This window comes from Ochotona princeps, chromosome 31, assembly GCF_030435755.1.
Source record: "Ochotona princeps isolate mOchPri1 chromosome 31, mOchPri1.hap1, whole genome shotgun sequence".
NCBI classification, from domain to species: Eukaryota; Metazoa; Chordata; class Mammalia; order Lagomorpha; family Ochotonidae; genus Ochotona; species Ochotona princeps.
Genome location: NC_080862.1, coordinates 1,072,074 through 1,211,557, shown reverse-complemented (window position 1 = coordinate 1,211,557; position 139,484 = coordinate 1,072,074). Strand labels below are relative to the sequence as shown.

At 46.6% G+C, this 139,484-nt stretch overlaps 1 protein-coding gene across 2 annotated transcripts; it reads left to right on the top strand.

Annotated features, from left to right (window-relative positions):
- Positions 1-25,373: 25,373 nt before the first annotated feature.
- TRPM3 (transient receptor potential cation channel subfamily M member 3) lies at positions 25,374-108,939 on the top strand. 2 transcript variants are annotated; one of them, XM_004591758.3, is made up of 16 exons: positions 25,374-25,468; positions 26,660-26,794; positions 29,436-29,486; positions 36,955-37,095; positions 38,593-38,622; positions 39,255-39,544; positions 40,432-40,660; positions 42,164-42,331; positions 45,385-45,525; positions 51,487-51,615; positions 54,457-54,708; positions 60,378-60,552; positions 96,313-96,463; positions 96,831-97,030; positions 100,064-100,196; positions 107,219-108,939. In XM_004591758.3, the coding sequence occupies exons 2-16, from the start codon at positions 26,681-26,683 to the stop codon at positions 108,669-108,671; spliced, it is 3,657 nt and encodes a 1,218-aa protein (XP_004591815.2). In that variant the 5' UTR covers positions 25,374-25,468; positions 26,660-26,680; the 3' UTR covers positions 108,672-108,939. The 2 variants fall into 2 exon arrangements, with proteins under 2 accessions (XP_004591815.2, XP_058513271.1); XM_058657288.1 differs by lacking the exons at positions 25,374-25,468; positions 26,660-26,794; positions 29,436-29,486; ... (1 more) ...; positions 38,593-38,622; positions 39,255-39,544 and having other exon boundaries at positions 40,539-40,660; positions 42,202-42,331.
- The last annotated feature ends 30,545 nt before the right edge of the window (positions 108,940-139,484 follow it).

The window sequence follows — 139,484 nt, the reverse complement described above, 5'->3', positions numbered from 1 at the left end:
TCTATCTGGATTTTTGCTATATATTACCATGTAAAGAAAAACACTGCTTGAGGAGCTCCGCCAGCCATTTACAGATGACAGCGCAGGTTGAGAGCGAGTACATACTCTCCCTTCACAGCTCCAAACACAATCAGTGATTTGCTGGAGTTTCTCATTTGTGCTCAGTGTGTGCATCCATTGGTTTCTCCTAGGGCACTCCAGAAGGGAAGAAATGCCGTATCTAAGACACATCATATCTTTTTATTGGACAGAGTTCCTTGCTTAGGATTCTCAAGTTGGTCAAAACATGTTGCTTCTTTTCTCCAAGAACCCATTGAACAGCTGCCTTCTCTTTGTGAAAACTGCTAGTAGCCTGCCCCAGTCATGGGAGGCACCTGCAATTCCCCCATTAAGCACAATCACGTTTATTCTTAGACCTTTCTCGAACACACAACAGAAATCACATGATTGGAAGAAGGAAGCTTCTCTATTTTTAACTTACTTACAAATGCTTCCCATCTCTTAGGTACCTACTGCTTAATTCACCACTTAGCTCCAACTTCAGCCAACTGAACGATGCCCACAATGAGATCCTCCACAAACTGCCATGCATTTATAGTCACCTATTCACTTACTACATAAAACTAGCATTGTACGAGTTCAGGAAATGCCACTCCCAAGTGTACTGTGGTAGTATACCGGTTAAGACCGATTTTGAAAAACAAAACAGAAAAAAGGAATCCTGCATTTCCTCCAAATATACTTGCTGTTTGTCTCCTGAAAACTAAGCTACCAAGAACTGAAAAGTGAGAAAGGAGAGGCAACTCGCCACCCCCAGACAGACCTCATCACGCCACGTTCTTTTTGGGGTCCGTGCGTCTCCCCAAAACACATTCATCCTCAGGGTTTCTGACCTCGTGCTGTTCTCTCCGCCATCTTACTCAACAGCAGGCTGGAGTCGGAGAAGCCCCGTGTCCGGCCAGCAGAGCCAGAAACGCGGACAGGCGAGGGTCTGGGGATGAAGCACTAACAGCACAGAGATGGTGAAGTCACTCCCTCGCCTCTCTTTATTAACTCTTTCCCACAAGCCCTTTAACAGAACAATAGGATTCCAGTGAGTCTGATTAGACTAGGTGCTTTTAGCCGCAGGCCCAATTCCTGAGAGTCAGCTTAACTAACCTAATCAACTCCTTAGCCCACAACAGCCCTGTCCTTTTATTGATCTGCCTGTTACCTAAGTGAGCCTTAGCTGTGTTCTATTTTGTAGGAAGACTTTAAACCTAAGCCCCTTCACCGGCTAACAGAGAGAAGGATAAGGGGGAAGCCCAGCTGAGACACGGGAGTCCAAACAAGGTCTATCAACAGCAGTCCCAAAGGTTTCTGTGAGCTTGTGGTGATTCTGTGCCTGTTTCCCAGTGCCAGAGGAGACACCCCTGACACACACACAGGCAGACGTCCTTCACAAACCACATCTCAGAGTAGCCAGCAGTAGAGGCAGTCGTCTCAGCTAACCTCTGAGATGCCTGCATCGCATCTTGGGGTGCCCACATTCATTCAGTTCCTGCACCAGCTCACCATTTGTGCAGACCTCAGAAACCAGGATGCGCCTCCAGGGGACTGGCTTGGGTTTCGGCTGCCAGATTTGGCCTGCTCCAGACCCAGGTCATTGAGGGGATCTGAGGGGTGCATCAGTGGGTAGGAATTATCCATCCCCTGTTTCTGTCTTTCAAATTAATATTTTGAAAGTAGAAATAATGAGTTAGAGCAAGCAGGAAGCTCGTTCTTCCTGCCATTTAGTCCTTGCAGGGTTAGGATGCCTCGTCACTGTTCTAAGCCTAAGATTTTAATGAAGGCCTAAGAGGTGTTTAAGCAGCATGCCCCAGCACTCTTAGGGCTCAGCCTCACGAGACTTCTCTGCCTCCTCGTTTAGTTTTTTCCAAACTCTATGCATTAGTGTAAAAATGCATCACATTATTTCTGAGGGTTCTTTTTTTTTTTTTTAATACCCAGGCCCCACAAGCAACTCAAACTTCCTCATGATGGCCACCTAAATTGTAACTTACATCTAGTATGGTTCATTCATCTTTTTAAAAACAAAATATGCATACAATGCATTATTACGTAGCACATCCACTGGAATCCCACATGAGAGAATTCCAGACACTGGACCCTGTTCAGCTTGTGTGTGATCCAGGCAACCGTCACAAAACCCTGACAGCTTGTATATCCAGACCCGAGCTCAGCACCCACCACAAGGCTACCCACCCTCTCACAGGAGAAACAAATCCTGGATGAGTTCTGGAAGGCCGAGTTCTAGACTCCCTGAATCCAGATGAACTCCTCATTCTGGGAATCTTACTACTGCTGCCGGACACGGTCAGAAACCTGAGCCCCCCCACCCCCCCAGGGAACCCACTCTGCTTTACTTCCAAAACCAACTCCAATGAAGAATTAGCTCATAACACAAAGCCATGGAACTTGAAAATCTTAGAATTTACCCATGGCCCCCAAATACAGCAACACAAAGGGGACATCACAACTCAGGGATACCTTGGCCTTGTTACCTGGTGCTTCTGGCATGACTGGGGCTCCACCTCAGACCCCGAAAACCACACCAAACATGTTGAAAGGAAACATTACTTACACCTGTGCAATTTAGAAGAGCTTGGGCAGGGGAATTTGGGGGTAGAATCTGGCAGTGTCTCAAACCACAACATGTTCTGAGAATGCCAGCCAATATGATGAGCCAGCATTCACAGAAAAACACAAGACATAAAGTGCAACTTCATTGCCTACAGCCAGGTCAGTCTGAGTCGATTTGTTACAGCTTGATTCATTAATTGGTTACAGTTTAATTACTTAATTGACCACAGGACCTCCTGCAAACAACCAAAGTTCAGTTACCATGATTAAACTACTGGTTTGCTCCATCAGGCCTAGCCGCAGCACGCAGTATACATTCGTACTGTTGCTTAACACGAGTGACTACACAAGCTTCTCTTATGGTCACGAGAGGCAACCTTTTACAACTGGGAAAGGACTTTTTAGGCCAAATGGCAGAAAGCCATAACATCATGTCAAGATTTGAAGAAATAGTTCTCTCCAACTCTTTGGGGAGGAAATCTTTGAGATACATACTGAATGACACCTAAATGCTATTGGGATTTTACCTGAATCCATCTTAATATGATTTAAATTGAAATCTTTTCAATGAAACAGTACGAGAGTGTTTTGGTAACTTTCAGCTCGACTGGGATGCCAGTATAAGCACCCGTGAGCCCCACCTGGAAGGGCAGCTCACATGGGTGTTCACTGTCTCTCTTACCGAATCCTTCCATTAAATGTCAGCCCAGTACCAAGATGTCCAACCCATGTCCACTGGGTGCTTCCTAATCGTCACTCTGGGGCTAGGAACCCGATCGTGTGTTCTCTGTGGTGTCCTGTGGACAACCCAGCCCGGGCAGCCTTCAGTTTTTCTGGTGGAAGGCAGAAATCAAGTCCAAAGGCTACTCACAGGCTGCCTGGTCCAGGAAAGAGTCCTGGGGGCTGTCATTCACCCAGGTCAGGCAGGAGAGCCACACGAGTGCAGACCACCGGTGCATCTCCTAAAGGCACAGGGTGTGGGTCTCCAAATGCACGAGGCAATGCCCAGATGGATGGTCCATTTAGGAATGAGTAAGAAAGCAGAGGGGCCCAGACTACAGAGCAGGAACGATGCCTCCAGTCCCCTTCTGTGACTTCTGCCTTGAGCCACATGCAAACCGTGGCAGACTGATTGAGCTGTGCTTCCGGTAATAAGAAAGCTGATCCTGAACCACACTGTAGGCCAAGACGGCATAAAATCATGAGCGTTTCCTACAGAGTGCCAAAGAAAACACTGCCACATTAAAGTGTTTGCCCACAGGAGCGGGGTGGCGAAAAGCCTCCTGGATGAGTGGGCCGCCACTGATCCAAGGGTAAGGATGATGCGAGCTTTGAAAGTTTCTGGCTTTGAAATCAGTCTGCCATTAAATATGAGGAATGGTCAAAAATTTCTTGGAGGATATTTTAGAAAAACTGCATGGATTTCCAATTTTTACATCAAATTTAGCTTTTGTTTAATTCCATTTTTCTGAAGACTTTTCAAATTGCCCTTGAATAACACTGGGCAAATTATTTTTCTCCAGGTGCTTTGATTTTTACTCTCAAAACATTGGTGTAATACTTATATTATGGAATTAGTTGTAAGGATGAAATGAGTAGACATATGCAGAGATTAAACTCAAAATGTGTTTTTGTTATAACCAATGATATCTATGTAGCACTTTATGAACAAAATTACTTTGACGTAATGTTAATATTAAAATTGACTTTGCAGCGCTCAGCGTTGTGGTGTGCTGGGTAAGGCCACTGAGTGTAACACCAGTGTCTCCTTTGGATGTGGCTTGTGTGCCGGGCACTCTACCTCCAGCCCTGAGCTCTGCTAATAACCTATGAAAAGCGAAAGATGGCCTGCCCCCACGTGGGAGACCCAGACGGCTCCAGACTTGCCTGACCCGGCACTGACCATTAAGGCCATCTGGGGAGTGAACGAATGTATGGAGATGTGTCTGTCCTCTTCTTAGAACTCTAAATTTCAAAATACATATTTTAAAAAAATAAAATTAGCCTTGCTGATGTTAGTACTAATGTTTCCACTATGCACAGAGACATCAAGACAAAGACCTTGAGTGGCAGCCTTGGCCTCAAGCCATGGGCATCTTTCTCCAACCCCTGGGCTCTTTCCACCGTATGTCAACTGCCTCCCTATGCTTAAGGTCCAGTGGCACCAAGTTAAAGGTCACTTTAAAAAAGGCACCCCTTCCTCTGTCATTCGTGGGATCATCTGAGCAAATATCTAGTGGACTTTTAAGGTTTCTGGAAGAAAAAGATCGTCATTTGCCATGCCTGGAAGGCCCTCTGCCAGTGAACACCGGGTATCATGTTTCTACAAGTAAACTGTAAACACAATGCATACACCAAAGACGAGCCTCGCCCTGCAGAAATGAAAAGGGAGAAGCAGCCACTGAGGAGCAGAGGCAAGGAGAGAGAAAAGAAGCCGACTAGGGAACCAAGAACCAACACACAGAACATTGGTTTCTTTTCTCACTTTGCCTTCCCCATAACGCTAAGAGATAGCTCCTATTCCTACTCTCAGAGCCCCAAAGGAAAGGCTTGGAGAAGGTGACTTGCTCAAGGCTGCTCATCTGCTCTGTGGTGTGCTCAGAAAGCGCAGGCTTTCTAAGATCACTGCCAATTGTTTGATCTCTTGTTAATTTGAAAATCAGAGAAATACATCAAGCTCCCTCTGCTGACTCACTCCCCTGTACCAAAGCCAGCGTTGGTGACACATTGTAGATCTCTCACACGGTGGCAAGTGACCTCATTATCTGAGTCATCATCACAGCCCTCTAAGATCTGCATTGGCGAGAAGGTGGAGTCAGAGGCTGGGACCCAGAGCCAGGCACTCCAATACGGAACAGAACATGGGTGTCTTACCCAGATTGTTTTGTTGTTTGTTTCCAAGATTTTTATTTATTTGGAAAAGCTGCTGGACTCGGGGTACACGGTGACGGGGAACATTGTAACTAGGGTTACAAAGAAGACAACACACACTGGGCCATTTGTGCAAAGAGAATGCCGCTTTATTGAAGTCTAGCCTGCCTCTCTGGTTCCTCCCAGCATTTTTCCAATGTTCCAGCAGCTCCTAAGACCCCCAGGGACATCTTGATCAACAGGAAGTAGGGAAGCAGGAACTTGCAGTTAAGTCAGGAACTAAATGTATCAGGACAAGATTGTGCATCCTGTTACCCCTTGAAAAACAAGCTAAGCTGTGGAGTTAACCCTTGGGAGACCGGGCCCTGCACTATTGTGGTTGGATGGATGGAGATAGAGATCATTCATCCACTGGTTCACTCATCAGATGACCTCAGTGGCCATGGCTGAGTCAGCCGAAAGCCAGGAGCTTCTTCTGTGTCTCCCATGTGCGTACAAGGACCCAAGGCCTTGGGCCATCTTTCACTACTTTCCCTGGTGTATCAGCAACAGTTAACTCAGCAGCAGAGAGCTGAAACTCAAACCATATAGGATCCTGGTTTTCCAGGCGACCGCTTTGCTTATTATAGCACACACCAGCTCCTTAACCATTATTGCAACCACCACACCAAATGAGTTCTCCCACTTTCCTAGTTTGAAGGGAAACCAAAAGCAAAGGCATTGACTCTCTAGAAAAGAGTGGAATTACATTTCTCTCTGGCTACTTCCCACCAACCAGGTTCCAACTTGGATGAAAGTCGGGTGCCCTGCCCAAAGGAGAGCAGGAATCCCAGCTCTCAGCCCTCCAGGTAGGGGCAGGCTGACCTGAGCCAAGAAGTGGCGTGTGATCAGCCTGGCTGCCTGCCTGCTTCTAAGGGCACCTGGATCAGTTTTACCTGGTGAAGGACAAAACCAAACAATCAAAGGCTTCAGTGTGAGTGCAGTCATCAAGCTTCCCCAGGGAGTGGGCTAGAGAGCTGCTTTTTTTCCAGAGTTGAAGGCAAGGACACGCCTGGCTCCCACGGAACACAGAGAGACATTTGTGAATAGCCCAGCACGCTCTCAAAGAGCAACATTAAAGAAACTATCCAGTTCCAATAGGAGGGGCCTTCAAAAACTGCATAGAAAATGTGTATTATGGAAAAAATGCATGTATTTCAACATTTCTGCACCAAAATGTACTTATTCAGAGGTCAGGGAGAGAAGGAAGGTCCTGCAAAGGCCCATTAAGTGACAGGAAAGCAGAAGGAAAGCGTGGCATGTTGAAAGCCATCTCTGGGATGGGGGAGTGGCCCAGCACTGACACAGCAGTACCGTGAGGGTTACACCGATGTGGCCAGATGAACCCACTGGTGACCTGGAGACACGTCCTTGCCGGTGGGGGAGAAAACCCCGAGTAGGTTGTCATTCAAGAAAGAATGCCACATGAGAGAGTAGACAGCAACAGAACATACTTTTTGAGATGAAGAAAAAGAAAAATGGGAAGATACTATAGACCAGGAGATAGCATCCATAACCAAGAAGGGCCTTCATCCTGACTGCTCATCCTCTCCAACACTGTAGGACCCAGGACTCAATCCGCAAAGCAGAGCAGTGACTCCCAGAATGCAGTAGGAGTGCATGGGAGTGACAGTTAGCCAGAGTAAGCTCTAGAGATCTGCCGTATACCAATGTCTAGCTAACACTACGGCATCCTACGCTTCAACATCTGGTAAGAGGGCAGAAGTTAAAGTGTCCTTACTGCCAATTTTTTTTAAATGGATGAAAGTGTCAATAGTTATCTTTATTCTGGTCTAAACCCAAGAGGAACTACATCAAAATATCCATGGCTGGAGACCACTTAGGAATTAAGCAGCCTGTAATAGTATACTTGTAGCTATTAGGAAATTATATATAGATATATTACTTTTCTAAAAAATTTATTTTTATTGGAAAGGCAGATTTACAGACAGAAGGGAAAACAGAAAGCTTATCCATTCACAGGTTCACTTCCCAAGTAGCTGCAACGACCAGAGCTGAGCTGATCCGAAGCCAGGAGCCACAACCTCTTCAGGGCCTCTCACACAGGTGCAGGGTCCCAAGGCTCTGGGCCATCCTCAGCTGCTTTCCCAGGCCACAAGCAGGGAGCTGGATGGGAAGTGGAGCATCTGGCACATGAATGGGTGCCCATTTGGGATTCCAGCATATGCAAGGCAAGAATTTAGCAACTGGGCCATCATGCCCACAAATTTATTCCACAAATTCATAGAACATGAGATCTAAAGTTTGTTTTAATACAGAAATTTGAAACCCATGCATATAAGCAGTTTTCCACCATTTGATAAAAATGTGTTATGATGAACCTGCATGAATTTCAGAAAACCTCTTATATCAAAATAAATGGCCAATTCCATTTTCCACAAGGTCTGATGTATTTTTGAATCTCACTAGGTTGCTAGGGGCCTGCTAGTGCGGACATCCTACCTGAGCGCCAGTTCTAGACCTCACTGCTGCACTTCTGATCCGGTTCCCTACTTGGGCAAGCAATGGAGGACGGTGCAAGTCCTTGAGCCACTGTACCCAAGTGGGAAACCGGGAAGAAGCTCCTGGCTTCTATTTGGCTCTATTTTTATTTTAAAAATAAAAATAAATCTTGCAAAAATTAAGCAGGTACTATGAGGGATGGATGCTTGGCCTAGTAGTTAAGATGCCCACATCCTACGTGGCATTGAGGGACTGCTGCTCGTCTCTGGCTCTTGCCTCCAGCTTCCCATTAGCGTACATATTATATATGCTATGATTATAACTGCTTAAAACAGCACAAAAAAAACACAATATATAAAATACTTGAATTTTCTTTGTACTACTCAGTATCATGTGTTTTTCAGGCTAGATTATTATTTCACACTGAGTTTCTCTTCCCCGTGCCCCCTCGCTCTTGGGAGCATAAGGGCTGCTTTATGCCGGGAGCAGAGTACCAACAGTGCAGAACCCCTTGAGCCATAGATTTAGGAAAAGCACCTAAATATAAGGAAGCTCGGGTCAGTGACACTCATACTATTCTCCCATTTCCACCATAGTTCCCAAAACTTCCAGCAAAGGATCTACTTGGCCAAGTGTAACAATACTCCACAGCTATGAGAGAGCAGTTTACTTCAATGTGGTTTATTTGGGTACAAAAAGCTGACCTCCAAGCATGGCTTTTCTCAGAAAATGCATTTTGCATGATCTTTAGGAACCTCTCTCAGACCTGACTTGGGGATCATCTCGGCTGGGATCTCTGTGCTACCAGCTCGGTAGCAGAAGAAGGTAGCTCCTGGAGCAAAAATGAATTTCATTCTTGGGGGAAAAGACAATGGATCATTCTAGCCCAGTGACCAAAGTTTGGAAACTACAATCTAGCACAGATATCCCTGGGTGTGAGCTAAGAACTGGACAGAGTATTCATCAGAGTGACACTATTCTGGAAACCTCTTTTGTATAGTTGTGTGTATTGAATCAATGTATACAATGTGTGCATTGGTGTGTATAGGGGGGGTTGTACCACTCTGATTTAGATTAAACTCAAAAACATGTTAGCTGGGTGTGTGTGTTAAGCATGCAGATAAACTATTTTATTTCTGATAGTCAAATAGACTTAAGTTTTTACATTTTGTGATCTTAGAAGCTGCAGGCGTAGTCCAGTGAAAGTGTGCAGTTAGAGTGACGGCAGGATGTCTGCTGTTCCCTGCCAGCCTTGATGAACGTGATGATGGGAGGGCGGCCAGTCCCCTCCCTGAGTTTCAGCCCAGTTCCAGGAATGTCAGCTGTCCAAGTCCACATCCCAAAGTATAGAACCAGCTACTATTAATGGGTGTGTTCATGAAAACTGTTAGAATATGCTTTTCCTTTAAGTTATTTATGAGTTTTTCCCCCAGACCCAAGTGGGTGTGTTGATTGCTCAGTTCCATAAAGTCATGCTTGAAAAGCAACTGAAACCTCGAGTTGATTGGGCCAGTCAAGCAGCCAGTCTACTTGAACTCATTGAAATGAAACTTGTCATTCCAGCAAGGCTGTTGACCGCCTGTCACACCTGGGAAATAAGGAAGGAACTGAACTAGCCTGACAGACTGGAAAAAGAAACCCACTCATGTGGAAAATGTGCCCAAGCCTCTCCCTCCACGGGACTTCAGGGCTGCTGGTGGCTGTGGAGGGCCGTCTTCCTGGCTCTTCGTGGCATGCTTATTGCATTTTCATGGGTCTTTTTTGAAATGATGACAGACTAGATAAAAGAATGTCTTAAGGATGACATTTACCACACACATTTCTACTTTAAAGAAATTCTTTCAGTTGATTGGTTTGTTTTAGGAACCCATGGAGTTACAAAATCCATGTGTGTACTGAACTTGGCCTTAGCTGCTCTTGCAAATTGGCATCGTTATAAAGAGCCATGAATGGTATCATTCTCTCAGATAGATGGTTGGCAACAACTATTCTTGGTTCTTCAGCCAAGGTTGGAGATACATAAAGGGGAAATGGGAGAGAATGATGAGGTCAGCCTGGTTTTCAACACTGCTTTTCCATCAGACAGGTTCTTCATCTCTTAGTGAGGATTCCTGGGAGCGAAGCAGAGAGGGCTAGTTGCAGGGGCTGCTTCTCAGAGCCCCTCTGCCTGCAGGTGGGAAGTCGGAGCTCTGAGCGCGTGCCTGTGTCTGTGTGCTCAGTCCCACCGTGGAGCAATCCACCTCCTGGGGCTTTCATTCACAGCACTGGAACACCATCACAGCACATCTGGCTCAAGGACAACCCAGGCCTCCTTTTATCTCAACTCACTTTGATGTGCTAAAATACTTGCAAGCTACAAGACAAATGGTGATAAAAGCCCCAAACTTTTGGGAATTCACCCTAAGGATTGAATGTGAAATGCATAACAGAATTCATACACAAAGATGTTCATCACATCATTGTTTATATTAAACATTTAGAAACTATCTAAATATCCAACAGTGGGAACATTGAGTAAGTTAACTGTGCCATGTCTGCTAGAGAAAATATTCTACAAAGTTTAAACATTATTGAATAGGCCCAGTATTGGAAAGCACTTGATTATAATGTTAGTGAAAAGGAATATGAAAAAACAAAACAGTATTTCACAAATCCCTCCACCCACACACACACATGCTTCCTACAAGAAAATATATATATATAATATATATATGGAAATTGAGAAACAGCATGAAGGAAATAAACCAAAATTTCATTAGTAATTGTCTTTGAATAGGACCTAGGATTTCTTTTATTTTACTTCTTTTTAAGCTTCTTATAAAGGCTTTAAAGCAAATACAAAGAAAGTTGAAAAAGTTCATGGGAAATCAGATGAAAAGTTTATTTTTGTGCAAAAATAGCTTTCAGTCTATGCATAACATTTCATAGTACACGATTTCCATGAACTTTTTTTTTTTTTAAGATTTATTCATTTTATTACAGCCAGATATACACAGAGGAGAGACAGAGAGGAAGATCTTCCGTCCGATGATTCACTCCCCAAGTGAGCCGCAACGGGCCGATGCGCGCCGATCCGAAGCCGGAAACCTGGAACCTCTTCCGGGTCTCCCACGTGGGTGCAGTGTACCAATGCATTGGGCCGTCCTTGACTGCTTTCCCAGGCCACAAGCAGGGAGCTGGATGGGAAGTGGAGCTGCCGGGATTAGAACCGGCGCCCATATGGGATCCCGGGGCTTTCAAGGCGAGGACTTTAGCCGCTAGGCCACGCCGCCGGGCCCGATTTCCATGAACTTTTATACGTTTACTTCTTTGAGAGCTTAGAGAAGCAAAGAGTTCGCATGTCCTGACTGCTCAAGTACAGCTAGGATGCCACTGGAGCCAGGAGCCAGGAAGGCAACCGAGTGCCCCTCGCAGGTGGCAGGGGCTGAGGGCCAACCTCAGCAACAGCTACTCTACTCCCTACTTGAAGAGATCAGCTCTTCTGGATGCCACATACGGGCGAGATTCTTTGATTCATGTCACTTGTAAGGACCCTAGGACCCCTTCAGCTTGCCGCAACTGTTTCGTTATCAGCTTATCATCAAGTTCGACAGTATTCTGCTGTGTATACAGGCTGCTGTTTCTCTATCCATTCAAGGACATTTAAGACGATTTCTGAACTTGGCTATCGAATTTCTCCTGCTGTTCCCACAGACAAGGCCCAGACAGCCACCCTGGAAGATGGCAGCTTCACGTCCCCAGCTGGCTCACGCACAAGGAACGAGGCAGTGTGGATAGCTCTCCGTCATAGTGACTTCATTCCCTTTGCATGCGTAGGCCAGCCCTTCGGAGAGCCAGGCCATATGGCTGTCCTCTCATGTTTTGCGAAGTCTCCCTACAATAGCTGTGTCCGTTCCCACCAGCAGCGTCTAAGAGCTCTATTTTCTCATTATCCAGACTGGCCATTATCATCCTTTTTCCTTTTGATAACAGTGACAGGAAAAATTCCCAGGTTTTATTAAGAAATTATGTAAGTATAAAATACAAAAAAATTCTGTAACTGTGCTTGGAGAAGTTAGAGATGGAGCAGTTTTAGTGCTCTTCTGCCTGTGGGTAGACATGAGGCTAAGTGTGCTTTTCTTAATTCTGAAGAGATTGCATACATTTGCTTTACTACCTCTCTAGAAATGCAGACATGTTAGATTATTTGTCAGATGCAGATATCATCTTGTACAGATTTAACACAGCATGAAATGACTGTGGAAACTTCATATCTATTTTTGACAACTTGACCTGAAGTGTCCTTGCAGCTTACAGACGTGGTTCAGTGTAATATCATGGTTGTTTTAATTTTCAAAAGCTCTATTCACTCTCCGTGTGTTGTCACAGATTTAGTGCTCACGTGCCATAAATGCAAATCAGAAATTAAGCCAATGAATAGCTACCTTGGAAGTTGAGTAATCTTCATTTTCCCTATGCATTTCTCTGTACCCTCATCATCTTCAACTGTAACATCTGCTGCGTTTTAGAAATGGAGAATCTATGACTAATTCAGTCACGCATGATTGAACACTTTGTTGCTATTTAACTAGTCAGTATTCTTATTTGTATCTCAAAAACAAGCCGAAATATTTCCCAATGTAAAATTACTTCACGTAGATCATTTCCACACTATTTCATTTTTCTTTAATATACACCTGCTTTGAGTCTTTCTCTGAACTGTGATTTAATCTCCATGGAACCAATTTCAAAAATTTGAGCAAAACATACTTTGGAGTTAACTGATCCAGACAACTGGTAGCTCAAAAACGTCACATTCACGCTAAGTCTCCGTAACCAAGCCTGAGACTCAGGCGGCATGGCCTTTCCCAAAACTCTGTGTTTAACTCCTCAACAGTGAGGGTCATCTCCAATCGGATCTTGCGTTAAAGCGGAGTCTTAATGCTTGTGACAATCTCTTGAGCTACTGTTTCCATTTTGGTTACGTTACCATTCAATGTTCATGTTTTAGAAAAATAGATTCCCCATCTACTGCCTTACTCCCCAGATGCCAGCATAGCTGCAGCTGGGCCAAACCAGGAGTCAGAAATTCCATCTGGGCCTTGCACTTGGCAGCAAGGACTCAAATATTCCAGCTGTGGTTGGCTGCTTCCCAGGTGCTCAGTAGAAGTTGCCTGAGAACCAGACGCAGGTCTTGAACCTGGAATGCTAACACGGTTGCAGAAATCCAGAGAGATCTCATCACTTGTTGCATCCCTGTACGCACCCCAGTGTTACCATTCTTAGGTGGAGTATCTTACTTTTTAATGTTTTCCTCAAACCAACCTCCTAAACATGACTATTTGAAAATAACTCAACCACTCAAGAAAACTAGAATTAGGTCAAGAAAAGGCAGAAAATGTAAAATCAAATAACTGTTAAAGAAAGTATTATGTTTAAAAAAATACACATGGCATCATCTTCCTCATAAATGTTCTAGAAACTATGCATTTCTAAAGCATTTCCATCTTCCTGCTCCTCTGCCTTTAATTGCTCCGTCTCCCTTTATCAAACTCAGTTCCAAATCCACTGTTAGAAATGCCCGATCATCTTAAATTCCTGGGTAAATTTAATGTAGCCATTTGCTGCCTCAGCAGAATTTCCATCTGAAATGTGATGTCAGTGAAGTTTAGACTTCAACAGAACAAATGTATCAGATGTTAAGGAACTCTGTTTCCAGTTTCTTCCTTCTTGTAGATAGCGGGTTGCTCAGATGGCAGCCCGAGCCTGTGCAGCTTGCTGCTAGGGACACAACAGATGTTAACAGTCCCTTAGAATACAACCAGCCTGCCTTGAAGACTCCACCTTAGTTCTAGGACAAACACCTCTGCCTGAGTTCAGGGTCTGGAATAGAAGCTTCTTGTCTCCCAAGTGGAGTTTTACGGATATCGGCAGCTGATTAGGACAGTGTGCAGCAGATACCTAGGCAAGCCCTCTGGCTCTGCAGAACACCTCTGCCAATCTTGTGGAGAGACCCCTCTAATCCCTCCAGAGCAGACAACCAGCACACTGCCCGCAGAGAACCACACACGTGAGTGTGTGTGGTTCTCTGCAGGCATTTGAATTTTTTTTTTCTTCTTTAGATTTTTTATTTATTTTTATTGGCAAGGCAGATATACAGAGAGGAGGAGAGAGAGAAAGATCTTCCATCCTCCCAAGTGGCCACAACAGCCACAGCTGAGTCGATCCGAAGCCAGGAGCCAGGAGCTTCCTCCGGGTCTCCCGCACTGAGTCTTTTGTTGAACTTCACCTTAAACACCACCTAGGCCCTGTGCTTCTGTTTCTTTGACTCTCAAAGCTGAACTCTCTGTGACCAGCATTCTATAAAGTCACAAAGCAAAGGGCTTGGTGACCCTTCTATTGTTGAGAGGATTCACTTCTTTCTTGGAGCACACAAGAGCTAATCCTTAGGGCACAGCAGTGAGGCTCCTTGGCACATCCTGTGTCCCCATTAAGATCCCTCTAGAAACGTAAGCTAGAGCTTTGAGGGTCAGTGGTGAGTACACACAAGTAATATTGCCCTGGACTTTCTTCTAATGTCAGCAGATTTTAAGGTTATGAGTGGAATTTTTCAGTGTCACAGAAATCAAGTTATTCCCAGAGGCTAGTTCATGCAGCAATATCCATTTCTGGCAATAAAAAAAATTTTGACTCACCACTTCTCTGGGAATGAGTCTCCCAGATCCATCGTCTCATCTTTTTGTCAACATTCAAGTCTCCCACAGGTATTATTTCAACCCTACTAGTTTCTCATACTCCTCCCATTATTTTCCCCAGAGAATACCTTCATCCCTGACTTACTGAAAGGATGTCTAGGCCTTGGGTGTACGTTATTTTATTCTAAGTGAGTTTCAAGGTTATTAGGAGAACTAAAGAATCAGAGACAGTGGACATTGAAACGCCCGAGTCACTGCTGAACCGCGAGTGTCCTGACAGTTGTGCTGCATGGATGACACACACTCACGCTTAGCATTTGTTAAATGCATGCTAACTGGCTATTTCTTTCTTTTCCATGCTGTGATTCCCAAGGCACAGGGATTTCTCGTCCCGCTTGCCCGCTGCTCCCCACTGCTTTGCTGCATACTACTACCCTGGATAGTCCTTCAGTGAGCCGCAAGTCATCATTCTGCTATTGATGTGTAACATGACATTGTACCTACAGACAATGGTAGAAAGTCAGATACACTTAAGTTTCACTGGGACTGGCTATTTCTTACACATAATTTTTCAACTCACAGTTTATATTGTGGCTTACATGTTTCACACATTTTCAAAGTCTTAAATTTTACCATGCAGACCATAGAAGAAGAGGTTTCCCTTGGCCTCTGGTTTTTCCTCACTGGAATCTCAACCAGTCCAGCCGTCAGACACGGCAGTGGTGTGTCTCCAGCAGCTTCTCCCTTGTAATGGATCCTTGAGTTGTGTGCTTGCTCTGTGCTGAAGAGATCTTACAATAGCTGCTTTTCAATATAGTCTCCATTTAGTTGCTCTTGGGGGAAAAGAATGTATTGCTAATCATCATTTTGTCTCAAATTACAGATTACAGTCTTCCGGATGGGGTCTGAGGGACACCAGGACATTGATCTAGCCATCCTGACTGCTTTGCTCAAAGGTAAAACCATGAGTTTTCATGGACAGAGAATTTTAAAATGTTTTAAATGGATTAACACACCAATCTTCTGTTTCCTAACAGAGATCTGACCCCTCTAATTACACATCACGTAAGGGCCACTCCTATAAGATGTTACTGCTACCAAATGTTTCTATTGATATTAGAGTTTGACTCAATTTTGTAGAATTTAAATATGCGATAATTCAAATCTTGACCATCCATTTCTTTACTGACTGTGATCAGACAACCAGGTTTAATCTCAGCTCCCCAGGCTGATAAAAGGAGCCACGGTGACCCCTCAGTCATCCCAGGTGGACAGAAGAAGCTCATGAGCGGGGCTGCACCAGGAGCTGCTCTCAAAGGGCAAGCTCTCGGAACACACTTTTAAAAAAAGACTTATTTACTAACACTTACTCGATCCCTACCCTTTCCCTTTGATAATAGGTTTTCACAGTTCCTAGAACATGGAGAGGTCCCCAAATCTAAAACCCATCACAATCCTAACATGTTAAGTTTGAAGGGAATCAAGATTCGAAGAATAAAAACCATTGTGAAAGCAAACAGAACACCTCTAGCATACAGGTAAGAGTCCAGGACCCATCAGAGCAGATTAATCTGAGAAATGGTTGAGCAGATGCTAAACTGCCTTAACATGAAATTAATTTTCTGGCAAATCTATTTTCATGCAAATCCAAACAGATTTCAGAGTAATAAAAGGGACTAAGGTAGATAGTATCTTCAGGCATGCCTGCTTATCTCCAAGGAAAGAGCAATAAAGAAACTTAAATCTCTTAATCCCTTTTACTTGCCAGTAGTGCTTAACAACTCAGAGCATTTTATCTTCACAACAACTCTGCAAAATGAATACCCAAACCCGCACCGTCTTGGGCAGGAAACTAAGAGGTGTTCATACGGTTGCAAGAAGGCCCATGGTAAACCAGAGATGCCCGTGCAACGTAGGAGCTCTGAATGCCCTGGTCACACACCCCGCCTTCCACCGGAGACATTCTGGGAGAGGAAGGATTATGTCTTTTTGGCTTAGTTTCTCTGCAACCAGCAAAACACCTGACAATGACTAGGCATTTCACAAAGCAACATTTCTTGATAGAAGTGGTTGGGTCCTGGCCCAACTGACAAAAGTCACAACCACTAACAAAAATCCAACCAGTACAAGCACATCACCCCTGTTCAATGTCATTCAAGTCCAGAAATGCAGATACCCCACGTGCCTCTGGGTTTCGGTCACCCCTGCATTCAGGTGCCTGCGCCCACAGGCATTGTTTCTTTTCCTCGTCACAGCAGTCAAAGTCTCAAACACAGCTTTCCATCATTTCAAAACAAAAATGTACTGATGCAAAGCATTTAAATATTGTAGACTGTTTTTAAGATGTGGATACAGAGGAGTCAAGGAAAGTGGGTTACTTTTCTGCAATACCACAGTTGGAACTGAACAGCAGGCAGCGCTGATGCTGGCATCCTTTGGCCACTTCCCACGGGGATATTTCCATGATCATCCCAGTGTCACCCTACTTCTCAAGCTCCCTCCCCCAGCACCACGCCTTCTCCCATCTGGTTACACAGGAGCTAAGGAGCCTTGCCCTCTATGAATTGCTTTCAACTCTCCAAATCGGCACAGGAAGAAAGCACACTGTATTGACTGCAAACAGAGCTCCCGTCGGACGGGGTTGGTGAAGAACTCAACTGCTCTCATCAGGACTGTGGAATCACACTTTTTCTTTCTTAACTTGCTAGAGAGCCACGAATCACCATCATTCATTACATCAGTCATCTGCCTAGGCTTAACTACAAGATCATGTAGATTGATTGGTAGCAGCATAATTCTAAAGGGAGCAGCTTAGATGAACAGTGAAATTACAGGAATGACAATAGTAAAGCTATCAACAACAGCGAATTCAGACCCCATGTTTGAACATCAGCTCAGCGGAGCAGTGGCGTACTGGGGCAGTCACTCTCAGTACCGTACGCTTCACGGTAGAGGCAGCTGTGACATTTGAGCAGCTGTGTGTCATGTTTTGGGTCACACAGCTAGAATGGATGGAGGCTGGACATGAAGGCAGGGAGTGTGAGTCAGGACACCTGCTCTTCATCCTGAGCTCCCATGGTCAGCATGAGACAGTAACAATGGTGCCGTTTTTATAGGGTGATAGCTGACATAAGTACTTGAAAATGCACAGACAAAAAAATACACCAGATAAATATGGTCAACTGAACACGGGAATATCCCATCGCACCAGTTTCCTTTCTAAAAGGAAAAACTAAAACTTAAACTAAAACTAAAAACCCCAGATAACATTAAGAAATTAGGACCATGAAATAAATTTTCAGTCAACGAGATGTGCTCAAAACTGTGCATGCATTTCTCAGACCTTGGAGAAGCAGGTGGAAGAATGGAAAACAGCAGACCAGGAAAAAGGAAAGGCATATTCCACTGTGATCAGACTGACTCTGTGCACAAAAGGTCCAGAAATCTGGGCATCCAAAAATTCAAAACAGAGCAAAGGAAAGGAAAATAGGGATGGATGTAAATATCAATGATTGAAGTCTTGCTCTAAGAAGCAACCACAACACCCTACCATCTCTCTCTGCTTTAACTAAAGAATCATTCTCTCCAGAGAGCAACAAGACGCCAGGTGATAAGCGCTGGGCTACGTACTGAGCAATACAGCGACACTAAGTACTTTAATGCTAAGACCGCAGCTCTCTTACCCAGCGTGCGTCCCGGTATGCCAGCTCCGGGTCTCTCTTCCAGACAGGAGATGGGAAGAAACTTTTCCGTGAAATTTGATCCTCCTAAGAAAAAAGATGTCAATATGTTAACATGGAAGAGTTCCCACATTGGAAATAAACTCAGACCCAGTTCGTGCTATGATACTCTCACAGTGCTTACTGATGCCAGGGACTGGCAGCCCCCACCCATCAAGCGATGCTGCAACCGAAGACATGAGCCAGCTGTGCTGTCCTGCCCCAGCTCAATGGTGACACTCACCACCTGCAAATAGGGTCAGATCCCTGCCACCCCCACAAATACACCGCAGGCGCAGGTACTACGCAAACCCCTGTTCGTTATAGCTGAGCTTCTGATCAACTAGTCATAAATTGAGGCTATAACACTGCCTTCTCTTTGGGTTCTGTGAATGTTCTTGAACAGCTCACGGCACTCGGAAGCACATGTACTGGTGTAATGTGCGGATATGACAAAGGAAGCAGACAGAACACTCAGATCTTCCCTGCCTTTCCTGGGGTGCCACCTTCCAAGAACCGCCACATGTTCAGCTCTCCAGAAGTCCTGCACAACATGAGCCATGTCTTTTGGGGTTTTTATGGGAGTCTCATGTAGGCAAAATGGGTTAAATCATCCATCAGTGGTGACTGGTTCAACTCTCATTTCTTCTCCCTCACAGAAGTTGAGGGGTGGGGCTGAAAGTCCAAACCCTCTCTTTCTGCCTTGATCTTTCTGGGGACCACACCCCTCTCCTGAGGCTGCCAAGGACTGCCAACCATCAGTCAACTGTCAGCTTATAAAAAGACACTTAGCTCTCTGACCGAGGATGTTAGGAGTACACACGGCTCGAAATGGAAGTAAGACCACAGGCACCTAAGCCCGGCTGGCTCATATTACAATAAAATCCTCAACCTACGCTCTCACAACTAAAGTGCTGCTCCAGTCCCAGGCATGAGCAGGAGCCAAGGATCGCCAAACACATGGGACACATCTTCACCAGAGATGACAGATGGCACTGCTCACAACAGACCAGACTTACTCAGGGAGAGGGAAACTCACTAACAGTCTCCTGGAAACAAGAAACACTACTGTGAGGTCCTGTTACACCGTGCAGGCTGGGGAGGGCGTGGCAGGCACCCTCCTGTCTGGGTGGTTTTTGCTCTAATACTCAGTGTCCACAGCCCGGGCTCCCCGGGAGCGGTCTGCAGCAATCTTCTCATTGTGTTTCTTCATATCATCCACACACAGCCTCTGTGTCTATATTCAGAATCTTACATTGCAACCAACTTACTGCATCTTCTCTCCTAGCCTCTGGCTTGAGGGAGAGTTCGAAAAGGAAAAAAAAAGCTCAGTAGAAAGCGATTTGGTTGACTCCCCATGCTGTCACAGAAGCCCCTTCCAGCAGTTCTGACATGTGGATAAGCCCTGGGTGGCCGAGGGGACGTGTTCCTTACCTAATGAAATCCGTAAGCTTGCGCGCATAGCTTTGATGAGCCAAGACATTTCAATTCTTTAACATCTGAGGCTCATCTACCTCTCTAGGCATCGTCAGCAAATTTTTCATGTTTTAATTTGTTTTAATGAGGTGGGAAAAGTCCATAGTAGAGACTTAGGGGCACAGTAACACGCCCCGCCCCACCCTCCCTCATTCCCCACCAACACGTTCCTTATTTTTTAATTTCTGCAATGATTCTTTTATTTGTGAAGTGAACTGAAAGTATGCCCTGGAATAAAATTTAATTTCTTAATAGTGGGAAAGCAAGCCAACGTAAAACCTTGTTGCAGTAACTTCAATGTTAAGAGGCAATAGAGCAACAGATGTTATATTGAGCAAATGTCATTCCAACACAAAGTCCACTGAGGGGAAGTAGCCTAAGGTAGCCTAGAATTCCGGCATTATTGTTCCCTGCATTCTTCTTGGAAAAACGAATATAAAACTGTTCAACCTATAACCAGAAATGCTTGGGTGTGCTCTAGCAAAAGAGTAATTGAGATCATCCATGCTAGAAACTCACAGAACAAAACCAAAGAATAAATGCCTGGAGTCACAAAAAAGAATTTAAATATTGTCATAAAGTGCAAAAACAGAAAAGAGGAAAGAATGATGAATATAGAATTGTCTTTTCGCTTCCTTATGCCTTTCCTAACATCATCAGGAATAGAAGTATAATTTAAGATTGGCAATTTAAACAATAATGATAGCAATAAATATTTTAATAACAAATTAGAACACCAAAGCCGCCATCTTGTGTTCTCTAAGATTCCGTCTAGAGGACAGGGATAGGTGCGGACAGAGGCTCATGTTGTCATCAGAGCAGAACCAAACGGGGCCTTCGCCCCGGCCCGGCTAACTGCACCAGAGCGAGCATTTAATGAGGTGTGACGAGCCGCGCTGCCCTGCACATATCCAGTCCATAAAGCAAAACACACACTCGTTTTTGTACTGCTGTCACTTGATGGCCTTACAGCTGTTTCCCTTTCCTATGGCCATTGTAATGAATTACCAGCAACTTAGTGGCTTAAAACGATGAAACTGCTTTATTTGCTGAATTCCCAGGACAGAAGTCTAATGTGGAGGAGGCACAGGGTTGGGCTGCACCCAGGGGCTTCAGGGAGAATCGGGTCCTTACTCCTCAAGTGTGCGGAGGCCGCCGGCCTCCCTGGGCTACCTGCCTCCCCGGGCTGCCTGCCTCCCTCCCTCACTCACCGCCTTGCCTTCATCGTTGCACCTGGCACTGTTACTTTGACATCTTGGCTCCCTCTGATCACACTGCATTGGGCCCACCGATGGACAAGCCACCTCCAAATGCTGACACCACGTTGGCAAAGTCTCTTAAACCATATAAGGCAACACGTTCACTGGTTCCAGGAACAGGACGTGGGCGTGTCTGGGTTATCATCACTCAGGCCACCACATACTCAGCATGTTCAGCTGTCCCTCACCCTCCCCTGGTCAAACTTGACCTGTCACCTTGATCCAACTTAAACATGCTGGAGTTCACATTCAACAGCTTCTGTAGCACCTACCACCTTGTCCTCTGAAGTAGTAATGATCATGTTTGTCCTATCTCTCCCTCTTCCCACTACACCTCCAAGATTGAGGGTATTCATCCAGATATCATAAATGACTTCTTTCATTGCCAGATCGAAATCACACTGTTAGGTTTATCCATTCATTCAACCAATGTTTATCGAACAACTTGCTGTGGTCGGAATGTTTGTTCTCCTTCCTGGAATCCATGTGTTCAGCTCTTATCCCTCAAGGTGATGGCGTTAGGAGGTAATTAGCTCATGAGTGCAGAGCCCACGTGAACGAGTTAGTGCCCTATGAGAGACACACCCTTCGCCTTATCCACACGAAGGCACATCAAGGCGGCATCTATTAACCAGAAAACAGGCTCTCAGCACACAGTGACCTTCATCTTGAATCTCCAGGCTCTAGAACATGTCATGGTATTTTGTGGTAGTCTCCCAGATAATACAAGACACACCTTTTATGGGCTCAGAACTATTATACACTGAAAGACTACAACCACAGATATGGATTAAATCCTTAACCACCCGAGATTTCTGCTTCCACTATTGAGTGGAGATGCAGATACAGCTGAAGTATTAAACGGGGCAGGCCGGTCTCGCCATGTTGGCATCTCTGACCTACTGGCAACTCCCTCTTCCTGTAACTGAGGACCACATGCGATCTCAGTTGGCCTCCTTCTTCTGGTTTTCGGGAGCCCCTCCTGATGGTTCATGTTCATTTCTTCCACCCTGCTCTTGTTCGGTCACCCATTCCCTGTGCTTTGTTGGCTGTTGCGTTCATGCTTGTGTTTCCAAACATGGCTGTTTCATTGCTCAGACGTCAACAAGCCACAGCCTCTGACCATTGCCACCTCTAACTCCATCCACTCAAGAATGAAATGTTCTGCCCTACTAAGATACAATGTCTACACCACAAGTGCCTAACCTGTTCATAGTAGCATCACCCAGGCAGATTTAAAAAACCATAACATCCGAGACCAATGAAACTTGAATTTCTGGGGATGTGTCCCAAACACGATTATATCTAACTCTGAAACAACTCCAGGCTCACTTGCAAAGAGGCCGCTTGACCCTTTGAGTCAAGGCGTCTCCCCATATACAGGACTTGGGAGACCAAAAACCCTAATTTCCCCTGAGCAAACTGGGATGGTCTGGAGTAAAGTCGCCCTCCGTGGTGCCTACATGCCAGCTCACCACCTGCTGCTGTGCAGGCTGCGCCACTTCGTAACTCTGCTGGCGGCCAAGGAAAAGCGACAGAAGACGGCCCAAATGTCTGGGCTTATGCCACCCATCTGGGACACTCAGACGAAACTCCTGGCTTCACCCAAGTCCAGCACTGGCTGTTGCAGCCCTCTAGGGAATGAACCAGCAGAAGGGACACGTGTCTCCCTTTTTGCTCCTCCCAGCCACCATAACTAACTCTCAAGTTTAAAAATTCTTTAATTAAAAAAAAAAAAAAAGGACGGTTGGTCCCTGTGCCTGAGATTCACAGATCCAAAGTGTCAGCCAGCACCGTTCTTGATGGATTTTCAATTAGCTTCCTGCTGTCACTTGACACCTGTCTAATTACATTCAGGCGGGAAGCTCACCTCGCCTCAGTCACTGTTCCCTGCAAGGTGTTCTTGTTGAGGTTCGTGCTGTCACTTCACCTTGAGTGACATCCACATCGCTGACACACAAATGGCAGAGGGAGGGGTCAAGCCGTCACACTGAGAACCACGCCAGCTAAGGAAACCACTCCCAGTGACCGTCCCTGCTGTCCTCCTCGGTGATGCCCCGGCACTGAGACACACTCCTGGTTGCTTCTCCTGCCAGTTGCCCTGTTATGCGCTCACAAGCCCTGTCGTTACAGGAGAAGTCAGAGAATATTCCCAAGGGAGAAGTCTCTGTGTCCATGGAGTTCCTGTGACCATCTCCTGCTCTGACCTCTTCACCACAAGCACCTGATCTAGCCGAAACCTACCCAGGTGTGGACAGCAGCAGGCTGCTCTTCCAATGATGGAGGGAAGAGAAGCCACAGCTCTCTGGGTTCTCTGCAAGGCAGGCGTCCAGGTTGTCAGGAGCAGCACTGGGAGCTCCATGGAAATGCAGAGTCTAAGGCCTGAGCCCAGAGCTGCTGGACCAGAGCAGCTGGAGGTGAAAGCAAAGGATGAGGATTTGTTGAAGCTGTCCTGTTTGACGCAGTGGGCTGAGCCGGCGGCGGGGAAGGGGCGCAGCCTGTTCAAGTGCGGGTCACGTTCCAGCGTGTCCACACTCCCAGGCACCTTCCTGCCAGTGCTCCCAGAAGGCTGCACATGGTCGCCTGAGCACCTGGCTTTCTGCCAACCACTAAGGCGTTGCCAGAAAAGTTTCTGGCTTCTGGTTCCAGCCTGGGCTGGCCCTGGGAGCATTTGGGGAGTGAACTAGGGAAGAGAAGGGTGTCACTCTGCCTTTCAAAATTCATAAAGATGGTTCAAGCTCTCCACGTTGAGCTTATGTGGGTTCCAATCTGAGAAATGGTCACCTTGGAAACACACTTCCCTAAGGCTGAACATCAACACCCCTGAGGCCCAGAGGGAGGAGGTGAGAAGGCAAATAGAGCTCAGACCGGGCATGTGCAGGAAAGCCCGCAGTGCTGCCCACCTCGTCCTCGGTGCGACTCCATCCCGGCCAGGCCACTGCATGGCGACACCTGAACACTCTGATGGCTTGGAGTCTCCCTGGGGACTTCCAACGTGCCATGGTCCCTCACCGGCCGTGACCTGCTCTGCAGCCAAGCCCAGCGGAACCAGCAGTGGGCAGCAGACACTTGCTCCTTCACCCTGTTGGAGCAGCTGGCATGGCTCTGTTCTCAGCGGCCTCTCTGGACCCCAGCATCTTCTGTCCAAGGGACACAGAGCGGAGTCTCAGAATTACCTCTGACAGCATGTGAAAGTGCCTGATCTTTGCCCAGCACGTGGGAGATGCCCAACCAGTCTGAGCCAGGGAAGGGCATTTGTTCCTACATATGCCCCTTGGTGGGACACTCAGGAAGGCAGGGACAGTGGTCTTGATGGCCTTTTCTGGATGTGCCAATGATGTTGGTGAATTATAACCAACCTGGCCCTTGGAGCCGGTGTTGTGGCATAGTGGGCCAAACCTCAGCTGTAGCTCTGGCTTCCCAAATAAGCACAGATTTGAGTCCTGGCTGCTCCACTTCCTATCCTTCTCTACCTACGGACTGGGGCACTCTGGGTGGACCCTACAACTCTGAAAGAGACCAGGGAGAAGCTCCTGGCTCCTGGTTTCAAAGTGGCCCAGCTCTGGTCATTACAGTCACTGGGGGAGCACAGCAGCAGATGGAAGACCACTTTGTCTCCTTCTCTTTGTAACCGTCTTCCAAATAAAAGTAAGACACTCTTTAAGAAACGTATCCGCACGTTGTACTCCCTCCCGTAACCTCACGAAATGTTACTTGGATTAACAGGACGATTTCAGTAACCCCGCTTTCACAGATGAACAGTGGCTTTAAGGCACTCCAGCTTACAGTCACAAACCAGCAGACCCAGCCCCATGACTGTGGACCCACGCTCCCCGCCCGCTGCCCGCCGCGTCCGCTGCAGGCCCTGCTACACGCACAGCCACCTGCCAGTGCGTCCATGAGCAGGAAGCCTCCAGGCCTGCCCAGGCTTGCGGACAGAAAGGCTGCCTGCCCGGGCTCTCCAGCCAGCAGCTGCCAGCCAGCGTGCCATGGAGCACTTGAAATGTGGCATGTGTGCCAGAGGAAGCAAAGGGGTTTTTGGTTTGTTTGTTTGGATACATTTAAATAACCACATGTAAACAGCACCGCTCTGGAGGGATGGTCTGTGGGAAAACAGCAAAGCAGGTAATGGCCCACGGAGAGCCGAGCCAGCTCTGCAGGAAGAGGGATACGACAGAGCTGAGCCCAGTAATGACCGGCTGCTGTTTTCTCTCCCGCCCTCTTCTCCACTTCTCTGCACACAGGAGCCAATGCCTCGGCCCCAGACCAGCTGAGTTTAGCTTTAGCCTGGAACCGCGTGGACATCGCCCGCAGCCAGATCTTCATTTATGGGCAACAGTGGCCGGTAGAGTATACGTCTTCCCCTCTAAAAAGCCCATTTCCTTGGGCAAGGGTATTTGTTGAAGGAACACCAGAGAGTGGCTCTGGATTCTACTCCCTTTTCTGGACGGTGGAAAAAAATTCTTCCTGTCTTACCACAGTCCCTGGCTTGCACGCCTCTCTAATTTGGGGAAATGCCGCCACCTGGTGGACGTCACAGCTAAGCACAAGGCCAAACATGACCATCTTTATGAATGGTCTGTGATTGAAACCGTCAACCTACATCTTTTAATACGTCTGGGGAAAAAATACATTAGATAAAGTTGAGTTCAAATGAAGTGATACGTGTAGTTCTGTTCTTATGGCATTGCTGAGGAGCGAGAAGAGGCTGTTGCTGCCAGGCGGTGGCACTGCATACTGGTTATGGCGGGGTCACGCCACGGGATGCTGAACTACCAGGCCTCCGTCCGCAGGTGCCATCTGGTCCTGGTGGCAAAGCACAGGACCTCCCTGGTCTCAGAGAACATGGGGAACCAGAGATTTACATAACTGTACTTGGTTTGTTTCCCCTGCATTAATGCTACCAAAAATAGATGGGAAATTGGCCCTTGGGTGGGACGCACGGAACCCACAGGCGGCAGCCCCGCGCCTGATATTTGATTTCTGAGTCTGAGATCAGGGCATGGATTTTTAACCCTTGCTTCTCCACGAGGGCTTGTGCCAACAAAGAGTCCCCTTCTGAGTGCCAAGTATCTGTCAGGTGCAGGGAGGTATCAGTGAGTCTGGGAGGAAGCTTTGAGACAAGGTGCCAGTAAAAACCTGTGCAGGTGGATTTCTGGGGCATTCTATTTTTAGGTAAGAGCCATCACCTTGCCTCCATATGGCCCATTTCTACACAAAGATCCAACAGCTGTTTGGGTGCCTGGGTCTGTTGGCTTGAGCCCACCCTGCCCCATCAGGCGGAGCTCTCCTTCAGAGAAGAGGCACAGGGCAGTGCAGGCCCCACTCGGGCGCTTCCCTGGCTCCGGGAGGAGAGCATGCAGTTTGAGAAATACGAGGGAAGAAAAGTGTTAGGAACACTTGCACCTTTCCACGAAGAGACTCGGGAGAAACGGCAGTTAGGACTAGACGGCTTGACTTCCGTGACGAGACAAGCACGCCGGCGGTCGCAGCTGTCTGCGTCTGGGGCAGCCTAACTCAGCAAGCTGATTTGCAGGTCGGGTCTCTGGAACAAGCCATGTTGGACGCCCTCGTCCTGGACAGAGTGGATTTTGTGAAGTTGCTCATTGAGAATGGAGTAAGCATGCATCGTTTCCTCACCATCTCCAGACTAGAGGAGTTGTACAATACGGTAGGGCCAAGCTAAGGCACTTCTGACTTTGTTTGCCTGTTTTACCTTCTGCCCCTCACATGCCTTGTGATTCTCTTCCTCCCCACACCCTCCCCTCCCACGTGCATGGACCACTCTTCACAGCTGCTCCCTCTGATAACAGGTGCCAAGTCACCACGGGTCCACTTGTTGTAACTGCTCAGTTGTAGGCATCTAAGGGATAGAGCCCAGGACTGCCCTGGGCCACTGATGCCAAAGCGGGGTTGGAGCAATTGGCAGAGTGACTTAACGCCAAGCATACAAGTGACTGGCACCCTAACGTATCCAGCACCCTAACAGCCAGGACATTCTTATTTTGAAATACTGGGATAAGATGTAAAATCTCATTTGCAATAGTGGACTGGAATGTACACTATCTCATGCACTTCCTGCAGTGCCCTCCTCAAACAACAGAGATTAATACCTCCGTTCTTACTTCTGGCTCCAAGGTCAGGAATGTGGAGGGTGGCACCTTGTGAGGGCACCCTTGGCTTCCAAGAGGCTGCTTTCTTGTTGCATCCTTCGCGGAGGATGTGGCCCCGCGTGGTGGGAGGGCACGGAAAAGGGGGGGGAGCCAAATGCTGTGTGATGCCACTTCCCTCTCGGCCCTGGGCATTTGGGGTGCACTGCCTCCCCAGGGACCCTGCTGTGCTGTGATCACACTGTGGCCTGTTGAAATGTGCACAAACCTTCCAGGCCACAGAGCTGTGGGCTGCTTAAGGCAAGGGTACCAGCGCCCAAGCCACAGGTGCACAATGGCTCTGCTCTGCCACCCAGAAGCCAAGTCAGACGGGGCATGCTGACTGGTACCCAGCACCGTTACTTGCCCCGCTGCATTCCTTCTGGAGGAGAGAACAGCTGGGCAGGGCAGCTGCAGGCTCCTGTTTCCTGGGCTGAGAATCTCAGCAAAATAACGGGGTGTCCCGCTTACAATAGCCCCATTTAAAATGAACGCCTTGCACCTCCAGCCAAGTGAATGGACTGCAGACTGAACGGAGAGGGTTGGGGACGGCGAACGGCCCCAGCAGTAACAGAGGCTGATGACTGGCAGGTGCTAAGCATCATGTCAACCACTTGGCCAAGACTGTATCCCATAATCCTCACGGCAGTCCCATCTGATCACTCTGTTTCCTGGACCCCAAGTTACAGGGGCTAAGTCAAGGTCCTGGCGAAGCAAGGCGGCTCTCCCTTGTTCGCGTGGAGCCGCCCAGCGGCTGGGCCCTCTCCTGTGTCTCTGGAGAGCTGCTCAGCAACCAGACACCCTGACTCCAGGGAGAACCATGGCTCCCAAGCCGCAGGCAGCGCTAGTGAGCATGCCCACGTGGGTGGGCGGAAGTGGAGGCAAGGCACTGGGCTGCTCTCAAGATGGAACTCCCGACCACCACACAACCACACATCCTCTCATGTAGACCACCTGGCTCGGCAAACAGACTCACAGGATGTCCAGTCCAACTTGAATTTCAGATAATCAACAATGATGAAGTATAAGGATACTTGAAAAAGTTTAGAGGAAAATGGCATCAAATAATATGTTTTTCAGTTTAAAAATTAAAATACAGGCAGACTTTTTTTCCTAGTACACATTTGCCATGTACTTTTTTGAAGACCCTCCAAAATTTAGTCTCAAAATATTTTTAAACCAAAATAAACATATCTTTTAATTCCATTTTCCATGAGATACCCGAAGTACCAGTGCATACCCCAAATATTGTATGGCCTGGGGGACACGGGAGAAGAGCTCAGGCACCTGGAACACTCTGCCCCATGGGAGAACCGGACTGGATTCCTGCCTCGCACCTCTGTCCTGATCCAGTCCCGGCTGTCGCGGGCATCTGGGAAGGGAACTGGCAGATGAAGAATCTCCACTTTGGGTCTCTCTCTCTAGCTCACTCTGTTCATGCATGCATGTCCCCTTCTGCCCTTCCAATCAAGGAAGAAACACTGAAAGCTGTTCCACTGTTATCTGAAATTCAACTGTCCCTGGACAGCCTAGGTTGAGCATTCTTTCTCCTAAATGACCACAGCATGGTAACTCATTTCCTACTGCACACAAACACCAATATTCTCCCCACGTGTTTTTTCCCTGTGATTTTTCCTTTAAGCCCAGTCTCAGCCAGCAACCAACCGAAGGACAAAGCTACCCCACTTTTTCTATATGACCCACCGACTAAGGATGGATTTTGCCAAGCTTTCTTCAAACACAGCCGAGCTGTTCCTCGATGCACAACCTCTGTTTCCTCTATGGCCGCTCTGACACTAGAACAGCACACTCGAGCGGTGTGATCAAGGCCGCAGACCCCAACCCCAAACATGTTCCCTCTGCCCCTTCTTAATCTCACATTCGTCCCAGTACATGAGCTGTGATGGCAGTGTGCCCTGGTGTATTTCCAGGGTGGAAAAACCGGCCTCTTGGTCCCCACCTACACAAAAGCAGCTCCTGCACGGGCAGTGGGGCCTCACCGCCCACCACATGGGCCACCTGACCCCTCATTTAGAAAAACACAGATAAAGCCGACGTCCCCCGGGGTGCTGCCCCCCGCCACAGCCCTTCCTCCCAGATCCTTTGTGCCTTGCCAGAGCCCCTGACTAGCAAAACTATTTGATTCTTCTTTATTGTTTTCAGAGACATGGGCCCTCGAATACATTGTACCACTTGGTCAGGGACGTGAAGAAGGTAAGACCCCTCTGCCTGCGGGTCGGAGGCCCGTCTTGACCGCTTGGCGTGGTGGAAGCGCCTCTGCTGCATGAGCCGCCCAGTGAGCGCCGCTGCCCCCCCAGACCCGCCGTTCCCAACAGCCTGGCCTGTCTGTCCTCTAACACCATGTCTTTGCTTAGACGCAGCTGTGGTTTTAGATGCTTGTGTTGGATTTCATGCTTTGGCAGAGTGGATCTCTAGACTCTCCCTGTGCCACGTGGATGTGTGCCCTGTTGGGGAGGAGGGCCGGTTGCCATGCTAGTGGGCCACGAGAGGTATCTTCCTCCCAGCCTTCCGCAGTGGACAGGAAGCACCGCTCGGGAATCTCAAGAGAATGGGGACGGAAACGCACAAGCGTTCCATTCTCTCTAGAATATTCTTTCATGCTCATCATCTCATTCCACAGGAGGGGAAAATCCTGTTGCTATGCATTAAGGATAATTCTTTGGATTTACAAATGAGAACTGCATTCAGTGGTTCATTCAGAGCTAGTTTGGATGCTTTGATTAGTAAAATATTGTTATTTAGGATGGCCAAGTGCATAGCACGAATATAAGCTTTCCCATCAAGCCAGGTCACATGCAGCACTCTAATAAGCCTATCATATGTTATTTCCATTACAGAGAAGGACAGTGAGGCCCAGTAGGTTGTGTTTAAATTTAGCAAAAGTTTTGTTCTTTCACCTCCGTCTCCTTCAGCGGTCAGTGAGGTCTGAACCCTACAATGTATCCCACAAAGTGCTTTGAACCCCAAAAACTAAAGCTGGTGGGCGAACTTGCTGACCTACCACACGTATGCCTGTACCACGTGCTGTGTGGCACGTTATCCATGTACGCAGACAAAGCCACCAAATGAAGCTGTAAGCTTCTTCATCGCGCAGGAAGTCATTGGCTGGCATAGCCCCAAAGGTGCCCTGTGGCCTTTTAAATTCCCTCCAAAAGGCAGGAAAAAAGAACATCACTGCTGGCCTATTAGATCTTGGCTAGTTACGAGTAAGGATGTTAAGAAGAAGGGTTGTTGTGTGGCCCTTGGGTACTTTTCTCCCATCATGACAGCACATGACATGGGTCCCTGGTGCCAGCCAGAGCAGCCCAGGTCGCTGTGAGGCAGGGCAATCTGTGTCAGTTCAACAGTTCCTCTTACCAAGGATGCGTCTCCCCTTCATCCACCACATTCCAGCTCCCTAGATCTGCCTTCCACAAACCCTTTTCTCCTTCCTCTAGCCTTATTTTAAATTTAACTAGGCCCAGAAGATTCAAAGTGCACACGTGTTTCCTATGCCAAGATGTGTGTTGCTCACTTTCAAATGTTTTGAATTCCCGAGATAATGGAAATGGTATCCCTCCCCTCCCCTGAAGTCCATCTCTAGCTAGATGGTGGAACTTTCCAGAGAGCACCAAGCCTTGGTTCTTCAACCCTACCCATCACTCACTCATCCACTGCCGCTGCCTAGTCTCCCAGCAGTAACACCATGCCCGATCTTCAGAGGGGTGTTTACAGCTCACTTCCACTGGGCACGACTGATCTAAACCCCTTCCTGCGGGACTCTGCTCTCTAATAACATTTTCTGAAATCCCCGTGCAGCCTCTTGTGCTTGTTCACATCACTGGAGGGTGCGTGAAGGATTTTAAGGGAGAGATTATTTTCAGCTTCTCAAAGAAAAATCTCAAAAATAATACAAACTAACAAAAAAAGACTTGGACAGTAATGATTTGAGAGGTAGGGGTATCGAGAAGATAGCTTTATGAGCATTTGTTGACTTGCTAATTAAATGCCTCGGGGAAATGATTCTAAAAATCATCTAGAATATTATTAAACTGACTTCCCTAAGGGTAAGGAGAAACAGAAAACCAATGTGCAGTTTCTTCCTTAAGGAAAAGGCTCCCTGTATTCCTGTGATAAAGACAAGTGCCATATTACCACAGAGCAGTACTTATCAACTCGGGCAGTCCAAGAACCGGAGGCGCCCCATTGTATGTTCCACGGAGGAGGGGCCCGCGGGGGAGCCTATTTTCCTATATTGTGTCTTCTACAGAGATGAATCAGAGAGAGGTTAACAATGGTGCGTGACTTTCTCACACGGTTCCTCACAGTTTCCAAGAAAACTGAGCCAATACAAAGATCACAGGTTACAGGACTAGGTTCAAAAACCACAGGAAACAATCTTCAGAAAATGTCAGCGGCTTTCAGCACGAAACAAATATGCCTCTGTCCACAACTGCAGGGATCACATAGCTAGCTAGCTAGAGGAGAGGGCCACATTTAACCTGTGTCCAAAATGAGCACATTAGAAACCTCAGTGCAAAATGCTGTGCGTGAGTTAGCCACACTTATTCAAATCACTCTCACAACCCCAGGAGACGCGTTTAGGGACTGACTTCCATCAGCCAGCCAGCACTTCCTCTTGTCCAGCAACTCTTGAAAACCAACAAAACTGAATGTGGAACATGTCTCCCAAGCTAGCTTCAACATCTCAGATTGTTTCTATCAAGGGAGCAATTTAGAGTCAAGAGCTACTATTCACCATCCATGAGAAATCCAATCCCTCTAGACCGAGCGAGTCCCTGAGCGGGCCTCCCGCGCGAATCCACCGGCTGCCGTGTTCTCGCGCATCAAGTCAGACTGGCCCAAGGCTGCTTGCTGTCCCGTGACGCGGAACCACCATCCCAGCAGCTGCTGCTTGGGCCTCTGTGTTTTCAGCTAGTGTTTTCTGTCTTACGTGTGCTAAAACTTCAGCTTACTAACCCCTCCCCGACAAAGAAGGGTGGTTTTGAGGATTATGTAGAGTACTGGTGAGAAGAATGAAGACCCAAAGCTTGACGGAGAGCAAACCAACCCCCCCAAAAAGACATTGTAGGTAGGAAAATGACATATTTATAACCACATCTGCTAAATTCACACAAACTTCCAAGAGATACCGCCAACCCTGGCTCATGCCTTTTCCAGCCTGGCTTTCACGAGCTGCCGTCGAGGCCTGGCAACAACTCAGACCACCACCAGCCCGCTGTCCTGTTAGCATCAAAGCTCTCAGTCTTTTCTTTTCTCCCCTGGCAAACCTGAGAGCCTGCAGTTATTTCAGACTTGGAATATGTTAGACAGACACAATCTCATTTTTGAAAGCTCGTCACAAGTTTCAAAGGAAAAAAGAATTCCCAAATAGTTGAAATCAGAACTTGGTGCCATGAGCTGACATACAGACAGAGTTCATGGAACAGCAAATAGAAACGGTGAATTCCACGTCTGCCTTAGGAGCCCTGAAGAATAGCATGGATTAAACCTTACCTTTACAGTCTCGGCTCACAGCAAAAGTCGAACAGGCAGCATTTCCAAGCGAGTTCACGCTCTCCCAGCAGCTTTGACTCATGTGGCCCAGCACGTGCTATTAAGGCATTAGATAGGAAACACGTGTTGCACCTTTGCCAGTTACCAGAGCAGTTAGCAAGAGGGTGGGAGGAGCCCAAAGGGAACACCAGGTAGAAGGAATCCCACTGCAGGGTCGCAAAGGAAGACTCCTCCAGATGGTTCTTGGACTGCACCAGTTGGTATCCATGGCACCATGCACTCTCCTGGCCCTGTCCAGGCAACATGGATGCCAGGAGCACGACCCAGTCCTGTTTGCCTCGACTTCCCCACGCCTCCAAGCCTTCAGCCCCAGTCAGCAAAACTCCAGGCCATAACTGGAAACTTCAACAACCCTGGCAACTTTGGGCTAGGCTATCGGCCTGGTGGCCTGGTGGTCCAGTGGCCCGGTGACCCGGCAGATTTGCTCACACAGTTGGACTTTCAGAAACAGGACCCTGCAGCTAACCATGTCCGTGCTGCCTGTTTGCTGAGCGCAAACTGACGTACAGAGGAAGTGAGCTGCTGAGGGGCACATGGGAGTTCCGTTAGAACCACAGCGCAGCTGTTTCTACTCTAGGGTCCTGTCTCTGGCTATTGACTGCCTAAGTACCGGCAGCTCTCTGGCCAGGAGTGTCTGCTCTAGTGGAAGGAGTACCTTTGCTGCATCTGTGGCACCTGCGTGAGAGCGTCGGCCAATGCCCTGCTCCTCACTCACCAAGGCTGCCCCGCCCTCCAGGGTCCGCTCAACCCACAGTTCCCAACAAGCCCAAATCATACCCAGCTTTATCAAACTGATCTCGTCTCCCCCAAAGGTTTCCATGTTCCCCCAATTAACTCTCTCCATTCCGCTCCTAAAAAGCCTGTGGAAAGAAACAGGTGCCACGAGCCTTGCCACGCGAAGCTGACACAGGTGTAGCTTGCTAAAGTAAACTCCTTAGGCGTTCCTTCCAAACAAATCTGAACCAGAGAGACCCCCAAGTCCTCTCTGCTTCAGACCTGACCATGCTCAGATGATTCTGAAATAGTGAACCTTTATATGAGAAGATGCCAAGACCTTTATATGAAGGTCCTTTAGACCTTTATAACGCCTCTTTATAACGAAGCCATTGGGTAAAAATGTCATCATTGCCACGGAAAGTGTTACATACCTGGAATGTTACTACCATTCGGACAAAGCCCTGCTCTTACACCTCCAAAGTGTGAACACTTCCATTGAATACTAGTAATTGGGAAAACACCGGTGTCTTGTTTTTAGAAATAAGACTCATGTTCACACTCACAGCCAAATACACAGATATCAAGCTGTTAGCCATGTTTTAGCTTTTATCAGTTAATCGAGAGGGTTCCCAACCACTGTTCTCTTTCAAATACCTGTAATAGCTGATTCCATGTCTCCCATGCAGGAGGTAGGAACCCATGACTCGAGCCAGCCCTGGTGTCTCCCAAGGTGAGCAGTGGCAGGAGTCAGGGCCAGGTCAGAGTCAGGTACTGAATCGAGCATCCCGGGCATCTTAACCACTGAACACTCACCCCCTACCAATATTTTAAGTCAGATTATTCTTACAAGATTAAAAAGCATGAATTCATACACCTGCTCTGATGGTCTCTGAGATTTTTACCAAAGCCAGCTACTTGAACATTATAGACCCAGAAGCGGAGAAGTTCAGCCCCACTTTGCTGAGAGGATGCTCTGAAGATGTCCCTCAGGAAGGACGGATGGGAACCCAGAGCTGTGGCTTGGAGGCCAGAGCCCTCCAGCCCGCCCGACTCCCAGTGCACAGACAGGGAGGCCTCGGAGCCCCTGCTTAGGGGAGCCACACGCACCTGAGATGAGGTTGACCTAGGCATGTCCAGCCGCCTAGAAGTCACTGCTCGTCCAGTAACACCCTGGCCAACCCCTCCAGTCAAGGGAAAAACCTGCCAGAGAATAATAGAGTAGCTGCCTGGGTGACATTTGTAACCTCAGTTTAATGTTTATGAAAAGGGCAATACATTAAAAACTGCTATCTGAAAAAGCAAACTTTTTCTAGAACACACTTTGCATAAAGAAAACAGCTAATGGGTCTTTCTGAATAGCCTGAGGACCCTTAACTCGCTGAGTCAGATACAGCTGTCAACTAAAGAGGTTGTGGCTGTGCAAATCTGAGCAAGATAGAAGGAAAGTAGGGAGCGTTTGCTGCGTAAGGACAACTCAGACAGTGAGAGGGATCTCCGCGTAAGTTGGCATGCGCCAGAGTCAAGGCGGGAGGAGATGGACGTTTTGAAACACCCCTCACATGATCCCAGGTGGCCTGGGCAGCTCCAGTTAGACTCCCCAAGCCAAGGGACAGGCAGACGCCGGCAGGTGGGGTGAAGTGTGAAGAGCAGCCATGAGATCTCATGGGCGTGCCCTTGCCGCCCCTTCATTCCCACTCCATTGAGAGGAGTTAGCAAATTGTAGAGGACGCAGTATCTCCAGCTCAGGGGACACTGCTGCAGTAAAGTGGGGCTATTCGAGTCAGTGGTGATGAGCCCATCGTGGCTACTTAGTTCTGTGACTGGGAATGTAATACTAAAACTCCCAAGCCCAAACTTTATTCTGACACATCAATGCTTTCCTGTTTAACTGGCTTACTGTTACTTTCAACAACAACAGTAAAAGAATTCTTAGGGCTTCCCTACATCAGGCTTTCTCAAAGGCCTTGGGAATTAAAAGATAGTAAAATCTAAAAGACTAAAACTGCAGTTTAGTTGGTAGGCTACAGTAGAGATCACAGGTGCCTAACCCTGACTCAAAACCTTCAAGTGGACGTAGCTCACTATAAGTCAAGTAAGAACGGCGGGAAATCTGCTGCCCAACCAAAGGACCTAGCTGCCCGACAGTGATGACCTCTTAGCATGTTGAGAGTCCCAGCTCCCCTGCATACTCTGTCACTGCTACCTGAATCGCCTTCCGTAGTCAGGTTAGACAAACGCTGGTGTGTGTCAGAATCACCCAGAGAACGTAACCAAGGCGACAGACTGAAGGAGGTGGTTCTGAAAACCACCATGGTAGGTTATAGGCCTTGTCTGAGACGTGTGGAGATCTCCCATGGCGTGGGCTCTCCAGGAAGGACAAAGTCCCCCCGACGCTCCTTAGGCCACAATGCTTCCCGCACGATGTGGTCCCCCAGTCACCCATGGCATAAAAACACTCTCCTGCGTGACGGAACTAAACCAGAGAGCCCCACTCAACCCTTGGCAAGTCACTGGGAACTCCTCATTGTCTACAGATAGAACTAATTCCTCCTCCAACTGTGTGAGCTCCCGGTAAGGAGTGGAGCAGAGACAGTTTCCACATGTCGCCTGCATATATGGTGCACTCCCAAAGGATGCACCGCAGCCAGGCTGGAGAGAAGCCTGATTGTCTTCTAAGGAGACGTGGAAAATCTTCATCCTGGGAAACTCCGCCTCCTCCCTGCTCACCCCGCTTTTCCTTGAGCACAGGGGAAGTGCATGCCAACCTTTACCCTGGCATCCAAACCCTTCCGCAGATGCCAGGCCCCTTTCTTGGAAAAGGCGCTGATCCTGAAACACATGACGACTGAAGGTTTCCTGTTCAGTGGAGACCCGAGCCCACAGTCTCAGCCAGCCCAGGTGCAGGCCATAACCTTCACCTTCCGGACGGAGTCTTCCTGAGGGAGTGGCGAGACAGCTCAGTGAGGGCCAGGGCTGGGGGTGGGAGGGCCGGGTCAGAGGCAGCTGGAGCTGGGGAGTGGGGGCTCGTGGCTCCTGGCACCAGGGAGGAACAGCATCTGCCGGCCTAGCTTTGTGCTTCTCTTTGCTACACTGGTGTTTTTTTCTCCTCAGCTGAAGACTTGAATAAATATTTTGATTTTCTGTTATTGTCGATGATTACTTCATCTTCTTATTTAATTTATGTCTTCTTTCCAAGCGAGAATATCCAGGTTTCGGTTGGATCTATTTTAAGGTGAATTAATTAACCAGCATAATAATACATTCATATGTTTCTTTTTTCATTAATTTTTTTACTCTAAAATAGTTACCAAACACATGAAATAGAATCCCAAGTAAACCACGTTGTCTCTGGATGTGTGTGTTTGTCTATTTCCCTCTTTCCGGTTAGGGGAACCTGCCTCCCGACTACAGAATCAGCCTGATTGATATTGGCCTGGTCATCGAGTATCTGATGGGTGGTGCTTATCGCTGCAACTACACACGCAAGCGCTTCCGGACCCTCTACCACAACCTCTTCGGTCCCAAAAGGGTGAGGCTTCTACCAAATTCCAGAGTCCTTCTGGGAGGACTAAGCTATGGCTTCTCACTCTCTGTAGAGTGATCAGCTACCTCGTAAACCAAATGTGTTTAAAATTTGTTCTTAATTTTAAAAAGCATAGCACTGGGGTGAGCACTATGACAGTGATTGAAGGCAATGCCTGCATTGCATACTTGTTGGAGAACCCGATCCAACTCCCTGCCAATATGCCTGGAAGAGCAGGGAGGATGGCTCAAGCCCTGGGGACCCTACACTCATGTTGGAGACCCAATAGAATATTCTGACTGGAGTCCCTGGCTGGCCCACTGCAGCCAAATGGGGAGTGAACCAGCAGATGGAAGACTTCCTCTGTCTCTAGCTGACTTTCAAATGAATAAAATCTACAAAATAAACAACAACAACAGCAAACACCATATCAGGTGAAGAAAAAACACTTGCTAATTTGCTACAACTTCTTTACTCCCCAGAAGCACAGCATTGGGACACCCGCCCCCACATGTAATGCTGAATCCCCACCTTGAGTGGAAACGGGGTCTGTGATGTGCTGAGCTCTCTGCCTCAGCCTGTGCCTCCCTCACACGTTCAGCGTGACCAGTGATGCTTCTCCAGGGGCTGATACTTTCACACCCTTAAGCAACTCTCACCGCTGTGGGCACTTGCCCTCTGGCCCACTCGCCCTTGCTCTGTTTGCCAGGAAATGGCCATGACAATAGTGTCCCAAGCCCTAAGAGAACAGAGATTTGAGGAATCTCTAATTTGATCTTTTTGAATGTTGGATTGCTCATCCATCTTAGTCCACTCAAGTTTCTCTGATAAAATACTGTTGACTGGGTGGCTTAAATACAACACAGTTGGCTTAACGTTCTAAAGCCTGGGAAGCTTAAGACCAAGTCACCAGCAGATGCGGCCCTGGTGAGGGGGTATTTCCTGCTTCCTAGTCAGTGCCGTGTAGCTGTGTCTCACGTCCAGGAACAGTATGCAGGCTCCAGTGGGCCTCTCCTGCACGGACGCTGTTCCCATTTGTGAAAGCCTTTCCTCTTGACCTCATTAGCTCCCCCAAGGTGCGTCTCCTAACACCCTCTCTTTGGGCATGAGGCCTCCAACGCACACGTTTGGGGAGGGCACACTGAGAGCCACAGCATTTGTTCAAGTATTGGATGGCATGGACATGTCAGCTGAGAAGACTGTTGTAAGAAAATGAGGGAGAGCTTGGTCACCGAACACATTATAAACCCACAGGTTTTATCTTCAATCTCTTTGTATCTCACCACTTTCCTTTCTGTGATTCACCAAAACCACTAAATCCTTACATGTCTTAGAATTTATAGAAATAAATTCTCCTTGCAGTATTTTTGTTTAATGAAATAAAACAAATAATGTATAACGCAATAGCGTTATCTTACTTGCTGAACATGTGCTATAGGGTTCTGTTCTTACCTGTCTAGCAGCAAAAGGTCTAACTTTGATTGCAATGTATTTCTTTAACAGCCCAAAGCCTTGAAACTGCTGGGAATGGAGGTAAATATTTGCTCAATTTTTTTTGGTGTCAATTATTTTCTTCTTTATGCATTTTGAAAACACATCTGTAAGTTTACTTCAGTGATAGAACTTAGGGTATGACTGCAAAAAAAGGCGGGGGGGAACAAGCCTTGCCTATGTCCGTGAATGCTGTTCACAGTAGCTTTACAAATTCCACCATGAGGTTATGCTAAATGGGAAACCTAGGAAGCAAAAAATTCCAGTAAGGAAAAAAAAAAGTTTGTGAATGTTTACAAAAGCCCAGAACTGCTTCAGAAGTGTACCTATCTCATGAGGGATGGAGGATCCACTTCCAATGATTTGCTCATGTAGCTATTGTATTTTCAGGTGCAAGTCTAGAGTGCCCTTGTCCTTTTAACAAGAAGGGCAATGCAATATAAATAACCCTTTGAATAGAAGGGGAAATGGACTAAAGTGAAAAGAAAAAGGAAATCCATTGTTAAGTGTAAAATTTGCGTGTTCCTCTAGGATTGTACTTAAGCGTGTGTTAGGCGTGGGAGATTTGTGAGCTCTTTTCAGTGTATCCAGAGTTGAGCCAATAGAAGACACACAGTAATTTCTTAAAAGTAACAGCTCTAACTCTGCCTACATGTGTTTCCCTAAACCCACAGGATGACATCCCCTTGAGGCGAGGGAGAAAGACCACCAAGAAGCGCGAGGAAGAGGTGGACATTGACTTGGATGACCCTGAGATAAACCACTTCCCGTTCCCTTTCCACGAGCTCATGGTGTGGGCCGTGCTCATGAAGCGGCAGAAGATGGCGCTGTTCTTCTGGCAGCACGGTGAAGAGGCCATGGCCAAGGCCCTGGTGGCCTGTAAGCTGTGCAAGGCCATGGCGCACGAGGCCTCTGAGAATGACATGGTGGATGACATCTCCCAGGAGCTGAACCACAACTCCAGGTTGGCCAGCCCAGCAGAGTAGTCGGGGAGAAACGGAAGGAGGGACCCCAAAGACTGGAGAGACTGAGCTGCCCAAAACTCAAGGAATGTAGTATCATCCCAGTAGCGCACATGGAAGGTGAAGAAAATCTCTCAACCTTCATTGTGCAGTGCTGCGTACACAGAGGCACCTGCGGACACGTAAACATACACTCGCGTCCTATCAGCTGCCCTAGGTCGGATGAGGGCCTCTCTCACTGTGGAAATGAGACTCAGAGATTTTAAGTAACTTATGTGAGGTTGTACATTTGTAGCTTTAAGACTTTTTATTTTTTACTAGAAGGTCAGTTAGGAGAGAGATTTTCCATCCACTGGCTCACTCCCCAAATGGCCACAATGGCCAAAGCTGGGTTGGTCTAAAGCCAGGAACCAGGAGCCTCCTCTGGGTCTCCCACATGGGTGCAGGATCCCAAGGCCTTGGGCCGTCCTCCACTGTTTTCCCAGGCCATGGCAGGGAGCTGAATCAGAATCAGAGTTCCCGGAACTTGAACTGGCTGGCATCCATATAGGATGCCAGTGCCACAGATGGAGGATTAGCTTGCTGTGCCATGGTGCCAGCGTTTGAAGTCAGGTCAGTCCCATTTAAGAAGACAGCCTGTGCCCCCTGCTCGACTGGTCCCCTCCCTCCTTTTTCGCCTTGATTTCAGTGAGTGCAGGGACTCTAACTGGTTCGCCTCACAGCTCCAGCTCTGCACACAGTAGATGCTCCATGAATATGGGCTGGATGACTCATGAACAGACTAGGCCCCATAGGAAACAACTGCTCCGCCCATCTGCCAGCTGATGCAGTTGGCAGCGTGCGCCTTCCAGCTCCGGCTTGAAGGACTCTACTGTACATTTACTTCTAGGGACTTTGGCCAGCTGGCGGTGGAGCTCCTGGATCAGTCCTACAAGCAGGACGAGCAGCTGGCCATGAAGCTGCTGACGTACGAGCTGAAGAACTGGAGCAACGCCACGTGCCTGCAGCTCGCCGTGGCTGCCAAGCACCGTGACTTCATTGCCCACACATGTAGCCAGATGTTGCTCACCGACATGTGGATGGGCCGCCTCCGCATGCGTAAAAACTCAGGCCTCAAGGTCAGTGTGCCCAAGAGGCCCCGTTGGCTACGAGGGCCAGAGGGTTGACTGGAGTTTTCCAAGCCAAATCCACAGTGGGACGGGGGTACTCTGAATTCAAGAGCATGCTGCCAAACCCCAAACGTCATCAGATTCTCCTAGCTGGTGGTTTTCATAACTCGAGGGAGAGAGAGGGAGAGAGAGGGAATCTCCCCATTAAGTCCTGCTGAATAGCAGAATGCCTGGACTTGCAGCCATTTTCCAGTGTGTAATGGTATAGCTACTCCTTGGGTTGTACATCACAGCTCAATTTCTTCATTGTATGTGTCTACAGAACATCATCCTTTTGACCCGCACATCCCCACTTTCTCCCTCTCTCTGATGGTCACTATTTTACTGGACCAACACCCTTCTGTCATTCCTTCTTTCGGTGGGCTCTTGGCTCAGAGCTGCAGAGGAGTTCGAGTTCTCAGAAGTGGACGATGGGAGTTCCATCACGGGCTGGCTGGTGATCTCCAAGCCTGCACACAAGAGCCAAAACTGGCTTTGGGAATCTGAGGACAAGGTGTTGTGTCTCCTGCAGGCTGCCAGCCAGACACCTGAACCTTCCCAGGCCTGCCAGGATTCAGGTCCTCCGTGACCCTTTGACTGCCTCTGAGACTTTGGGGTATTTCAGTGTGAATTGTCCCTGCCTCATTGCTTAACAACTTGGCTGAGCCTTAAGGGTTTCTCACAGACCCTCCTGTGATCTAAGTTTCCTCAATAAAAACGTCTTCATAAGCCTATGTCCCAGCACCATTGTAGGGCTGAGAGAATAAATGGCAGAAGACTTGCAGAGCACAGCTTGGATGGCAGTGGTACCATTGAGAAATGGGTGTATTCTCTAACATGGCAGACATCCGAGAAGAGGCTAGCACTTTCAGGTCCACATGCTCTCAGTGAATAGCCCAGCCCACTGAGGTGTATGGATTCAGCTGTATGTGCATATATGTGAACTTGTATTCCTAGCCAATGCCAGGGGAATGCTCTGAAATAAATAAGGATTTTTCCCACAGAAACTTTCTCAAGGTGTTTTAGGACAACATTTTTTCCTTTACAAATAGGAAAGACAATCAGCTCCACCTGGCGAGTTAGCAAACCGATGCAGTGTTGCATTGACTTCACAGTCAAGTTCTGTCTAATGGCTAAATGGAAACCTAGTTCTCTCCCGCTTTTGCCTTAGATGAAGTCACTTTTCCCCCTCAGTTTCCCCCTTGCCAAGTGGTTGTTAATTGAATAGGATGTATTTGAGCAAAATGGTTTGTTTTACCAAGAATTAGACGGGGCACCACTACAAAAACATGCTGTGGATGGATGAAAGCGCAGTGTGCTTGGGCACTCAGACACCCAGATCCCTGTGCACGCACGCACGCACACACGCACACACACACACACACACACACACACACACCTGATTTCTAAGCAACCACCCTAATCTTAATCCTTTGAATGTGATTATTATTATTATCATTATTATTACTTTAGGTAATTCTGGGAATTCTACTTCCTCCTTCAATTCTCAGCTTGGAGTTCAAGAACAAAGACGACATGCCCTACATGACCCAGGCTCAGGAAATCCACCTGCAAGAGAGGGAGCCGGAGGAACCGGAGAAGCCCGCGAAGGATAAGGACGAAGAGGACATGGAATTGACAGTAAGGAAATGGCGCGCAGGGAGAACCCTGAAACCACCTGTCCTGTGGGTGTGGCTGCAGCAGGTACCCCGATATCGGGCAGCTGTTCCCCAGCTTCCCAACAGGTTGCCTAATGAAAGGGCTTTCATTATGTGTGAAGACCAGGAAATTGTGTCTCTCTATGCACAAATAACTCAGTTTTATCCAGCCAGTGGTTTAGCACAAACCAGTGAAATCCCAAAGCAAGGCACCCTACACTTTCAAAACACAAAAATTTTATCATCCAACAGGCCACACAGCAGTGTTAGCACACCGGCACAGAGAGGGAGTCCAGGGTTGAGGTGCAGCCAGCCTCACTGAGCTGGAAGTCCTTTGCCCATCAGAGACTGAGCCTGTGTCTGTCTTCAGGGTCAGGAACACAAAGACAGCACTAATTCAATTTGGGGTTTTGTATGGAAGGCTTTTATTAGCTCTCCCTCGTGTAATTATAGGACATGAATGCTTTGTTCTTCAGAGAGAATGGGGCAGCTGGGCCTGGGACGGCTTCCCACAGGCCCTCCCTAAGCAGTGTCGCTGCTGCCAGCATGCGTCCAGGGACTAAAAATATCACAGTCTTAAAGGGATAAACAAGCTTCATGGCTTAGAAACCATCGAGCCACAGTCCTCAAGGACTTTCTTGATAGGTTTCATGGCCCCCTACCATCCTGCTCAATGACCAGTGGCTTTAATGACCAGAAGCTATAAAGAGAAAGAATAAATATTTATTTTGCCTGGGTGACCACAGGCTTTTGCAGTACTGTCCTGGTGGGGCCATCATGTGAATTCTTTTTCCTCTAGGTAGGAAATCTTTCCCACCAAAAGGAGCATCCTAAACTGGTATTTATAATGCACAGTCCCTGGCTCAATGAATGAAATACCAAGTTTTTTATTGCCTTAGGATACTTACCACATTTTCTGGAACAGTCTACTTAGTTCTGTGATAGGATCAAAGGTTGCCTTCCCTAAGATTTGCCCCCTGAACCCGTATTTTGTTAGCAGAAACATGGGTAGTAAACATACCACATCTTTCTCAAGCATTTCAGCCAAAGCACGCATATTCTGGAGCCAGGATTCTGACCCCTAGCAAGCAGCTGTAGAATCCCATAACCTTCCACATGAGAATCAGCCTATCGCCTGCACAGGGGACAGCAAAGTTTCAAAAGTGAACAAGGAAAACTACTCAGACCAACAGGTGGCACACTGCCATCCTGAGAAATAGCCTCTAGTATTGTTCTAACAGCACTAAATGACCTATAGACACTTCCCCATGAAACCCTCATCAAAGTTTCATGAGCTAGGCACTGTCACTACCCCGGTTTTATATACCAGAAAGCTGGGAATCAGGTTAATGTCCAGCTTTACCCAGAAAATTGGCTGCAAAACTGGGGGTACAACCCAGAGCTATCGACCCCTCTGGCCATGTATTCAGACACTAGATAGTGGGGAACAGAATGTCCTACCCTTTTCTACCCCCTTCAGGTAGGAACTCAACTGATCGGGTCTCCACGCAACAGACAGAAACCAAGACAGTGACGCCCAGGCCTCCTGGTCAAGTGTGGTGTGAGGCTGAGCCCCGTTCTCTAGTCTCAGGGAAGGAAGGGAGCTTTCCTGCCTTTATTTCCATCTCGTGCCACCAGATAGCATTGTATTGTCAAGAAGATAAACAGAGACCCAAAGCAGGGTAATTCGGTTAAAACGTTAGAAAAAGTCATGTGACGGAGTGTCTGAAGCCGACACTATAGAGCTCGTGGCTCCGTTGTGTGCCATTTCTGTCAACGTAAATGCTCGCCTGGGCCTTCGGATGAAATCTTACCTAAAGACAGTGTAAGTGTGTAGCCCCATCAATCCTACTGGTAAATCATTTATGAGTGTTACATATTCCTGCAAAGTGGTTACTGAAGCAGTGATCCAAACGGTCAAAACTAGTATTTCTACATTTTAGGTTAAGGTGGATTGAAGCTTGAATTCCCTAGTGGTTGTCCTAGTCTCTTGATGTCCCAGTCTCAAGTTCAAGACAAACATAAATGCTATCTATACTTGGATTTCTGAATTTTAAACTCCTATTTCCAATACTCTTGTCCCAAATCCTTCTCAGTTACACTTGAGCAGGTTTATCCTACTCTAATCTCAAAGGTGAGTTAATGTGTACATTTTTCAAGTAGTTACTGAGTTCCAGATGTTATCTGACTTGTAGACCAACCCTACGTAGCAAGGGCTCTTACTAACCCCCAGTTTACAGCTTAAGAAACTAAATCTCAGAGAAGTTTAAAACAAACAAAACAGAAAACCAGACTTTTCCCAAGTGTCTCAGAGTGTCAGTCTGTAAAATGGGACTCAGTTCTCCATCCACGTGCCCCAAAGCCTGGAACTCTTAGCCATCAGTCTTCGCCATCCTGGAGTCATCCTGTTACTCACTACCTAGACAGAGGTAGACTTTCTCAAAGTCTGTCTTTTTCTCAGATCACCAACTGTTAGTGTGGTTGCCAGTGCTGTTGTCATAGCCGGGAAGGCAGTAACCCCAGGGAATTGCCAGCATCCAGACGGGAGGATACAACAAGGACAGGCCTACGTAGCATCCTTCCTAGTCCCACCTGGCTGACAGAGGAAGGCAGGGAACCCAGGAGTTGTCAGAAAACTGATACCAGCAGGAATTTAGGTCTACCAGGTGCACGTAACGGAGCGAAGACTGAGCAGCTGGCCCTGACCCAACAAAGCTAAGAATCTGCAGACGCAGAGCCAGAGCGAGAGAGAGTGGGAGAGGGGGTTTTTAAAGACTTCTCTCTTGCTGGGACCTCATCACCTACATCTTCCAGACGTCTCATGGTCAATGAGAATTGTTAAGAAATATTCCAGCACCTTCCCTCTCAGAGAGAGGATATACCCACAGCATGTGAATTTAGTGCAGATATGCACCTGGGAAGGATACAGCCTGCACGTCACTGGAGGCCTGTGTGTCTGAAGTTCCATGAGCATCCTCATCTGTGAAATGGGTGTATTGAACCACATGCTGCCCAGAGCCCTTCTCTTCCGTGCAGGCCATGCTGGGACGCAGCAACGGGGAGTCCTCCAGGAAAAAGGATGAAGAGGATGTCCAGAGCAGGCACCGCCTCATTCCCCTGGGCAGAAAAATCTACGAATTCTACAACGCACCCATCGTGAAGTTCTGGTTCTACACTGTAAGCTTCCCTTTTCCCTGTCTGGTTGATGGCCCCCAGGCACCTGTATCCCCTTCCCACGCATCTGTGTGGTTAGCTCTGAGTCACAGCTTCCACACATGGAAATCATGACTCCATGGCCTTGTTTCTTCAATAGTTTTGCAAGATCTGTGGAGCTTGATAAGCAACTTTCACAGGCTGCGTTTCTCCTCTTCACAGCCAATAAAGGACATGATCAAAGTGAGAACTAACCGAAAAAAGAGGTGAGATGAGGATGGGTGTTCCCTAGCAGGAAAATAGATGTCCCTTTTCAGAGCACCTCCCTGTTTAGACGGATGAGCAGTAGGTCAGCGTTGGCTCTGGGAGCCGTGAGGAGGGTGTGGAGGTGACATCCCTAGAAGGGGCAGTGTGTATGTGCAAGTACTGCCCATCTAGAAACAGCTACACAGCCTTGCCGTCTCCAACTCAATGAAACAATGTACAAGCCAGTCAGTGACAGGTGCTCACGGCAACTGACATACAGGCGTGTCTTGTAGAGTGTGTGCATCCTAGGAACATTGTCTGCATACAAAATGTCGAGCTGTATCTGAAATGGTCTTCTCACGTGGCAGAAAGACCTCAACTGCCGGGTTTCCACTTCTACTCCTCTGTACTTTATGTTCAAGGTGACTTTTTGGTCATGCCTCCTCCTGTCCTCTCCAGCCACGGAGTGGGTGTGCCAGGAGGATTGTGTGTCTGTATTTTTTTCTTTTCCACCACCAGCTATGCAGCGGTCATTTGAGTCAGCCACAGGCTCATCAGGCTCTGAGGTCAAGATCACTCAAGTGACCAGATGAGGTGCATTTTGTGTGCTACTCTAGGCCAACACTTAACACTGGCTGCAAAGCTTCTCAGCTTCTGCACTATGGACTGAACACGTCTTGGCACATGGCTGTCATTTGTAAGTGCCATTCAACCTCTGACCACCAGTTGCCCCTACGCTGCAAGTACAGCCACCAGGATGTGCCCAGATACTGCCAAGTGTCCCCATGTGGAATAAGAACCCCCCAGTTGAGAACTACCTCCACAAGTATTAACCACATGATACAAAATATAACTGTATACATGTATTGAAATGCCACACTCAGCTGTACAATTACTATTTTCCGAGTTTGAAATAGATTTTAATAACAGACAGCAACCATAAGTGTGGTCTTGCAAGAATAGGGGATGTTTTAAAATGATTAGTTTTTTTTTTTTCAGTGAAATGCAATTAACATATATCAATGTTATAAGACAAAAAAATAGTTCTCCTCCCCAAAATATCAGAGGATGCAGAAATCGCCTCTCTTTCCATATTTTATACAGATCTCTATCAGTTCCACTTCACAGAAAACCTCTTGGCAGCAACCGGCACAGACCTGGGAGGCAGACAGCCTGGGAGAGGCCCCATCTGCGCCTCGGAACTGTGAACCCTCCAGCCATTCTCCCACCATGTCCCCACTATCCTCAAACAGGGATGATAATAGTACCTGCTTTACAGGGCTCAGTGAAGATGGGACGTGTTAAAGTGTGCCAAGCATGCAGACCCGTGACTGGACATGTAACCTGCTGTAGACAGAACTGCTTTCCCAGGCCATCCACGCTGCACAGATCATCAGTATCGTAGTCATCCATCCATCAATCCATTCAGCAATCATTTATTGAGCATCTGTAACATTGGAGGCGATCTCCTCCCTAATGTGAACAAGTTTATCAGGATAACAAGTGTGATGCCATTTGACTCCCAGATCTGCCCTTCCCTTAGGCCATGATGCTTTAATTTTCTCAACCTAGAACAGGTCTTAGCAGACTACATCCCACTGCCTGTTACTGTAGCCTACAAACTAAGAATGGTTCTTACATTTTTTTTAAAGGATTGAGATTTTAAAATATTTAAGTATATTTTATGACACATAAAAGTTACATAAAATTCAAATTTCAGTGTCCATAAATAAAGTTTTGTTGGCTCACAGCCAAGCTCATTTGTCCCCCCATGGTTCGGCTGCTTGCTTTACTGCAATTACAGCAGAGCTGACCCACAGCGACAGGGACCATCTGGCTTACGAAGACCTTAAGATTAAGTGGAACCCGTGGCAGAATAAGTTTGCAATCCCCCAATGCAATGAAACCAGAGGTCAGAGTTTCAGGGTCCATCACTTGTATGATACAGCACTCGCCTTTCTTATTCCTCAGGTCCTCTGAGTGCAGTATCAATGTTTCCCCGAAACGGGTCCTGAATTTCCCGTTTGTTCATCTGAGGCAATGCGTAGCTCAAGATACCCTTGGAGCATGACTCCCATCTGTGGTCACTCATTCTCAGCCTTGACCAAACATTGCAACCAGCTAGGGCGCTTGAAGAAGCACACTGACCACGCACGGCACTCTCTCCGAGAGATTTGCTGTTCCTTGGTCTGCCCCCCATGGTACCAGGCACTATCAGAGCTCCCAGGTGACTATAATGAGCAGTCAGGGTTGAGAACCATCACCCCAGACACAGGGTTCAATTTCAAGCCCAATATTTGTGATACTTCCAGGATGATAAGGAGGTGTGCCAGTAGTGAAAATTCCTGGCCCCATCACAGAGGCATGCCGTCCAGTCACCAGAAAGTGGCCAAACTCCAAGTTGAGTCTAACGGGTAGGGAAACTCGGCACCCACTGCCCTGCCTCTGTGGTTTGCAGAGGGTTAAATGAGCCTCAGGGATCAGGACGTGAATGGAGGTGAGGTGTGATTCACAATGAACATCAGCTCTAGGATGAAGGCCCCGTCTGGGTCTCATTCTTTGTATTTCTGACACTTACGTCCAACCCCCTTCTCTCCTGAGATTCCAAAAGACAGGCCAAGTCTCCCACTTCCCAGGACCTCAGATCCTCATCTGAGCAAGTTTTCCAGGGAACAGGTTGGATTTTCCTCTGTTCCAACTGGCTTCCAGGCCCTGCCTGTATCCAGAGCTGCTTTCAAGCAGCCAGCTGGAGAAGATTCAAACTCAAGGTGTGCAGAGCCCCAGGCCAGAGGACACAGTGTGCACCCTGGGTCTCCGCGTCAGTGACAGACCCTTCTGTTCTCTGCAAGACCGTCTGTTCCCTCCACTCTCCAGGGGACACAGAGGCCTGTGGAAAGTCAGCAGTAGCACCAGGGATCCACCAGGGATCCACCAGGGATCCACAGCAAACTACTGCAGGCTTTGGTCCTCGTATCTGATAGTTTAGGAAACATGCCCCTTGGCTAATGGAAAAAAACAACATGTAATCAAACAACAATGTAGACTCTTCTAGGATGCCCACTGGTTTAACTAAGAGTCAAGGTTGTATTTCTGTTGAAAGGTTTTGACATTCTACATACAGCCTGTTAAAGCTTTTGGAATACATTCACAATTTACACACACATGAAATCTTCCCAAGTTCATGAAAACGGTTATGAAAAACACCAGGCATGGATTTCAGATTCTTTTGCATTGAGATAAATCCTTAATTCTGTTTCTCCATGAAATATTTGAAGTAACGCTGTGTGCCCACACATACAAACAGTGTATGTCATGCCCGGATAATGTGCTCTAAGGCTGCATGAATGCTAATGTGGGTCGCTTCAAGGGCAACAGCCAGTTCTCCGTGGGGCTGTTGAAACACTTACTGCCCTAGTTCTAGAAATCTATATTTTGGCAATTGTAGTTTGACTATGGGAAAAGTTCATTGTAGAGTAACTGATTTTCAAGGACAGGAGCTAACATGGATCAAAGAGGGGGAAGCCAAAACAATAACCAGGATAAAGAGCAGGAGTATGAACAGTCCTTGGGGCCTCCGCGGGAAACAAGGAGCGGTAGGAATAGCAGGAACATTTTGAAAAAAAAGAAAAGAGGTGAATGGGTATTAGCCAGTGTTCTAACACGTTGGGCTTCCCCAGTTAGGCTGCCACTTGTCACATCCACGGCCATTACATAGCGCCCGTCAGTTCACGTCCCAGCTACCTGCTTCTGATCCAGTTCCCCGCCAATGAATTTGTGAGGTAGCTGAGGCTGATCCAAGAGTTTGGGCCCACGCCACTCACATGCGAGACCTGGAGGGAGTCCTAGCACAGCCCTGGCTAGAGCAGTCATCTGCAGAATGAATTGGTGGATGGAATATATCCACTCTCCCTGGCCCACACCACTCCTTCCCTCATCCTGTCACCCTGCCTCTCAGATATAAATAATTAAAGTAAAAAGAAGTCACATTTTGAATTGATTTTATTTTATTTGAAGGGCAGAGTTACAGAGAAGGAATACAGAGAGAGAGAGAGAGAGATCTTGCATGCAGTGGTCACTCTAAATGGCCACAACCAGCAGGGATGGACCAGGCTGCTCAGGAGCCTCAGGTGAGTGGCAGGGGCTCAAGCATTTGAGTCATCTGCTGCAGCTTTCCCAGGTGCGTTCACAGGGGGCTGCATCAGAAGTGGAGCAGCCAGGACTTCAGCTGGCACCCATGTAAGATTCTGGCTTTTCAAGTGGTAGCCTAACCAGCTGCATGACAGCACCAACCCCTGAACTGACTTCTAAACCGTGTCCTGCATGAGCTTGATTTGCTCATGACCTTGAAGGCAGAGAAGAAGTTAGACATGGATTAAAGTGACAGTAGCCAGGGGGTGTGCAAAGGAAACCGTCCAGGTGGAGAGGGAGCCAGCCACGGCTGTCCTACCCAGCATCAGCGTCTACCTGAGGTCTGCATATCGTGATCTCAGTGGGTGTCAACATGACCCAGGATCTCACTTAACTCATGGATTTTTACCCTTTAGAGATGATGGAACTATGGGATGGTTGTATGCAAATGTGTATGCAAATAGGATCTCAGAATAACATTGACTCATGTTAACAATCACTGAATCACTCACAAAAAAATTAAGGTGAAGGGAGAGGGTGGAAGAGAAACAATACAGCAGGGAGAGTCAGAGAGATGAAGTGACAGAGGGAGCGAAGGGTGAATGGATGGACGCCCCTTACCAGAGCCAGCGGCCAGGCCCCCTGCCTCCCAAGGTCACACAGCGTCTGCAGAAGCCTCCAGAACCTTCCACCCTTGTGGAAGAGCTCTGCCTGCTCTGCCTCTTTAAAGTGTAGACTGTGCGAATACGCTTCCTCTGAGCGCTGTTCTGGCTCCTGAGTCCCCAGGACTGGCGACTTCCGATTCCAGTTCCCCACCGGATTCCCTACAGCCTGCTCAATGCCATCTCCCAGCCACAGGCACCAGACTGAGTCCAGACAGGAGCCAGTCAGCAGGCACACTCCAAGATACCACAGATGAAATCCCACTGCAGGCCACGCTGGGCCACGCACATCCAGTCCTTTTTATCAGTCTGTCTCCTCTTTGTTCTGCCCCAAAGCAGAGGGGAATAGTCTAATCTGGGTAGGTGGTTCTGGGGCAACAGGAACGCACTGCCCAGGTGCCAAGCCACGCACGCACTGCCCAGGTGCCAAGCCACGCACGCACTGCCCAGGGCACTGCCAAGCCACGCACTTTAAGCTGGGAAAGAAGCAAGAGGACTTGGACTCAGAAGAGGGCAGAAACATGGCTTTCAGATGAACACTGGGCTGTTTCTGTGCAGGATTGGACAATTTTCAGGTAGCAAGCGTGTCTTCCTTGCCTTCCCACACACATCCAATCTGTAAAAAATCCACTGTGCTACATCAACTCAAGTGAGAGCATCCCCTGACACGAGGTTCCTCTTTGCGCCAGGAAGACACAAGAAAACTGGGAATTGTGAAATTAAATCCCGCATCACGACATCTGGACACAAAGCACCAGCACACAGGGGACACAGGAGGGGCCAAAGGAGAGGCTGCGTCTGAGCTATTCTCAATACTGCAGTCTTTATAATGTCTTCTAATAGGCTCCAGTTTCCACGCATGTCTGCGCCTGCCCTTGTGGCCGCCGCCCTCCCCAGGCCAGGGCTGCTGGGTTTCAGCAGCCAGAGCATGGGCTGTGTTTCCTTGCAGCTGGCCTACATTGGGTACCTGATGCTGTTCAACTACATCGTGCTGGTGAGGATGGAGCGCTGGCCTTCCACGCAGGAATGGATCGTCATCTCCTACATTTTCACCCTGGGAATAGAGAAGATGAGAGAGGTAAGAGTTCTGTGAAAGGAAACTTGGAGGAGAGACATTGCGCGGTCACATTTGGGGATGAAGGGCAGGGTGGGGCGTGGGACGCTGGGGACCCCGATTGAGCCGGAAAGCCTTCTCTCCAGTGCTGCTCAAGGGGCTGCTGTACCCCCTCTCTGGCAGGCGCGGGCAGGCTTCACAAGGTGGCATTTGACGGAGCCGCCAATGGGCGAGTGCTGAAGACGGTCTGTGTTCTGGTCATGTCACCTGCTGCCCCGGGAAGCCGCCCAGCGCCTTCAGCATGGCGTGCATGTCGTGTTAGTCTGCCCCACCGATGTCACCCTTTAGATGTTGCACCTTCAGTGCCTGTTTCAACTCTGGGTCTCTCAACAGCCAGCCAACACCTGTAGTTCCTGTTCGTCCCATTTTATTTTCCTCCGACATTTATCAAGCACCAGCCCCCGGGGTCACAGACGAGGCAAACCCATGTTCTTCCCGTGGCTGACACAGGGCCCACTTTACTCCTGCCCATTCGCTAAGACCTACACAGAGCCATCTACTGTCCAGTCCCACAGGACACATGCGACAACAGAATACTACTCGGTGCTATAAGTAAATGAGCTACCATGGGAAGGCATGGAAAGCCTCGGTGTTGCCTCGGAAGCCAGTGTGAAACGGCTGTGTGTTCTAAGATTCCACAGTACATGCCAGAAAAACCCAGCTATGGGGACGGTGAGATCGGTGGTTGCAGGGGTCGGGAGAGGGGATGATAAGGACAGCACACAGAGGGCTTTTAGGCAGCAAAAATGTTGTGTAAGATGATGTGAGCGGGTGCAGGTCGCCACACACTTGTGCAAACCTATGGGACAGACAGCGCTGAGAGTGAACCCTCAGATGCAGCGTGGGCCCAGGGTGGCAAAATGTTGGTGCGGGTTCAGCGATGGTGACCGTGCCACCTGGTCGGAAAGACCCATCATGGGACCAGCCATGCAGGGAGTGCTGGCGATGTCCGCACTGTCCTCTAAACTGCTCTAAAACAATTGTCTCAAATTTGTTTTTGTTTTTGTTTTTGTTTTTTTTTAAAGGCAGGGTTGGGGGGAGGAAGCCTTAAGAGCCACTGCATTGGCTGCGATCCAGCCCACGTCCACCAGAGGGCTCTGCAAGCCCGCACAACCTTCGCCTTTCCTGCAGAAAGCCAGGGGCAGCAGCAACTCCGCAGTCCCCCGGAAACTGCAGGCAGCGGGAGAGGCTTTGGGGGCGGAGGGACAAAAATGCTCCCTGGCACGTCGGCTGCACCCTGCCAAGCCCAGGAATAATCCCAGTGCTCTCCTGACAGGGTGGGAAGATCCAGTGGGCACCAGGGGTGGAGGTTGGGGTGTGCGATGGGGGAGCGATCCTGCACATACCCCATCAGATTACCCTGGACTTCGCTGTGCTTGCCTTCTTGGGGTGTAGCTCTAGAACATTCTCCACCAGAAGCAGAGGGGCAGTGTCTGCTAGGTGCAGTTGAGTTGGAGTTTGAGATCCCTTCTGACTGAGGATACTGTTTGTTTGGGAGCTTGGGGGTCGATTCTAAGCCTCTCCTCGGCCTGGAGGATGAGGAGTGAGCACTCTAGGCCCGTCGTGGCAGGGGCCAGACTTCAACAAGCAACAGGATGCCTTCTCTTCTTCCCACAGGCTGTCTCCCCTCAGTCTTTCCCATTCCTCCTGCCTGCCACTTCTTGACCAGTGCTGTGGGTTTCCTGTTCACAAACTGAAGCCCAGTAATAAGTCTGGTTTGGTCTTTGTTGCCTCTGGGAACCGAGGCCCGCTCCTGTGAGCGAGCCAGTGGCCCCGTGGCAGTGCTGGGCCAGCTGGAGGCCTGTGATAGAACACCCAGGCACGTGTTCAGCCTCCACGAAGAGCAGAGAAGGGAAAGAATGGAGTCTCTCCAGGGAACGGGTTGGAAGAAACCAGGGTGCAGGCTGTCCTCCGCGGACTGCTCTGCTCGAGGCTGCCAAGGCGGCCACCTGCCAGGGTGCTCAAGGCCTGGCCAGCCCGTGCTGGGAGGCGGCCCTTAGCAGCGGGCAGGCTGGGGCTTCCCAGGCCGGGGCTAGCAAGTGTTGTGCCGGTTTCTGAAATCCCCAGATAATCATCAAGCCTGAAGTCGGTGCTAAGGCAAAAAGGTGATTTATTCAAACAAACCTAGGTCTCCCAGCCACCTCCCCCAGCCCAGCATGGCTGGGCGGGGGAGGGGCAGCCGCTGCAGGATCCGCACGCCAGCCAGAGCGAGAGCCGGAGAGGAAGACCGAGAGCCCAAGCCCCCCAGTTTTTATACATTTCAGGCTATTAATTATACAGTCATGATCTAGCAGGCTTCTATTGGTGGGTTTGAAACAAGCAACTTTCAAAAAGTACAAAACGATGAGCTATAGGGCGGTGGATCTTATCAAACACCAGGGACCTCCTTGCTGAGGAGTGGTCTGCCTACGTGACCTGCCACATGTCCTGCCGGGTGTCACCTAGGCTATCAGGGCTGGAGTTCACACAGCCCCCAGTCAAGCCATTAAGGCGGAATCACAAAAGGCAGAAAACTTCCAGGTTCTTCACAAGGGGTCAGCGGAAGAGGCTCCTGACACTGGGGGCAGGGCTGCGGTGGACACCTTAGCCCCAGGAGGGCAGCCCCACTGCCTCCAGCCCTGCTCTGAACTGCTCATCCAGCAAGTGGGGGGGCCCCTACGGTCAGTACATGGACCCTCTGGAACTCACGGCCACCACAGGGAGCCCCCCTCTCCCCACGTGATCCCCTAACTGCAGGCGCTTCCCAGCTGGGCTGAAGGTCTCTACAGAAAGGAGACCTCCCCACATCTCTCTCCTGCCTTGCAGATTCTGATGTCAGAGCCAGGGAAGCTGTTACAGAAAGTGAAGGTGTGGCTGCAGGAGTACTGGAATGTCACAGATCTCATCGCCATCCTTCTCTTTTCCATCGGGATGGTCCTCCGCCTCCAAGACCAGCCCTTCCGGAGTGACGGCAGGGTCATATACTGTGTGAACATCATCTACTGGTACATCCGCTTACTGGACATCTTCGGCGTGAACAAGTATTTGGGCCCCTATGTTATGATGATTGGAAAGATGGTAAGTGGGGTCCAGTGCTTCCATTTTACAAGTTCTTACAGGAAGAGGGGGGCATAACAAAAGAGACTGCTGTTAAAATCCACTGGAAAAGGTCCGGGGATGGTTTAAATGCCCTTAGAGTGTTTGGGAATTTGGCTACATCTGTTTACAAAAACTGGAAATTTTAATCACCAGTTACCCATTCACTTACTGACAAAGATAAAGATCAGTTACGTCTTGCCAAGCACTGACGAGACGTTGAACGCAAAGTGCACACAGATGCTGTCTCTGTGAGGCCGAAACTGGGAGGAGGAGAATCGCCAGGCAGTGCGAGAATGCTGCGAGCTGCGTGTGCGCAGCCGTGCAGGGAGGGGGCGCCTCCCAGAGGGACATTTCAGGAGGGTCTTACCAGAGACATGGGTGTTCAGGACACAATTTTAACTGATTTTAAAGACTTTTAGAAGATCTTTTAAAAAGAAAATGACATGCTAGAAAAATGCTTTTCCCCACACAAAGGAAGAAAAGTAGGTTATTTCAGCTCAACTGAGCCGAGTCATGTTAGGTGGAGTTGGAGTTGAACATTATGTTCTGCCACATATCAAGTGTTTTGTCACATGGCTGCAAGGAGATGTCTCAGGAATAGGATCCAGAATGACACTCCTACTTATTTCACTGTTCACAAAAAGAATCCACAGGGAAAGATAATATGTTTCCCCAGAAATGGCCAAAGATTCCTTCCAGTACTCCTTTACCACACACTGGCTTCCAGATTGCTTCCATAAAGGCCAAAGCCCTCTGAGGACAGTGTCAGTGTGAACCCAGAAACACACAAATAAACCAGCTCCCTCTCCAGGCACTACAGGAAGAAACAGACAAGACGCTGGGTGTTTTCATGAGTTCTAAGAGTGTCCCTTATTTAACCTTCTTAGGACATTGTGTGGAAAAGCTAAGTACTTCCAATCTACCATGGCAAACACCTTTTAATGAAAAGCTTCTTTGTTTAATAATAATAATAATAATAATAATAATAATAATAATAAAACCTTCCCTTCGCTTCCACGTATCAGGCTGTAGAAGCCAGCGGCCAGCAATTGGTCAAAAGAGGCCCTTGTTATCAGAGCTTTCCTGCACACATCATTGCCAGTTCAGTGTTTTTTGGACATTTGTGTGGTTGGATGTGTGAGTGTGATTCTACCGCAGTAAAGCTTCCTGGAACACAGCCTGCGAAAGCACAGATAAACACACTCAACAAAGACTGCACAGAATGAGGGATAAGAATGAGAACTTTCCTTAACCTCTCTGAGACTCAGTTTACTCATTTCTAAAGCAACCGTGAACAATCCATATGTATTTAAAATGGTTGTTGTGATGATCAGAATTAGCTTATTAAATGGCCAACAGTGTTTGGCTCATAGTTTGAAACTTGACAAATTGTACCCCTTATCATTAAATTTATGTTATGTTTTGTAAAGTACAGCAAGAAAGAGAAGGCTTACTCATAGCTTTTCTGCTGTGTTCCTAAGCCTTCTGTTGGTGTTTGTAGCTCCAGCAAGGCTTACAGCAAAGTCTCATTAAACCTATTTTAGACAGGGAAGATGTAAGTTCACAGATTGAGTAGCTTGCCCCAAACTGAGCTCCGGTTCAATTTGGTGGAAAAACATGCATCTTACTCAATTAAAAGCCTGTTGCATTATCTTCTTTGTATTTGAACCATGAATTTGAGATTGTTGTGAAAATTCCTATGTCTAAAGCAGAAAGTCTCAATTTTGAGTCTGTGGATGGAGCTTAAGAAAGATTTATGGGACCCCCCCCCTCTTCCCCAGTTTATACGTGAAATGTGTGTAGGTGGTGAGTTTGCTGGAGAACGCATGTTTTTGTCAACTCATCAAGTGGATCCAGTGTAAGCAAAGATGTATAACAGCAGAATGAGGCCAAATGTTCCCAACTTTGACACTACTGTTATTAAGGGCTGAGAAATTCTTTGTGCACCATAGGAAGATAAACACCACCGCTGACCTCTGCAAGAGCACACACACACACACACACACACACACACACACACAGTAACAACAGCAAAAAGGCCTCCAAACTTTGGCACATGTTCCATGGGGGCAAAACCACCCTATGTTAACAACCATTGCGTTACATTATTACATAATCAGATGGGATGTTTTTTGACTGCTACCTTATCTATATCTGACAAGACCCATACAAACAAAATCCACTAGTTTTAAAAGTGTTGGTGACATTGAAATTCTTGGTGTTACTAAAGCCACTCTACTTCAGCGAGGTGATTTTAAGACCCACACCGATCCTGCTCACAAGACATAATTATCCCCAGCTTTGACTGGGATGACTTCTTACTAAGGACAGTAGAGAGATGTGCTGTATTTTCGCTGCCTTCCAACTTATGAATGACTTCATCCATCTATCAAAAATAAGTAGACAATGAGTATACTGGGGGATTTTTCCACTCTTTCATGGGATTTTCAGATAATTTTTTCAATAATAGAATCACAGATCGAGAAGTGAGGTAAAATATGCCTGTAGAAGCTATCACTTGGCCAGATAAGCTAGATAGGCTACCGCATTGGGAGCTTAACAGCACAGGCCCAGATGTGTTTATCGACAGCCCCTTAGGCCTTCTGAGTCCTCATTCAGTACTGAGGAGTGAGGGGAGTCACCAGGCCCTGTGGCTTAAGGGCAGGCAGCTGGACAGAGTTCTGGGCACGTGGTGCCCGGAAGGCTCTTTTGAAAGTGGTCCTGAGTCCTTGCAATGTTTAAGCAACCAGTGCGTTTGTGCCTCCCTGCTTGCAGAACCTGCTTCTGTGGTCCAGGGCACCTGCAGGTCCAGGGTCACCTACGCCAAGTCCTGCCCCCTTGCCATCACAGCCCACTTCCCGGTGGGATTCTGCCCCCTTGCCATCACAGCCCACTTCCCGGTGGGATTCTGCAAGCCTAGTGCTGAGCTCATATGTATAATGCAGAGGAGTAAAACAGCAGTCGTAGTAGCTGACGTGTTGAAGATGTGCCAGATACCGTATCGTATGTGTCAGCCTCACACCCTCACGTCGTAAGTGTAACATCTGCATGTGAACAAGTAAACCAAGACTAACCAAGTGACCATGTCAGGACTGACAACTCATGTGTGTCTGATTATATAGCCTGCGACTCTAACACCTTAGTGTCTACTGAGAATGTGCCATGCTGAATGTTTTTACATATTATCGCATGTAATGCTTATAAAACAGGCATTATTGTTGTTATAATTGTTCTCAGTTAAAAATATTTTTAAAATAACAAAAGACTTGCCCAAGGCTTCGTAGCTGTGGTTTTTGTTTATTTGGTTGGTTGGTTGGTTGACTTTTTGTTTGTTTTTTGTTATGGTCAAGAAAGCCTTCATTTTATTTCAGTTTCATTTTTGTAGTGAACTTTACTTTTCTTGTTGGTTTTTCTTTCCTGTATAGCTGTTTTTATTAACAAGGCCAAGATAAAAGCTCAGGAAGTCTGACCCCCCTAACAGCACATGCTTCAGCGCTTAACCACTGCAGAATATACTCTCCCGATAGAACAAACTGAAAGATGCTTACAGGAACAGAGCAGAAGCTTCCTAGTGAACCAGCTGAAATACTTAGCTCCGAAAGCAGGTGCAGCCAGCCCCTGCTCTTGCTACCGATGCCGTCAGCGTTCAGTGTTTGTATGGAAGCTTAGGCTTCTTGGTAAGAGAGAACGCTGAGTGTTTGGGAAGAACATTTCTTCCCTAGGATTGCTCTGATCCTCAGAAGGTACCACAATCAATGTGAATGAAAACAATTCTGAGGAATTAAATGAGAACAGTTTCTGCATTTGCTGGCTGCGGTGTCTGGGTCATACTAGCCCTCAAGTCTTGGAGTGCTCATCTTCCTGTTTTCCACTTACCTTTTCATCAATTCCAGTAAACATAACTTGAAGGATACGTATGTGCTTTTTCGCTTTTAGGATTCTTAGTAAATAGATGATAAAGAATTTTACAAAATGGAGAAGGAGAGAGAAAATATAAAAAGAGATCCGTGTTTCCTAAAAATAAATAAATAAAGCTTTTGCAACACAGTCTGCTTGCTCACTTCACAGAACTCCGAGACCACTGTCCTGCCGAGGGAATAACCAGCATGTTTCTTCATGAATAATGAAATACAGGAGTGAAGGCCAAAGTCTGAGAGATTCCTTCTGATTTCAAAGCCCATGTAACACTTGTGGGATGGATTTTAGAGTTGTTTGAAAATTGCTCAACTGACATAAAATATACTGAGAGCCCACTGTCCTAAGACATCCAGAAAGACTGCAGTTTTGAAGTCCAATAAGAACATTTTCAGCTTAATTTGAAGGTTTCATTATCATTGATAAAGTTAGCATTAGCCTTTCTTTGATTTTGGACATTTCTTTTGCAAGTGTGATGTCTGAGAAAGGGTGGTCTTGATGAAAGAGATAGGCACCGCTGTGCAGCTCACTTATGCAGACGAGGGATGTCCTGACGTGCAGACGCACATAAGGAACAGGTGCAGGAGCCAACAGACACTCAACAGTGGTGAATGACTTTGTGCCATTCACCCTGATCGCTGTCACTGCGGGGCGCTCAACCTCAGACACTGTGAATTCCTAGCACTACAGAGAGACTGAAAGAAAGAGAACTGCTTTCTCTTCCAGCTTCCGTTAAACAAATAAAAACCAAAAAAGGATTCTGGTTGTCGTGTTATACATCACAAACCTACTTCCTGTCCCTATTACCAATGAATGGGTTTCCGTGATTAACCTAACCTGGCCACAAAGATAGGAACTATTTCTAAGAGAGGGGGTGGAGAGTACTGGCCAGGCAAGAGCAATAGTTTCGCATCCTCATCTGTTCAGTTGATATGCGGGAAACAAGTTCCAAATAACACACACACAACGTAAACAAACAGGGAAGAAGGGAACAAGAGAAATAAAACAGAGCAGTGTATTAGAATGGAGTTGGAAAGATTTTATAAACATATCCAGATGAAATCCGTCAGTTCAGTAACAGGCACGGGCGTGAGTCATTAGGCTACAATGTCCCGATGCCTCAGAAAAACGGGCTCCATAATGAATTGCTCTCTTGCAGAAGTAAGCACAGCAAGAGTGGCTCTCTGAAAGACTGGTTTGTGGTAGAATACCCAGCAGTGGGCATCAAGTCACAAGAATCACAGAGTAGGATGCATATTTGGTTTGTCCTCGCTATGTTTACAAGTGATTATTTCCTTGACCTTTGCAACTCGTAAACCTTTTAGAACTTAGGAAAATTACAGCATCGCATTCATTCTTGAAATAGTTCAAGTATCCCATTCCAACTTGGCTAAGAAGACAGAGGATAAAAGAGAACATGTGCCCCTCAGCCTGGATTCTCTTCGAGAGCCCAATTTTTGTGTTGCGAGACTCCCACGTCTAGATTTGCCGAGATCTTGGAGATAGCCGTGAAAAATGAAGTAGACTCACTCTGTGTTCGTTTTTTAAAAGCGTGATTTGAGTTACTGATAAAGTTGCACAGATAGCAGCTTCAATAGACCAGTGTCCTCTTATCTGGGCACAGCTCCCTTCTGAAATTCTATAAAGTGAACTTTCTTCAGAAGTGTCCACCGATGTCAACATCTGCACACACTCACGGCTTTCACGTTGTTTCCCCCGCTTTGCTTTTCCAGATGATAGACATGATGTACTTTGTAATCATCATGCTGGTGGTCCTGATGAGCTTTGGGGTTGCCAGGCAAGCCATCCTGTTCCCCAACGAGGAGCCATCGTGGAAACTGGCCAAGAACATCTTCTACATGCCCTACTGGATGATTTATGGGGAAGTGTTTGCAGACCAGATAGACCGTAAGCAAGTTTATGATTCTCATACTCCAAAGTCAGGTATTGAACTTCAATTGGGTCATGTCTTTTCCAAGCTCATTTGTTTGTTTTCAATAAATGGCTCAAGATAGAGGACCAACTCCTAATTTGCCATCTTGGAGGGAAAAAAGTACAGAAAACAAAACAAAAAAATATTTTAGCCAAATTATCTATGAATTTTACTTCAGGCCTGTCCTTTCTCTGAAACAAATCAATGTCTAGTATACCAAATTTAATTCACAAATGGACCATTAAAATATCCTAAATTGCTTTGTGATTCGAAGTCCTCAGGTTTTTAGTACGAGGAATGAATTATGTCACTCCTTCTCACCCCCAGCCCCAGCCCCCAGCCCCAGCCCCAGCCCTTAACCTTCAGAAAATAGATTCCTGGAGTGACTTCAAACCAAATAAACAATTCTCGGTTTCCCCACCAGAATTCAAGAATAAAGACAAACATCTGTAGGGTGTTTTCCTGGAAACTATTCGCTAATTTTTTCCCACTGTCTCAGAGTATGTGTGAGGGAGACTCACAGGAAGCTAGTATTCACTGCCTGCAAGCATGAGGAGTGCCTTAGGTCACAGATGAGCTACTTGCTTGAAAGCCCGGGGTGGGGACAGCCGGGGAAGCCTCTATATCATGAAGTGATTCAGGTGTGAGAAGTGAGTGCCGGTGGGCCCCCAGTGGTTCAGGCCCTAATAGATGTTGCTTTTTGTAATAACTATTCCTCTGGCATGGAGTCTGAAGATAGCTGTAGCCCAGAAGTCCGTTCCAGGATGTTATTTGGGTGAGATATCAGGGCATATCAGGCTTTGGGAAACAAGTTTTGCGAAAGAAACATCTTTCCCTGTGGAGGAGTCCGATGCCTGGAGCAACTCCTTCTCCTTGTCCTGAGGGCTTTCTCTCTGGAAATAACACTCCTCCAGCACTGTTGAATTCACATTCTTTTCTGACACATCTTGCTGTCAGGCCAGCCGGCTGAGCCCTGGCCTGGAGTCATGGATTAAGGTTGCAGAATTAGGTGGCACAGCTTATTAAGAGCAGCGGCAGAGGCTGGTCCCCACGCTCCATCCCCCAGCCCACCTCAGGTGCCGCAGAGATGACCAACACGAGGACCGAGTCCCCAAAGTGTGTGTCCCCCAGGGCCTGGGAGGGATGTGTGTACACTGGCAGCCACACACGTGCCATTTCCTGTCCATAAAGGATTTTTAACCAATACCCTTTCCTTCTCAAAATGTGTTATATGACACAAGAAAGACTTTTTGGAGCACCTAAATTGGAACAGATATTTCTTACCAACTCTTAGCCAACTCACAGAGAAAAAAATCTTAACTCCAAGTTATAGTGTCTTTGATTGACAGTGTGCAGCCTTTGCCAAGATGGGTTTCCTGCGGTTGGGAAAAGTCCTTTTCAGCGCCTTTTACCAAACAGTCCCTAAAGGCAAAACAACGCTTACAAAGCCCGCCTGTCGTCTTTCTCCTCGGAGAAGTATGCTTTTCCCCCCAAAGAAATTGCCTTTTCTCTTAGTTATATTATTTTGCCTTTTTCCCCCTTTTTATCTCCAAAATAAGATTAAGCCCTAATAGGCATTGTAACAATGCAACATTTTAGGAAAGGAAAGGAGGGAGGTAGAAAAGTGTCTTGTGCTTGGGTTTCTTTCTGTCCCTCTACAAGTGGCCATTTATTGATGTTGTACTGTGAACTCGGCCTAGTGCAGCAAACACTACCATCTGGCTGAATACAAGGACTTACTACTGGCGTTTTACGTGAAGGGCTGATTGTAGTTTAGAACTTGAAACCCACCCCCCGGAGATGGAAGAGCGCTGTTCTGTGTGAGTGACGTGTGAAAACGGATTCCCTACCAATTAGTCCTTGATGCTCTATGTGTGTAAAAACAAATTTCTGCCCTATCCTAATATATTAAGGAAACTATCTGAAAGAGATGGACCCTTCCTGATACCCCACCCCAACCACTTCCCTTCCTTTTAGATGTTCTGAAATTGGCTGCAACGGTAGCCACTGTTCTAAGCTAAATCAGCCAGCTTGCTATCTAGTGCTGGAGCATCTGTCCTTTCTCAAGTGGGTATAGAAGTGAACCTCAAGTCTACCCTTATCCGTGACGATGGTCATCAAGCATCCATGTCCTCTAACGGACTTGCTGTCCATGTGGTGGCACTTGGGGGCCCAGTGAGGAGTGGATGTCTGCCCTCCCTGGTCAGTCAGAGCTGCCTGGGAGACCCAGTTACCAAGCTCTTTGAGAAAGGTACAAACCCCATTGCTGCCCTATGGTGTCTTGGCTCTTTTCTGTGCCGTGTCCAGGTTAGTGTGCAAAGCATGTGTTCAGGCTGAACGGAACCCTAAGCCACCTGGATGCCCGGCCCTGTGTGGGGTCTGCCAGTCCCATCCTGTGGGGGTACCCCGGTGGGCTTCTCCACATGCTGCTCATGCGAACGCATCTTCTCAGGCAACTCATTTCTGGTATCATGCACGTGCTCCGTTTCCAGCTCTTTGGTTTTGACTTTAGAATTGCTGAACCCATTTCATGTCTGGAGAGCCCTGTCTCACTGCACTGGGGTGGGTGTCTGCACAGGACCCTCCGGGCCAAGGGGCTGCTGTGAGATTCATACCTCGGGGGGGGGGGGGGAGCAGAGCTTTAGCAGCCTCCTGTCTGGGTGGCAGTATTATCTCACTCCCGACTTTTATATGCCCACCATCTTTATTCCTGCTGTTTGCACTAGACCAAGAGACTGTCAAAGGGGCCAGAGATGCTAGAGAGATTTGTAAGGTTACTTTCCAAATGTGCTTACAAACTAAAAACAAAAGAAAAAGGAAGCCGTTGTAAAGTCACTTGGTGTTTTTCACCTCTCGGCTGTGCTGGACTAGCACAGACAGTAGCCCCACTCTAATCCAAATTATGCAGGCTGGAATACTGGTTGTGTTGCCGGGTGCCAAGAACAGTGAAAGAATGGATCTGGAAGCAGAGAATAAGGGGGCTGGGGGAGGGAGAATGGTGTTCTGCTGTATTCTGGATACTTTGTGTATACCCTGATTTAATTCATTGGGAATTGAACGTATTGTTGATTGGTTTTGTTTTGCTTTGCTTTGCTTTGCTTTCGTCGTTAAAGAAGCTCAAACTGTCTTAAGGTATCTATGTTATATTATTATCTTTCTACAGCCCAGTTCTAGGAGCAACTTAGGTTCAGGTTTGTTAAAACATGGCAACCATATGGTGACATCCTCCTGAACGCTCTCAGTAGCGTGAGCCACGTGATGTGGCCTCTGAGAGCTGGTGGGGAGCCCACTAGAGCTGGAGTGGGAAAGGCCACTGAGAGGAACAGAGCAGGTTCTATCAGCATTCATGCCAAGGCCAGCACAAAGCTGCCAGCAGCTGGACTCCTGCAGCTCAGAGACCTGGCTCAGTGTGTGGGTGTGCAGGGTGCCTGGGAACGCACCTTTGCTGCCGCAGAACATGCAGTGCCTCTGGCTTCCTCTCGGCTTTGAGCGAGACTTCCACTAACTTACAGGCCGTCATACAGTACTTGCCATATATTAAGATTCCTAAGGCTGTTTCAGGGCAAGGGAAAATGAATCATGTTCTTGAATGCATTAAGTAAGGGTCTAAAATTAGCCCTTCTTTCTGACTCTGAGTATTTCACAAGTTTAGATAGTAACAGGAAAGCAGAATGTCCAAAACTTACTTTCTACCATGACAACTGACTAGCTATCTCCACTCACTCTGAATGAAGCATATCATCTACTTAATGCATGGGTCAATTTTTTCTTGCTAACTAAAAATTTTCTCAGCTGAAATTAGTAAGGAATCTAGTGTAGGAGAATTTTTTTAATTTTGTTTTTGCTTTATTATTTAGTACAGAGTTTTTGTCCTTTTGTATCCATGTGGCCCCTGCGATATTGACTGGATTGCAAGTGTTGTTTTGGTGTGGAAACAAGGCTTGTGGAAGTGCATATAAAGCTGAAACATTCCCAGGATTTTTTTTGCTTCAAATTAATTATTTTCAGTTCAGGTGTGGAAATTGGGACAGCTCAAGGAGCTCATTCCTAAAATGGGCCTATTTATGGGAAGCTTAGAACAGCAGGAACCTGAATAGAGAGAGGGCATTATTATGCATCTCAACTGCTAGAATCCAGTTTTCAAAACTCAGGACTGTGCATCCGTTCAGTATTCCAGACTGACCTTCACTAAGGGATTCAGAGCACACAGATGCCCAACAGCTACAGCATGGGGAGTGTTGCCTGACCAGAGACTACTGCGGAAAAGAAAAACTTGAGCCAGTGCCAATATTCGGGAAGGGGGAGGGTTGTTTTGTTGGGTTTTGTTTTTACTAATTTCCAAGGAAGCAAGCCAGTGTGAGTCATGCCTCATTTTCCATCTCTGAAAGTCAGCTCACATGAAGACAATGTCCGCCTGACTTGTTTACTAATGCAGCCTGAGTCCTGGATTCACGATGAACACAGCTAGCTGGGACCGGCCATATGATGATTCCAGAGATTTCTGTGATCGACATTTGTTCCACTGTCATGATACTCATTTCACATGGATCCAAAGATTGGGCTCCATTTGGGATTCATTCGTTTTTCCTTCCAGGGATATTTAATGTATTCCTGTGAGCTGGAAACTGAGGTACACAGGTATATGTGATAAAGGTCTTGTCTTCAAGGAGCTTATAATTCAGAAGAAGCAAACTCATACTGACAATGTGTATGTAGACCTGAGGCTTGACAGAGGAGGTTGTGCTTGCTACGTAGGGCAGGAGTGGGGTGGGTAATGGGTGAAGCTTGCAAAGGAAGAGAAGATTGAGCTGAGCCCCAAAATGTGAGCACATGTTTGTTAGACAGATGGGAGCAGGGTGTGCGAAGACAGAAGAACAGCGTTCCAAACTGGGACTTAGCATGGAAAGTTGCAGGAGCAGCAAATACTTCAGTATGGTTGCCTGTAGAGTGAGCGGCTGAGGCAGCACATAACACGGATGGGGCTGGAAAGAGAGGAGTATAGATCGTGGAAGATTAAGATTCTGTGCTCAGGGTAGTGCCATGATCAGATATACAAAGGGGCTTCAAAACATGTATACTCTATTTGTATCATCCTGTAGTTCTACTTTCCATGACCTTTTGAGACTTCCTTGTATGTGTTCATCATAGATCTCAAGCAAAACTATGAAAAGGGCGTTGAGGTGGGAGGTGGACGGTAAGAGGTCACTGCTACTGAGGGAGCAAGCGAGATGGTGAAGACAGCGTCAGATTTCAGAGACGTGAAGGCAGGACCTGGGCAGAGGTCACACAGTACAAAGAATACTAGAGGGCCTTCAAACCGAGGGGCTAGAGGTTACTCAATCGTTGTCTTCTGGCTTAGGATAAAAGGCAGTGTTATTTACTGAGAGAGGATCTGAAAGAAGGAACTATTGGAGGAAGGGAAATTGGTCCAAGTGGAGCTGAGTTTGAGGTTCCTATGGGAACTAGGAAAACCATGAAAACAGCTATTTTGTAGATAGAACTTAGTAGAAAGAGCCAGACAGGAAACAGATCTGGGGATCAAGAATGTTTCAGTGAAAGCCAGGATGAGTGAGCTTTCCAGGCAGTGCAAGCAGGGGGAGAAAGGAAGTCCAGCACAGAACACTGAGGACAGGCAGGAAGGCCAGAAAATAAAGGAGAAAAACGCATCCAGGGAAAGTAAAAGAGTGCAACTAAGAAACCATAAATGCAATGAAAGTAGTTCTTATATCCTGGGAGAAATAATTACAACAAATAAAAAACAATAACAACTAATTATAAATAATTACAAGTCATAGAAATAAATAGCGCAATAATAACTAAGAGACCAAGAACGCAATGGAAATAGCTATTATATTTGGCAGGGGGGAAAAGATCTGTTAACATTCAGCAAAGGCCTAATTTCTGAAAATAAAAAACGAAACAATACTGTGAGCTGTGGTTGGTTAAACACAGTATTCTGAAATCCTGGATGCAGAGGGCTGCTTTTGTGTTCGTAGGGGGATGGGCAAACAGAATGGAAATGAACTAGAGTTTGACGAGACTGATGGCGATAACAGACGACGTTGTCTTGGTGACACACCACACACAGCCACCTAGTTGTATAGTTAAGCTATGTATTTCTTCAGTCAAGGCTCAGCAGCCCAGAGATAGTTTCAGGGAAGACAAATGGTTGGATTCATCTAAGACCAAGGCTTTGTTTTGCACATATTGCAGAAAGCAAGGGACGAGGGTTTTTTTAAAAGATTATTTCAAGGATTCTTAAAGTTATGTATTTTGATGTATAAAGTGGTAGGAAAAAATGGTGAAGGTATAATGTTGACAAATGCCTGAAGAAGGAAAGATATCTAGATACCTAGACTGAGCAGCGATACGCTGGGAATCAAGGCCCCCAAGGGTTGTGATGGTGAGATGTGGTGAGAGAGTGGTAGATGGACATTTAGGATTAAGAGAGAAATTAAAAAGAAATCTGGGGTAGCTCTACAGTTGGGTTCAAGGTGATAAAATCGAGGTAAAGCATCTTAAAGTGAGGTCCTTGGGTATTTGCCAGTACAGACATTGACATTGTCTACCACAACAATAGGAGTGAATCTGGACAAGAAGACTTTGATCAGGATGAGCTGAAACTCTGAGGGGAAACTACGTTTCGCACCGGAGGGAAAACCCATGATTTAGAAGACATGAATAGTGCCAGTGAGAACGGAGACCCTGCCCCTGGGAACTACAATGGTGGGTGTAGAAGATGTGCAATTTCCACTTGAGAAGCATAAAGGGAGGTGGGATTGTCTACAAAGTAGGTTTAATTCAGCCAAGAAAACAGCTTAATAGTGTCGTATAAATGGATAAGGGGACTCATGTGAGAAAAGATAGGAATTTATGTCCAATTAGAAAAGGGTTTCAGAAAGCTCAGGGAGAACAGAGGAAAAGGGAAGGGAGCAGGATGAGAAGATTGAGTGGGAAAAAGCCGTTCCTGAGGACATTAGCATGGAGAGTGATGGTGACATCAGGAGCTTGCATTCCAGGAATGGATTAGAGGACGAATATTATGGTAGGAATAAATTATTCAGTGTTTGAGCCAGCTAAATACAGGAACCCTAATGGTATAACACACTCAATGAAGCTAGTGATATCACACCTTCAAAGTCTGAAACTGGAGACTTTGTGCAATGGTAGAGAGTGGCCAGATGCCGAACAGAATTCTGCCCACAGGACTAGAGAATTCTCAATTCCAGAAGATGCTCTCTGTTTGAAATTTAGCAGTGGCCTTCAATGCTAGGAAAGCACTGTTCAGCTTTTGTAAAAATGCAGTGTTAATATTACCTCCACTTTTGCCTAGCCTTATTTAGGCTTAGTGCTTGGTGCGTCCTTGGCTATCCTTAGTGCTTGTATAGCTCCACCTTTCACAGAGCACTTTTGGTACACCCTATGTTTGCACACAGAGCACTTTTGTACACCCTATGTTTGCACACAGAGCACTTTTGGTACACCCTATGTTTGCACACAGAGCACTTTTGGTACACCCTATGTTTGCACACAGAGCACTTTTGGTACACCCTATGTTTGCACACAGAGCACTTTTGGTACACCCTATGTTTGCACACAGAGCACTTTTGGTACACCCTATGTTTGCACACAGAGCTCATGCATTTTCCATCTCACCACAAATATTCCTACGAAGCTGTAGGTAACCCTGTGAAATGTAAAACATTGTCAACTGTGATACATTTTAAATTCTCAAAATTTCTCATAAAAACTATAAATCATTTCTTCAAAATTTGTGCTTTGGGGAGATTTGAATTACCTTAGAGTTGTTGAAATGATCACGAATGGCCAGCTAACTTAACATTGGGGACACAAGCATGAGAGAGTATTTATTCCTCTGTACTTAGATAGGTTGGTGAGTTTCCTTAAATGCTGTTGGAATTTATGCTACTTAACATATGCACAGTAATGTAAACATGGGAGTCTGAACGAGTTAAAGAATCCACAACCTATGGCAATACTAAATCCTAAAGCGCCCGTGAGAAACTCCTGAGACCACATCTGTGTGTGCAGGAAAGTAACCATTGAGGTTCACTAGGAACATGTTTTGAATAAAATCGATCGCTACAAAACTGTAAGCCTTCAGATACCAGCTACCAGGGCTCTTCGAAAGGCTCATGCAAATGAAGAGCTAGTTTCTGAGGTGGGAATTGGTGCTGCAGTTAAGACACCACTTGGAAAGCCTGTGTCGTGGCGGAATGCCTGGGTTCAGGTACCAGCTCTGCGCCCACTTCTGGTGCCCTGCTACCCTGTTCCCTGGAATGCAGCAGGTGGTGGCTCAAACTTTCCCATGCCACCTGCGCTCAGTGCCTGGCTCCTGGGACCACTGCAGGCAGAGTGAATCTGTAGATGACCTCTCCCTCTCTCTCTCTCTCTCTCTCTCTCTCTCTCCCTCTTACTTCCTTCCTTCCTTTCACCCTCCCTGTCATTCATCCTTCCTTTCTCCAGTCACTCTACTTTCTTTTTTTTTTTTTAAGATTTATTCAGTTTATTACAAAGTCAGATATACAGAGAGGAGGAGAGACAGAGAGGAAGATCTTCCGTCCGATGATTCACTCCCCAAGTGAGCTGCAATGGGCCGGAGCACGCCGATCCGAAGCCAGGAACCTGGAACCTCTTCCTGGTCTCCCACGCGGGTGCAGGGTCCCAATGCATTGGGCCGTCCTCAACTGCTTTCCCAGGCCACAAGCAGGGAGCTGGATGGGAAGTGGAGCTGCCGGGATTAGAACTGGCGCCCATATGGGATCCCGGGGCTTTCAAGGCGAGGGCTTTAGCCGCTGAGCCACGCCGCCGGGCCCAAGTCACTCTACTTTCAAATGAAACAATAATGCTTCAGATACTCTTAATAACGTCCCTTCGTTTTGGTGCAGTTTGGGGATCCATGGATAACTGTTGCTGTTGTTTTGATTAGACCTGTTTCCCGTGAACACTTTGAAGGACACTCGAGGGTGCGATTTACCACAGACCAGAAAAGGGATTACCAGGGATTGAAAGGTTGAGACATTTTTGTTGCATGTACTCAACCTCAAATCCCGTTTGCCATCATCTAGAACAATCATAAAAATACAAGGGATGTCTGCGTAACCCGGCACTGAGGTGTAACTGCTGGGACATCAGTTACAGTTCTAGTCTCTCTGTCCCTCAGGGAACACATAAATGCATCGAGCCAGAGAAAATCAGCCCAACCAATCAAAGAATGAATGAAAAGCTGCAGTTTGAGGATGGATCGGGAAGATAAGCGCTCTTCCCCCTGGAAAGATAAAAGCAAATATCCCAGAAGGATCTGAACTCCCAAAATGAATCTCTGCAGAGACAGAGAACGTAACACAGGTCCGCACATCTGAGTTACTTCAGCCAAGAGTCCTATATTAAATAAAGGAAGCCCAACCTATAGAGTGAATAGAGAAGTTGTGGGATTTACTCACATCCCCCACTCCCACAAGCGATGTCATGGGAGAAATCATAGATTCTCAAAGAGAATTTTAAAATTTTTATTCTTTTAATCATAAAAGGAGACACCTCCCCCTAAGATAAAGAAATTGGGTTTTTTGTTTCCCCTAGTGACATAAGTTATGTTTGAAGGCGAATCACTAGGACAAGGAAGAGGATTCTGACACTCAGAGGAGATCCCATATTGTAGAAACGGCATGGCTCATTCCTGTGACCTAGGAGCTCCTATTTGTCCCATCCAAGTACTAAGCAGGCCCGGCCCTGCTTAGCTTCCGAGATCAGACAAGATCGGGCGCATTCAGGGTGGTATGGCTGTGGACAGATCTCTCCTGTCATTGCTAAGGATCACAGTGCCTACTCTGAAGCTGGGCAGATGCCATCAACCCTGCCTGTCCCCCTTTTCTAGATTTATTTGTTTCCTTTGGAAAGTAAATTAACAGAAAGAGAAGAGAGATTTTGCCATCCACTGATTCACTCCTCAAATGGCCACAACAGCATGGGTTAGGCCAGGCTGGAACCAGAAGGCTGAAGCTGCATCCTGGTCTCTTTGGCACCAGAGGCCCAGGTCCATGGGCCGTGCTCTGTTGCCTTCCCAGGAGCATCAACAAGGAGCTGGGTCAGCACTGCAACATCTGGAACTTGAACCAGGTTCCTATGGGATCTTAACATCACAGGTGCCAGCTTAACTGCTCCGCCACAGCACTGCTCCTTCCCAGCCAGCAGTGTATATGTGTGTTAGGACTCCTGTTGTGGACGTTCTCAGGTAATTCCCCTTGAGGCACTGAGCATCTCCACCACCCAGAGGACCTGGTGCTCCAGACAGGTCCATGTAGTGCCTGTTGGGAAGTAGAATCATCTGCTTTGCATGGCTCTTGTTTAAGGATTGCAAACTACTTTCTGGACTATAAGGTACAATTTATGCTCTGGAGATCCCCCATAAGATCCGACCAAAGCTCGGATTTCTCTGAAATTGTATGTTTCCGGGTTCTTTTGATCAACCCTATTCTGATTCCTCCACTTCCCATCTAATTCCTTTCTGTAATACTTCTTTAACAAAGCACTTTGAGTTCAAGCTTTTGCTTAGGGTCACTTCTTTTATTTTTTTTTTCCTTTTTCATGATACGGCTGCACATGTACAGGGATTTGCGCTTCCACTGTCTTCCCCCATGTTATTGCAGTGGTACAGTCCCTCAGCAATAGTCACAAGTCCGTCATTCTGTTATTTAAGTATATAATGACATTGTAGGTCTAGACAATAGTAGGGCCCCTTCTGGGAGAAGCCAACGAGGACAGACACTCCAGGTCTCCATCTTCTCAGGCCCCACCTGACACCATTTATATTGTCGGTGTGAACTTCTCCACAGGAAGCTCTCTATTGTATAACACAGATGGCTGATCTAACCATCTGCATTAACAATGTGACAAGACAAGATGATAAAACACCACAGGCTCAGTGCACTTGGTGTTGTTGTGACCACATAGGAGAGGCTTGGTAGTTTATAAAGATACGTAGTTTGCATAGCTCACACTTGTACAGCTTCAAGAGCGTGGCACCAGCATCTGCTGGGCTCTGAGGGGTGGCAACACAAGGCTGAGAGTGATGCCAAGCCAGGTTCATATGGTCTTTGTTGTAACTAGATCATGTTGTCACTGTACCACAAAAGCAGACACAGAGCAAAGCAAGCTGAGTATTTCTGTATTCCAATAAAACTTCATTTACAAACCCCAGATGTGGGCCATAGTTGGCCCCTAGACTGCAGTTCACGGACACCTAGTCAAATCACCCAACCTCACAACTACACTATTCTCCCTTGCACTGAGTTCCACTGAGCAACAGTGAAACCAGAGTCTCAGGGTGGACCGTATTTCCTCTTTGATGTTTTCTACAAATATGCAAGATGCAACTGCCTTGGGCCGTTATTTCTTCCAAGAAAAAATGTCCTACCAAACTCGAGAGAAGCCAGCTGGAAGAGAAGATGGTGTCCACTTTTGTAGAGAGAGTCTTCTGAAGGAAGCTGCATGCCTGCAGAACAGGACTGGCTCCAGATCATACAGGCAGACATCCCCAGGAACATTTATTCTTATGGTAATCATATTTATTCCTGCTTATGTCTGTGGTACATGCTCACTGAGGGCTGACTGAGGCCTGGGGACGGCGCAGGATGGAGTTGTGCTGACATCTGTCTATAGCAATCACTGCTGACTTGTCCAGCCTCCCAACTTCTACAGCCCTGCCGTTCCAGTGGCCTAGAAGGCTCCCACAGTCCCAACCCCTGGGCAGTTTCACTCTGGGGGACCCTGCCACCAGCAGTAGAACTTCCAGGAATGCCACACATCCTGAGGCCATGAAGCAAAGGCAAACCAGCACTTTGCTGTACCCTCATGTATGTGGAGAGACTCACACTTCCTTCTCTTCCAGGCCTGTTTCAGACATTCTTACAGACTCCCCAAATCCTCCCTTCTAGTTCTCCCTCTATAAGCCCTCCCTCCCTTGCGATCCCTGAGAGATTGCATATTTTAGCCACAGAAGCAGCCCGAGAACTTCAGAGGCTATTCCTCAATTCAGCCTTATCCACATCCTGTCCCTGGGATGGTGGATACAGAGTCAACCCTTACATGAACAGCAGAAAGGGAAAATTCATACTTCAAAATACTGTTGCAGCTCACCAACTCCCCTATCCTGTAAAGCAAAACAAGATGCCCCAAGAGGAAATCTATTGGCTTCAGGCAAGTTCGACCTACTCCATGTATTTGAAAGGGACAAGCCTCTACGAACAAAGTAGGACTGAGTGTCATCATTAATGATCTCACAGTAAAGCTGTGGGGACTTCCTAGACTCTCAGAATTGGAAGAGTTCGGTGAATGCCTCCAGAACGGCCCCATCCAGCGGATTCATTGTCAGAGAACTGCTCTGGAGTGGCATAGTCCAGCACCGTCACTGCTAGTCCCAGGTGACTGGCAAGTGCTGGAAACATAGCCAGCATGAAAGAGCAACTGGAAATTTGTCTTATTTCATTTTAAAATCTCATTAAAATAGCTCCTGTTGCTAGTGGATACCGTATGGACAGCGCAGTTCTGGGACATTCAACTGCTTTAGAAAGCCACATCCGTGGGAGCTGGGGCCACACACTCTCCTGTCCACTGCTGTCTCCTCAAAGGTCCCAAACTGGGTCTGGTGGTTGGTGTGTGCCTGAAACCTGGAGGCAGGGACAAGCGCAGAGTAATGCTGTAAACTGCTCTGGACAGCCGGGCAAACAAAATGATGTCAGTGACGGCATACAAAGCAACCAGGGCAACCGACGTGCCTGACAGGTCAGCAGTGGCGATAAAAAGGAGTTCAGTTTATTACAGAGGAATTACGAATGTGAGTTAAATTAAAGGCAGTCAGCATGGATTCATCACACACACACACACGGTGATGTCGGTGAGAAAGTAAACTCAAAGCAAAGCCTGAGGTTGATAATATCCTGAAATGTAACTAAGTGTGCAGCAAGAAGAAAGTTATAGCCAAGCTCAGGAAATACCTGGCGCGCGAGCCATCATCCTGTAGATTCCCTCACAGCAACTCCAGGGCCCTGCGTAGTAAGGAAACATTTCCTCTTCCTTTCTTCTTAGAAAAGAAATGACGTTTAAAGAGAAAAATACGTTTGCCCTGACTTGATATTTCAAAAGATATACATAACACCCCATCATATGTACTTCATGTAGTACCCCACAAATATGTGCAATATTAAATGTCAACTAATTTTGGGAAAATTGGTTTTAAAGAGAAAAAGAAGGAAGGAAAGGAGGGAGGGAAGACATGTGCAGGTGGGGGAGGGGAGAGGCAAGCCAGTGCTGGTTGTTGAGGGCAGCAGGGAAGGAAGGGCAGGCTGGTGAGCTCACAGTGGCACTGGGGAGCCCCCACTGAGTGCCTCGCCAGCTCTGTGTCTCACCATGCCAGGCACAGTTGCCAGGCATCCTGTGACTACAGCCTTTCCAGAGGCACAATGTTCTGACCAAACGCAAAGAGGCAGATGGTGGATTTACACTCCAAACACAGCACAGTACACCCCTTCTGAATCACCTGGCAAGATTTGCACAGATCTGTATTAATAGGAACTAACAAATGGACTGATCTCCAGCCATGGTAACTATTAGCACATGACTCCAGCACAGCCTTGCCTGCAGCCTCAGCAGCAAACAAGGTGCTCCACGTGGGCTTGCAAGGGGCATCTGCTGGAGACTTTCCTGCAGCTACACTTCAGCCTACATCTGCCCACTGATGCTTGACTGAATCGCTCAGCTTCTGCATCCACTGGGCATCTAGAATATCAGGCCTAAGGTTTGAGATGAGTGTCCGTTTGGAAGAAAACCTCAGTAACTTCTGATCAGGACTTTGAGTCTTCATCTTGGTTACACCGTCAGTTCAAGCAAGTGACATTCACTAATGAGTTAAGTAGAGCAAACTTCTTGACCTTAACTATAGTTATAGGAGTTTTCATTTCACACTAGATGTGTGTGTTTGATGGACTCTTCTGTGGAGATATATATATAATTGACACAAAATAGGAATAAAGAAGAAAGACTCTGCTCAGAGGAGATCATGGTGGTTTGGCAGAGGGACACAGCAAGGCACAGTAGGGAGAGACAAGTATAGTCAAAGTTCTCCCAGAGGTGACAGGGGAAGTGGGTCACAGATGAGATCCAGAGTGCTTCAGGAAGATCATGACGAGGCATTCTGAAGAGAGGTGGAATCGTGTCAGAGCTAGCCAGGTGTGACAGAGCATGCCGGGCGTAGACACAGGGGCTGCAGAAGGTGGAATCGTGTCAGAGCTAGCCAGGTGTGACAGAGCATGCCAGGTGTAGACACAGGGGCTGCAGAAGGTGGAATCGTGTCAGAGCTAGCCAGGTGTGACAGAGCATGCCGGGCGTAGACACAGGGGCTGCAGAAGGTGGAATCGTGTCAGAGCTAGCCAGGTGTGACAGAGCATGCCGGGTGTAGACACAGGGGCTGCAGAAGGTGGAATCGTGTCAGAGCTAGCCAGGTGTGACAGAGCATGCCGGGTGTAGACACAGGGGCTGCAGAAGGTGGAATCGTGTCAGAGCTAGCCAGGTGTGACAGAGCATGCCGGGCGTAGACACAGGGGCTGCAGAAGGTGGAGCCATGAGCCACGCTCCTGAACCTCCAGGCTAGTTCCACATGAGTGTTCACCAGGCTCCCGACTCGGCCAGAGGTTACACAGACTGCTGTTTCTGTCCGGTTCCTCGTATGTGCCCCCACTGGGCTACAGGCATTGGGCTATAGTCTGTTCAGTCTTTTCCGCCATTATGTGGAGTGAGCGGAGCAGAGAATGAAAGAGAAGATCGTAGTGAAGACTTTTCCGTGTCAGGTTAAGGAATCTGGGTCTTTCCCTGGGGAAAATCAGTTCATGTTGCGAGAGCCCTTTTCCAACTAAGATCTCTAGTTTGTTTGAGCTGAAAGGCAGAATTAAGGCAAGAGAAAAGTATGGCTGGAAAACATACAGCCTTGATGCTGATTTGAGATATTTAAGGAGGCCACAGAAAAACTTTGTCTGGAGCGGGCTCATGGCACGCAAGTTAAGACAGTGCATTGGACATGTGCGTTGCACAGCAGGACCTGGTTCAGGACTTGCATGCACCCTCTCCCAGCTTCCTAACGTGCAATCTGGGAAGGCAGAGAACACTGGTTCTCTGCCACCCATCTGGGGGACCCAGGTGGAGTTCCTATCTTCAGCCTGCTCCAGCCCTGGCTACTGAGGTCATTTGGAGAGTGACAGAAAATAGCAATCTCTCTCTCTCTCTCTCTCTCTCTGTCCCCTCCCACCCTCCATCTTTTTCCCTGTCTTTCTTTTCCCCACCATTGCTCCCTTTGACTCTTCTCCCTTTAGTGTGAAGTATGTGAATTTTTAATCTTTTCCCATCTCCCCCGACCCTCCTCTAGTGACTGAAGTCAGCATTCAAGAGACAGTTGAAAGAGAGTTGAAATGGGACAGGTAAGGAGGCAGTAGATGGCTCAGCCTGGGAGAGGTGGACTTTGAACCGCCACAGGGCAGCAGGAGGCAACCAAGTGTCTGCAGGGAGAGAGGCAGCCAGGGAGTAGCAAGTTTCAGAGAGAGAGAGAGAGAGAGAGAAAGAGAGAGAGAGAGAGAGGGTGGAACAAATGGCTTCGCCTACACTGCAGTTCTGACAGAGGCCCTGGTAGTTCAGCTAGCCTGCAAGCACCCTTCTATGCTGCCCGCAGTCATTTCTCGATGCCTGAGCCTCAGTATCAGCATTGTCTGATGTTCTAACAGCCCAGACTCTCCCAGTTCCCTCTGGAGACCTGAGCTTCCCAATTGCAGCTTCCCTAGGTCAGCCAGGTTCTCTTGCCCTAAGGAAGATGAACAGGTGCAAAAAACAAGAGAGGAAGAGAGGACACAGGTCACACATGTGGCACAGACTCTCACGTTTTCCTCTTCTGTCATGAGTTCGCCCTTGACCCCAGTGCAGTTACATCAAAAACCTGTTCCCCAGAGCAGCCAGCAGCTGCCTGACGATTCTCAAAGAGGCTTTGCTGTGACCACAGAACAATCTCCCACTGAGCCACGTTGGCCTCTCCCACCTCGGGGGACATACGTGTCCACCTGCAAGCATTCTTAGTTGTCTCAGCTAGTTCAGGGGGAGGGGACAGGCGCCACCAGCATCTAGACACAGAGCCCAGGAGTTCTATTCCACATCCACGATGCATGCGCAAGACGACCTTTCCAAAGAATTACTCTACCTGGAATGTTACTGGTGCTGGAAGTAGGAAAACTCAGCCTGCCAGAATCCAAAATCCCATTCTTTGTTGTTGCTTCTCAAAGAAAAATGACCTAAGATAGTTGGCCTGCCACCTGGAGAGTCCAAAATCACAGAGGTGGAAAGGTCCCAAGCCCTCGTAGACTACCACCAGGCACAGGGCGCTCTAGGTCCCCATTTGCCAGTCCTCACAGAGTTTTACAAGGTCATTCTCCACTCATCTCCAGCTGTGATCACGCCAAAGACCAAGTAAGACATCACATGATTATAGTGTTCAAATGGCAGACATCAATAGGTCCTGTCACCTGCTCTATGGCTAAAACTAACCCAGCAAGCACTGCTAGCAAGCACGAACAAGACCTGAAGGTCTCAACTGATTATTCACAAGTTAGGAGTATTTGCTGATCCAGGTGGAGGTTTGTAAAGTTGGAAACCATCTTAGTCACATCTGTGTCTATTGTGTTAGAAAATCACCACTCTGCTTTGACCAAAGAGGCATTCTCAATGATCTTAGATATCCTGTAGGGAATGTCCAGTTCCCATGAGACCCTCATTGCTGGGGATTAAGCATGGAGAGGTGCACTCCTATTGACCAGTGTTAGCTGCTGGCTGACCTAGTACCACTGGACCAAATTCTAAACTGTTTCTGGTATTCATAAGAGTCATTGATGCTCTAAGAAGACCTGGGGGTCTGGATGTATAAAAAGCACAGTCCTTGAAGCAAAGAAAGGGAGTCTGCTGTGAATCCTTTTTAATATTCTGAATGAGGACTTCAGAAGTAAAAAGGCCATTGTGAGCTGAATAGATACAGTACTATTACAGAAAGCACTTCCAAGTCATCGATGCCCCCTGAGGAACACATTACTCAGCTATGGAAAGGACTGTATTCAGAGCCTGTGGTACAGCAAGTAACTGACCATGCATAGTGGGGACACCTCCATCCGACAGGTCACGGACTGAAAGGAACATCCCTTTCAGTTGTCTGAAGATTATATCCCCATCAGAACTCTATAGCCATGTGTTGGCAATGCCACCAGTCTTTGCAAAATGTACACAGCTCCAATTCTCTATGTACTATCAAGTGTGTTACAGACACGTGGGTTTCTTCCGGCTTGTCCAAGGAAATGAGTTTAAAGAGCATGACACCAGGCCAGCACACGACACACTGCGGTTCACGGCTCTTGATGCACTTTGACGTGCACAGAGAGCAAAGGTGAAACAATTGGCTTCATGAGGGCACACGGCGAGATTTCAGAAGCTGAATTAGAACCCAAACCACGTAATTCCAAAATCCACGCTCCTGATTTCTGCATGAAGAAAAAGGCGAGTTCAGCTTCCCTACGCTTTATCTCAGTGACTGGATCAGTTGAGCATTTATTAACGTAGGAGGCACTTAGCAAGGGTCTCACTCAGCTCTAAAGGGCAGTAAGCAAGCTCAGGGGACTTTGGCATGCCCTGCAGTGGGACGTTACATTCTGCTGGAGAGCACAGCAGAAGAATAGACAGTAATTAAATAAGTAAACAAGAGTGTCTGGGTTAACAATGAGTTCCAAGTAGAAAACAAGCCCGTGTAGTGGAAGAGGAGGAGCTGGCGTACAATCATATATAAGATGGTCCAAAAAAAATTGTGGACAGAGAACACTGAATTGAAATGTAAATGATGATAGCAGAGGTGTCAAGAGCTAAACCATACTGCAGTCTCTAGCAACAGCAAGGACAGAAGCCATGCAGCTTGAATAGAGGCAGAGAGGACACCAGTGTGACTGGAGTTTCAGCCTGAACGCAGCTCACATTGGAATCACATGTCATTGTAGACGCCTGGCTTCTAAGTATATGGCCTAATTCTAAGTTAGGAAGTGCATTTAAGAATGGGGTCAACTGGAGTGCAACATTTAGGAAATGGGACACCAACATAGTGTTGATTAGAATAATCTCCCAGAAGCCAATGGTTTCCAGAATCAGGAAGCAGCTGCCTTCACTGTTAGCATAACCCATGGATTTCCACGGGTTTGTGTGGCCACAGTTCCAGGGTTCCTGTGGCATCGTGGTAGTGACACCCGGCATGCTCTGAAAAGCACCCATCATGGACAGATCAGACACTCCAGCATCAAATGGACAGGACCCCATCCACAATGAGACTCAGCTGTCTGCAGAATGGAAGTCATGGGAACTGTGAACAGCTCAGGAACACAACACACCCAACATGTGCTGATACAGGTCAGGAAATTACAAATTAGAAAGAGGCAACTAATAAATGTGGCCTGAGATGCCATCAACATAGCACTGGATATACCCGGCTAGGGAAAACCTCGCAGAACAAGGTGCTTTGGAAGGAGTTAGTTCAGTGAGTTCCTGTTTACAGAGAACTTAGTTGAGACTAGTCTGCGATAATTTGACAGTGAAAGTCCAGGACAGAATCCGGGATCAACACCCTCAGTGCGGTTCTGTCAGCTTCACTAACTGTGATCTTGCATGAGTCGCTGGCAACTCTGTTCTTCACATTCCTAGCAGATTAAGACCATTACGGATATGCCTCCTTCACAGGAACCCTGCAAAGAAAACAGGACGTTCCAACAAACTGAGATGTTTGTAATCTCTTATTGCTTTTGATAAAATTCAAATCTGCATCATTGTCAGGGCACGGTGTATCCCAAGGAAAGTATCAATGAATAACAGCACTAGTGTCACGCAGATGTGCCATACTAATGGTACCAAAGACAAAAGTCCGACAAAGAATTCCACAAAAGGTGTAATCTCAAGAGCTGCCCGGAGACGAAGAGTTACTGGTAGTAAATGTGGAAAGGTGTGTTGGAGGGAACCTGTTCGGTTGAGTTATATAAAGGTATAACTTGCCAAGTGGTTATTTCTTCCAGTCCCCTCCAGCTAGGAGCACACCCCAGATGGATGCAGGTGCCTCGACTCATCCAAGCAGTCAGGTGCCTTCGAGCTCCTCTACTCTACAGGACCCTTGAACAACAAGCGCATTGGAACCAGAGTCAAAGCAAGCAGTGTGGCATCACACGCCTTGTTCTCTCCAAGGCAAAACAGCATCACAGGATTAGCTGCTGCCCATCATGAGAACATCAGGGTTATATTCCTCCCATTGTGGCTGCCTCCCAGTCAGCCTGAGAGTTGTTCTGGGCAGCTAACCCGATTACTCATCCATTCCTGGATTCAGAAAAGGATTGGAATCCACTGTGTTGCAGATACTATGTGATGAGCCCCTGCCTCCTGGGGAGTACACGGCCCAGGAGGCATCAGACATCAAATCCAAAACCACACAGATGATCACAAGGTCTAGTAAGGATTACACTAAGGAACCGAGTGCCGGGAGATCAAAAAGACATGAGACTAAGCTATGAGAAGCCGTGCCAAGGCCCTGAGGCAGGACAGAGCACAACTCCTGTAACTGCGAGAACAGCAGGATAACGTTTCAGAGGCAGACAGTGGCTGGGTTGTGCAGGTTCTTTTAGTACCATGGACTGATTTGAATTTCTCCCAGATGCAATAGCAAACCCATGAAAAATGCATGCATGAATTAAATTGGTGGTGGTGGTGATAGTTTGTTTATGCACTCTTGGGAGCGTAACTTGAGTTAGGGGTCTGATCCGCATTTCAGCCCCAGTTCAAGGGTTTCCAGACCAAGGACCCAAAAAGCACAAGATCCTGCCTGCTAGATATAGTTTTGCCCTAATGTGCTGGTTCCACGGACCTGATCCCCGATCCTCACTGGGAAATGAGGTAACTAGACTTCCATTACCCATGGTTGGGACAGCCGTGCTCTCATCCTTTGGAAATTTTATCCTGGAAATTCAAGATGTATTTTTCCTTGTCCTCCCAACCAGTAAACATTACTGGCGTTTAGTGGATGGGGCCCAGGTGAACTATGTGTCCTGCAAGGATAGGAACTGCCACAATGGAATATTGTTCTCTGCCCAAGTGGCTCTCCAGCGTCTGAGCAGATACTCAAACAGGTTAAAAAAAACCCACCTGGTTACAATTACTTACACCTAACTCCATTTTACGTGTAAATATCCATATTTTGCATGTTTTTAATATGCCATGAATGTTTTCAGGAATGAAAATCTATGTAAGATGGTATTTTATTCTTTACGAAGCTTCCCAAAGGTTGTTTCACATTCTGAAAAATTAGCTCACCAATGACAAATCTTCTCGTTATATTTGATCCATCCAAAATCCCTTCATGTAAGGTGTAGGCATCTGACCACTGTATGAAAATCTTCTAGAATAATTGCCCCATGCGTTTATATATTGAAATATTTATTTGTTGTTTTAAATCATGTGTCATTTCTTTTCCCTTTATAGTAACATCAAGACATAGTGGTTAGCATACAGGTAAATTACTCCATCTATAAATTTTATTTCAGAAAAGGAAAGGAGACAGTGAAATGTTTATTATAAAAAGAGCTATTAGATCGGATACACCAGAACAAGTGCTTTCAAGTGCAACAAGTTTAGAAATGTAGCTACTTACTATCATTGGATGGTCTCCTGGTAACATTAACATGTAAGAATTTTATGTAGAAATCATATGTTGTCAAATGCTAGAAAGAGCTATCAAGATTAACATAACCATCAAGAAGTTGCCTTATTTACCCCCCGTAGAATAGGACGAGAAAGTAATTTCACCTTCATGACCTTCTTGTCCCCAAATCCATAATTCTGCTCTCATCATCAGAAGGAAAAAACTGAAATTGAGTATCATCTTACACAATGCATCACTAGTACTCCTCCAAACTGTCAAGGTTGAGAAAAGCAAGTGAGATGGAAAAGAGGTGATGGGAAAGTGGGACATTGCATCCTGGAGAGGATCATGGGAGAGGAAGGGACTGGCAGTGGAAAACTCACAGTTTGTGCCGAGACTGAAGTTTAATAACAATGCCTGAATGGCAGTTTTCAAATGTAAGTCTTAGTTATGGCAAAGGTATAATTATAATATATGATTTCCCCTTTCATAGAGCCTCATGGAATTTCTCTAGAGAGATGAACTGGCCATTGCACGAGCAGACACAATGAAATCAGGGAAAATAAAATGTTGTATTATCCCTGACCCACACTAGTGTCAGAATACACAGAAAACAGAAGCAGTTGCAGCCAGTGTAAAAGATCATGTGCTTTGTGCCCGTGGGGAGAACAGAGCAGGGAACTGGGACCTAACTCGAAGGAGCAGAGAGATGCTGAAGGCAACACAGGAAGTCTGATTGACAAATGCAAAAACAGGGGTTAATGAGCAGGCTGTTCTTGGGACAAGTTTGTGCTGGGCAGTAATGATATGTGAGGGTAATAAGAATAAATCGCCTGGTGTGTACATTAAACCTACTCTACATGTTTTATAAATGCTAACTCAATAACCCTGTGTGGGAGGATTGGATTTTTGCCTCCAGTTTTACCAGTAAGGAAACTGAGGTACGAGAGGATGTCACCTACGTGTTAGGTTGAACTGTATGAAATGGCCATTTTTGTATGAATGGTTTAACCTCAAGAAGTTCATATGGCTCCTATTTGACTCAAAGTTCCTGCGATGTAGAGCCAGATACTGAACTCAACAGCTAGCTTGGCCACCTGGATCACGAGCCTCCAGAAGTGGGTTACCCTTGGCTGCGTCTCCAGGTGTGCCAGGCACTGTGCCAAAGCTCTGTGTCACCCTCTTAGCACACCCTGCCATGGCCATGCCCATCACGCAGCTGATGGCCAGAGGCCTCACAGCCAACCAGCAGCTTACCAGCTCCAGGGGTGGGATCTCATGTGTGTTCCTGTATGTGGCAGAATTTGACTAAGACAACCCTTGACTTTGAAGAAAATGGGCATTTCCTATTCAAACTCTAAGTGATGGATAAAGGCTTCCCATTGGGTGGGATACTTACGAGTTAGGTATATTTTTCTGGCCAACTTAGAATGAGTCATTATTAAATTAGAGGACAAAATCTATTTTATGGTACCTTCAAAAGCAAACAAGGTGTTGATACCATGGCATAGTCAGCCAGACCTCCACCCAAAGCACCGGCATCCCACAGGGGCACTGGTCCATGTCTGGCTGCTCTGCTTCTGAGTCAGTTCCCTGCTTATGGCCTCAGAAAGCAATGTAGAATGGCTCAAGTCCTTGGGCCCCTGAGCCCACCTGGGGGACCCAGAGGAAGTTCCAGGCTCCTGGTTCCAGATCAGCTCATTGCAGCCATATGGGGAGTGAGCCAGATCAATCGCTCCCCCTCCCTCTTCCTTTCTTACTGTCTTTCCCTCTCTCTCTCCCTTCCCTACATAACTCTGCTTTACAAATAAAAATAAACTAATGCAAAGGTGAAACAAGGAAATATAAAACAAAAGAGTAAAAATGACAAAAAAAGAGAATTTGAAGTTTGGAAAACAGGATATAGAAGGCAATTCGTATTCCCATCTTGCAACTATTTGGAATTAAGCATTTTATTTACAATTGAGTAGCTTCTCCATACCAAAATACGATTTGGTGGCCACTCAATGTACGTTTAGCATTTAAATCTACTTTCTTTAGTAGTCAGAGGGTCATGTCATAAAATCAATCTACTTAACTTACACACAGATTGTCTCTAACAAGGAGGAAAAAATAGCTGAATGTTACTCTTGAGCAAATCTACTCTTAAAATATCACTGAAAACCAACTGCCAGATGAATCTGAATTAGCAGAAAGAAATCTGAATTACAGAACTTTTAAAAATACAACTCTACTATTTTCGCATGTATTTAATATATTAGTTTAGCTATCAATTGCCTAGCAAGAACATTCTACACAAATATCTAAAGTAACTCCAATCCTTAGCACAGGGATGCACCCAAAGATGGAAACCACCTTCAATGTGTCTCTTTAAATCTCAATATATGGCAAGTTAATTATCTTGAACTATTGTTTTGGGTCAATATTCTGATTCAGTCCAATGGAAATACAACTGAATCTGGAGACAGAATTAAACAAAGCAAAGTGTCAATCAATGAAATGAAAAGAGTCCCGCAATAAAGATGTTGTTGGCTGTTCTGCCTGCTTAGCCTTGTCTGCCATTGCTATTGGTGTGTGTGAGAGCAAATTCACCCCTTGGATTCTGAGGCCCGTAAACACGATTGTGAATATCTTTACTGGTTTCAGATGCTAACGTACAGACTTCTGCCAGCTGACAAACCAAAAATCCCTGTGTGTGATATTACTCAACTCAGCAGTGCTGATTTCTGTTATAACCTGGGACCAGTTGAATAGCACATCTCCATGGCAACCATTTATATAACCAGTTCGTTCAATCACTTAGTAACACGAAATAACAGACTATTCCTCATGACACACAAAAACAAAATTCTATTTGTTCATTGCCTACATAAGCGTTGACTTCTTCACAGAGGCGCTATTGCAAACCCAACCCAACTGTGTTAAAGGAAGCAATGTAAATTGTGCCAAAGGAGCCAATGCAAATAGTTGTACCTCAGGAGGTGGCTGGTGACTGAACCCATCCACACTGTCTAGTGAGCGGAGACGTCTCCATCGTTACAGGCAAAAAACAAATACATAAGCACAGTCACATAGGACTTTTTTGAGTCTTTGATCCTGTGGGATGAATCCCCTTGTCCAAACAACCTTTCTAGCTGAAATTGTTTATGTCTCTTCCGGAATGCATCAGTTCGCTCGTTTCAAAGAGTACTAATGAACAGTAAGTATTACCTGCATAGGTATGGTCCAGAAATACTCACTTTGGCCAAAATTGCAGCGATGAAGCGTATTTTTCCTCATGTTGTTTATCAGTTGAAATCATACAGCATGAAAAAAAATACTACTTGGGAGAGTAAGTACTTAGTAAGCCTTTACAGAAATTTTTAAAAAGTAAAAAACAGGGCAGAAATTCTAAGGTGTTTCCTGCTAGATTTATAGTATTTTATCTTAATGACCAACCTGTTGAACTTCAGTATCTTCATTAACGTTACTATATTATTATGCTTTTGTGATGATCAAATAAGGTAATAAATGTAAAAGCCCCTGTCACGTGGTGGTCATAACACAAAAGCTTTGCTAGATAGTTATAAGCCTTGAGTTTAAAATGTGTTCATCTAAAGTCATACCAGTTCTGCTCTTCGAAAAGTTATAGGAGCCAATATTTTAGCATAGTGGGTAAAGCTACCACCTGCAACAACCAGCATTCCTTGTTGGTGCCAGTTCAAGTCCTAGACACTCCACTTCTGAACCAGCTCCAGCTAACGGCCTGGTCAAAGCAGCAGGCAATTCATATGCTTGGGGTCCTGCTTCGCACTTGGGAGACCCAGCTAAAGCTCCAGGCTGCTGGTTTTGGCCTAGGCCAGCTTTGGTCATTGCAGCCATGTGGGGAGTAAACCAGCAGAGGGAACCAAGATTTGGGCCTTGTTCTGTTGCTTTTCCAGGCACACTAGCAGGCAATTAGATCAGAAGCGGAGAGCTGGGATTCAAACAGGAGCCCGTTTGGAATGCTAACATCAGTTTTTGGCTTAACCAGCTATGCCACAATGCTAGTAGCCTGGGAGTTACTTCTTAATATTCTGTTAGCTAACTTAGTCGAGCTACACTTGATCCCATCGCTTTCATTAAATTCTCCTCTTCTCTTCTCTTCTCTTCTCTTCTCTTCTCTTCTCTTCTCTTCTCTTCTCTTCTCTGTCTCTGGTGTATATATTTATTTTGTGTGTGTGTTTGTATATATTTTTCTGCTCACTGAGAATGCAGCATAAATTTTGAACATTAGCCATCCCCGTTTTACCACACAGTTGCACCAGGACAATGAATGAAGATGTCCACATCTCACATTGGAAGGTCTGAGTTCAATTCCTGGCTCTGCTTCTGATCCCAGCTTCCTACACGCGCTGGCCCCCGGAGGCTGCAATGTTGGGACAAGACGTTCCTCACCCCCACAGGGGACACCTGGATTGCCTTGCTCACTTCTGGCTCCAGGCTTTGGTCCTGACACAGTCCCAACTCTTGTCGACACTTGGGAAGTGGAACAGATGATAGCAGTGTGTTCTCTGTCTCTCCCTCTCTCTCTCTTGCCCAAATAAATGGCTTTAAAAAAATAGCAACACAGGATGTAGAGAAAATAGCACTCTTTTCTGAGTTTCCTAAGTTTGTACCCACTATTAGTCCATCAGAGTCCACCAAACGGCTTTTGTTTCACAATTAGGCAAGGAGCATAAGTGGAAAAAAGCCTGACTTGTTTCTTTTCTTTGTATGACCCAGAAACTAGCCACCTTGTATACTGCTTGTGGTTGGTTTTAGAATTTTCCCACAGGACTGTTCAGACCAGCTTGGCCAAAGTAAAGACTGCGCACACAACTTCGCTCAGAGTGCAGCCGCATGAATCATCAACTTATTAAAAAGGTGATGAGCACGGCCTTCAACAATTATTTTTATTTATTTGAATGACAGAAAGGGAAAGAGAGAGAGACAGAGGTCTTCTATCTGCTGGCTCACTCCACAAATACTTGCAGCAGCCAGCACAGGGCCAGGTCAGACTCAGGAGTCAGGAACTCGGTGTGGAGTTCTCAAGTGGACGGCAGAAACACAAGTAAGTGGACTACCATTCACTGCCTCTGAGGTGCATTGGCAGGAGGTTGCATCACAAGGTGTGGCTGGATTTCATCCCAACCACTCCAATACAGGATGTGGGTTTCCAGGCAGTACCACAACAACCACAGCAAGTGGGTCTTTAATCAACAGACACAGGTCAGCTCGCACAAGTCACCAGTTTGTACTTTGGAGTGTTTGCCCAATGGCAAAGTAAAGCCACCTAACTTTCAAACATTGCAATAACAGGATCAACTGAATCAATTTTGTGTGTGTGTGTGTGTGTGTGTTTGTGTGTGTTTCCAGGCTAAAAGCAAAGATACATGTTTTTCCGTAAGCTACCTATTTCACTTTTAAAAAATGAAAAGCACATTCCATCTTCCCAAACAAGGGAAATAAGGAATTAAGTGTACCCTTTACCATCATATACTTTATGATGGGTAAATGCACTGGCAAGTAAAACTATCTAGAAAAATGTAGGGCCAGCTGCTGACTGCAGCCTTGGGCTGGGTCTCTTCCTTGGAAAAGGTTGAGGTACTTCAGGATTTCTCATGCACCTGCTTGTTCTCGAAACAGCAGGTTGTTCTAGCAGCATTCACCAAAGAACACGGCCCCCAGGAGAGAAGCCGGGTTTGTGCTCTGAGGTCGTCAGTAAGAACCATGTTCCCTTTCCCAAGCCTCATGTTGTGAGGCTTTTAGTTATCTGTGAAAGTTAAAATCAGATTAGAAATCACCTTTCCCCCAGCAGATGGCTGTTTGGCCAATGGAAGCAGAAGAGCTGGGCATGGGGTGGGGTTGCAGGGTGCCCGTGTGTGCCCTGGCACTCCTTTTCATCACCCACTCCCTTTTTCGTTATTTTGGCTGGACATTAAAAAAAAAATCCGAGTTACTGTGGGAAACCACAGAGGACCCAAATCCAGTTGCCTTCAGTTCTCTTCCCCCTATTTCAGTTAAGGGCTTTGCAGACCTCTCGGTTTGCGTGGAAGGCAGGAGCCAGAATGGATGGAGAACTACTCAGTGTCCCCCCTAAACCCAATCAAGTAGGCAGTGTCGTGTGTTTATCTCCTGGGAGTCTTCTTTGACTCTGCGGGGTTCTGCCAAGGCCCCAGAGGACGTCCTCCACCTCTACCCCTTAACGTTCTGCCCTTCTTCCCACCATTTCCCCCAATATCAACCCGAGCCCTTTTCACCAGGGACCTTCCGCCTCTGGGCTTTGATCTAACAGCATTTGAAGCACCTGGCAAGTCAACTTTTTGGCCAATCCTCTCGTGCAGACTGGCAGTCTTTGTTTCATCTTGCTTCCTGATGCCACCTGGCACCCTGACTCTTGAGCCCTCCTGAACTGCCCGCAGCACTTGGCCCCTCCCAACCCTCCACTGGTTTTACCTACAGTGCTGTTGTTCATGCTCTGTCTACCCACAGTGCAGACTGTGGAAGGGCAGGAATCTTTGATGTTCTGTTAACTGAGCCAGCTCAAGCTTTTGATAACAGGGCCTAGCCTGGAGCAGAAACTCTGAATTCTTGCTAGATGAACAATGGGGGCCACCCACACGTATTACTGTTATCATTCATACTACTTCTATTATCATCGCTATAGCAGATTTAGAGAGGTGGAAACCAAGACTCAAGGGCTGCCATGGACTTTTCAGCATTCAGATCACAGAACATCTACCCTGAGTGCCTCACATCTAGTGGCTATGTGATCATTTTAAAAACTCAATTCACGATTATCAGCAAAATGTCTTTTTTTCCATCCCTCCCTCTTTATCTGCCCCCACCCCCGCTCAACTTCTCCATCTGGTTGGCATCTGAGTTTATTGTTTGTAACAGACAAATCTGCCAAGATGAAAATGTTTGTTTATTTTCTCTTAACTGACAAGTGCCAATGTTGCTGTGGGAAAGAAAAATGTCTGTTGACCCACTGTCCAAGGGTATCCTGTCACCCAATCATTTTATTATAACAGTGATGTCAGTATTCAGCATTCAGTTAGGTTCACAGTCACAACAGAATGGCAAGTTCTAGGCATTGAGTTAGGAGCCTGCCAACAGCGGGATAGGTGCTAAGTAAGAACATGGTCTGCGTATAATCTGGTTTCTTTGCTGTTTGTGGAGGACCAGTTGAAGGTCAGCAAGTCAAAGATTAAAAGTATTTTCAGTAACACAACGAATACTGCATTGTTAGGAACAGAGAGTTAATTCTATGCCTTTCAACGGTTCTGGAGACTTCCACTTGCAAAGCCAGTGGTTCCTATACTCTTGTTTGTATGTAAAACAGCAGAGAGAGAGTTAAAGAGCAGGAGAGCAAGAGAAAGAGAGAGAGAGAGAGAGAGAGAGAGCAAGAAAGATGGAAAATAAGTGCTAGACGCCGAGGATGGCTTTGGCAAACCAGTAAGGCGTGCTGGGTCCCAATGCTACCCTAATACTGGCAAAGGAAGAGGACCACGGGGTATTTGTAACACAGTTTGATTCCTTTCCCGAGTTTCTGACTATATAACAGCAGCTGTATACACATTGTGCACCGGACTCAGTCCACGGAGGCAGCAGGCTCGAAGGGAGGAGTTGGACAATCCTGTGGTGCGGCGTGATGCTAGTCGGGCAGGAGGTGGCTTCTGTTCTGCAGGTGAAACTCAGCTCCGTGACAGAGCAGCCCGTAGTGACCTATCTGTGTACACAGTTTACAGCTATGCAAACCTGCTGTGGTATTCATTACAGAGAAGTGCTCAGATCCATAGAAGTGTTACTCCTTCAGCGAAATACTCACCCACTGGCCCCAAAGTCCTTGTGACGTTTTAAATGCACACAGCCTCATGCCAGTTTAGATGAGTGGATTTACCCAGTCTTACAATGATGAGTGCCCACCCCTGAGATTACCTCATTATGCAAAAATAACATATCCTTCATGAATATTTGGACAAAAGTTTAAAACATGACTGATGTGGTTCAGCTTTCAGGAACCAAGAACCACCATAAAATACTAGCCTCAACATTATGCATGCATCTAGCTTACCTGAAATCTGCCTTTTATAAAGGAATAGTGTGGATACATGGAACTGTACATTTTTTTAAACTCGATTGCCATTAAAGCAGAAATTATAAGGTTAAGAAAAAACAAAGCTTAAAAGTAGGCAAAGTCAGCCATTCGGGGAGACCTGTAGTGGTAGCAAAGGAAGGAGGGGTACCAAGAGGGAAGTGTACCCCCAGACCAGCGATAGGAATGGGAGCTGTGAGTACCAGCGTACCTCTTCAATTGACACTTTCCAGGGAATTTGTAAATAATGTCAGGAAAAGCTTACGTTGGTTTATACACACATTCCTAAATGCTAGGGCCCTTGTGGATTGTTCCTGGAGATGTCACACAAACCCCGAAGTTCATTTGTGTGGCTGGTACAAGCCCATGTCTACTGGTGGGCATCATGGGAGAACTGTACTCCCTGGCTCATTAGACTGATCCAAAAACAACAACCTATTCCTCACTGGGTGGCAAGGAGGCTGAGGTGATGTAAGCCCTAGGGGAAGCCCTCCACAGTCAAGGCAATGGGGGTCCAAGTGAGCTCCCCTACACCTCCCTGGGCAGGGGGAGATACTGCCCCTGGACCCATGCCCTTTAGCTAAGGAGGGTGTCCTGTGGATTCTGAGATGCGCACATTTGGGAATCACAATGGAGGTGGGTGGCAGCACAAAATCCAGAGGAGCAGGCCGTTGACGTCACCTGTCTCATGTTCTTCCTGGTTTGAAGAAGAAACTCGGTCATCTGACCCCATCTCCTTTAGGTGAATACCGGAAGTGTGATGATGGTGATGAGACAATCTCTCAGGGTGATTATTAGTGAAAGGGTTTTTCCTTCCCTGCTTCCAACCCTTTAGCCGGAAGCCTCTTCTCCCTTCCCAGTGGTGCCCTCGCTCGCTCCACAGTCCCCAGCACTGCGGATCTTGGCCTTTGCTGGTGAAACTGGTGCTCTGACAAGCTGATTCTCTTAGACGTTAATGATGCAAGCAGACAGCATTGTCGATTACAAGACAGTTAAACCACCCCCTGCGGCGAGTTAGAGCATGCAAGAGGATACCACAGAGGCATCAGAAACAGGAAAGAAACATGACGAGCGCTGACTGGAAATGACGCGGGAAGTGGTTTGGGAAAGTCAGAATCCACAGCCACGATGAGTGTCCTCGCTTATTTCCTCAACTTCTTCACCCTCAGCCTGTCATCTGTCTCATCCTTGCTTGCTCTCCTGTTGCAGCTTCTGCATCGCCCGCTCTCAATGGCTTACTTGACTCTCACATGACCAGTGTGGGCAGCTTTACACAAGCTTTCAATTAAACATCTGTCATCGTCTAGCTAAAGTCCCTGCACTTTGGTTTAATTTCTAAAAACAGAGTCTGATGAGTCACTGGTCATTCAGTGTGCTCACTCCTCTCTGGGCAAGGGCAAGTTCTGCTGTAACCAGTTGTGGCCTGAAATGAGGTGGAGTGAAAAAGTAAGAACAGGGCTTTGTTCACCTGAGGAGCCTGGGCTGCCTCTTCTAGCCATGAGCAGGGCAAGGAGAGCTATCCCGTATCTGCTGACAGGATAACAGCACAGGACAAGCCCAAGGAACTCAGTGGGTTCTAGCCATAAGCGTGCACTGAGCTCCTCAGCCTGTAGTTTATCTGGATGGTTCTTTCTGGTCCTGGCTCAGCTTGATCATGTGGCAGGAGATCAGCTAGCTATCAGCTGATCTGGGAAAGACTCAACTCGAAACAGCAGAAGCTACTGGAAGCAGAAACCCCATGCATTTCATCGTCTGGCGGGTGAGCTCAGACCTGCCGATCACAGTGATCCCTGAGGCAGCAGAGCAGGCTTTTTCACATTGTGTATGGTCACCTTCACAGTAACCATGGACCAAGTTACTAAAATAGCCAAATTCAGAATCAACGGGCAATGAAATAGATCCCACCAGTTACATAAGTAAAACCCTAAAATCACATGACAAAGTAGCTTGGATACAAACAAGAGAGAGGAATCGGGGCTGTTCATTCAGTCAATTGGCCACATCCTGGCAACAACTTATTGGCATATCCAACAGGGTAGGATGTAAGAATATTTCCTGCCCCACATGGTCTGTATATAATCTTTCTGATACTAATTCCTGATACACAATAATGGACTACTGCAGCTCCCTCACATAACAACAAATAAAGGATGATATTATCTCCAGGTAAAGGCAGCTATATAGAGAGCAGGAACACAAGAATAAAACCAAGATAACAGAGGGCATTGAATTCTCTCTGCTTCCCCAGAACAGCCTACAATCTACACCCCAACACGCCTAGGCTTGTACAATCCTGTTTCCTAATTCACTGGATTAGAAAAGAGGATTTGTCTGACTTCATCCTGATTTCGAGATAGCTCATGGCAAGACCTGTGCAGACGGTGGAGAGACCGCGAGCCAGGGTAGTCCCACGGCGTCAGAGGCTGTGCTGTTGTCCCCCTTCTGCTCAGGTATGTCAGTGACATGTCATGAAATGTGAGTGCCTCCTTACTTATTTGCTTTTTTGATGGTACAGAAAGAACAGGCTTCTTACAAGTGACCTCCAGTTAGTTCATGGGAGAGATGATTCAATTTGGGAAATTTTTGTCTCCTCTTTATAGAATCATGGAGAACAACAGAATACCAGGAATAGACAGAGCTTAGAAATCATCTCACATTCTGTAACCAGTCACATGCACCTTTCCATATTTTGTTACCTCTGTACCATTCTTTAATATTGTTAAATTAACTCATGTTTTATAAACTTTGGGTTTTTTTAAAATAATATCCTGCCATAAGTTGGGAATCAGTATAATCAGACGCAAACAGAAGACAGCAATAAACAGACTGAAAATATCACATTGTTGTGAAATCCTTAGCAGATGCTGAAGCCTTCGGCCTGCCCAGACTCACTCAGAAAGGGAATTCAGCAAACATGAAGGGAGAACAGAGAAATATTATCCTCTAGCTGACACACTCTCTGTGATGGAGTCAGAAAGATCCAAAGTGCCAAGAAAAAGTCAATGCTTTCTTGCTGATTCCATGGGATTCAATGCTCCCCCTCACATGTGCCAAAGTCACCATGGACCTCCTGAGCCCAGCACGTGACCCGAAGGGACTGTCCATGGTGCGACACCTTCACTCACATCAGGAACCAAGACTTCCTGATGATTTCCAGTGGCTGTCTCAGTACCCTGTCACTGCCGGGAGCAACTTACCTAGGAGCTGGGGAAGAGACGGGAAAGACGTCACAGAAGAAGTGAGAGGAGGAATGGAGCTGGCGGAAGGTGCCGTTGACGTCACAGTTCGGGCTTGCCTGATGTGCAACAGCCTCTGCTCTCCTCTCCTGTGCTCAGCAGCCCCTGGCAACTGCCGTTAGAGAGAAGTCTGAAATGCCTCCTATTTCCACAGAGAAGACTGCTGCTTGGATCTGTCATGACCTAGACTTTTAAATAAGGAAGCTTCTGGAAAGAGGTAGCCACACAAAGGAGAACATCTCCAGTTGTCTTGCCAAATGAGGTACCCTGGCGGGAACAAGGCCAGAAAGCATTCCTTTCCTTATATGTTACAAATTTCTAAGTCTCTAGGACATTGGTGCCTGCACCTGATGCCTGTCCCATTAACCTTCTCTATCCGCATTCTGAACTTTAGGAAGTGTTTCTTGTATCTGAGTAGCTGGTACTGGCAGGAACCAGAAAAAAATTAGCTGTCCTCCAAACTGCTCTACATTTTCTGTGTTCATGAGCTTTTCAACCCCACACTGGATCTTTCTTGAGTGAAAATAGGCTTTGTTGTTGGCAGGCTGTGTGGACATTCTGACTCTATTTCCCAGCTAGAGATAAAACAGAAAAAGAACAGACTAACATCCCTAATGAACACAGACACAAAAATTCTCAGACTCCAACAGTACATGAGGCAGATCATTCACCCAGACCAGGCAGGATTTATCCCTGACATGCAGGGATGATTCAACATTTGCAAATCAATAAAGGAGATTCACATCAGCAAATTGAAAAATAAGAACTATCTGATCTTCTCGATTGACAAAATCCAGCACCACTTCATGCTGAAGCACTAACCAAGCTAGGCATTGAAGGAACATTCCACAACACAATCAAAGCAATATTAAAAAAAAAAAAAAACAATGCCAGTATCATACTGAACGGGAGAGGATGGAAGCTTTCCCACTAAGATCTGGAACAAGGCAAGGGCGTCCACTTTCACCACAGCAATTCAGCATAGTATTGGAAGTCCTCGCTAGAGCTATTGACCAAGAAAAGGAAATTAAAATAATTCAAACCTGAAACAAGGAACTAAAATTATCCCCATTCACAGATGACATGATTCTATTCATAGAACCAAAAGATTCAATCAAGAGACTATTGGAACTCATAGGAGAGTTTGACAGGGAACAAAATTAGCATAAATTGATGGCTGACAAAGAGCTTGTATGTACAATCCCCTTTAGAATGCCAGAGAAGAATCTTAAATGATGGAATAGACCTAACCTAAAACATGGAAGATCGTTATTATGAAGGTTATGAAACATCAAGAGAAGAAACAGAAGACAACAAAAGATGGAGAAATTTACCATGTTCCTGGATCAGCAGGCTCAATATGATCAAGACGTCCGTATTACCAAAATATACAGGTTCACTGTGATACTAGTCAACATCCCAGCTACATTCTTTTCAGACATATAAAAGATGATAGAAAAATTCATCTGGAAACACAAGAGACCACGAATAGCCAAAGGAAGTGAAAATCCATATGAGAACATGACCTGCAACCCTGTATTTATAGGAACGCAATCCACAAAGATGAAGACATGGAAGCAGCGAGGAGTGGATAAAGACACTGGTGCATCTGCTCTGTGGAACACTACTGAGCCATTAAGAAGAATAAACTTCTACCATTTGCAACCAAATGGTCCCAACTAGAGATCATCATGCTGAGTGAAAGAAGCCAATCCCAAAATGAAAAATATCATATGTTCTCTTTGATACACGGTAGCCTTCATGCAAAAGGTAAATAGTTTTATAGGTAGACATGTATTCACATATATTCTCAAGAGGAACTACATAATGGAGACTAGCATACCAGGAAGTGAAGACATGTTGCAATAGGCATCTCTACTCCTGCATAAAAGACAGACTCCCAATGGAACTGTTAAATATACCTTGACGATGGGATACTAGACTTTCTGCCATTGTCTATACCTACAATGCCATGATCCACTTCAATAACAGCATGCTGGACTTGTCCTGTTGCTGAAGGACTATCCTGTAGTAATAATATGAGGGAAAACATTCGAGGGTCAAACTGGGGACATAGCGGAAATCCCTATGCCTATGAAACAATATCATGAAAAATAATGATAATGAAACTTTTTAAATGAAGAAAAGAATGAATGTGGCATAGCAGTCAAACCACCACTTGGGATACCTGCATGCCATATTCAGATGTCTGAGTCCAAGTCCCAGTTCGACTGTCCATCCCAACATCCCGCACTCCTCGGGATGCAGCAGGTGATGGCTGCAGTACGTGGGTCCCTGCCACCCACACCCACATGGGAGATTAGGAGTGAATTCTGGGTTCTTGGCTTCTTCTGACCATCCACAGCTGTTGCAGGCATGTGGAGAGTAAACAGAAGATGGGAGATCTACTTCTCTCTCCTCTCTCTCTCTCTCTCCCTCTCTTCCCCCACCCCTTCCCTTCAAATAAACAAATGAATATAACTAATTCTTGAATATAAAACAAAGACTAGGACCCACCCAGTTGCAGCATGGAGTGGGAGCATGAGAGAGGCCTTAGGAAGCAGACAAAGTAGCCGAGCTGGGTCCTGGTTTTTTAAAAACTTCCTGGGTGATTCTCCTGGACACAGGATTGGGAACCATGACAGTATACACAGCCTGGCAGCCAAGACCCTGCACACGTGCCCCAGGCCAGGCACTCTGCTAGCCAAATGGACTCGGACTCAGCTTTTCAAGCCTTTCTGGCCAGTCACCAAAAGCAGCCATGGCAAAGGGCTGACACCACTTGCTTCCTTGCCCTGCCCCTTTCCAGGCAGATGCAAAAGACCCTGCCCAAGAGGAAACTTAAGGGAGCTGGAGGGGGAGCTCCCTCATCTGGCCCTGACAGCTGAGGGCACAGAGAACTTTCACCATGCCTCATTTGGGCATCAATGGCCCAGTCTTACCTCCCACCTGCCGCCGTCCACCACTGGCCCATGATTCACTACAGTTGGGTTTTCTCCCCCTGGCTCTGAATAACACGATTTTACAACAGGAAAGGCTGCTGGAATGGAACATGGTGGATGCAGGTTCCGGGGTCACCCCGTGACCCCCAGTCACCTGCAGGTGAAACCCCTTTCCTCAGGAGAACCAAGTGACAAGCCCTCTTAAGTTGCTGCTTCCCTGAGGTGCTCCCTCCACGCTGAGACGCAGATCATCAGCTTGGCAGAGCCCTGGCTTGTTCTTGCAGCACTAACTGCTGCCCGGGTGTTAATTCCCCATCAGTTGCCCCACAGTGCCGCTGCTCTTACAGCTGCTGCTGGGGGCCTCCACAGCACATTTTGAAAGTAACTCGCCAGGCCGTGGGGCTTTGTGCTCCCTCAAAACTCCCTCAGCAGGCAAGTGCCGCTCACAGTCTCAGGCACTGCGAACCTGGGGGAGCAGGCAGGCAGCCCCACCCACTGCAGGGGAGCACTCTGGGAGACAGGCAGCGCTCAATAGCAGCCCCCTGGGGTGGTCACGATGCTCTTGTGCTTCTCTGCTTTTTGGCTTTTCGGTGAACTTTGGAGGCGGCTGTGGTTTTCTTCCATGTAAAGCCCTTATTCAAGCCAGTCTATTGAGAATCAAATAACCATGGTTTCTTATTTGCTGCCTCTCTTACTTCCTCCAGCTCCCTGTGGACAGAATGAGACCCGAGAGGATGGCAAAATGATCCAGCTGCCTCCTTGCAAGACAGGGGCTTGGGTTGTGCCGGCCATCATGGCCTGCTACCTCTTGGTGGCAAACATCTTACTGGTCAACCTCCTCATCGCTGTCTTTAAGTGAGTGTGTCGTGTGTCATGTGTCGCATGTTTGGCCTAGGCAGGGGGAGGAGGGCAGGAGGACGGTAAATGCTTTAGCCAACACTGGAATGGGCTCATCATGTAGCATAGGACCTCTGCTGAAGAGCCGGAATGCATCCCGGTTGCTCCCTGCTGGTGTGCCTGAAAGAGCAGTGGGAGGTGACCCAAGTGCTTGGGACCCTGTCGCCCAGGAAAATCTGATGAAGCTCCTGGCTCTTCATGTTGACCTGGCCTGTTCCTGGCTGTTGCCACCATTTGGGAAATGAAGCAGTAGAAGGAAGATCTCTCTGTTTCTTAAAGGCAACACTGCATTTCCTCACGTTGTTGTCTCCGGTCTCTCTTTCAGCAACACGTTTTTTGAGGTGAAGTCGATCTCCAACCAAGTATGGAAGTTTCAGCGATATCAACTCATCATGACCTTCCACGAGAGGCCAGTTCTGCCCCCACCTCTGATCATCTTCAGTCACATGACCATGATCTTCCAGCACCTGTGCTGCCGCTGGAGGAAGCAGGGAGGTGACCCGGATGAAAGGGACTATGGCCTGAGTGAGTTCCAAGTGACAGCCCCAGTGACCCCCAAGCTGTCCCATCGCAGCCGTCAGGGAGGCTTCAGCGATCGCCCACTTCCACCTGCGGCCTTAGAAGGCAATGCGTGCTGAGCCTGAGCACTGCTAGTCTCCCACCTCGCTTTTTGACACGAGGCCAACCTCCAGCAGGGCTATTTTGGTGCCTTCTTAAGTCCCAAGTTTCTGACTTTCCAGTGGTGGTCCTACATGATACACCAACCGTATTAATGTGCACTCTGTTATACATTATTTAGCAATCTTTGTGTCAGTTGCTTTGCAAGCAATTAAGTTTGGCTTTTTCCATCATCATTTCTGAACCAATCATTTGTTCAAGTCTCAGCTATTTCCCCAAGTCTTAGAAGTTGCATTTATCTGAGCTCATGAGGATAGCAGCTGTGCTTTCCACTCACAAGGCGAAAGAGGCTCCCACCATGCTCCTAGCCTGGTGTTTCTAAAAGGGGGTGCTGCTGGCCTGGCCAGCACAGCTGCTACCTGTGGACTGTATACCACACACCTGGCTTCCACACTCTGAATACAGTAGTTTCTGGAGATTCCTGACTGCCTCTTGTGTCCCACCCTAAGTTTAGCACCACTGGGCATGCAGCCTCATAGCAGGAAGCTAACATGGGTTCTCAAAAAGTGCCAGACAGACATTAACCCACAGGAAGAGCCTCTGAGGCTGCGGTCCAGGAACCTCCCTCCATACGCTCTCTAGTGTAGCTAAGATTTGATCTGCAAAGCATGTAATCAATGCTTCTCTAAATGTGAAGCCCTTCACAGCCTCTCCGCCACAGCAGTGTCCAACTTCTTTCTCAGCATTCAAACCCAGAGGTGGAGAGAGGTAGGAATTCCAGAATGTCACTCCCATCTGAGTAACGCCTTCAGGCAAGTGAAATGGCTTGGAGGCAGGGCAAGGCAGAGAGCAGCTGATGAGACTAGCTTAGCTTTGCTGTCAAGGAAATTCAGCCAGCAAGGGGCAGGGAGACGACAAAAACTTCAGCATTGCATTGTACGCTGTCCTGAGGGTTGACCCGGGGATACCAGTCAGTTACAACAAAACAAGAGTTGCTGGTGGTAGAGGAGGATCTCACATGGCCACAGAACCCAGGAAGTAGAGTCTGGAACAGCACAGGCTGGTGATAAACAGACCACTTCTACTCTAACACCCACTTCCTTGCAGACGCTCAGACACTGGACGAGATGAGAGCCAGCTCCAAGGGGAGCCATAAAAGCAATGCCAGGCCACTGGACACATGGCTGGGTCAGGCCAAGACCCCTTAACTGTTCATCTGTTGGGGGGGAAATGAATTTTTGCTCTAGTTTTTATGTAAAGAACTCAGTGCATTGCCAAGTTCCTGTCGAACCACAGACAAAACACTGTGAAATGTAAATTTCAAGTTTTATTGTAAAACTTGCCATATTGATGGATTTTTAAAAGAAATGGCATCTTAAGAACAACCCAAATGTCCATTACAAATAGCCAAAGAGGTCAAATGGGGCATGTAAGGTGCCAACAGCATAAGTAGCCAGTGTCTGCGAGAAGGTTTCTATCTTGAGGATTCCGGAAACTGCTTCTGTTCTTTTCCCTCCTCCTAGCTAACAACTTTCCAGTTGTTAAGTTTGACTTTTTCCAAGATCAGTTTTTAACCAATTAAATTCATGACTGCATCTCCAGCATTCCCTCCTGATCAAGCTCTCTCGAACTCTGCCATGCTGGACTGGAGTGGTCTGAGCACAAGTGTTTGCTCTCAAATGCTTTTTACAGATCTGTTTTCCACGCCCCAGGTAAATTCAGACAATGGTAACTTCAACAAACTGCACTGCTGGTATTCTCACATGCAGGGCTCCAAACATCTCAAGCAATCCACATGGCACCCTAAGGGCCCAGCACAAGAAGGGGGTCTTAGCACATTCGTGACTTTTCTCAAGTAGCTCTCTCCCCTTCACCCTGATTCATGCCACGTTTAACCACTGGGCTATTTCTGCACTGCTGTCATCAGTGAGTTAGCTTCACAATGTATTATGAGTTGTTTACCCTCTATTAATTGAAATCCACGCTACCAATCACTCAAATAAGGAAAGCTTTAATTATCTCATTTGACAGATGGGAAAGAGATAGTGAGCCCAGAACTAAGATCGTGGCTCATGGAAGCTAAATGCCCACAGTTCTATTTTCACTTTCAGCTAATTCCTATCAAGTGGTTTTGTTTCAGGGTCGCAAAACAGCCACTGCACCTCCAGTCATCACATTTACATTTTTTTTTAAGATGCAATGCAGTATGCAACTCTACTTCCAAACCAAATAGAACTCCCAAAGAAACTGTTAGCTATGTTTTTTTTCCTTTTTTTACATTTAAGGGAGGATGAAGAGGGGAACATGAAAAGAACTGTAAAAAGAAGCAATTGCATCTCCAGCTCTTCCCGTAGCAGCCTTCCATTGCTTCCTGTCCCAAACTGGGCCTCCTAGCTGCTGGTAGCTGCAGGTGAAAATGGAGATGTGTATAGGGTTACCTCTTCAGCCTTAGCAATCGGACGGGGAAAGGAGAAATGTGGGTGCAGAAGAACTGTCAGTAAGGCCTGTCTGCAATATCTGTCTACATCATCACCCAACCCAGAAATTATCGAGCTCCTAAGAAAGCCCTGGGCTCTGAGTGGTTTCCTTTTCACTGAGTTTTGTTCTTGGCTTTCCAATTTGTATTGTTCTAACCAACTCCTATAGAAAACCAGACACACACACGTAAACAATCTCACATTCAGGAGGAAGATGGCAATGCTAACCACCTTACTGGAGTTAGACTTTGTTTGGAACTTAGGAAAGAATCAAAGCCCCTCTTCCCAACCTCAGTATGTGTGCATGTGTGTGTGTATACATACATGTATATAGATGTGTTTATATATGTGTTTATACGTACATACATACATAGATATATCCACCAAAACTGCATGGCTCCCCACAAATGCCATTGCCTGTACTCCTCTGTCCAATGACTCACTCCCTCTCTTCCTTTCACAGAACTCTTCATAACTGATGATGAGCTCAAGAAAGTACATGACTTCGAAGAGCAGTGTATAGAGGAATATTTCAGAGAAAAAGATGACCGATTCAACTCATCCAACGATGAACGGATACGGGTGACTTCAGAAAGGTAGTTTCCACGGGCCCATGCCTCCCACACAACTTTTCTGTCATGCATAGACTACCCACCAAATTTCTTTACACAGATGCCTTGTGTAATTTGTCTCAGAAATCATGGAGGTAATAAAAGATACAGGACACCCCTAGCATTCTGCAGATGAGAACTCGAGACTTACTGGTGTAGGCCTTGGCAGTGCAGCTGTTGAGTGTGGAACAGGGCTGAGGTCGCTGGCTCAGGCCACAAGCCAGCAAATCTGAGCTAGATACACAGCAAGCAAAGACACCTCAACTCCAGGCTCTCTGACAGGTTTGTACATTGCATAAACCCCTGAGCACCTTTCCCAGGGGACTAGAATGGCCTTCATGTCTAGCTGAGAAACTTGCTCAGTGCCCAAATACTTATCAACTAGTTATAATAATCGTTAAGTGTCTCTTATTCCCCCTAACTGCTTTGCTTTCCTATTTTATAAACAGGTCAAATGCAAAGAAATGAAACCAGATTTCTCTACTCAATGATTATATAGTTTTAGATCTCATTGACCAAACAGGTAGTTTAAGTAGCAAAACTCTAGGGAAAAATATCTCCCTCTGGGCCCAACATGTTGGTGCAGTGTGGTAAGAGCTGCCTGTGACACCAATATCCTGTTTGATACCAGTTCAAGTCTTAGCTGCTTCCTTTCCAATGCAACTCTCTGCTAACATGCCTTTAAATGCAACAAAAGCTGACCCAAGTACTTGGACCCCTGAACCCATGTGGGAGACCCAGATGGAATTCCAGGCTCCTGGATTCAGGCTGGCCCAGCCCCAGCTGGTTGCCTGTCGCAGTCAATTGGGGAATGAACCAGTTGATGGAAGATCATTCTCTCTCTGTCTCTCTCTCTCTCTCTCTCTCTCTCTCTCTCTCTCTTTCTCTCTCTCTCTGTGTGTGTGTGTGTGTGTGTGTATCCCTGCCTTTCAAATAAATAAAAAATTAAGTCTTATTTTAAAAAAAAAAGAGAAATCCCCAAATGAAGACAATCCTTTAAAGCTAACAATTCACCTTTATATAAATGGACTTCTGTTTTGTTATGGGTCTTATCTTGCTGTAGCTTGATAAAACCTTCATCGTGGGCTGCAATGTTTAAAATCCAGTGTCCCAAGGAGTATCCAGAGTATTGCAAGGCAACAAAGTCACTTTAAATTATAAGCATTTACGGCATAAAAATGGCAGAGCGAGTTATAAAGTGTAGAAAGATGTAAGGCATTGGTTGATGATTTTATTCTCTATGACCCAGACTGCTAAGATTCAAGGCAGTCACATCTAGTCTCCCTGAAATGGTATTCTGTCTGCTGGTCCATTTCAGTCTCCAGGGATCCTGTAGACATTGATAAGGGGCATTTCATTCTTGTCCCTGGTCCTTTAGTTCTTGTATTCTGGATAAGAAGTTTCATGTAGCCATGACACTGAGTGATTCAAGTGACTTCATTCCTAAGTACTAGCCAATATTAATAAAGTTGAAAGCCATGTGCAAAGTTTACACAGATTTTTCACTATAAAATAGGGTGTTTTAGAAGAATACTAATCCTGCCACTGCCTTCCACATTCAGTATATTTATACTAATCATATTTGTGTGATCTGCTTAGAAAAACAAATATACTGCCTTCATTAGTAAATTAAATGGACCATTACTAAAGCACACTTTAGGTGTGTAAAGAGTTAAATGCAAGTGTTCAAGAGATCATGAACACCTCTTAGAAGGTTGATTCGGAAAAGAACTTGTCCTTCTCATTTCTCAGATGGCAAAGACCCAGTGGCAACTTACAGATAACCCGGATACCTCTAAAAGGTGATAGCAAATGCCTGAGAAAAGGATGCATGAATTTCAATCTTTTCCATCAAAGCATTGAAACTTGCATTTTTTCCCACAACCTTTTTGAAATGTGCACTTATGTCATGAACAACTGGCAGGCCTTGGTCTGGGGCAGGGGAACGGTGTGCAGAGAGTGTCACATCCCTGTGCCTGGCTGGAAGGGACCATCTCCCGGCAAGGGGGAAGCATTGCTTACAGGAGAAACCTATGAGCAAATACAGGGAAAGTAAAACCCTTTTCTGTCTGAGAAAATATTTCACATCCATGAAGACCGCTGTCACTGCCCTACCTTGCCTTGTGTTCTCCAGATGAAATACTCCACAATGGGTTCACTATTTACCCTGCTTTCCAACAGACCGCACACCAGCCTGCTCACTTTCTTAGTACAAAATACACTTTAAGTAGTCAACTTCACATATTTAAAGAATTTAAATGTGATGTCTACATTGAGCTTAATTCCCTGTGTTGCCATTAGCTCCTGGGTTTAATTCCTCTATCCACTCACTCGTCGGCTGTTTGGAGCATGCACTGTATTTTGGGTTAGTACTTGCACAGTAGGGCAAGCAGTTCTTTCCGCGGCATAACGGCAAGAACACAATAATGGAACGATTTAATGCTAATTGTGCAGCAGCTAGCTGTGTGATTTTATGTAACTTAATTAACTCCTCTGGACTATGTCCCTATCTGTAAGCCTCACTGTCTAGTATTAAAAGTTACTGAGGTAACATAAGAGGGTATTCAAACAGGTCACAGAATAGAAAGCTGATGTTCATTTTAGTACAAAGAAAATCCATTCATGATTTTCTCATAATATACATTTTCCATTAACTTAATTTTTTTTATTTCTTATGCATTCCTTCGAGAGAGAGAAAGACAGAGCTCCCACTTGCTGGTCCATTTCCCTAAATGTTTACAGATTAGAGGTGGGTTAGTCCAGACCTTAGAGCGAGAGGCTCACCCACCTGCCCACCTGAACCCTTACCACTGCCTCCCTGGTTGCACCTTAGCAGTGAGTTAGGATTCAAGCCCAGGCATTTCTGTGGGAACGTGGGCATCTGATTAGCCCACATGCCCACCCCGTAGGCTTTTCTAAGAGAATACTACCAATGGACTTCAATCTTTACACCAAAATCAGCATGTTTGATTTTTGCACAGATTTCTCAGCACACACTTGTCGAAGTGATGTGGATCTTCCAGTAAGTGGTGTTAGTGATATGGTGGTGGCGACGATGAATTCAACCTGCACATTTTATGTGATATAAGCTCCCATTAAAATCCTTTTTTTTTAAAGATTTCTTAAAACTTTATTTAAAAGGCAGAGTTACGAGGGAGAGAGAGAAAAAGAGCTCTCTCCACTGTGTCATTCCCCAAATGGCCACAATGCCCACGGCTGAGCCAGACCCAAGAGAGGAAATAAGAGCCTCAAACAGGTCTCTCTTGTGGATGTAGGGGCCTGAGCACTTAGGCCATCCTCCAGTAGTTTCCCAGGTCATTAACAGGGAGCTGGACCAGAGGTGGAACATTCAGGTCTCGAACTGGCACCCATATGGGACACTAGCACCACATGTGGTTGCTTAACCCACTATATGATGGCACCAGCCTCTCCTGTTACAATTTGTAGCACCCAAAACAGGACCTGATTCAGAGAGCTTTAAAATGAACTAAGATTTAAAACAAGTTAAACCCTTTGCCTCTTCACATGAGCGGATACAAATGTCGTCATGCTTTTTGCCTTCCATGATTCCTATTTTAATAGTCACTTTCTATTTTAGCTTATTATTGTATTTTTATTGGAAACACAAAGTTACAGAGAGACAGAGAGAGAAAATTCAGAAAAAGATCTTCCATGTCCTGGTTCATTCCCCCCAGAAGGCTGCCGTGGCTGAGTATGGCCCAGGCCCAAGCTAGGAGCCAAGAACTCCATTAGGGTCTCCTTCATGCATAGCAGAAGTCTAGCCACTTGGGCCATCTTCCACTGCCTTCCCACACCTCAGCAGGGAGCTGGGTCAGAAATGGAGCCACTGGTCCTGGAATCAGCCCTCAGGATGCCACTACTTCTCGGCCTTTTGGCGAAGATCAAAATGCCAGTGTCACAAGCAGCAGCTTCACCCACCGTGCTGACAGTGGCCTCGTTGGCCACATTGTGCGTCCATCTTCTTGGGCGTTCTGTAGACCCGCAGGTTGTTTTCTGCATCTCCATTTTATCCCCTGAGTTCTTTGTCCAGAGTCCGCTCCCAGTGACTACAGTCGTCACCCAGAACTCGTGGTGAGCTCCTTGGACCGACTTATATCTGTGATGTGTGACCCTCTGTGCTGAACTCCTCAAGAATTGGGGTTATCTTTTTTAGGATTAAGAGAGGGACTCTGATTATGGAGCAAATTTATGGAAGTTTGATCCTAGAGCCTTCTGCTCTTTTATAACCTCAACACTAAAGTCCTATCAGTTAGGTCCATGATTTAAATGATCCTTCCATTAGACGGTGAATCACACCCAGAATTCAGGAAGACAATGCTGGGACAGCCCGTTTGGCTCAGGAACCCACAGGAGAATGAAGGTTTGGCTGAGATCAGTTCCTGAGCCTTGTGCCAGTATGCTCCCTCCCCTCAGTCCGTTCCCTCTGGCTTTCCCAGTGTCCCCAGCACCTCCTCCCTCCTGAGCTCCTCTGTCTCTGTGTCCAGCTGCATGGTTCTCCCTTGCTCATCTTCTCTTTGAACTTGGGTGCTGGGGCTGATGGAACGTGGGACTTGGAGCGAAAGAGACCCCCATGGCACAGGCCCTGGCAGGGGGCTACCTCGCAGCTCTTGGAAGTGCATCATCCAAGACAATACTACAAAAACCACAGATCTGTCCCTGTTGAACATCTCTATATGGGGCTCCAGAAAGAGAAGAGCCATAAAACTGTTTGCATATGTGATTCTTATAGCACTAAAAAGCTGGTGGGGTCGGGGCAGGGCTCAGGCATTGTGCTGCCTCCATTCAGTATCAGAGTACCTGAGGTCGGGTCTGACTCTTCTGTTTCCACTCTAGTTTCCTGCTCATGAGTTAGAGAGGCAGCAGTTGATGGCTCAAGTTCATGGTCCTTAGTGACCATTGGGGAGGCCCAGGTGAAAGCTATTGCAGGTATTTGGGGAATGGACCAGAAATTGAAAGAAATGGATCTCTCTCTCTCCTCTCTTTTCTCTCTCTTCTCTCTTCTCTCCTCTCTTCTCTCTTCTCTCTTCTCTCTCTCTCTCTCTCTTTCTCTCACTCACTCACTCACTCACTCTGGCTGTCACTCTGCCTTTTAAGTAAACAAATAGCCTTACAAAAGAAAATCCTGCAGAGACAAAGGACCTTGAAAATGCTCAACAGACTCATCCACAGCCAAGCATGGTCTGTCCTCCTCCAGGTGCTTGTGAAGAAGCACTGTATCCACTTACTGAAGCTTACTGCATCCCAAAAATAAAACTGCAGCACTTGCAAAATCAAACACCACAGTGTCGATGTTGGAAAATGAACCATAAGCCTATAAGGCCAACCCACTGTTGGCATCCATTTATTTGATGATAGTTACACAACAAAATGAAGTGAAAGAAGGAATAGTTGGCATTTTCCTTTGGAATTAGCCAAGTTAGCTGAGCAAATCCTGTAGGGTTTGCCAGACACAGACTAGGTCAATGCACGTGTTAGGGGTTTGCAACTGAAGGTAATGACAGTGTGAGCTTGGGCAAAGAAAGAGCAAAACAAAGAGGTCTGGAAAAGGGGTGCTTGAGAGCAGCCCAGGGCCCAGGCTAGAGCAGGGAAATGGGGACGTTAGGGCAGGGAAAGTCAACTTCTTCAGGAAAAGCCTAGTGGTCCCCTGGGGTGGCATCCACCTGCTCTTAGATGCTGGTAATGGAGTGTGTATTTCTCCAAGGTAGAGACAGTGCTGACATACACAGCTGTACCACCACACAGCTGTGGAGATCCAGCTGCAATCCCCCCTGGTCATGGTCTTCACACAGTTCCAAACTCTGAAGTTAGGCAATCTCCTGTTACATCCCAAGACTGGGAACGTCGCTCTGTGTTGTCCAGAAACACGTGAACAGATCTTACTCAGACTTAACAAAAGTTCTGTGTTGGGCACTTACAGGAGAGCATTATCAAATTTATACTTAAAATATATAAACATTTGAACTCATACCATAACCTGGCTTACATTTATTCTTTCTAAGTTAATTAATACAACTATTTAAAATGGTGGCTACTCTCTGTGATTAAATGGCCAGAGAGACCACTGAAATCAAGTTCACAACTGTTATAGACTCAGTAAACATTGATTGGCACCTGACTATACTGGGCTGACAAGATGGACATGGAAACGGAAATATTAAAGAGGCTACACCCTTAAAGGCTGTATGAAAGGGGGTGGAGATATTTAGAAATAACCATTATATGGGAATCTATGAACAGCTACCCAGAGAGAGAAGTACCACAGATTACCTTGGTACTCACAGTTACATTTCTTGATGTTTCCTTTTCTTCTAAAGAGGAAAGGATTGGTTTAGACGGGAACAAGCCCACATTAACGCCTCTGGAGGCACTGAACTCTGACAAGATGAGGTGTGCTTGCTTGGGCAGCAGATGCCAAAAAGACTTTCCAGAATAACAACAGCAGCAGCACTGTACAGACGCAAACTAAAATGATTCCAGTCCATTGAATACAAATATCACATATATCCTCTGCATTTAAAATTCTATTGCAAGATTGAGTGAAGTCATCCAAATTGAGTAGTCATCCCAGTGCAGCACTCTTCTGTTTGCTAGCAGTGCTGGTAAGCCAATACTCGGCTAGGCTGTGGGGCAGCGGGAGGGTGGGACAGGGCCCCATTCCACTGCAGCAAGGGCCGCTCCACTCTGGAGTGTACTTAAACAGACTGGGCATTTCATTTCATTGAAGGAGCAAGTAAGAAGGGGGACTGGTTGCTAACAACCACTGAGTTAGACCACCTTCAAGGCAGTTGACAACGATCTGGATTCTGGGCTTGCCGGTGGCAGTACCAATGCCCTTCTCCATCTCCTGGCTTCTCCAGTTCCCCTCTGGGAGGCGGGCTCCATGACACCCATAGTTGACCATGGCTCTAGCCCTCTCCATCCTCCCCCTCTCAAACCTCACCAAGGAAGCCATCCTCAATGACCTTCATTCGCTGTCCCTCCCCCAGGGTGGAGAACATGTCCATGCGGCTGGAGGAAGTCAATGAGAGGGAGCACTCCATGAAGGCATCGCTGCAGACCGTGGACATCCGGCTGGCACAGCTCGAAGACCTCATTGGGCGCATGGCCACCGCCCTGGAGCGCCTGACCGGCCTGGAGCGGGCGGAATCCAACAAGATCCGCTCGCGCACCTCCTCGGACTGCACCGACGCAGCCTACATTGTGCGCCAGAGCAGCTTCAACAGCCAGGAGGGGAACACCTTCAAGCTCCAGGAAAGCCTCGACCCTGCAGGTGAGGAGAGCATGTCCCCAACTTCTCCCACCTTAATGCCCCGTATGCGAAGCCATTCTTTCTATTCGGTCAATGTGAAAGACAAAGGTGGGATAGAGAAGTTGGAGAGTATTTTTAAAGAAAGGTCCCTGAGCCTCCACCGGGCCACTAGTTCCCACTCGGTAGCTAAAGAATGCAGAGTTCCTGCAGCCCCCACCAACACCTTGGCCATTGTTCCCGACTCCAGAAGACCGTCCTCCTGTATTGACATCTACGTCTCCACCATGGATGAGCTCCACTGTGACACAGACCCTCTGGACAACTCCATGAACATCCTGGGGTTGGGCGAGCCCAGCTTTTCAACTCTCCTGCCTTCCACAGCCCCTTCAAGTTGTGCCTACGCCACTCTTGCACCCACAGACAGACCTCCAAGCCGGAGCATTGATTTCGAAGACATCACCTCCATGGACACTAGGTCATTCTCCTCAGACTACACCCACCTCCCAGAATGCCAAAACCCATGGGATTCAGACCCTCCAACGTATCACACCATTGAGCGGTCCAAAAGTAGCCGCTACCTGGCCACCACGCCCTTTCTTCTGGAAGAGGCTCCTATCGCGAAATCGCACAGCTTTATGTTTTCCCCTTCCAAGAGCTACTATGCCAACTTCGGGGTGCCCGTGAAAACCGCAGAGTACACCAGCATCACAGACTGCATTGACACAAGGTGTGTCAGTGCCCCTCAAGCGCCCGCGGACAGAGTGCCGTTTCCTGGAGCCCTGGGAGACAAAGTGGAGGACTTATCTTGCTGCCATCCCGAGCGAGAGGCAGAACTGAGTCATCCCAGCTCCGACAGTGAGGAGATCGAGGCCCGGGGCCGGAAAGCTGCCATGGCACTTTCCTCCCAGGAGGGTGAGAACGCAGACAGAACCCAGTCCAACAATATCACAGTTCCCAAGATAGAGCGTGCCAACAGCTACTCTGCCGAGGAGCCAAGTGCGCCGTACGCACACACCAGGAAGAGCTTCTCCATCAGTGATAGGCTCGACCGGCAACGCAACACGGCAAGCCTGCGGAACCCCTTCCAGAGGAGCAGGTCCTCCAAGCCAGAGGGCCGAGGGGACGGCCTGTCCATGAGGAGGCTGTCCAGAACCTCGGCTTGCCACAGCTTTGAAAGCAAGCACAACTAAGCCTTTTCCCACCCCTCCCCTGCACTGTATGAGGCTCAAGAGTCCAGCCCTTAACATTCTCCCCAAACTCCAACTTTCCCCACACTCCTTCCTTGAACCACACCCACTTTATGCTTAGCTGAGCAAAACAAGCAATGCATTGGGAGGCGTTCACTCACAGGTGACTTTGGGGCCACAGACCTGGGAAGCTCCTGCTCTGGCCCCGTGCCAAGCACAGGGAGTTGGCGGCATGTTCACACTTGCTGGGTAGGGAGGGAGAGTCGGGGGACAGACGGGTTCATCACCAGTCGCTGCAGACCACCACGAGCTCTGGGGAACCAAGGGGCTTCACGCATTCTCCATGCCAAGAGGCAGCTTTTGATTTCTGCCCATTACTCACAGTTTTAGAATGCAGGGCTAAATTGCAGAATAAAATAAAATAGCCAGCCTCCAAGATGAGATATTCTAAACTTCCATTCTGTTTTCTTTTCACATTGGCTCCATCACTGGTGACTGACGAAGAGCATCCTTTTTATTCAGTGTAAGCCGGCAGCAAGCACTTCTCCTAACGTCCCACATCCTTCTCATGCCAACACCTCTGTAATTGGTCATTATAAAGAAAACACAAGGTAACAGTCACAGTTCACCTGTCTCTTCTGTATTCACTTCTGGTGCCACAACTGTTGATCTTTTTTTGAGACGATAAGGGAACGGAAATGCCTTCTTGCATTGCAATCAAAATGAAAGAGGAGTTCATGTTCAAAAGTCATGTGATCTATCACATACAGTGGGCATTCAGGTAGGGTCGAGCAAGCTCAGGATGAATGCAATCGAATAATTTTATATTTTTAATGTATTTTGTATCTCACCTGTCCATCAATTAATTCACTCATTGACTATGGAATAATGACCTTTTCAAAAGAAAGTGGCAAAACTAACCTATAACTGCCATAAGGGACATTGCTGTATTACCACCCGTGTCCTGTGCAGTGCTGCTCTGTGGCTTCACCATGTGCGTGGCTCCACCCCATCCTTCCAGCGCCTCCAAGATGGAGCTACCGGTGTTTCGTGCCAGTCATTACCACCTGACCATTTGTATGAGCGGATGTGGTTATATGTGACTGTTTTCCTACCTGGGGTTTTGCCATCTGATCTGAGCTCGGCCTAAAATTCACTGGAGTTTTTCAAGGGCTGGTATCTTTTGTACAGAAATGTTCCAAAGTTGTTTTTAAGCAAGTTTCAAAAACATAATCTTAGAATTGACTGGGAGTTTGATATCAACCCAAAGCCATCAAAGGCATACCATGAATATTTTTCTTACACACAGAGCTATGAGAAAAGAGACAGTAGACCAAAATAGAAAGTGAAGAAACCATATGTAGAGTTTGATAGTATGTGCTGTTTACATATGCATTGACACAGGGATGCGTGTATACATTGTATGTAAACAGACATTTAGAGCATTCTTAAGGGGCTCAGGGTTACTGATCCTCTTGAGGTATAAATAAGATTGTTTAATATCCAAGAAGTTCTGCTGAAAGAGCCAAATAAATGAGAGTATGGGCTTTTAAAAATCTCTATAACCTTAGCTTTTCTTTGCACACACTAGAGGTACCACATGCCCTTTGCTCTTTTTTGCCCAGAGGCGCCTGCTGCCATGACAGCTGACTCATGCTGGGTTCTCTTGCACAAAGCTGTTCCACAGAGCACAGTCTGCCCAGACTAGACCACAAGCAGAGGCTTCTGGATCAGACTGGATCTAAAGTGTGATCAAGAAATCTTGTGCCCTTCCCCCAGTCTTCAGATTCCCATTTGGTCTGCTGACTATCAAAAATGATAATAATAAAATAAACCCTTCAAGGAAAATGGCTGGATGGTCCCAGCCCAAGATACTACATAATTTTCTTTTCTTTCGTTGTGGTTGTAAACACCAAGTCATCATTTGTAAAAAAAAAAAAAGATACACGCATGGAGAAAACCTCTAGCATTTAAATACTGAAAGAAAGAAAGGTGTGATGAAGCTTAGCAGGTACAGAGTGACAAGGTCGCAGGTGTGAAGGACTAAACACCTTCTTCATTTCTTGGTGTTCAGAGGGCTCAGCAACTAACACCCAGCCTCCTTGAAACTCTTCCAAGACCCCATGTTGGCTGTTTCCCTTCCAGCCAACCTACCTTTGTTCTGAGAATAAATGAGTTGTCCTTAAGTTTTCTTGATTTGTGAATCCCTCTAAGCAAACGCTTTGCATCCGTGCCAAGTTGCAATGTTAACTTGAAATGAATCCATCAGCCCCGGTCCCACACGGATTGATAATGAGGAAAAGAAACCATGTTTGTTCATAATCAACATAGCTGTGTTAGGCACTTCACATTTTAAGACCACTTCTCTGTGACCCTCAGAAAAGCTGCGTCTCAGAACCTGAGATCAGGCATGCTTGTAGCTAACCAAGGTCAAGGCTTTCTGAGGGAGTCTAGAGAGGGTCCCAGCCAGTATGTGAACCATTTTTCTCTCTGACCATAGCACAGGACAGCAAGCACCTCCAGGGCCTCATTCTGGACCAGCTTGCAAGTGGAGAAAAATGTTGAACCTGAGTGTTTCTATCACCATGATTTCTGGGGAGCAAAGAACAGAATCCAGGAAACTGGATACTTCACAGTTCTGATCTTGTTACTACCCAGTTCTTTCATCGTGCATGGAAATTAAAAGTGCTAACCTAGTTTGTGAAGTGTGTGGAATGTGTAAGTCAAATTTAAATGACTAGACACAAACTGCAGCTTTCATGAGCCATCCCCTTCCCTATGCCTGTGTGTGTGTTTCCCATCTCTCCACGTCTGGGTTCTCTGCACACCAACGGAGCATTGAACCTGTGGCCTTGTGCAGTCAGCAGCCTGGGCTTCTCTCATTTATCCCACTGTGTCCCTGATGGAGGGAGGTTAATCACTTGTCTCTGTGAATTAAGCAGCTCACGAGCAGCAAATTATTGACGACCATAAACAAACTAAAAAGAGCCCAAGGAAGAAATGTAGCTTCCATTTAACCAACTTGCTTCAAAGGTGCCACCTGTTACATACTGCTCTATGTTACGAGTTGTTCTAAATTGCTTGTTCCCTTAGAAAAAGTTCAGAATGCCTTATGAAAATGATCATGAAGGTTTCCTGACTAACCCACATACTTTATATTTTGTAGTTAGAAACCCCATCCTTGATGGAATTGAATAAGAAGCTAGAAAGCTAGGGTGGCTAGTTTGTGTATCTCCTCCGCAAGCCACAAGTTGTATTAGCAGCAGAATGCAGCACTTTACAAAACTGGAATTCTTTAAGTCTAAACTTCCAGGTCTAGGCTATCATTTAGCACTTTGAAAGCTGCCTTTTTAAATATACATAGAAGAATCATTAAATGGAGAAAATATACTCATAAAATGTAAGATACGTTTCTTCTGAATGTTTCTAATGTGTCCCGGGAGAGCTATGGATGATATTATGGTTGCTGACTGGATAGCACATTTTGTCTACTTTCTGAGCCTCTGCAGTCTAATCTTCCTAAATGTTTGGGCTGTTTTACTATTTTAAGTCAATATTATCCAGTCCTCCATAATGCTCTACCTACAGGCTACACCATTCAACGTGTTGAGCAATGCTGTATTATAAAACACATGTAAACATGTATGTAACCCTTGTTTAATCCAGCATAGTTGTAGCATGTGGTTGTATTAATGAACGTTACAGGACAGCTTTATAATCACTTATAACTCTGTGACATTCAATAAAGAAGCACATGTTGCAAGGATTCATTATGTTCCCACTTCCATGTTATTGAGCAGCCTCGTGAAATGAGCCTGTCTTGTTTCTGACCTGTTTTGTGTTCCTCACATTCCTGTAGACCACTGTAGAATCTCTGCGCTGATGCTCAGTCTCCATTAAGTCCTGCAAGTTGTGACTTTATGAGAGACAAAGAGGCATGTCATGCAGAAGGTTGTCTAACAAGTGAACCTAAATCAATATTTCAAACTCCAGTTCAACTAGCTATGTACATCTGCTGACCCGTTGTGGAAGCAGTGTACAGTGTTTTATAAATATGAGCCTCCAGTAACACTATGTTGTTTCTGGATGAAGTGATGCTAGTGTGTAGCTGGTTCTGCACTCAGCCCGGCTACTGCATTGTAACTCACTTTGACAATAGCAATGCGACTTAAATCAAGGAATCCCTCTCCAAACTTGGTCTTCACTTTGTGTCAGCAAAATGCATGCACTCTTTATGCATTTGTTTTGACTTCTCTGATGCACTTGACATTTTACCATGGCTTGCTGTAACATTTAAATTAGTTAGCAACTTAATGAAATAGTTGGGCTTTTAAACTGGGGATTATATTCCATTTTTAAAGACTAGAAACAAGTAGCCAAGGAATTTTTAATTTTTTTGTTTAGGATCTGAACAAATAATATGAAATAAAGTATTAGCCACAGGTCATATAGCTATGGGACACAGAGCTGACAAGTCAGTATCACTTGGGTATGCCAAGGTCTAGGTTCGATGTATCTGTAATGAATGAGAGACATTTTTATGACACTTTAGGGTCTGGGTGTAAATTTCTAATCCAGGCATGCGAGTGGAAAGGCCATTCATGACCGCGTGAGAGTCCACAGATGAACGTCAATGGACAAGCCAGAGGTACAGTGTGTGCCTGCATGGGCAGGGCTCACAGGGGGGAGGCAGGTGACTGGGGATCTTTGAGCCCTGGGTGACTCTAGAGAGCTTACTTTTTCAAAGAAATCAGCATTTTATTTGTAGAAGCCATTCATCTTCTAGAAGGGAGGCACCGGTTTACCCAGATACTCAACAGCTGCTGCTAACATGAGGGGACACTTTCCTCTCAGCCTGCATGGACCTACATTTCCTCTTTCCGATACAAGCCAAACACCCAGCTCTCCAGTTGTAGTCAACCAAAGAATGAGCTGTTCTCATTTAATAAAAACAAGATTGTTTCCTTTCCCATTGGGAATTCATGTTAGAAGGTACTTGCAAGGTACATCTCTTCAACAATTTCCTAGCACTTGACATCGCTACAGACATTCCAATGGGACCATCTCTGCGCATCGTCGGAGAGAGGATCGCATCCAGATGGCAGTCACAGTGAGGGGATGACCTTTCCCTTCCTCGACTTCCTCAGCGCACTGGCTGCCTTCCTGCTGTGGGCTGCTGTGCATTCGCACAGGGTTTGTGTGCTGGGAAGGGAAAAAGCCATGTGGGAGTACGTGAGTTTTCTGAAGAGCATTAATGCCAACCACAAGCCAGCCCCGGCTGCAGAGAACTGCGGGACACAGTGGGAAATTCCACTTCCTGTCTCAAGTTCAGCCTTCACAACCAACCCCTTACCTTCCTCCTATCTCTCAGTCCACCACTAGCTGCTGCTTCTGCCAGACTAACACATCCTCACTTCCATGGCCTCAGGATCGCGTGGCCCTTGGCACACTCACTGAACAGGATGTTCGTATCCACTGCATCCAGATCTTTACTTAGCTGAATCTAAAAAAACAACTCTCCATCTTCACCAGCTTCCCACCGGCTATCTGTCTACATGGAGAGGTTTGCCAACTGAATTCAGGGGCCGGATCCAGAATCCAGTCTGTGAACTGGCCTGGCGAAAGACAGCAGAAGTGGCGAATACGCACATCCCAGCACGAGGACATTCAGATTCAGCTTCCCAACACTGTGCCGGCCCAACAGAGACTCTGGCAGCAGCATTCAGTCCCCACAGCGATCATCTGGGACTCTGATTTAGAGTCAAGTAGGATCAGAATCTTGATTTGGGCTTAGAGAGCATTCACATGAAATACACCAAGAACTGAGAGGGAGGAAGAGAGACAAACCCCGCTCAGGGTTTTGCACGCCCTCCTGAGGGATACACAGGAGCACACGGTAAGCCATGTGCTGTGCCCTGGACACAGCAGCTTTGGAAGGGAGAGCCAGAAGAGTACCGGAGCGTTGTACAAAGATGTCCCCGCTTCCCAACACAGCGGCTTCCGACCTGAGCGCATACTGCTACGATTGCTGTGTGAAACCATCTGTGCTGGCCTCATAGCCATTTCATACGCTAGAACTTAGATACTCATTTGTAAAGGTCCTAACCATAGTTTATAATGGGGGGAAATTATGCAGATATCATTTTTAAACAAATTCCTATAGATATGATTTTGAAATTGGGTTTGCTAAATATATATATGCATATGTCTTTTCCTTCCTTCTGTATGGAGTGTCAGCCGTTTGCATATCTATTGGCACTATAAATATATATAAGTCCCTAGAGGAATTGTCCTTTTTTAAAAAGTCTATTACTGGACTCACAATGCACTTTGAGCTTGTCTGTTTAGATATATGATTCAAAGCAGACATTGGCAGATATCACGGGAAAACACTTTCTGAAATTCTTGTAACAAATGTTTTGCAATAAAGAAAAAAAACCTGAGTCGTTTAAAACATGATTTGGACTTCCTTGTGCATTCATTTGCTGCCATCCTCACGGTAAGAAATGTTGGACTAAGTTGAGTGACTTACACCTAGGGCTCCACACATCACTGCTTCAGTGGAAGACAGACTGAAAAGTGGAGGACTGCGGCTAATATTCAACAACAGAAAAAGCATGTGACGGGCCAAATTGCAAAAAACAATGAAACATGTAAAAATGATACATATCAAAGCTAATTCCAGGTTTTTCCCTTTTATGGAAAAATTGAAGATTTGGATTTTGAGAGCTGCATTCCTGCATGTCTCTGATTCCAGGCACCCGGGTGCCCCTTCAGCAGGAATGTCTTTCCAAAACATCGTAACTCATCTCTCCCTACCATCTATGACTTTTGTTCCCAATCACAAATCAACATTACCTGGGAGGTTTCAGATTATCCAAGATTACCCAAGATAAGAGTCTTGAATCCTCATTTTAAAATAGAGGGAAAATGCGGGGGCAACCAGAGAAGTTAGAGGCAGGAAAGGCACACAGTAGCAACTTGGTGATTATCAGAGACAGGGGACTTGACACGTGCTCTTAAAACGCGCTCTGCTGTTTTAAATTCTGTTGTGAAGCTTTCTCAATGGTTTCTCAGTAAGAGAGCGGAGGGGCGGAGGTAAGGAGCTGAATATCATCCTCACTAACCTTGGTCACAGCACCCACTAAGAAGAATGTGCCCTTGCAAATACTGACGTTTCCAATAACATGGGAACAGAAATCACAAAACATCGTGTGTGTGTGCATAGTGTTTATATTGAGCACCTACTATGTGCTCACTGTTGTGCCAAGGTGAATATAGGAGGCAGAGTGCCTTCTATTGGCACGGAATTTTTAAACCTATCGCGAAACTCCGACTATCTACACTATGGCCATTGCTATTTAGTTGCCCAAGACATAGCGCATTGAATGTCCAAGTGTGCAGGTCCAGAGGAATGACAATGCTCTATGATTCAGAGAAGCGAGGACGCGCACACGGAATGCACTCTGAAGCGCTCATCAGGCTGGGGGCGGGGAAGACCTTTGCGGCAAGGAGAACATCCTTACAACTTTCAGACAGCCTGAGCTCCGGGAGCTACATTCGCAGCACAGTCTCTGTTTCAACTAGCATATTTTATCATTATCCCTCACATAAGTTCTGTTTCATCAGGTTTTTTTTTCAATAAAATATTAACAAAATTTTCTGTTTTTATGATTCACTTATTTACTTTAAAGGCAAACTGTGATAGATAATAAGGGAGATAGGGAAGGAGAGAAACAATGATAGAGACAGATCTTCCAGACACTGGTTTACTGTGCTACAACAGCCAGAGCTCGGCCAAGCCAAATTCAGGAGAAACGTATGCTGTCTGTGTGTCCAATGTGAGCTGCAGGGACCCAGCTTCTGAACTGCTGATTTCTCAGCTGCCACGGCAGGGAGTTGTATCAGGAGTAGAATAGCTGGAATCCAACAAGACACTACGATAGGGGCGCTGGTTTCCCACAGCACCAGCTTAGCACACTGCATCTATTGGACCAATTTTCTAAAAGCAACTTGTCTATATTCATAAATATGCACATTTATGTAACACATGCAACACTCAACCATATGCTGCCAAAATCTCAGATTCATACTAAATCAGGTTTTCCTTAAGTGAGATACTGATGCAAGGGGCAGGAAGACTAATTTTCCAAATTCATTAATCATTATTCCTTTATTTACAATAACCTATCTGATTCAAAGTCAAAATATGGTTTGTCACATTAAGGCCTGCATTATTGCTTCCTTGTTACTGGAAAGTGATTAGTAATTATTTCTCTTTCACCCTTCCAGATCACTGGTTTGTAGCTTGGCTGCTGCCCACTCAGCCATCACTTCCTTGCACAGTTAAGACACTGCCTTGAGGTGCCGGGCTGTGTCACAGCCACTCTCTTACAACATCTGCTTGGGATAGACGCTGTGACCCTAGAAGCACTGCCACTCGAAATCACACCATCCCCCCACGAGTCTTCGCTTCCGTACTAACTGGCTAGTTTTGCTTTTAAGACTGGTTGTATTCATTTGCTAGGGCTGCTTAACGAAGCTCCAAGACTGAGTTGTTTCCAAAGCAGTCCCAGGGGACAGAAGTTCAAGGTGTAGTAGCACTGCTTTCTTCCAGGGGCTGTGAGAGTCTGCCTCACACCTCTAGTACATGGTCTGTTCACACTGAGCATCTCTTGGCTGAAAGAAACATCCCCCTAGTCTCCGCCTCCATCTCTCCACGGTGGTCTCCCCCGTGCATCATCCAAAGCTCTCCTCAAAACAAGCACACCAACCATGTCAGGTCAGAGGTTCACCCCCTCTTCCATGGCCTCATCTTAACCAATCACGTCGGCAGTGAGCCTGCTCCCAAATGAGGGCCAGTTCTGAAATGCTCAGACAAAATTCAACCCAGAGCACGAAGTGAATTCTTGAATAAACTATAGTGGTCATTTATCTTTTCAGTATATTTCAAGGTAAGGAAGCACAATGTTAGAATTAATTAGAGACAATATATGCTGTTGATGAACAGAAGAAAAGTGAATCAACCATGAGCCTGAAGATTAAATTTTGTATGACAAGGTATAATTGGTAAATTTATTGCTTCTGTAATATAAGATGAAAAACCTTACATTTTGTTTTTTCAAAAAAGATTTTTAGAAGGACCAGTGCCAGTTTGTGGTCGACTAGGCCAGTTTGTGTCCCAAATGCTCCACCTCCAATCCAGCCGCCTGCTTATGGCCTGGAAAGCAGCCGACAATGGCTCAGGGCCCTGGGCCTCTGCACTCATGTGGGAGACCTACAAGAAGCTCCTGGCTCCTGGCTTTGGATTGGCTTGTGGCTATTTGGGGACTAAGCCAGCAGATGGAGGATTGTTCGATCCCTTACTCTCTCTTTCTCTCTCTTTCCGTCCCTTTTCCACCCCTCCCCTTTGTTTCTCCTTCTCCCTATTATTCTGCTTTCAAACAAATTTCAAATAATTTTTTTAAAATTTTTAGAAGACTTTTGCAACCCAGTACTATGGCTTATCAGGTTAAGCCTCTACCTGCAATACCGGCATCTGATCTGGGAGTCAGTTCAAGTCCCAGCTGCTCCGCTTCTGACCTAGCACCCTGCTAATGACTGAGGAAAGATGCAGAGGATGGCCCAAGGTTTGGGACCTTTGCACCCAGCTGGGAAACCTGGAGGAAATTCCTGGCTCCTGGCTTCAGATCAACCCAGTTCTGGCCATTGTGGTCATTTAGGGAGTGAACCAGTGGATGCAATATCCTTCTCTTTGTAATTCTGCCATTCAAATAAAAATAAAATAGATTTTAATTTTTAAATTTTTATTTATTTGAAAGGCAATTATGGGGGAGAGAAAGAGAGAATCTTCCTTCCATCTGCTGTTTCACTTCCCAAATGGCTGCTACGGCCAGGGCTGCACCAGGCCAAAGCCAGGAGCCAGGAGCTTCATCTGGTCGCCCGTGTGTGTGAGAAACTACTTAAGGTATCCCCTGCTCCCTTCCAGGTTGTACGTTAACAGGAAGCTAGGCTGGAATTGGCATAGCCATTCAACACGGCCTGCAATGTCCCAGGCAGCAACTTCGGCCACTATACCACACTCCTACTCTTTCCCACAAACTTTTGAAGAATGTTTGTATGACTTAATCCTAATATTTGAATAAACTAAACCAGGCATATAGATACTAGTGTGTTTATGCATGAAGAGGAAAATGGCTACTAAAATTCAAAATGAGATAAAGGCTGTGCAAAAAAAAAAAAAATCGATGCTGTGTGGCAATAACCGAAAGTGTCCCAAGTCAAGTCATCCGTCAGTGGTCACCTCTACTTTCTTGCTCTCTGTGGAAGAACTTGCTGGAGGAATCATGGCCTGTTATAGCCTGTCACCTCTCCTGAGGAGGGGATAAGTTGTAATAAAAGAAAGGAAAAGTGGTAGCAATGGCTTAGCTACTAACGTCACCAAGATGATCAGTGCCTTTTGAATAGCTACTTTGTTCCTCTGGAAGAACTGAAAACTTTATTTAAAAGGTTAGACAGTCATGACTAAAAAGATAATTACATGTTTTGGTTGTTTAATGAGAGCTGCTGGCAAATGGGCTCAGCAGCACCAGAATTGCTGAAGCAGAAGGGGCCACAGGAAGACAGTGTATGGACGCTGGCCCGCATTTCAGTGTGATCTTCTGTACGACTTTTGTTGAGCACACTAGAAACACGCTCACAACGAAGAGAAAAGAGTATTTATAGACTGGCCAGATCTAGAGGGACAGGCAAAACTAAAAACAGAAGGCTGCCTTGTGTGTCTCCAAGACTGGTATCCCAGGGAAAACACAAGGATGGCCCTGAGAAGTACCAAGACAGATGCTGCGGAAGCAAACGGACCAGAGCGGAGGACCAACCTCAAGAGTTTGTCAAGAAAGAGAATAATCCCTTCCTGGCAAGCTCTCCACTTCCACTCAATCTTGTCAACACGCCCACGTGATGTTATCATTCTTCTTCTACTATCCCAGCTAGGGAAAAAAAGGGACTTAATCATCTTATATGTTAACACCAAGGCAAACTTCATTCTCTGATACAAAAGTTACTAGCAAATTCTAGGCAACAACAATAAAAAGTGACATGTAACAACAGGGCAATGAAGGGAAAGTTTGCAATGGGACTCATTACAGGATTCCAGGCAGAAGATGAGAAAACCACATAATGGGAAGAAGCTCTGAGGAAAATTCACTATTTAAGTCAATTCAAGAAATATTTCTTGGATGCCAAGTATTGGAAAAATATTTGACTAAGTACTAGTACATCCTGTCTGAAGTGTCACCCTCTGACTCAATTTCCTTATGAACAACATGTCATCCTTCCTAGAGCTTTTCCGAGTGTCCACTGAACTTGAAATGCCTCTTTGCTGGCATTTGCACCATGTGGAAGAGCTCTACCTTCAGGTACCCCCTTAGTTACGGTGGCATTGAACCCAAGAACATCAACAAAATTTTGTTTCCTTAGGAATCTGAAGTGGAGATTCAAGAGCGGCTGTCTGTGGAGAGAAGGAAATCATAATTTATGGACTCAGGACTTGTTAGCAATCATTTGCCCATATTTGAGGATATTGGTGTGCCACAGATGGGAAAGGAATACAGACACAGGAAACAAGGATTCTAGACTCTTCCTAGCACATGACTATGATCTCAGCTTTGGATTCTAAGGACAACGAATATCCTTGAAACAAATCCCTGGTGGTGGACCAGGTGGTGACCTTCCAAAGATGTCAATTTACTGAATTCCAGGAATCAAGTATTACCTTATAAAGCAAAATGGATTCTCTCAGATGGATTATGTTTAGGATCTTGATGATGTGTGGATTATCTAGCTGTTGTAGATACAATCAAGAAAGAACTTACAAGAGAGGGGTAGCTGGGTCCGAGTCAGGGAACAGGATAGCGGCAGGTGAAGCAGAGATCCAAGGCATGAACTTTACGATGGAAGGAAGAATTCCAATCGAGAAATGTAAGAGACCTCTGGAACTCCTCTTTAGTTTCCAGACAGAATCAAATCTGCTGACATCATGATTTTGCTCCCGAAGACCAGTCTTGAATTTTTGACCTCAAGAACAGTAACAATAATTTTATTTTAATCCACTGTGCCTGCACTATTTATCATACCAGTAATATGGAACTAATACACCTGCTTGCAATCCTAACTTTTAAAGACAAACTAAGCTGATGTCCATCATGTGCAAGTGTAAGAGTTAAATGCCACATATTCTTAATATTAAGATGCCAAAGAGTATAAGACACACTGCTAAATGCCAGATTCAGGTGGGAGAGAAACATTGCCATATTAAAGACCTGTATCAGTAAAAATAAAGAAAAAAGAAAAAAAATCCCGCTCAGCACACACACAAAAAAAGTGTGCTTAGAATGAACAAAATCAGGCACTGTCCATGCCAAGTCGCAGCCGGGCCGAGCGCACGCTGGCAGGGGCTCGCTCGCCCGTCACAGTGAGCCTCCCTTCCGGGACCATGCTACATCACGATGCTCCGTCGCAGCACTCATCCTGCGTGACAACACGAGGTTTGCCAGTTCCCCTCCTCAACGAGCAGGCAAGAGCCTTGGTGCCATTCCTGGTTACCAACTGGATGTCTGCACACACAACAAGCAAGGGAGGGACTGCTTCCCCCGAGGAAACTCCCAGTCTGGTAGAAACACGTACGTCCTTCCACAAATCAGACTTCATGGGCCCCGTGCAGTAGCCTAGCAGCTAATGTCCTCTCCTTGAACATGCTGGAACTCCACATGTGTGCCAATTCTAATCCCAGCAGCCCCAATTCCCATCCAGCTCCTTGCTTGTGGTCTGGCAATGCAGTCGAGGATGGTCCAAAGCCTTGGGACCCTGCACCCATGTGGGAGACCCGGAAGACCCAGACCTCCAAGCTCCTGGCTTTGGATCGGCTCAGCTCTGGCCATCGCAGCCACTTGGGGCGAGGGGTGAATCAACAGACAGAAGATCTCTGTCTTTCCTCCTCTCTGTATATCTGACTTTCCAATAAAAATAATATAAAGCCTTTAAAAAAAATCAGACTTCAGGAAGTACCATATGTTTTTTAAAGAACATTCTTTGTAATAGAGTTTGCCAATACAGTTTGCTCTTAACATATCCTCCAATATGTGACAACTTGAGATCAGCAGTGAAGAAAAGTTTGAGAGGGTTCTCACAAGAGGTGGTATTTGAGCTCTCCCTTGAAGAAGCCCATAACTTCAAGAGGCGGCACAGAGGAACGAGGGAGAATCCCAAGGAAGGTATGGCAAGACCAAGAAAGACCACAGCGCCATGAAGAGAGAGCAGAATACTTGTAAACAGGCTAGTGACACATTGTGGCTGGAGTATGTGCCAAAATGCCATTAGCAAAAAGATGTGAGTCCCAAAAATTTGTTCTGGGTGAGAGCTAAAGATGATCTGAAGGGAGAAACGATGAGGAAGCCAACATGGGGACTAGACAGGCCTAGCCGATGAGGTAACAGGGCACAGAATGGGTTAAATATGGCAAGAACATCAGTTAGGCAAATATAACGGGGTAAGAATAGACAGAGTCAAAGGATATGGGAAAAGCTGAAAACGACCCTGAGATCTTGAGTGTCAGCGTGGATCTCAGAACTGCTCTGGTGAGAGTACAACTGTATGCTCCAATGACAAGCCATTTAGTGAATGGCTCAACAAACACAAAAATGAATGACAAAACAAAGAGTGACACATGGAGTGAACAAATGAAAAATGTTTTGTTGCCCAAAGTGTACTAAGGTCAAAAATTAAAGAGAGACCTGGGACCTTTGGTATAAGATTGAATATGGGCTGACACCTGTTGGGGACAATGCATCAGACAGTTCAGTAAGGCTGGGAAATACCATTGACTTGGTGGAGGCTGTAGGAGCTCTATCCATGACATCACTGTACCCTTGTGGGTTAAGGACAGCCAGCTGTTTCCCCAGGTCCTTATTTTAGATTGTATTATTCTGCAGCTCCCGCTGCCCCCATCCCATCACTCTCAACACTCACAGAAGCTCTTCCTTTCGTTGAGCACATGCGGAGAGCACAGCGAGGTCTGATCGCACAGCGAGCGCTCTCTGCTGCAGAAGGAAAGCAGAGGTCTTGCTTTTGTGTCCGTGCGGCCAAGCACCCGGTTCTTCCTTTTCTAAATCGGGGATTGGGGCTGTGCAGGGAGCGTAGTGGCTGGCGGGAATGGGTCCTGTTGACACATGTGTCCCTTAGAGCCCAGATAGAACCCAGTCAGAAGAATGCGTCCGGCTTCCACCCTTTCCGCTGGCTCGCACAGATGGAAGAAGCTGCTCCTCAACTCACTGCCCTGCTTAAAGATTTCAGCCAGACCCATCTCTGCTCTTCGGGCTTTCCATGCTGACAGCAAAAACTCCCTAGTGACTCTATTTCATTCAACCAGTTTTACTGGGCCATTAGCTCAGTCTGCAGTGATGGAAAACCAGGTCAGGTCTGTGAAGTACATTGAATCCCCAAAAGTTCCATAACAAAATACGCCTCTGATAAACGGGATTCGTGGGTTGGGTCAGATCACTGACCCCTCAGTGTATTGAGTTATAATCATGTATTCAGTTCTACTGGTAGATAAGAACTCTTTCTAGAAAAAAGGAAAAGAAAAAAAAGAACTAAGATTTAGAAATATCTCAAAAGGGTTCTTGAGTTTCTTAATATTCATAGCAGGGGCTGGCGTGGTGGCTCAACAGGCTAATCCTCCAACTGTCGCACTGGCATCCCACACGGGCACCAGTGTGTGTATAGGCTGTTCCACTTCTAAACCAGCTTCTTTGTTGTGGCCTGGGAAAGCAGTGGAAGATAGCCCAAAGCCTTGGAATCCTGCATCCAAATGAACCCCCTGGCTCCTGGTTTTGCATGGGTTCAGCCCCAGCCATTGCAGCCATTTGAGGAGTGAACCAGCACATGTCTCTCTGTCTCTCTTTCTCTCTTTATAAAGTCTTTCTTTCAAATAAAAATAAACAAACCTTTTTAAAAAAACAAAAGCAACCTCACAGCAAAGAGCCATCAAGGTTGGGTTGAAGACCGATCGTCCTTTCCAGCAGTCAAGTCCTGAGAGCCCATGAAGGGTGTCAAAGCAGAACGCATGCGCAGTCACTGCAGAGGAAATCCAGCGGACAGCTGGATGAGCCGTGATGCTCGAAGCAGCAGGCACTCATCCCTCCTCCCCACATTGCTGAACTCACACACTGAGGTCCACACAACATGATCTCCAGTTAAAGCGAGTCAAGCTACTTCTGTTGAAGACAAGGTGAGTGACTGGTGACCTTCCAAAGCTCCCACCAGGCAGCGCTTCCCTGCCCTCCACAGCAACTCCACCTACTGAGTAGGGTGAGGAGTCCTGGCAGAATCCCCCTCTCAGGTCATGAAGGACTTTCTGCTCCCAAGACAGCCACCCCTGCTGACGCCGGTGGCCTTCCTCAGCAGGACTGTCACACTGCACCTTCTAGGGGAACACATTCATCTGCAATTGTTCGAAAACTGGAGTTGCTGTTCCTCAAACACACACATTACAGCTGACATCTCATCTCTTAGTTTTTCCAGGGTATCCTTTGACTCTCCCAGTTTGTTAGCTAGAAATCAGCTCTCTCCTCTTGAGCCGCATTCCCACTGCTTTTGCTCTAACTCCCTGCTTGTGGCCTGGGAACGCAGCTGAGGATGGACCAAAGCCTTGGGACCCTGCACCCATGTGGGAGGCCCAGAGGTGGCTCCTGGCTCCTGGCTTCGGATCGGTTCAGCTCCAGCCTTTGTGGTGAATGAACCAGCAGACATTTCTTTCTCTCCGTCTCTCCTTTTCTATAAATCTCACTTTCCAATAAAAATTAAATAAAATCTTTTTTTAAATGAACAGCTCTGGCTAAACTGGGGATAGCAAACTTAGGCTACAGATATCATTATCATCACAATGACGACCATGTATCAGGAATTTGCAACTGCAAGGTAAATACATTAGACCCATCTTAGGAGATCTCAGCAGATGCGGGTTTCATAATGCAGATTTCATTTTCTCCAACTTGATGAGGAACCTGAGGTTCATCGTGGCCAGTAGGTATTTCCAAGGTCACACATCTAAGGAGCAGGGGCAATGTCAAACTCCCATCTCTTGAACTCCCCAAGCGGTGCTTTCTGTCACCCTCTGCTTCTGCAAGTGTACGCAAAGCCTGGGCTTGGGTTTCTGCAACTCTCCACTCTGGGCCACCAAGGAGCAGTTCTATAGTTGCAGCCTATTTAATGAAATTGACCAAGAAATCCCAGTGTCTTCTCAAGTTTCCGTCTACCATATTTATCTGTACAAATGACTACATTATTTAATTTCAGTTTGTGTTGACTTCATCTTCTTCAACTATTTTAATGCCAAAAATTCTAAATATCTGAATAGTTATCTACTTAGATATCTATTTAGAATTATTTAGAAATAGTTTTAAGAATCTGAATAAAGCGCTTTTTCTGATAAAGAGAATAAGTAAGACAGAGAGGACAGGAAATCAGCAGTCATTAATGTCCTTCCCTTGAGCCTGCTATTAAGCTGTTGAACTGCTTAAATCTTTATCCAACCTGTATCACAAAGGAATGACCATAACATCTCATTATTTACTGTTCTGACAAGATATAATCCATCTCCTCCACTCAGCTGTTGCAAAGGCCAGGTGAAAGACGCTCAATGGGGAGCAGAGTCTTGGCAAGCTAGGTAGTTCATCCATCATGGCTCCCAGGCGAATAGGTGTGAGGGAGGAGACGGTCCGTGTGGTCACCAGGAGTCAGCAGGCTACAAAAGTGGCAGCCACGAACCCACCTGGCTTCCAGCTACGGAAGTACAAAGTGGCTTTTCCTCCTGTTGGACTTGGAAGTGTTCAGCACCAGCCCTCTGAGGGAGTCCTTCACAGCCCCAAAGCCAAACCTGTCACCTCTGCTTGGCCCACTCGGAGAACAGAGTCCCTCATTTAGAACTAGCTGGGAACCAGTCAGTTTGATGAATGTTTTCTCATTGAACAGTGACAACAGCCCTTTGAAGCGAGTGTTATTATCCCCTTTTTACAGAGAAATTGCATCTCTTGCTCCAGGACACACAGGGGCCAGGTGACAGAGAAATAAACCTGGGTCTGTCTGGCTGGAAGCTCTGATATAACACTTGGCCCCCTTGCAAGCAGGACTCTGCCCTGTCCTCTAAGGGCATGCACGAGCAAGCTGGGACCTGGATGTCTGTTAGACCACTAGAGATTTGGGGCTGAAAGGAAGGTTGCCCAAGCCATCTGCCTCCAATGGGGCTGTCCTCCTTGATCAGCCACAGCGGCTGGTGCTGCGCAGGCCACTCTGTTCTAGGCAGCACTGGTCCCAATCAGAAAAGCACCATCGAAAGTCAAATGTGCTGAGCGGTGTCGACATAAGAAATCATGTCAAGGGTGTTTACTTGTTTTTGTTGAGCAAATATTTATAAACTTTGCTAACTTATCTATTAGTTTGTTTCATTACTGCTATATTTTTTTCGACTTTTTAGTGTGTTTTATTATGAGCAAAATAGAAATACAAAGAAATGGTCATTAATCTTTGTTCCTATAAACAAGAGGAATGCACACATCTTAAGAGAAACATAAAATATATGTGGAATGGCAAAATGTGTCCAGTCAACTCAAAGAATGAGGTCAGTAAGCAGAAAATGTGTGAAGAGCAAGAACACTAAACTGGGAGTTCAGAGTCATGAAAGGCATTTGAGGTGATATCCGTGATATCAAAATTAAGATCATGGAATGTATAAGTTATTCACAAATTATCTCTGTAGTTCTTTCAAGTCGATGGAAATAAACACAAAAACATTAAAACGGCACAGAGAGGCGGGTATGCTTAGGATAAATGCAAATACTACGGAAGTTCATACAAGGCGATTGAGGAGCCAAAGATTGCGTCACTCACGGGTTAGCGTGGAGTGATCTCTCTCCACAGACACCACGGGATGTTTGTATAACGCTTCTGGAAAGATACTTCTTGTTATCTGTAAATATTGTGCATACATTCTGTTTATCTAAGGTGAACCCATTTCATGGATTTCACAGTCCTGATTTAGGAAGATGGTGGAACTTCTACCCTGCCTTCCCGCCAGGACGCACTTCCCAACCTCTACTTCCTTCTTGATTTCTTTTATTTTCACAGTGATATGTTTTATTCCCTGTTTTTTTTTTCTTTTTACACTATGCAGTTGAAAATCCTGGCTGAACTGATCTTTTCATTTCACAGCCAAGCTAAACCAAGCCCAACAAGGTTGACCAGTTTGCACAGGTCACAGTACTTCTAGGTGACTTTGCAAAGCAAATCTTCTAAATCTTGTCTCAACCCCGACCTCAACACCAAAGCATCCAGCCAGCAGTCCCAGGCAGAGAGTCTTGTCCCTAGCACCTTGGGCTCCCCTGACTCCCTCTGCCTTCTGAGGAGGATGGTGCCACCTCCTGCTCCCACAGGCTGCCCTGTTCACACCAGCAGCCACTGCTCCCCAGCACAGGGCTCCCTTGGCTCACCTTGTCAGAGGAGAAGGAACCAAGTGGGTGCTCGGATGAAGACGGCGAGGCAGTGCGGAGCAGCATTCTTGCTTGTTTTAGTGCCAGCACACTTTGTTAATCTTCAGATTCACTGAGAATGGCGAAGCACTCCAAAACCAAACAAAAAATTAGTGAGAACAAGAGCTTTGTACTGCCTGTTTGCAAACTTCTTCAGCAGCTGGCTGAGCTGAGGACAGCTGCACTTCTGAATTTGCATGCACATTCAGTCCGACGTAGCATCTCGTGCTGTGTAGCATCTGGAGAAGTCCCTGTAAAGACAGGAGACAGTGAGAACTACAAATGCTTAGCTTGTGTTGGTGTAACTCTGGATAAACTCACAAACTAACTGAAACAGTCTCTGTCCCCCTACACACACACACACACACACACACACACACAGAAAGAGATTCCACAATCTCACATTGAAAATTTGTGCTATTGGACTCAGAACTCTAACCAAGAAAAGACAGAAGACAGAACAGGACAATCATTCATCTCAGCTATATGTTGGCAGCAAATTATGGGGCAAACGGAGACTTTATGATGGACCATATCAATTGGTGGACGACCTCATCGAGCGAAACTGGCAGCAATTCATAACTAGAGAACTATTAACACCACTCGAGCACATATCTCAGAGCATGCCCCACATCCGGGACTTAGGGTGGGCGGGAAACCGGGTGGGGCTTCTCCCTCAATATCCCCCTTTACCTCAGATACGTGATGGAAACAATATGGACATAATAGCATTACCCACTTTCCTATCCCCCTAAACCTTTTTTTTCCTTCTTTTTCCTTTAACTGTAATTAACTATGTAAAGATTGTCAACAACAATACAATAAAAAGAAAAAAAATTAAAAAAAAAAAAAAAAAAAAAAAGAAAATTTGTGCTATAGGGGCCAGCATCATGGCTCACTTGGCTAATTATTCACCTCTAACAGCCAGCATCACATATGGGCACTGCTTCATGTCCTGGCAGCTCTGCTTCCCATCCAGCTCCCTGCTCATTGTTGGGAAAGGAATGAAGGATGTCCCAAAGCCTTGGGACTCTGCACCCATGAAGGAGACCTGGAGAAAGCTCCTGGCTCCTGGCTTTGGATTGTCTCAACTCTGGCTATTGCAGCCATTTGGGCAGTGAAGAAGTGGAGGGAAGATCTTCCTCTCTGTCTCTCCTTCTCTCTGTAAATATATCTTTCCTATAAAAATCAATTTTATAAAACTTTTTTTTTTTATATATAATCCATTTTATTGTATTGTTGTTGACAATCTTTACATAGTTAACTATAGTTGAAGGAAAATCAAGAAAGAGAAGGAAAAAAAAAAAAAAAGGTTCAGGGGGATAGGGAGGTGGGCAATGCTATTATGTCCATATTGTTTCCATCATGTATCTGAGGTAAAAGGGGATATTGAGGGAGAAGCCCCACCCGGTTTCCCGCCCACCCCAAGTCCCGGATGTGGGGCATGCTCTGAGATATGTGCTCAAGTGGAGTTAATAGTTCTCCAGTTATGAGTCACTGCCAGTTTCGCTCGATGAGGTGGTCCACTGATTGATATGGTCCATCATGAAGTCTCCATTTGTCCCATATTTCGCTGCCAACATGTAGCTGAGATGAATGATTGTCCTATTCTGTCTTCTGTCTTTTCTTGGTTAGAATTCTGAGTCCAGCAGTTCAAGTGGGGAGATCTCCAAAGATACTTTGAGGTATTCCCAGACCAGATTCTTGTATGTTCTAGCAAGCACAGGGCCCGGCACAGTCCATCACCCTGATCAGCTGGTGGTTGCAATTGCTGTGTTGGTTCTGTTTTCAGTTCCGAGTTGCACTGGAACCAATGGGTGTTGCAGTCCAGTCTGGTTCGGCCCTTACATCAACCAGTGGGAGCTGCAGCCTAGTCGGGGCGACCCACAATAACCCCCACCAAGCCTGCCCCCTACCCTGGTTTGCCAATTTGTGTAGCAGAAGACCAGTCTGTCCCCCATCCCATTTGGCTCTGGTACTTGTCAGTGGGTATTAAAGCTTAGTTCTATCTAATCGACTCAACCATCCAGCCCTCACAGATGTTGTTGAGTGCCTCTGTCTAGCCATCCCAGCCCCCGTCCTAGTTTTCATGCCCTCCCACGGGAATAGTGACCCAAGAAGGGGGAACCCACTTTTTCCCTCCCAGGTCTCTCTGTCCCGGTTTATGCACTCTTTAGGTGGTCCTGTGATTTGACTCGACAGAATTAGTCCCCAGTGCCAGCTTCTGCCAGCTGATGCTGTGGCCCTGATCTTGTCCACATGCAGCGCACAGGTGTTGTAGCCTTGCTTAGTCGTGTCTGTCTCTATCCCAGCCAACACTATCCAGTGGGAGTGGTTGTCCAGCGAGGGGACCAGCCCCTTAACCCCCCCGCCAGCTCTGCCCCTCCCTTCCTGGATCTCACGTGTGCTGGATGGGTGTTGCATTCATATCCAGTACAGGCAACCACGCCCTGGCGTTCCAGAATGTGTACTGGTTTTGTCGCAACCAAACCCGGCCCATTCCACACTCTGTTCTGGTGATCGGATTTGCCAGAGGATGACATGAACTGATTCAGCCTGGCCTGCTCCTGACCCATGCCGAATGCATGCCAGTGGGAAACTTTCCATGGCCTATTCTGGGCTGTTTCCAATCATGCTTCTCGCGCTTACCTGCAGGGACTGTGTCCTGCCAGAGGAGTTGCCCAGGCTCCTCCATCAGAACCCCTCCCAATGCCAGATTTTGCGCTTGCCAGGGGGTTCTTGAGCCAACCCTACTCAGTTCACGTCCTGTCCTAGCAGGAACAGTGGCTTTTCCTGGCTGGCTTTCACCCCATTCTGACTCTTGTTGTTGGATGTTTCAGCCCAGCCATGGCTCGTCCATACCCACATACAGCTCACACATGGCTCAGAAGGGGATTGAGACCCAGCCTAGTCAGTCCCACATCTACCCTGTTTCTCCATAACACCAGATGGTGCTGGGATCTGAACCGGCCTGGTGCATCCAATCCCAGCCCACACTAGTGCCTCGGGTGACTGCAACTGTTTCCTAGATAGAACGCAGCCCCCATTCCAGCACATACACCCCTTGGTGGGAACCTCATCCCAGCTGTGGCTTCCCAGATTGGGACCGTTCCTAGCTGTAAATCACACACCTGCACGTGGTTGCTCCGAGGACCATTAGGTGCCAGCCTGCTACACAAGCCGGAGCTTATCTTTTACTTGATAGGTGTTCAAAGCTCAGCATTGTTAAGGGATTGGAAGTTCTTCAAAGGAAGAGTTACTGGCATTGGGAATCTTTAGGATTGACTCAGATCCCAGAAACAGTGGGGTCACTCTAGAGCTATCTCAGCAGCGATTCAGATGTCCAATACCCCAGAGCTCCCCGGCCGGGCGGCCAGTAGGCACAGCCTGGCGCCAAATGGCGCACTGGCCGCCCTGGCCCAGCCCGCCATGAGCCATGGGCACATGGCGGACTGGGTTCGGGATCCGAGCTAGACGTCCTCTCCCGCAGCCCTCGGCTCGCCTCTGGCAGCCGGAAGTTAAATCCTGCAGGCCCGAGGTTGCGCCCCTCCCCAATCCCGTTCACCCACCACCCAATGAGGGTGTTGGGTGGGTCCCGGACATGCCCAGTCACGGAGGCCTCCCCCCTTGGCGTACTCACCCCAGAAGGAAGCAGGCCGCACCCAGGCATGTCCGGGCCCAGCCCGCCATGAGCCATGGGCACATGGCGGACTCTATAAAACTTTTTTTAAAAGAAAATCTGAGCTATAAAGCAATGAACTTTGATTCAGAGTAGTGTCGATCTTGATGGCCACTCTTTAGCTTTGTGACGTTGGGCATGACACGCACAGGAATGAGCCTGGCACAGACAGTGCACGGTTTTACAAAGCCCAGGGGGCCAGCATTGCAGCATTGTGCCAAAGCTGCCACCTGAGACAACCATGTTCTGTATGGGTGCTAGTTCAGGTCCTGCTCCACTTCCTGTTCAGCAACTCTTCACTTGGTTGAATGTTTCCTCTGCTCTGTTAAAATAAACCCATTTCAATCTATTTTTATTGCCTCTGCTTCCAAGGTGCCATGCCTGTTCCAGTGTAGTACAGAATTTTCCCAATGTTTTCCTCTAGAAATTTTGTGGTATCAGGTCATGGATTTAGCATGTTGACACATTATGAACCGATTTCTGTAAAAGGTATAATATTTTTTAAAACAGTATCAGGAGCGGATCCACGATGGCCGAATTGGATATAGCTATGCTATCTTCAACAGCCATTGGCTATGAAAGGAACTAAGGAAGGACTATGTTTCCAGAAGTCTGACCAACAGAAATTTTTGGTGAAGAAGAAGATGATGATGGTGACAACTGCATGTAGCAAGAGAAGTGGCGCCGTCGCAGCTGGCCTCCTGCTGCAGCCGGCTCAGAGCCACCACCTCAGCACACCTAGGTAGGAAGAAACGGCTGAGTGCCTTGCAACTTGCTCTTCTAGCTGGGATGGAAAGCCACAGTCACTGATTTTTACTTCAGCCTAGACAGTTGGCTAGGGTCCGAGAAACTGCCACGCCTGAAGCCAGGAAGCCACGCTGCTTTCCTGTTGTCCTCCTAAGCGCACGCAGACGCCACACACACTTTGGTTCTCAACAGTGTCCTGGTCAGAGGCAAGGTGACAGAGTCCCTGCATCCTGTAACTGTGGGAGTTTTGAGGCACTAGTCTCTGAGCTATGCTCACGAGTCACAGGAACTCCATGTGGCTTCTTGGCACTACTACCAGAAGCACCCCATTTAAAAAATTGCTCCCATCCTGAGAATTCTGGGAAATGATCTCACTACACAGTGCATCACCAGAACTGCAAGAATTCATCAGGAATCTCTTAGTGCCACTGGAATCTGCCTAGTGGTCAAAGAAAAGAGCCTACCTATATTCTGCCTCTCTGGACTCATCCCTTCCAGCATCAAATATCCTAAGTCCCTTCCAGCCACCCTGTAGGCTGGAACAAGCTTCAGTTCACATCCCCTATTCCTAGGACGAGGGCTGTAAGGCAGCACCTGTTGGACTCTCCTCACAGGATCTGAGGGAGCGTCCACACAGTGCCAGAGCCACAGCAATGGGCATCACAAGCCCCAGGATCACTCACGCTTGCCAGTAAGACAAGGTGACAAGAATAAGGTCCAGGTTATCACATTTACTCAGGAGACTGACACCAAACATTTGGTGGGCCAAAGATGCACACACAAGGAAATGTTAGTCATCTCCAAGTTGCAATTCCAGCCCTAAAAACTGCAGATTAGACCACTGTGTCAGTTGCAGACACAACTGACACTGATTAACACAAAAGAAATCTCTCTGAAACTGTACATCTGGGATCACCTAGGACCGAAACCAAGGCAGTAAAACCCAGTGAGAGTATGCATTCCAGCTAAGCCATAAACTCCTTTCCAATGACACTCACTCCATAAAGAAGCGGGGACAGGTACATCAGATGCACAGCTTTCAACACAGGGACACAGGAGACAAGCAGCAAGGTAGTGGGAGCCTCCGAAAGAACACATGGACCCTCCAGAATTAGGTCCTGAAGTGAAGGAAGACTGTGAAATGACACATAAGGAACTCCAAATAATGGCTGGATGAAAACAAGATGCCAGAGAAAGCAGAAAGAGAAATTAACGAAGCGATCATGGGGCTGGCACTGTGGCATAGTGGGCCAAGCCTTATTCTGTGGGACTTGTATTCCATAATGTCACCAGTTCTGGTCCTTGCTGCTCCACTTCTGATCCAGCCCCCTGCTGATGCACTGAGAAAGCAGCAGAAGTTGGGCCAAGTCCTTGAGCCCCTTCACCCATGTCGGAGGCCTGGAAGACGCTCCTGACTCCTGGCTTTGGAGCAATCCAGCTCCACGCATTGCAGCATTCGGGAAGTGAACCAGTAAATGGAAAACACTCACTCACTCTCTCTCTCTCTCTCTCTCTCTCTCTTTCATATTCTGTATCTACATATCTCTGACTCTCCTTTTTCTGTAACTCTGCCTTTCAAAAAAAGATAATACTGGGCCCGGCGGCGTGGCCTAGCGGCTTAAATCCTCACCTTGAACACACCGGGATCCCATATGGGCGCTGGTTCTAATCCCGGCAGCTCCACTTCCCATCCAGCTCCCTGCTTGTGGCCTGGGAAAGCAGTCGAGGACAACCCAATGCATTGGGACACTGCACCCACGTGGGAGACCTGGAAGAGGTTCCAGGTTCCCGGCTTCGGATCGGCGCGCACCGGCCCGTTGCGGCTCACTTGGGGAGTGAATCATCGGATGGAAGATCTTCCTCTCTGTCTCTCCTCCTCTCTGTATATCTGACTTTGTAATAAAATAAATAAATCTTTTTAAAAAAATGTTTATATATCTAAGATAATCTACAGAGTCCATGCAATCCTTATCAACGATGTTTTTCCAAAATTAGGAAAAGCTATCCCAATATTCATAAAGAATCACAAAAGACATGAAGTCACTAACGCAATCCTGAACAAGAAAACTCAAGCTGGAAGCTCCATACTACCTGACTTCAATGCCTAATACAAAGCTACAGTAATTAAAACTGCATGGCACTGCCGTGAAAACCAGTGCACAGATAAATGGGGCAGAATAAGGAACCCAGAAATTAAATCACATCATACCACCAATTGATTTTTGACGAAAGAACTCAAATCATGCAAGGAACAAGAATGATTTCTTCAACAAATGTTACTGGCAAAACTAGATGAAAAATACAGAAGAAGGAAATTGGATTTATGCCTCTCATCAAATATAAAAACCAACTGAAGATGGACCAGAGATTCAAATTCAAAGACCTGAAATGATAAAGTTGCTTGAATAAACATAGGGACACACTCCAAGACATCCGTGTAGGGGATAACTTTTTAGATCAGACTCCCAAAGCACCAGCAACAAAACCAAAAATAAATGAAGATGTCTATATCAAACTTGGAAACTTTTGCACAATAAAGGAAATGCTCAATAGAATGAAGACACAGCCAGGAGAAGGGAAAAAGATATTTGCAGATACCTGCCCAACAAAGGATTAATATCCCAAATATATCAACAACTTTAAAAACTCATCAATAAAAAGCAGCCAGTCCAGCTAAGAAATCGGTAAAGGGCTTCAGTAGACAATTCTCAAAAGAAATACAAATGAACAAACATGAAAAATTGCTCAGCATCACTAGCCATCAGAGAAATGCAAATTAAAATCACAGTGACATGGTACTTCCTTTCACTCAAAATGCCTAAAGTTTAAAACAGAGAAAGTAGCAAGTGAGGGCGTGGAGAAAGGGCACATTTAGCCTGGACTGTAAATTAGTGCTACCACTGTGGAAAAAGTGTGGCGATTTCTTCAAAACCTGAAAACAGCTTTCCCCCCTCTGAGCCGGCAGCGATGCCCCTAACTGAGCATACCCGAAAGATACGAAACCATCAAAGAGATGCCTGCACCCCATGTTCACAGCAGTGCTGTTCACCGTCGCCAAAATCTGGACTCATCCGAGGTGCTCACGTCGGGTCAGTGCGTGAAGAGCAGGTGGAACCACAGACAACTAAGAGATGAATCCCACCACCTGCAGCAGAGCGGACTCCACTGAGGACATCCTGTCGAATGAAATCAACTTGACCCAGAAAGACAAATACTGTATGAGAGCTAAAATTTAAGAAACAACCCCCAAAAAGGGCTGGGGGGAGGAAAATGTTTTGATGCAAATAGTTGTGTATTTTTTTTTTTTTTACCTTTGTCAAGCCAGTGGTTAAGAATGTTATACTTTTGGGTGTCTCTGTCTCCCTCCCCTTCCGAGAGGCACCCCACCTCCCGGCTCTCCGGAGGTGCTTGCCCTTCCCTCCCTTCCCTGCTCACCTGGGCCCTTCGCAAATAAACTTAGCTGTTTGCAACAGAAAAAAAAAAAAAAAAGAATGCTATACTTCTATAGTTTTAGTATTCCGTGAAAGAATTAAGCATTTATTTTAACTTAGCAAGGGAACTGTATGTCAAGGCAACCAAATGTTTAAAGAATTAAGCATTTATTTTAACTTAGCAAGGGAACTGTATGTCAAGGCAACCAAATGTTTATACAGGAAAGTTTCTTTTCACAGATGTATTCCAGCAAATAACGCATGATAAAATTAGAATGCCAGCCTTTTGCAAGGCTAAGGAGTTCACACAGCCAGGCAATGGGTGCTGGTGGTGCTCATACCCCCACGGAGAAGACAACTGGACCAACAAGCAGCCCAGACTCTGAGTGCTAACTGAAAAGCAAGCTGTCAACATGCAGCATCAAGGAGAGAGAAGCAAGCTGAACAGTCGCAGGGCAAGGTGGGATGTCGTGAGCCGGGCTGCAGGTTCCAAGATGCTCTGGACTCAGCACAGCTGTCGTGAGAATGCTGCAACCTTCAAAGAATTGATGACAGTCTGGCTGAGCAGCCTGCTGTTCCACCTCTCAGCCTTAAAATGAACTCCATCAGCTGAAGGTTCTGGTCGTAGCTACCTCTTCAGAAAGAGCATCCCGCACACTGCCATGGAAGCCCAGCGTCTCTCCTTAGTTCCTGCACACAGTACGTACTGCTAGGGTTTCCTTCACAACCCACTGAATTGGAAAACTCTGTGAGGTCACCTTTGACAAGCGGCAAATGAGAAAGTCAAGTGGCATGAAGTTTGGAGGTGGCAGGGGAAGGGGCTGGTGTTTTGCTACAGAAAGTTAAACTGCCACCTGCAATTTCAGGCTCCCGTACAGACACCAGTTCAAGTCCCAGCTACTCCTCTTCCAATCCAGCTCCTGCTAATGCTCTGCACAAAGCAGCAGAACATGGCTCACACAGCTGGCCCCGACACTCACAGGGATGACCTGAGTGAAGCTCCTGACTCCTGGATTCACCTGCCTCAGCCCTGCCCATGATGAACTAGCTGGCTCTCGCTCGCTCACACTCTCCCTCTCTCCTCTTTCTCGTTCTCTCTCTCTGGCTTCCGAGTAAATAAAGTTTGAAGACAGGGGGGTGGAAAAGCAAGGAAGCATGTTATAACCTGCCCATTTCTATCATTCAGACAACCAGAAAGTAAAAAATCATAGTTCATAGAACTTTTTGTTAAAGTGGGAGCACAGTGTGGGCTTCCCAAGAGCTGAGAACCTTCCAGAAGACGGGCTGCTAACACAGTGCTAACCTAACGTTACGTTGAAGAAACCATCTCTGAAAAGAAGGTCTAAAAAAGGCAGAAGAGTGTCCCTGCTTCTCATGGCGTCTCAATCTTTTCCATATTTAGTGAGCAATAGTCAAAAAATATCAAAACTCCTGGGAAATTCTCAGCGAAAGAATATATTTTTGCTCAGCATAATCTAGTTCCATTTGTGGCTTTGTCGTGAGGGATCCAGGATTCCTCATACGAGAGAGAGAAGAGGAGCTGTGGCAGTCGACCAAGGTCTACATAGTCCCTTCCCGTGGGCCACTTCCTAGGACAGTCAGGAAGTGAGAAGTGGGGTCAGAGGATGTGAAAATGCCAAGGTAGGCTCTCACCTCTTCCGCGTCGGTGGTGGCGGAGGGAGGGTCGATAGCATTTAAGACTAGACATCAAAGGAGCCCAGTTTAGGATCAACAGTGTCACCGATCTTAAATGCCCCTAATTTGTACCACATGCTGGAGAGAAGGCAAAACTCCAGAGAAAGTCGTGATTTCTTTTTAAACCTGAAATCCTGAGATCACGTTCAGGAAGCCGCAGAACTGGCTTCTGCCTGAGCCAGCCTCTTACAGCTCTGTGTCTTCCTGCTGCCGTCTTGGTCTGTGGCAAACCCTGGACTTCAAGCAGTGTTTGCAGCTACCAACCGGGAATGCAGGGCTTGAAATATCAGGCAAAAAGTGAGTTTAGTGCAGGGCAGCTCAAGCCACCAGGGGACATTTTTGCTCATGGTGTTTTGGGGATTCTATATTTAGTTCCCAATAGTAATGGCAGGTTTTAAAATAAGTACCATCCAAACTGAAGTGAGTCTTGAAAAGCAAGATTGTCCCCAAATGACCTACCTGATCTCAGGGCTCCAGTGGAGAGGATTTGGGTTTAATGAAGCCCTGAGCACTACGCAGCCCTGGAGCACCCTGAGTGACGTCATTGGCGGGGCAGAGCCGGCCAACGGTTGGAACAACGGTTAAGGGTTCCTTCTAGAAAATGCCCTGTAAGTAAACCAGGGCTGCCGTTGCTACTCTGGGAAGGGGCTGGGACGACACCTGTCAATCAATACCTACGAAACAGCCTCACCAAGGTGTTCTGGTCCAGCTTCTCACCTGGACGCAAACAGTTCTGATTTCTGAACTTTCCCAAGAGCTGGTCTGAGCCATAAACATCAGAAAGCAAGGATAAACCACCGAGAACAGTGCTGGGGTGGGCATTTGGCTTCACACTGACAACACTGGTTGGGACCCTTGCATCCCGTGGAGGACCTGAGTTCAGCTTACAGCTGTGTTCCCGTACACCAGCACACACGATGTGACAATTCGAACGCCTGGGGCCCTGTCACCCATGCAGGAGACCTGGGCTGAACTAAGGGATCCTGGCTTTGGTCTGGCTTAGTCCCACTTATTGTGGTCATAGAGAAAGAATCAGCGTATGGAAGTGCTCTCTCTCTCTCTCTCTCTCCTTATCTGATTAGGAAATAAAAGGCAGATTTACAAAGAGAAGGAAAGACAGACAGGAAAAATCTTCCATCTGCCGATTCACTCCCCAGATGGCTGAAATGGCCAGAGCTGAGCCGATCTGAAGCCGGGAGCCAACTGTCTCTTCCATGTCTCCCCCATGGGTACAGGTCCCAAGGATTTGGGCCATCCTCTGCTTCTTTCCCAGGCCATAAGCAGGGAGCTGGATCAAAAATGGAGCAGATGGGACCTGAACCAGCACCCATATGGGATGCCAGAATTCGCACGCAGAAGATTAGCTAATTGAGCCATTGCACTGACCCTAAATTAATAACAGAAAAAGAGCCACCAAAAAAGAAAAAAGTTATAGAACATTGGAGTCTGCATTTACTCACCAGCAGTCAAATAAAAACAGTGGCTCGTAAGGCCACTCCAGCTCTCGGCAAACAACAAGGTCTTTGGAGATAAAGTTAGGCAAGGACTTCACAAGCCCCAAACACTGTCCACATATCAGTTTAATTCCATTAATCAAAAATACTACTTGGTCCCTCTCAGATGGCCATTTCTTTGACCTCAGTAGAACCACTCCTGCTGTGATGCACACATGCACATCCCAGTGTAAGAACAACACAGAACCAAGCAGGAGTCCTGTGACAGCGGTGACTTTGGGTTTGGGTTTGGGTTTGGTTTTATTTGGCAAAGTTTCTAAGGGCTGCCCTTTTGGAAGTGCCTCCATGTATGGGTGATTTGTATTTATAATCCCCTCTTTCCACCAGCAGTTTGAGGCAATGTACAAATCCCGCAATGATAGGGGCAGGTGTTTGGCATGGTGGTTAAGATGTCACTGAGGGGCCGGATGTGATAGCATAACGATTAAAGTCCTCACCTTGAACACACCGGGATGGGCACCGGTTCTAATCCCAGTGGCGCCGCTTCCCATCCTGCTCCCTGCTCGCGGCCTGGGAAAGCAGTTGATGATGGCCCAAAGCTTTGGGTTCCTGTACCCCTGTGGGAGACCCAGAAAAAGCTCCTGGCTCCTGGCTTCGGATCGGCTCAGCTCCAGTCATTGCAGCCACTTGAGGAGTGAACCATCAGACAGAAGATCTTCCTCTCTGTCTCTCCTCCTCTCTGTATATCTCTCTTTCCAATAAAAGTAAATAAATCTTAAAAAAAAAAAAAAAAGAAAGAAAAAGAAGTGTTACTGAGGACACCTGCGGAGGACACCTGCGACCCATCTCAGCACCCTCAGGTGCAAGCCCCAGCTCTGCTTCCAATTCCAGCTTCGTGCTAACACCCTGGCGGCGAGCAGGGCTGGTTCGCACACGTGGGAAGCCTGCACTCTGAACTGAGCTCACAGGGCCAGCTTCAGCCTGGTCTCCATGCAGAAGCTGCAGGCATTTGGAAAACAAACAAACAAAAACAGGATATGGAATAGCACTGTGTCTGTCCCTTCTGCTCTTTCTCTTTCAGGAAAAAAAATAAGTATATACAATAAATAATAACAGAACCAAGGAGGAAGGTTAGCAAACTCTGAGATGAGATGTGGTAGCAACGCTGGATTTAAAAGCTTCTTGGCCACTGAGGGAAAAAGTAAAGCAACTCAGTTATATAATTCTTA

Excerpts from the sequence above, each read along its gene's own strand:
- TRPM3 (XM_004591758.3), top strand. The coding sequence starts at position 26,681 with ATGTTGGACGCCCTCGTCCTGGACAGAGTGGATTTTGTGAAGTTGCTC. Across the intron at positions 40,661-42,163 it reads GTAAAAACTCAGGCCTCAAG|GTAATTCTGGGAATTCTACT; the intron begins GTCAGTGTGCCC and ends TTATTACTTTAG. Across the intron at positions 42,332-45,384 it reads AAGAGGACATGGAATTGACA|GCCATGCTGGGACGCAGCAA; the intron begins GTAAGGAAATGG and ends TCTTCCGTGCAG.